General features: G+C 41.9%; 5 protein-coding genes and 2 long non-coding RNA genes across 19 annotated transcripts in view; 2 read left to right on the top strand and 5 right to left on the bottom strand.

Annotated features, from left to right (window-relative positions):
* The window catches only part of LOC115592369 (uncharacterized), a 6,163-nt gene extending 1,083 nt beyond the window's left edge, over window positions 1–5,080 (bottom strand). The window contains exon 1 of the long non-coding RNA XR_003986127.1: window positions 4,961–5,080. This is a non-coding gene — a long non-coding RNA (uncharacterized LOC115592369). The remainder of the gene's footprint in view (window positions 1–4,960) is intronic.
* A 36,655-nt stretch (window positions 5,081–41,735) lies between these two features.
* Window positions 41,736–47,236, bottom strand: LOC115592859 (uncharacterized). Its single transcript, XR_003986229.1, has 3 exons — window positions 47,098–47,236; window positions 44,843–45,068; window positions 41,736–42,683 (listed from the first exon to the last, which is right to left on the bottom strand). It is a non-coding gene; the product is annotated as an uncharacterized LOC115592859 (long non-coding RNA).
* Window positions 46,576–68,758, top strand: prag1 (PEAK1 related, kinase-activating pseudokinase 1). Its single transcript, XM_030436056.1, has 6 exons — window positions 46,576–46,903; window positions 50,813–51,157; window positions 51,246–52,963; window positions 60,804–60,949; window positions 63,026–63,792; window positions 66,115–68,758. The coding sequence occupies exons 2-6, from the start codon at window positions 50,888–50,890 to the stop codon at window positions 67,267–67,269; spliced, it is 4,056 nt and encodes a 1,351-aa protein (XP_030291916.1). The 5' UTR covers window positions 46,576–46,903; window positions 50,813–50,887; the 3' UTR covers window positions 67,270–68,758.
* A 5,475-nt stretch (window positions 68,759–74,233) lies between these two features.
* Window positions 74,234–78,049, bottom strand: edf1 (endothelial differentiation-related factor 1). Its single transcript, XM_030436636.1, has 5 exons — window positions 77,745–78,049; window positions 76,620–76,671; window positions 76,226–76,386; window positions 74,959–75,052; window positions 74,234–74,861 (listed from the first exon to the last, which is right to left on the bottom strand). The coding sequence occupies exons 1-5, from the start codon at window positions 77,820–77,822 to the stop codon at window positions 74,800–74,802; spliced, it is 447 nt and encodes a 148-aa protein (XP_030292496.1). The 5' UTR covers window positions 77,823–78,049; the 3' UTR covers window positions 74,234–74,799.
* A 4,309-nt stretch (window positions 78,050–82,358) lies between these two features.
* Window positions 82,359–104,929, bottom strand: prrc2b (proline-rich coiled-coil 2B). Of its 9 annotated transcripts, none has more exons than XM_030436629.1 (31): window positions 104,742–104,929; window positions 100,196–100,373; window positions 99,912–100,086; window positions 99,414–99,516; window positions 98,832–98,895; window positions 98,518–98,661; window positions 97,836–98,149; window positions 97,581–97,705; window positions 97,321–97,484; window positions 96,334–96,412; window positions 96,051–96,225; window positions 94,930–95,275; window positions 94,612–94,829; window positions 93,529–93,730; window positions 93,238–93,445; window positions 91,106–93,130; window positions 89,982–90,145; window positions 89,645–89,760; window positions 89,412–89,553; window positions 88,894–88,970; window positions 88,423–88,710; window positions 88,217–88,318; window positions 87,926–88,118; window positions 87,735–87,832; window positions 87,508–87,653; window positions 87,124–87,364; window positions 86,801–86,968; window positions 86,475–86,554; window positions 86,225–86,306; window positions 85,405–85,614; window positions 82,359–84,798 (listed from the first exon to the last, which is right to left on the bottom strand). In XM_030436629.1, exons 2-31 carry the CDS (start codon window positions 100,308–100,310, stop codon window positions 84,631–84,633), a joined length of 6,732 nt encoding a protein of 2,243 aa, XP_030292489.1. In that variant the 5' UTR covers window positions 100,311–100,373; window positions 104,742–104,929; the 3' UTR covers window positions 82,359–84,630. The 9 variants fall into 9 exon arrangements, with proteins under 9 accessions (XP_030292489.1, XP_030292493.1, XP_030292485.1 ...); XM_030436633.1 differs by having other exon boundaries at window positions 85,381–85,614; window positions 99,912–100,089; window positions 104,742–104,928; XM_030436625.1 differs by having other exon boundaries at window positions 99,912–100,089; window positions 104,742–104,928.
* Window positions 104,930–109,619: 4,690 nt separating this feature from the next.
* LOC115592791 (inactive phospholipid phosphatase 7-like) lies at window positions 109,620–117,234 on the bottom strand. Of its 2 annotated transcripts, XM_030435922.1 has the most exons (3): window positions 117,032–117,234; window positions 116,116–116,906; window positions 109,620–111,100 (listed from the first exon to the last, which is right to left on the bottom strand). In XM_030435922.1, exons 2-3 carry the CDS (start codon window positions 116,633–116,635, stop codon window positions 110,712–110,714), a joined length of 909 nt encoding a protein of 302 aa, XP_030291782.1. In that variant the 5' UTR covers window positions 116,636–116,906; window positions 117,032–117,234; the 3' UTR covers window positions 109,620–110,711. The 2 variants fall into 2 exon arrangements, with proteins under 2 accessions (XP_030291782.1, XP_030291781.1); XM_030435921.1 differs by having other exon boundaries at window positions 116,116–117,234.
* A 1,350-nt stretch (window positions 117,235–118,584) lies between these two features.
* fam78ab (family with sequence similarity 78 member Ab) lies at window positions 118,585–133,411 on the top strand. 4 transcript variants are annotated; one of them, XM_030435926.1, is made up of 3 exons: window positions 118,585–118,817; window positions 120,074–120,377; window positions 127,935–133,411. In XM_030435926.1, exons 2-3 carry the CDS (start codon window positions 120,115–120,117, stop codon window positions 128,458–128,460), a joined length of 789 nt encoding a protein of 262 aa, XP_030291786.1. In that variant the 5' UTR covers window positions 118,585–118,817; window positions 120,074–120,114; the 3' UTR covers window positions 128,461–133,411. The 4 variants fall into 4 exon arrangements, with proteins under 4 accessions (XP_030291786.1, XP_030291785.1, XP_030291784.1 ...); XM_030435925.1 differs by having other exon boundaries at window positions 118,586–118,782; XM_030435924.1 differs by having other exon boundaries at window positions 118,586–119,183.
* The last annotated feature ends 10,768 nt before the right edge of the window (window positions 133,412–144,179 follow it).

Here is a 144,179-nt window from a genome sequence, read left to right as displayed (position 1 = left end):
AAGTATCTCCCAACTGTGGACCCTTAACTTTTTGGTCAACAGCATTGCTCCTCTGTCTGCTGGCACCAAACAGTTGACAAAGTTAGAGAGAATCTAGTGAACATACTGGCACATTTTAGTAGTTAACTAAACAAGTATTTCCTAAGGAGTTGGTGGAGACCAAAACAGAGCAAGTATTACACATAATGGCTGTAAAGCAAGACTTCAGTATTTTGCTGAATTTATTAATATAAAGCTACATTTAATTTTAACCTAGATAACCTTTTTTTAATTTACTGTATATAAAAATATATGTTTATTTTTTTATATTATATTTTTTTACTGTTATAAGTGTATATAGCAAATTTCCCTTTAATGAAATGGGGCAATCAAGAAAAAAAAAACGTGTGTGTGTGAGTGTTTGCTTTGAATATATTACTGTAAATATAATTTACATTCAATAAGGATCTGGTGTCAAATAACAGGATTTTTAAAAGGTTAACCAACATAATTTGTAAATTAAAGGAACTGTCCCTTGAATAACTAAATCTGTAATCAATTGTTAGGTTGCAAGGTTGGACATTTAATTTATATCAACCTTTATAATATATCAAATTTTCTACCCAGAAAAGTTCTTATGTGACAAAAGCAAGAAGTTAACCATGCCCTGTTTCACTGCTGTGCAGAAACAGGTGGTACATATTTTTACCAGAAAGTGCTTGAAATAAAACATCAAATAACAATTCCGGACTGTGACACGCGGGGCAGTGTGATGTTGGGCATGTTAGATGTACGTAGAAGGTCAGTCAGTGAGTCAGCTTGTTGTTTTCCGCCCCAGGAAACTGGATGTATGTGGGACATTGGCTGCCTCTGGGTCTGGCTGGAAAAACCTCTCACCCTCGAGACATTTCCACAGTGCTCCTAACACACACACACACACAAACCCGAGACACATGAACGCACTGAATTCTATCTACAGCATCCTCGACCAAGTGTGTGTGTGTGTGTGTGTGTGTGTGTGTGTGTGTGTGTGTGTGTGTGTGTGTCAGCCTGACCACACGCCGATGCAGGCAGTCGTGTGGCTGGCGTCATTCTGTGGTAAATTAGTAGTCATGTTATAAACAGATTATTTTAGTCTCTGATTACGTGCGTACCAAATGATGGCTTAGCCTAAACACCAGTGACTCTGCCCGAGTGTCCCCTCTTTGATTACACGGGAGAGGTTTGATGATAATTATTATACTGAAGAAAGCTGCACAGAATGAATACCAATAAGGATAAAGGTATCAGTACTGGTGCAATGGAGACATTTCTTAGAAGGCTTAAAGGGGAATATCACAGCTGCTTTTGATGGACAGGATCTGAGAAAAATCTGAACTGGTGTTCTACTTACATTTACAAAATAATATACTTAAAGTTTGAGGTATTTGGGCCTGAAGCAGGAACAGACAACTTTAAAACTTTCCCTCCCTCCTGGTATTTCCCTCTGGTATTATTGTTGGTGCCACAGTTGAACAGACAGCGTTAGCAACATGCTAACAGCCTGGCTACCGTCCAATGCAAAAAACAGCTGTCACGCCCTAAACAGCATCCTGCTTGATCATCATTTTAACTCTGAATGGGACCATAATTTACAAACTGAACATCATGCCTCGCTGAAGAAGACTTGAAACAAGCGTTTGAGACCATAAACTCATTAGGAAACTGTTTACTGCGGTAATCTATCAAGTGAAGAGTAGGGTCATTTTCTCATAAGCTTACATACAATCGGACTTGCTTTTGAAACCAGTGGAGTTTGTTGGCTATCACACAGAAGTCCTCCTCAATCCAGTCCAAAAAGTTAATATGATGTAGTCTTCTGTTCTGTTTTGTTTTAGATTTATCTTGAGACTTGGGAGGAGGCTGTACCTAATTAAACAAACACAAATTAAAACATACTTTACATAAAGTGGTTGAAAGTGGCTCCACATCAGCTCACCACTTCAGTAAAATGCCTCTTATACATCGATCAGTGTGTTAAAAATCTAATAATACTTTTGTCATGGAGGTCATTTGTTTACATAATGCATGCTTTTACTTTTCAGACATCATTGTTGAGTCTGAGTGCCTCTTCCAGCACTGATGTAAGTCATATTTTAAGTAGTTATAATGGGTTATGTGATTGCCCAAGATTTCCTTTTTCATTTCCTTCTCCGGATGCAGCCACCGTTTCCGTATACAAAGCAGGAAACAAGGAGTGTCAAATGCTTCTGTGTGGCACACTAAGGATTTCACACGTACCAGCTCAGTTTTTTCTGTTGGACTGCCTCCAGTTAATTAAACAAATGAAAACACTTTTTAGTGCATCATGTACTCAGAAAACAGAGGGGAAAGGGTGGAGGGTGACATACGCCCTCTTTACAAAACCTCACTCACTAACCTCCTCTCTCTCATAAACACACATGCGCACGTTTTTCTCTGTGCCACCAGGCTGCACCGTATCATTTTGGGAGAGCCAAATGTGGGCGTCGTCTGCGTCTGGTGAAACCACGGCACAGCGCTGGTTTCAGAGATGGCTGAGGCAATACCTTAATAGAAACTACGGCTGTTTATGTTAGTCAGAGAAGAGATGAGTGGAAAGAGAAGAAGAAGAAGAAGAAGAAAAAACTGCTTCACCCAAATCTGGTATCACCAAAATAGGACATGATTTATACCCTCCAGTGTGTTTGTGTGTGTGTTCACCTCTACCCGTCGCAAATGAGGGCCTTGTGGATCACAGGGTAACACAAACACTGGAGGTTTGAGCGGAGGACACGTGTAAGAGTGAGAATGAAAGCAAACATAACACACACTCATCTGGGTGCTACAGAGGTCGAGGCAGCGTTGACCTATCACGCCGACCTTTAGCGTGTTAACCCTCAGTGAGAGAAGATGACTCACAGCATTGCACCCTGGGTATGTAGGCCACGTTGTTCCCATGATAGAGCCAAAATTATCCAAAATAACACTTCACTTTTCCTACTTGGCGATGTCAACGACCTATTCTGAAGTCTGAAGATCACAAAGTCAGAAAAAAAAAGCCTGGAACACAGTTTTGCAGAGGCCAAGTGTTTTTGGACTGCACATTCCTCTAGAAACTTCTTCTTCTAGAGATGAGTTTAATATTCAAAATTGTTTGCCGAAACTTTCGGTAAACATTAAGCCAATTAAATTTCAAAAACACATCTTTCCCCTTCCCACTTCCCCCTTTAGCCTCATTAAGCCGATGTTTCTCTCACCCAAAAATAGAGCTTTCCCCAAAAACAGAGCCAGTGTTAACAGGGAAATCTTGTTTATAGCATTTGCAAAATTCTGACGAAAACCAAGTTAAGATAAAGTGTCATTCACTGTTAACCCTCATTAATACACTGCAACTGCACAGCACAGCCGTTATCAATAACCTGTGTTAGACGATGATAAAATCATAAAACAACAGTTTTATCACTGTGGCGCAGCAGCTCTGGAATGACTGCTGGCTAACAGATACATATTTATGAGATGTGATTAAATCAAAATTGCATGCTTGTTCTGTTGTCTAACAAAAGAACAGAAGCAGAAAGATATGTAAATGACAACAGTTAAATCATGAAATCGGCTGTTTTTATCAGCGATCACAAAAGACTCAGACTGACTCTCAGCTCAAAGTCACGTTCGGAAAATTAAATGGCTCAGTGTGTGTGTAGTTGAGATGTAGATCTAGATCACCTGTTTGAGGCCTATATGCCATATTTCTGTGGTTAATGCTTCCTAAAGCTGCATCACAGTAAACGGCGAAACAAATCAGCACTTTCTGGTCAATTCACCATTATAAAAACTGCAATGACTGGTTGATGAATGAATCAACCAGTTCAATTAATAGATAAATAGTTCCAAGAAATGTCAGAGATTTGCTGTTCTCATCTTATTAAGTGGAACGATTTTTTGCTTTTCTTTGTGATTTGCGATGGTAAGTGAAGAGTTTTCAGGCTTTGGACTGTTGGTTTGACAAAAGAAGCCATTTGAAGATTGCATTGTATTAAACAATGAGGCACAACTGGCAACATTTCTACAGTGAAGCATCTGCAGAAACTAGTATGTGGTGATTATGACGGAGCAGCAGACTCGGCCTAGCACTGGCTGTTAGACCATCCTCAGGTGCTTTTTTCCTCTTTCTCTCAGCGTCGTGAAAATCTGTTCTACTCAACAGTCCTGTGATCAATCTCTCCTCTTTCTCTAACAATCACCATCAACAGGGTATGAGACGGCGGGTCAATTAAAACAGCTAAATCCACTGAGAGACTGCCAGCGGCTCTGCCTGCTCTGTGTTGGCTTTTAACTGGTGAGGAGAAAAGAAAAGTCCTTGTGTGTCGTAGCGTGTAAGCATCCACGGTGGGAACCCTGGCGGTGTTTGGCACTTGGTGAAAAGACACCGGCTGTCTTGTGTTATAATCGAGGCCATGTCCTGAGCACGGCGTTGCAAAGCTTACCGTCAAGGACACTCTGAATTAATTATGCATCCTTAATCCTGAGTGACAAGAACACGTTTATGATTGGACTTTAATTGCAATACTTCTCTAATAAACAACTCGTTCCATTATTTTCTTGGAGGGGATTGAATCATCGCTCTCATATCGGCATCATTCGAACGTATGTCTCTAATAAAAAACTAACCGAATTCACTCCTTTTTCTCACTAACGTCCCCGTGGTGCTCCAGACAGACATTTGGATTAATCAGGCCTGACTTGAGCTGTTGTCGTGCTGAGGAGGAATGCTCCTCTTGACTCCCTTCGTGCTTGAGGATAATTGGTACTGATTACCGCCTCTCACTGTGTGTACTCACTGCTCACTGATGAGGAATGGCTCAAAAACACACAGATGCTCGCAAACACATAGACACACTTTGTTGCCTCCAAAAGAAACAAAAGCCTTCTGCGTGCAGATACACCCCCCCCCCCCCTTCTCCATTATCTCCTCCTCACATACCTGTAGAGGAGGAAGCTTGTTTATGTGAGCTGCTGTGTCTCTTAAAGACATTCCAGTGTGGTTTTCCCACGCTGAGGGTAGTGCTGGTAGCTGGTGAGGGTGGGTTTGGTGGTGGTGGTGGTGGTGGTGGAGAGGCTTGGGGCAATCTCTCGGACTTTGTGTTGATAGGTGCATGAAGGGCCGAAAACCTCCCGTGTGTCCTCCGCAGTACATAACACACATTCCTCCTGAGACATGTCCAGACATGTTGGAAAAGACCACGCAAGGACACACACCATCTCACTGATGTGTAGAAAAGGGACATTTTTTTATGTGTGTGTGTGTGTGTAGGGGGGGTTTAATGATGGAGGATTACTGCTGTTTTTTTTTTGTTTTTTTGTTTTTTTACTGTTGTTTCTCAAATCAACATGCTGTATCTAAGCACAGATGCTGGATGCGACTTTTGCCAAGTTTGAAAAACAGGGCAGCAACAGTCACGCTGCCGGATAATCCGGCTATCATTAGAGTCACGGTTAAAACAGAAAAGAAAAACACAAGTGTGGAGCGGTGGCTCCAAAATAGATCTTATCAGCCAGGCTCCTGTTGCCAGACAAGGGGACTGACGAAAGAAAAACGCTCCACTGTCTATTTATGCACAGACATGAGTGAGCACACACACACACACACAGTTCGCTGCAGCATCCCCAAAAGCCCCCTTTGTCAAAGTATACGAGCTGCGTTTGGGTTGAAAACAGACTCCTCGGGCATCAGAGGGCTAAACAAGCAAAAGCAGAGAAGAAGAACCCTCCTCCTCCTCCTCCTCCTCCTCCTCCTCCTCCTCCTCCTCCTCTTTCTTTCTCACCCCCAGCTGCCAGGGAGGGGCAGCTCTGTGCCCTGTTAAGACCCGGGCGTCTGATTTATACCCTGCAGGTGTCTGGCATGTTCATGTGCATGCATGCATAAGTCCATGCACGTGTAATGTCAGAACAAATCGGCCCCCTCAGTGAGTTTTTTCTCTTTAGTCCAGGCAGTAGTGTGAAACACTGAGAGGTACACGCTTCACACTTTCATCCCGCTCCATTAATTTTGTTCTGTAAAAACTCTTAAGAACCTCTTTTTGGTGTAAAATGCTAATTAAATGTAGTGCAGGCTTTATAGCGACTTCACAAAGCCCATTATACATTTCTTTACATGGATGGACATCAACCCTTATTTATTAGAATTAAGTGCTTTATAAAAATATTCTTGTAAAAAGGGTATAAATAAACAGCAGAGCCACTGAGTTTTTGTTTGCGTCACAGACGACAATGAACTCCAAAACCTATAAAACTGGAGACATTTATTGTTGGATCACAATGTAGGACCATCTATCTCTGAAAGGGATATAGGGAACAACTGCTCTGCCATGCACCCAGTACATATCAATGTTCATGTACGATTGCAGAGTGTTTCATGTCCAAGAATATTCTCTATTAAGTGTGACTGCGTCAGGAATTTTTATGAAAAAACCAAAACAAACAGTGAAATTGATTCAGGCAACAAGTAAACACCTTTTGTTGTTGTTGCACACGGCAGCCATTCTCCATAGACGTCACGCTCAGGGTTGGATAATGTCGTGCTGCTGTTTTCCTGGTTGCATTTCAGCTAAATGTAAGTTACTTGACAATTTACCACTCAGAACGATCATCAACTAAACTGATGACAAAAAGTGAAAATCTGAAGGGGCATCACGCCACATTTCAAGGTAAAACACCAAATTGATATAGCTAACATAAACGTTCAAATACAATCAAGCTGACGTGACCGTTTGATTAGGCTACGTCACGTGCGTTTCCCTTTCTGGCTTGAATAAATGTGCCCAAGATGTGCGTTAATATTTTAGTATTAATTTACACTGTACCTTTCTTTATCATATCATATAACTGCCAAACGGTATAGTTAACTAGAAGTGGTTTGATGCTAACGATAGCTGTTCGCTAAAGAAAGGCAACGGGTTATCAGATATGTTGTTGTTTTACCCTGACCCTTCATCAAGTCTTTGTCAGATTCTTTACGTTTACATGATTTGCAACCTGGACAACTTTGGGGCTTCCCACTCTGGGTGTGATGTCAGAGGAAATTACCGCTGTGTAGCATTGTTAGCATTAGTAATGGATGTTAATTTTTTCCCATAAAGAAATGTTTGACTTGGAAAAATATGACATTTCAGTGGAAATGATGTCAATATGCAATTTAGATATGTACATAAATAGTACTTTAATCAAATAATAAGTAATACCCATGGTAATGGTGTTAGAAAAGCACATTGAGTACAATAAATGTTGTGTTTTCTTGTGTTGATTTTTGGCCAAACCACTACAGCGTTAAGAAAACAGGGTTTTCCGCCTGTGTGTAAACACTCAAAACAAAAACTGCTGCCTGAGTCCTGTCTGCCGCAGAAAAATACAGACAATGATGGTGTGAAGTACCTGTTCGTCTGCGTGTCTGTGCAGCTCACAGGAGGAAGCACAGATTGTGTGCTGTGGGTCTGTTGACACGTGCACACACATGTCAATGCACGCAGAAATGTAAACAAAAGTCTTTTCTTTGAGAGGTGTTGACAAGATCGTGAGGATCAGATTCAGAGAGGACGGAAAGAAAGGAAGGGAACTTTTTTCACTGGTATAAATCCAAGAGAGAATTCATTGATTGTGTCTGTACCTTTCTCTTTGTCTTGATGTCTCGTTTCAGCCTGAAGCAGCCCCCTCCCTCCCTCAGACTAACACCACCAGGAGAGTCCGTCTCTCCTTTCATGTTCCCAGGCGGATACTCTTAATAAAAGGGAACACTATTATAAACGATGGAGGGGAAAGTGATGGGGTGATAAGAAAGAAAGGCAGTGGGGCTGGCAATATGGTGTGTGTGTGTGTGTTTGGGTGGGGGGCTCAGGTCAGTGCAGAGTGCTGAATCAGCTCTTCCTAACACCCATCACACGATCTATTCCCGAGTTTCCCCAGGGAGCAGTTATGCTCTCAAGGCTCCACGCTCTATATAACGGGCACATTCATAGGACAGACAGCACTTAGTGACAGGGATCACATTACTGGGATGGAGCCATTCGTGGTGGAGAAGTGTCATGTAACTGCTCATGTGCGTAACAATGAGTCAAAGGATAAGAAAACTCAAAGTTCATGCCATTTAGAATATAAAGCTGTTATTTCCGTCCAGGGGGACATTGTGAACGCGAACGTATACGCTCAAAAATAATGTCTTTCCACATCTGTCCAAACACTTCTGCTTGTCCTCTTCCTCACGTCGCCCCACATTCGGCCCACTCATCCCGACGTCCAAACAATGGAGAGAAACCCGGAGTAGGTCAAGGCTGTCACAGATATCACTTAAAAGAAAGAGCTGAGCTGACCAAAGCACCAAGAATCTGATACGGCGAACCGTTTCTCATTGGCTGACAGGAAGGAAGCGGATGAATACCAGGAAGTGAGGTTCATTGAAAAAGACCTCAACGGCCACAGCGGCCTTGGTTGGTAGCTGCACGGATCATGGAAAAAAAAATTTTTCCTGGATCTGCCCAAGTGTGGCTGCTGTTGCTTAGCAACCCTGATTGAGTTTAATCACGGAGAGACCTTTATCTGCTCGTGACTGCAAAGTATGCCCTGCCCTTTGGGGAGGTCAGTGTGTGTGTGTGTGTGTGTGTGTGTGTGTGAAGTCATGATGTGCTGATGTGTATCTGAGACTCACTAGATCAGTTAATTACTCCATTCTGTTGGATCTCTATATCTATAATCTGATATACAGACAAGTGGTAGGGATAAATCCTTTGTGAGTGGTATTCGTAATCCAATATAGATGTATAGCATTAAAACCTACTGCAAGAAGTTTTTCACTCATAAGGGAACAGACTCAATTTGATACCGATGCCTCTATATGGTCGAATTCCAAAAGTTGAAACAGCTGATATGAAGTCTGGAGGTACGGCGGCAGATACTTCTGTATTGCCAGATGGCTGAATAACCAGTTTATAGCACAACTATTTATGTTGGCCTTGTGGCTGGCTTATTAATATAAAGACATAGCATTGCTAGAGAGTGTTGATAACTTTATCTTTATCCCCAAAATGACAATTTTAGCAAACTCTGGCCAGACAATGGCAAAACTGCTGTTTACAGAAGCCTTTCTTTATATTCAGCGTTCCGCTATATTTAAACACAAATTGTATTTCTTTCCGTTAAGTGAAGAGAGAGAGAGAGCTAAAATACGGATAAACAACATCAAATAAGCGCACAAAAACTATAAACATCTGTAGGCCGTACACCGTTAGCATACATGTGGGAAGGCTAGAAGCTAATGTGACTGAGAAATGCAGAATTCGTCGCGGCTTTTACAATAACAACATATAAAACAGTCTTTCCCTGTTAAATTCAATGAATCGTGTAGAAATGGCCATAAAACAAGTCAAACGACAAAATCCTTTCCTCCGATTCCAGCCATGTGCTCTACTTTTCAGTAACCGGAGCGTTACATTTCAGAGCAACATGGTTTGAATTTGTCCTGCTGACTTGCTGTGAGACAGGAATCCTGTTGAAGAGTTAAATATCCACGTGAAGTACACTGTAAAACATAAACATAATAAACAGTTTTGTATCTAATTTAATGAATATGATAACTCAGTGGGACATTTTCAATAAAACGAACTTTGAGAGTATTTTTATGTTGAATTCTTTCTTTTTTTTTCTTTTATTGTACAGTGTATTGAAGGGGTTAGGTAATGAACACAGTTGTCTTAATCGTCAGCTAGATTAGCTACATGTTGGATGGCGTAAAATCACAAAAATGTGAAAGAATGAATGCTACTAGCTTTTCTACAGTCAGCCCTGCTACATAAGTAATGCTTCTCTCTTGGGCTGTATTTTCTTAATCCATTTATCAGAAACACATTAATTCAGGCCGCCTCTAGTCTCCGCTACACATTTCTCACAATCAGCACTCCACCTCAGCTTTCTTTCTCTCACACTCTCCCTTTATCTCCTGTTCAAATCTCCTTTCTCTTTCTCTCATTGTACGCCTCACCTGTCCTCTTCACTCTCGCTCCGCGTCCTTATATGGAAACAACAGGTAAAAGGCTTTCCTTACAAGGCTGCCCCGACCCGACGAGGAGGGAAAGAGAGAGAGAGAGAAAGCTACCATCTTGTACATAAAGAGGCCATGAATGATTTATTGCGCGTTTTCATATTCATCTCGCATAGGGTATTACTTTCTTCTCGTACGTCTCAAGTGAAAGCGGAGGTACAAAGGGAGACGATGGGAAGGAGGACAATTAAATTCCAGGATTAGGAATTAACATTTTTTCAATTGGGTTTTCAAAATGCTCGTCCCTCATTATTTCACCCTCCTCATTGAAGTAAAACATTCATTTTCTGCACTTTATTCTGAAGGTGTCTCAGTTGTGTCAAAGCGCTGCAGCTCCGGGTTCCCCCATTAATCTACTTCACTCATCTGCATTTTGCCCAGTGCCGTCAAAAGCGATGTTCTCCCTTGATTTTCTCAGCAGCCGCAGCGTCCGACTGTACAGCAGCTATGTGAGTCGATTGAATTCCCTGTGTTACTGTGTTAACAGGCAGAACGACACTCACAGACATATACTGTATAAACACACCGCCACAGGAAAAACTGAGACAGCTAACAAAACCACCACAGTTATTAATCAAACCGCTGATACGAGGAGACAGATGGCAGGATGTGCGAGTGTGTGTGTGTGTCGAAGACAGCTGTGGCTGTCATACTTGTTTGACGTAGGCTTTCCCAGGTGTTGCCTCCTGGGCTTCGCCGAGGGAGGCACAGTGGGCATTTTTGCTGTCGGTGTGTGTTCGTCTAGATGTGCGTCTGTCTGAGGGCATGAGAGTGTGTGTGTGTGTGTTTTTTTTTCTTTCCTCCGCTCGGGTTTCGGTGCCAGTCCTACCGTGTACGTGTCATGTCATGCCTTCGTCAAAGCGAGTGTTTCGCAGTTAATCTCACGCTGTGCTTCAAAGCAGCTGGCATGGAGGGAGGCAAAGAGAATTTGCTTTAAGCTGAAGCGGCTCTCACGTGTGCATTCTTCTCATACCAAGAGCCAGACAACGCCATGATTAAACAAAAGAAAGGGATCATTTACTTATTGTGTGTGTTTGTTCAGGAGGTCCCACTGAGTCCAGAGTTTGTCAGACAAGCTCAAAATAACATATTAGCAAATCAATGTTGCAATTAGAGAGACGCTCTCTGATTAATGGACTTGATCTCAGTTTTGTTCTAGGATCCTGCTGTTGTCAGATTACCAGTAAATGAACATTTACACTTTGAAAAAACTGCATATGAATACAAACACATGCTCGACACATCGATATCTTAAGCATTTTTTGCTTTTTAGCATTTCATTTTGGGTGTAAATGTTGTGGGAGAGAAAGGTCAGAAGAAGAGCGAGAAGGCGTCCACCTATTAGATAGATAGATAGATAGATAGATAGATAGATAGATAGATAGATAGATAGATAGATACTTTAGTTATCCTGTGGGAAATTCAGTTTCTCAGCTGCATGATAAACATCATCATTCAACAACAAGACAACAGATTCGGGAGGATTCTCGCGCTCATCCAAAACTTATAACATAAACATGAAACGATGTTGAACGACACGTGAAAAGCTTAAACTGGCAATAGACAAGTGCTCTGCCTTAACGAGTCATTATGAAGTAAATGTTGATTGCATAGTGTAATTGGATATAGAAAAATTAAACCATCAGTGTTTACAGCGGTTCCCTGTAAACCTCACTTCTGTCTGCCATCTGGTACGCAGTCACTGTTAAGGTTAACTGGCCATTTCTATTACAGACTAAATGATTGAATAAACCCTGTCCTGCGCTCGTGATATTTGTGGCTTTGAGGGAAATCTGTTGCCACTCCACCAGCTCAGCATGCCACCTGTAACCCTCTCAGACTCCCTTCATGCACAGTTCAATATCAGAATAGATCTAATGTGATGCAGCGGGGAGTCAGAGATATTGTCTTTTTTCATTCCTTGCATTCTTCTTCTTGTCCAGACCAGGTGCTGACATTATACCAAAACTGCAACTCCATTCGATTCACTAGATTGAAAAGATTTGGATGTGTTACGTCAACGCAAGTAGCGGTTAATGCTGCTGGCTCCAAGCAGAGGCGAGGAGCCAGCGCCTTTCTTACTAATTCCACATCCTCTGATCATTTTCAAACTTGTCGTCTTCAACCCCGAGGCGTATTTCTCTAACAGACTACATCTCTGAAGCATTGATGATTATAAAACCAACGACAAACTTTATACAGACAAGTTAATATGTGAAGTTGGTAGAGTTCCCCTCTAATTCCTCATCATTTATGATCAAATGGTCCAAAACAATAACTCTTTTATTGTGACAAATAAGATAATCACATATGTCCACACGAGTCGTAAATCACGTTGACGTACAGCTGTTTCCCTTTGGCATTAATGTTTCAGCGACAATAACTCATTCTTGTCTGTAAAGTGCAAGCTTGCAGGCATCTAACTTTAATTCACCATGCATGTAACCCATGAGCAATACCAAAAACCCTGAGTCGGTGCTCATGTGACTCATTTCAGCCACAGCTCATAAAAAAAAAAAAAAAAACAGAGTCTGTGAGTTATATCCTACCCGCTGTTGAGTGTGCCATTTCATTTCTTCGCACTTTTTGTCGTCATCAACACATTCTGGTAAAGATGAGATTGTGAGCAAACGAACACAGAGGAGGGAAGTGTGTGTGTGTGTGTGTGTGTGTGTGTGTGAGAGAGTGTGTGAAAAATAGGTTTAGACTCCAGACAGACTATAGGTTCCTGTTGGCATGATAAGACTGGTCCCTGGAAGAGACGTAACTGTCACCTGCTGGCATCACACACACAGGAAGCAGATCGCTCGCTGATCTCGTTTCAGTTCCCCCTGGGAGCATCAAAAGCAGGAAGTCAGACTGATAAGCAAGAGTGGCCACAGACAATGAGCAAACTGTAGAATATATCAGTAAAGAGGACCCACTGACACACTCATGCATGTACACAGACTCATACACACCGCATGACTGGCTTGGGACAGTGTGCGTGATTATGAAACATGACTGGAGAAGTGCTTGTGCAGTTTTCTTTTGTGCGCTGTTCCCTAAATGAGCTTATTGTCTTCACTATCTGCAGCAAAAAGAGACACACTCTGCAGATTCCCCATTGTGACCGACATTCATCACATTTCCCACAAAATGTTTTCTCATCAAAAAAAAAACAAGAAAAAGAAAAAAAAAAACTTGATGGAAACAAAGGGCCATATTCTTCGCCTCCAGTTGGACGACACTCGGCTGAACTGCAACGTCGCTGTTTTCATGCTGGCACACATTTGAATAATTCCAGGATTAATCGAAGGGAGGCGGCAGGAAGTGCTGCTACAATAGAAAAACTCAGTGACCTAATTAGAGTTCTGCATGTCAATGGGTGACTTTGCAAAAAAGAAAGAAAGATGAAAGAATAATTGGCTGAACTAAGTAAGTAGCCTGCTGTAATCTAACGCAGCAGCCCGGTCGTTGGGGATTTTTTAAATAGAGGGAAGCTCTTGCTGTTTTTATGTTGCATTCCAGAGCTGTGGGTTCCTGTCCCAGAGGAGCTGCACGACACGGTCCAGGATGTCCTGCTGGTAGCGATCCTTCCTTGAGGAAGGGAGATGAAAGGTCAGTATGTGACGGTGTATATATATATTTTTTTTTGAGCACCGGAGATGGGAAGCCGGTGTGTTGTGTGTCTTTCAATGTGTTTGTGAGCAGTTTCGGGTGCGACTCTGAATGAAACTGACCATTCAATAAAACCCTTCCTGTCATGGTTTTGGGTTTCGGTTAGTCATTTCTTGTTTTTGGGTTTTTTTTGTAGTCATATCCTCTCGTGTCTCATTGTCACTTTCCACTTCCTGCTAACCTGTGTTCCTGTGCTCCTCCCCCCACACCTGTCTTCCACAGCCTTGTTAGCACTGCCCTGTCTCGTCCCCTCGTTAGTTCAGTTTGTGCCCTCCTTAAATGTACTACCATCTGGACACCTTCGTGGCAAAAATGTACACGCACAAAAAAACTGCTATTAAATCCTCATACATCAATATTCTTTTCTGCTTTTTTTCCCCATAAATCTCTTAAACAACTCCAAACGTACCTTAAAACTACCAAACATTCAGTGGTTTTCAGGATTTTAACTCATTAATTGCCAGTTTCATTTTATGAATTATTTCATTATTTATTACAAAAACCCCCACAGAAAAACCAAATTTTTTTCCATGTGATAAATAGTAGGGGTCTTGGGCTTTTAGCAATTAGCAACAAAATTAATTTGATTGCATTAGTGTTTTTTATGCAGTGTCAGATACTCTCTCTGGACACCTTTGTGGCCAGAAATGCCTCATTGACTTCCATTAAAAACACATTTTTTAATCTCACTTCCATGACAGTATAAAACTGTCTGCCACCAGATTCAACCATTTTCCTGTTGTGGAACTTCTTGTATTTTTGCCAGTTATAGTACGTGTGTGTGTGTGTGTGTGTGTGTGTGTGTGTGTGTGTGTGTGTGTGTGTGTGTGTGTGAATCCGTACGCATGCACTGATTATTTCCACGGTGAAAACATGTCATCTTTTGAGGGATGTGTTTCATGTGTCTTTGAAGAGGTGCTTGAGTAAAAACATGGCCTCCTGCCTTTGCTGTACTCAAAAACAAAAACAAAAAAACAATTGTTAGTGTGTTTATGCACCTGGCTGCTTCCACAGCCAAAGACAAACCTGCAGCTTGGCTGAGGGGTCGTTTCATTAGTGAGCAGAGAGGGTAGAAAGAAGTGATGAATGGATGAACAAATATGAGTTTCTGTCACCATTTTACTTTTTTTGCCAAACCAGCACCAGGTTACATCCTAAACCAACAAGCACATTATTAACTGACTAGATTAGTTTGTGGGGTTGTGGGTTCTGAAAGAAAGAGGAAAATGAAGGGATAGCGTGACATTTAACAAAGAAATTTTGTATTTATTCTTAAAGTCTTATTTTGGAACATGGTATATGAAAATATACTCTCTGAAAATGCTTATTGAGGTAGCAAAACAGTTAAAACAGTCTTATCTTATACTTTTCCTCATCATACTTAAAACACCTGGACGGTAAAGTTACAATGCAATACAAGATCAATGCTGCTTTATTCAACTGTAGTTAAAATCCTAAATTTGATTTCTTTCTTCATTACATTTTTTTTTTTTTTTGCTTTGGCATCTTTGCCATGACTGACCCAGAGCGTAACACAGAACAAGACATTACATCTCAAAGCTTTAGAGGTGCCAGTTGGTGTGTTTGTTTCCTTTTGAACAGAGCTCGGTGAGCCGATTCCTCCTCTTTCCAACAGTTGTGCTAAGCTAAGCTAAGCTAAACTAACCAGTTGTTGGCTGTGTCTTGATTTAGCATACAGACACATGAACTATTCCTGTAAGTTACATTAATCATTTGGTTTTTTTTTCCTGTAAAGTCAGCATAAACCATCTTGCGGCTCTTATATAGTTCGGTCTTTTGATTTTAAACCTCTTGAAGTCTTCATCACATATAGAGACATTTGCCCTTGAAGAGTGCGTGAAGGCCTCAGAGTTACTGAGTACACACTTTACCATATGTGTGTGTTTGTTTGTGTGTGTGTGTGTGTGTGTGTGTGTGTGTTCAAAAAGATGGAGGATAGCAACTCTCCTCGCTGCTGAATTATTCAATTTCATACAGCCCCGTGCAGGTTGGAGCATGATACCCGATCAAAACACGTCTTCATTTGTATGCATGTCGGCATCTGTTTGTGTTTGCATGCATGCTCGCGTATATGTATATGAGCGGATGGGAGGTATCGAGGATAAAAGACAATAAAGAACAAAAGAGGGTGGATAGTAAATAGAATACAACCAAATCTTAACCTGAAGGTATGAGGGGCTTATGATTTATAGTGATAGGCAACACAACTGTTATTTTCTTTAAATTATTTACTTCGCTGTGACAATGGCTTCACTTTACACAATGCTATCACCGCTTCACAGTTTTTTTCTTTACCAACAAACACACAATATGTTGAATTATTAGCAGGTTAGACACTGTATCATTCAACTATTGTCTGCCTGGATGAGTCAAGACATGCCCACTCCTCTGTCCTGTCTCTCTTTTCTTTCTGTTTTCCTCTCCTTTGTCTCATTTAATAATGATTCTTTTCTGCTCGAACAATGATTTTCTTTTTCTTTTTCTTTTCTTTTTTGTTGCTGTGTGAGGGTCAGTCTTTGTCCGGCCCTCTCTTCCCTCTATTTCCACCCGCGCTACTTAATCTCTCCTGTCTGTTCTCTCCTCTCTGTGTATTGTGCAATAAAGTGGGGAAAAAAAATCTATTTCAAATATGTGGTTTTAGCTTCATTATTTCTCCTCTTTCTAATAAAGGAAAGAAACGTTCAGAAGTTTGTCAAACTTAGCGATGTGAGCGCACACACCAAAAAAAAAACCTCCGTCCTCGAGGGGGTTCGAGGCTTCAGTTCTCAAAATAATTGGTCCGGGAGACTTTACAGTAACACAGTGCGAAAATATAGAAAAGGAGGCACAATCTGTGTGAATCACTCTGGCTCATAATGGTTTGCTGGTCACATAGTAATGTATGCATGGTTAATCTTTTCCCATACATTCAACCAGTATGTGTCAGTTTGGGGCAGCTCGACAAAAGCCTTTTGTGTGCTTCCAGTAACCCCAAGCTTTGCTGCTCATCTTACTTAATTGGCTATGCTCTGTTTGTGGTATTGAGGGGAGTGTGTGTGTGTGTGTGTGTGTGTGTGTGTGTGTGTGTGTGTGTGTGTGTGTGAGAGAGAAAGAGAGAGAGAAAGAGAGAGTTTCAGGAGCGGGATGACCGCTGGATTAGTCATTAAACTTGTCACCGATGCAGAATGCTGGCTGGGGCCGCAGAAATATCTGGCCCACTTTGAAAATCCTCCGACTCGAGGTGCACTTCATTTAGGTGTCGACGCGAGGGGGGGAATTACTTTTTGTGCAAACGCGCATATTCACGCGCACACATTCCCCTCAGCCTGGTGTTGTGGGAAAACCAGTGGAGCTTTCTGTTTATTTGCACAGCGCATGCAGTTTTCCAGAGATAATGGTGGGAGACTTAGCCCTTGAAACTCTCATTTATCTTTTAAACGGTGTGGCCTTGATTTCAGACAAGCTGGCCTCTCTTTTTCTGACAACTGTTGCTGGCAGATTCTTTTCTAGCATGCTCATTCTGCACACATTAGGGCCGCAAATTGGCTGAAAACACAGACTCTGACTGACATTACATGCTCCTAGATAACTTGTTTTAAAGCAAGGACCCTGAAATATGCACTTATATTGCGCTAAAAAAACTGTCTAAAGCTGCTGGTCTGAGGTGAAAAGTCAGCATCCTTTCGCTTCATGGCACTTTTCCAAAGCATCGTGGACATCAAGCTATCACTGCTGGCACTGCCGAGGCTAGCTCTTGTTTCTAGTCTCTGTGCTGGGCTAACCGAGACTGGCTGTAGCTTCATATTTAATATAGTGTGGTATTTATTTTCTTATGTACCACACTGAAATAAAGCAGATAGGCCAGAGTATTTCCCCAAAATGTTGAACTTCTGTATGAGTTGGTGATGTAGGGTAAAAACTGCCTTAATAACATTTTAAAACACGTTTCAGAATAAATATCGTCGTTGTTGACATCTTTGGGATTTTGTGTTTTTTTCAACTCACACACTGTATAAAACACACATCTGACACACGCTCGCAATCGATAGTTTATAGATTCTTCAGTCTCCCACGCACGAAAAGCATCTTGTGCATTTTTAATGTTAAGTAGTGGAAGCAGATTGAATCCCTTGGTCTTTAACTTAGAAATTATTGATCATAGACCAGAACATTACACGCCAGATATACCAGGCTGGATGTGTGTTTTACATACGACACATGACAACACACGCATGCCACAGAAACATGCTTTACTGCACATGTTCCTGATATGAGTCCATGTGAAACACGAATCAGTGTTCAAGTTCAAGAAAACATAGCTTGATGTGAGTGCTCATATCCCCCGCTGTGACATTTATGTGACATTTACAGGGGAAATGTTCCATCTGCGCCCTCGAGAGAATTTTGAGTGCCGCCTGCATTTTTCGAGTTCCTTCCCTGTTCAGACGAGAATAAAGGGAAACTGGGGATGTAACCTCGAGGATCGGTGGTTTTGTTCCCTCTCTCTTCTTTGATGGTGACAGCGTCAGTGAGGAATGCAGCTCTAATCATCACCGCTGGAAGAAACTGTTCAGGACAAAGCTGTCATTAGACTTTCCACTTTCCTTCGCTGGAGATAGTTTCCACACAGTGAGAGAGAGAGAGAGAGACTGTGTGTGTGTGTGTGTGTGTGTGTGTGTGTGTGTGTGTGTGTGTGTGTGTGTGTGTGTGTGAAGCAGGTGTTTTGTTCTCTCATGAACAGAGAGAAAGAGACATTGGTCCACAGCGGAGTCCATGGATCAAGCAACAGATGACCAAGATATCAATGTTCTTTGAGTTTCCTGCTGATTCTGCTTTGGACTGAAAACAGAATATTCAAATAAGGATTCATTGTGTTTCTACAGCCAGTCCTTTGATAATTCACTCATTAGTAAGATGCTGCTCTGTCATATTAGTTCAAAGGTCTTTCAGTTTATGGTCTCTCAAGTGTGGCCTGCAGATTCACAGATTCGAATCTGTATTATGTGACATTTCCGAAGTCAAATGTCTGAAACAACTGGACCTATTTTGTTGAGATGTGTTCTGACATTATGCCTAATGTTTCCAACAGTCCTCAAACCCAGTGACATCCACAAGTTTACAAAGCTTACTCAAGGTGGAGGTTGGCTTCCTTGAACATTACCTTGTCCGTTAACTTCTGTGCCCGAGTCCTCAGATGAGCACCACTTGTGTCTTTCTGTGTGTTTGAATTCAGGTCAAACCCTGATTCCACTCAGCACTCACCAGTCACTAGACTCTTTCTTTTTTTCCCTGGTCTCCTCTCTGTGACTTTATGTTCACAAAATAAATCATATTTCCCCTCCAGCTACAGTCGACTGTCAACATTACATACACCCAGCAAGGGAGGCCATCGACGGCTGCAGTCAGGTTGATAAATGGGAGGGAGTATAAATCCCAAAGTTAAAAAGTAGTCTCTGAGCTCTCCTCCCGTCAGTAAATGGCTCCGGATTAGGGCAGAACCTGATGTTTCCTTCCCATTTTTTGAAATAAAACCGATTCTATTACAGAATCCAATTCTCATGAACAGTCTCAAAGAGCAAAACCTTTCATTGGCTGTTGAGAATGATTTGTTTTCCCATGTTTGTCCATGTCTTTTTTACTTTATTCTGCTTAATTGAGTGCTTCTGCATAACACACCTGTATTTGTTTGTGTTTTGGTTGGATTCCTGTTGAGAGAGCGCGTTGCTGTGGCCTTGCTCCCCTCTTATAATTGTAGTTTTTACCTGCCGCTGTAAATACGGCCACTGAGCAAACCTTGTATAGTGTAAATACTGGTGTGAATTACACCCTTCATAAAGCATGAAAGGTTTCATCTATTTTTAAATACTGATTGTTAACAGCTTCGGATTTGCAAGTTAAAAAATTATCCATGCCACAGAAAACTGGTGAATTATTTGTGGATATAAACCCTTTATGAGTTCTCATTTAACGTCGGGTTCAGGGCTTTTCTTTCGTGGGGGTTACATAGAAGTTCTTTATAAGGTGAGGACATTCTTTGCCTGGGACATACATCAGCCTTAGTCCTTCAGCTGTATATCTCATACGATATGGAGCCATTTAGTCAAGACGCTTCAGCATTTATATTTGTTAGCAACGAGCATGAATTCATTTGTAAGCTGGTTTCTTCTTTTCCTCTGTCCAAAACCACAAGAGGAAGCATGTAGAGGATGCATTAACCCTCATGTCCTCATTAAATGTACTACCCTCCGGACAGCTTTGTGGCAAAAATGTACACGCACAAAGAAACCTGCTATTAAATCCTCATGCATCAGTATTTTCTGCTTTTTATTTCTTCGTATATTCCATAAACAACTTCAAACTTACCTCAAAAACATTCAGTCATTTTCAGGATTTTAACCCTTTAATTGCCAGTTTCATTATTTGAATTACTTCATTATTTATTATCACAATAATTATTATTTTCCATATAATAAGTAGTAGCGGGATGAAGCTTTGGTGAGTCTTGGATATGTCAAAGATTAGCAACAAAACTGATTTGATTGCATTAGTATTTTTTTGATATTGTTACATATTCCCTCTGGACATCTTCGTGGCCAGAAATGCCTCATTGACTTCCGTTAAAACCACATTATTTAATTTTACTGCCATGACAGTATAAAACCATGCATTCTGTAATGTCAGTGAAGAAAAGTAGTGATATTGGACATTTTTAAAAAAAAATTTCACCAGATTCAACCATTTTCCCATTGTAGGCCGATGCATGAAATTCTTGTATTGTTGCCAGTTATAGTACAAAGCCGTGTGACTACCAGGGGGCCCCAAGAGTTGTGTGTGTGTGTGTGTGTGTGTGTGTGAATCTGTAAGCACTGATCATTTCAGGGGTGAAGAAATGTCATCTTTGGAGGGATCTTTGACAAGGTGCTTGGGTGAAAACATGGCCTCCTGCCTTTGCTTTACTCAGAAACAAAAACAACTGTTGGTGTGTTTTTGCACCTGGCAACATGCAGCTTGGCTGCGGGGTCATTTCATTAGTGAGCAGAGAAGGTAGAAAGACCTGGAGCAGAGTGAAGGAGCAATGGTCATGCAGCTTTTATCTGCCAGCCATCTGCAGGACTCGTCTGAAAAAGACACGAGCTTCGAGGGGGGAGTCTGAGACGGATCGCACGCTGGAGTCCTCCACTTCTGTGAGCGCCTCCGAGCCGCCCCGTGAAAGTGGAGAGGACACTGACCATCCTGCTCATCCTAACGGTGAGTGGACAGTGCAGAACAGGCAAGTCCGGATTCCATCTCATGCGGAGGTGCTGCGCTACGTTAAAGCACACACCGGCATGATGCCAGGGCCCACGAGATATGTCATCTCATGAATCCACGATGTGGTGTCCTCTGTTGACCTTTTCTTCACTCCTGACATGATCCAGCTGATGACAAACCTACACTGGAGGCGTTCAGTGTCAGGATGGAGTGATTCAAGAGTACATGGGAATCATCCTGGCAGGTGTGTACTGGTCCAAAGGGGAATCTACCCCGCATGTGGGATGACACACACACACACACACACACACACACACACACACACACACACACACACACACGACAGGAATGGGAGTTCTGCTTTTTTGTTCTACCTCTGTCTGAAATGAAGGACCCTTGTTCCACATGACTTTATGACTTTTTAAGAACTGGTGTGAGGACATAAAGTTTGGGAGGTTGGAAGTAGCAACAAGGGAGGAAGGTGCTCAACAAACGTACAAGTCTGCATCTGTTGTGTAGTTCGCAGCCAAGATTCCTGAGCTGTGCATTAATCAGCTTTATCGCTTTGTAATACAGCAAAATGTTTACGACGGCTTATAAAGCAGCTCTAAGAACCGAATGTCTGAGCAATAAAAACACACTCAGCTGCATTTGCATCAGACGCTGTGTTTGGCTGTACTGTACTGTGAGGTCTGCAAACTGTTACTCTCCGAACTTCATCAATTGCTGCTCCCAAGTATGAGGATGAGACTCGGAGGATAAAACTTATAGAAGGTACGAAATAATAAATACTGCCTCGGATACATGCCAGTGCTCCTGCCAGCACTGTTCACAGCGGCTAATTATGTAAGATTAAAGGGGTTATTGGGCAGCGGTTGCTTTCCGAAAGCGAAACAGGCAGCGAAATCCTTGAGCGTTCGTTTAGAATGAAATGCAGAAATTTATAGACATCAGTTAACACTTTTCTGTTGCTGTTTTACAAGCCTGGCCGAGCTTATTGGAGATTGTAAATTTCGGGACCCTAAGCCAAGATCTGTCCTGCCATTTACAGGGTCACAGACAAATGAATTTATCTCCAAGCCTGGCCGAGAAATAATGGAAATGTCAATATGTTTCCTCATCCATGAGTTGTTAAGACAATTAGGAAAGAGAGTTTTTCTCCCCTCGTCCAAACAGCGGAGTCAGTCTCTTTGTCTTTGGATCATCTGTTATTGCTGGACGACGGTGTAATTGCACAAGAGCCCATTTTCTGATTCAGCACTTCCACCCGCGTTAGAAAAGCAATCAGGATTGTCCCACGGCGAACTGCTTTATTGCTCCGCTCGCTCCGTCTTATTTCGGATGATGTGGAGTGAAACCCAGAACAATGTTCAGCTATGCTCTCGGGCCAAATTGGGGGGGCGGGGGAGTTTTTTCTCCATCTTGTTGAGTCATTGCGTGTGTGTTTGTGTGTGTTTGTGTGTGTTTGTGTGATTAAATGCTCCATTTGGAGGGGACATCCTCGTTGCTAAGGGTCTGCACAACAGGAAGATCCAGTCTATTGTCTCTTCATTCAGGATTTTCTCGTCTTCTTCCCTCGCTCTCTCCCTTCTCCTCTATGCTCTGCCGTCTACAAACTTTCTAAATTAAGTTAGAGAAGACACAAAACAGCTCCAGCCTCAGCTCGTAGGAGCTGTGTCTAAATAGAACTAATTTGTTATAGTGTGAAAATATCAATATTGCATTCATTAAACAGCCATTAGAAATGTCTTCCATCACATCTGTGAGATTTATTGGGCATGTCTGGCACAGTTGGCTCTTTTTTTATTGATTATGTCTGGAGCGCCCGAGCAAATTCCAGGTCCGTAAATACAAATCTGACCTATTTGTCTATATTAACTCAAAACCAAAACAGATTGATTTAAAGTGTTTCTATTAATATCTGACCCAGCTAGACACGAGGCCTTCGGGCAGATCAGCACACACACGGGCCAGAAAGTGAAATACAAAAAGCACCAAATAAGCAGAGAGGAAATCATTTTGTATGTTTGGAAGTCAGAAGTTGCTAGTTCCTCTCAGTCCTAGTTATAGAGCTAATCGCAACATGCTAGCTAGATTAACAGCACAAGTCATTCACAATATTTCTCAGAGCGTCTTTTTAAACTTGTTCTCTACTTCGGCATTTACTCCCATTTTTGTACTCGATTTCACACCATGTCATTCAATAAACAGTTTTAAGAAGGTTTTAAAAATCTTTCCAAGCTAACTGTGGGTTAGCAAGCTAATTGCTAACAGGGACAGAAGTTCATTCCAAATACTTTTTAATCCTGTTGTCTCAACTTTTTTTGTGGCCCACTTTTATAAAACTTAGCAGCTATGATACAGCAGTTTCCATGGTTTTGGACTCTCTTGCTCTGCGTTCCCTAAAGATCATTACTGTGGAGACTTGACCAAAGTTGAACTCAATACAAGTAATTTGAACCTGGAAGCAAATCTATAGCTATAATTAAACAGAGACATTTGTGTGGTGTGACCAGGTCATTCCTTATCATACACTATGTACTCAGGACAGTTCTATGTAAATGGGTGTAGCTGCTGTAGGTACATATTGTCCTGAAACACATATTTTAACCCAAACCAATGATAGTTTTGTAGCCGAAACCTAAAGAAACTGCGAGCATATGTCAAAGGTGTTGTTTTAGGAATATTTGGCAGTGGATGTAGTTAGTCACTGAAGTATGAGGTTATCTTTTTTGATTCTTTTTCTCATCTTCAGACTGAAACTGTCCTTTTCTGGTCGGGCTATTTATCTTTCTTGTCTCACTTAAGACTTAATCATGTTTTTGGCATCATCTCTGCTCAGCAAACCAAAAGATTCTTTCCTTCCTGTAGTCAGGCCAAAATACACCGCCTTCAGCTTAAACTGTCATTTGTTCCCGTGTCTAATTTTTGAATAACTCCCCAACTGAGTCTGAGGAGAGGAAGCAGAAACACTGAAGACGTTGAGAGGGAACACAAAGACTCAACTGTAGCCAGACATTTGCCTCTGAATGGACCGAGGCTGAAACTCCAAACTAAGAGCGAAAAAAGGAGTAACAGAGCAGGAAAAACTTGCACCTGTGGCTGTCCTGTCAACAATTGACAAGAGATCAGTGATCTTCATTGTGATGGGGCTTACGCGACACACAAACACACACACACTCACACACACAACATACACACAGAAACCAGACAGGAATTTCTGGTCTCCCCCCAGACAGGTGCTTATTAAGACAGCAAAGCCCTTCTTTTCTTCCTCTTCTTGTGCTCTGCTCGGCTGAGGTCAAGAGACTCAATATGAGAGAAAAAGCAAGATGTGGAGAGAGAGAGAGAGAGAGAGGAAGAGAGAAAGATGAAGATTTTATTCCAGACCACCCACCACACTTCTCAGGATCTCCTCTTCCTCCTTTTCTCTCTTACAAAAAGTGGGACAAGTCTTCAAAATTCTCCCTCCGATCTCGCCAGTTGGCCGCCTGTTTGTACTGCAAACTCTGTTCGACTCTGTTTGCGATAAATAAGCGACGAAGGTAGTTTTTCTATTTAGCAGCTGAAAGGAGACACAACAGAAAGCTTTGTTGAGTTTTGAAGCTTCCTGGGAAGCCGGTTTGGAATTCCCAAACAGAGGGAAGGAAATCCTTATAAATCATAGAGGCTTTGAAAACAGCTTAGAGGAGCTAAAAATGTTTTGTTTCTTTCAGATGAGGTAGCTGCATTATGCGCGATAAATCCCTTTTTAAGTTTCTCACTATTAGGTTTCACGACCAAAGCCATCCGTCTTCCCACTCTCAGTGATAATAACGCCTCCGTTCCGCTGGGCGCAGCAGTCTGAAGTAACCTCTGCTTTTAATATTCCTGCTATTGTTGTGGCTTCCCTCGCCCCTGTTGTTAGTCTGGAAGCTGTTTGATATGTGAAGCCAAAGCGCTCTGGGGTTTCTTGTGGTGGTTATTGACGGAGAATGGTATGTTCTTTATGAATCGAGGATCAGTACGATCGTGTGGGAGCGCTTCCAGCACTTCCTCTGTGGGTAGATGGGATGTTTCTGGTCGTTTTTTTATTCTCTGTACGCGAGCAGCCTGATGGATCAGACGTGACAGCAGCGAAATCACAATTTTACATATGTGTTTCATCACATTACACAGTGTGTACGTGTTCGATCATCAGTTTGATGATTTGCATGCTTCAGAGGAAACGGCTGCATGTCTTTGTTACTGTACGCTGCAGCACTTTACAACACTCATTAGGCTTGGTTGGATGGTTACTGTAACTCATTAAAATGCTAGTTTGGCACGGCCCACTGCATGTGTATGGACCCAGAAAACCTGTGTAGCCATAGAGGGATATGATTTACATGTCGCCAACTGCAACAGAAGGCATATCATATTTTGTTTCAGTTATAGTGTTGATTCTAAAGGAAAAAATGAATATAGAGAATTAAAATTATTCGCTTTCTTGTCACAAGTTAGAGAAGTTTGTCACTTGGGTGAGCTCATCTTAAAAGCTGGAAGCAGTGAAAGACGCGACTGACTGTAGCTTCATATTTAAGGTGCCAGTATAGCTCATCGAAAGAGCTTGTTGGATGGTTGAATCGTTTCAGAGACTACGTCCAAAACAATTTATCTTTATAGTTTAAGGCTATAATGCTGTGCTTTTATTCTGACTTGCTGTTCTGCGTAAACGGCACAAAGGTGGACTTCTTGTTTCTGAGGTAGCAACAGAGCTGAATAGATGTCTGTGGTAAAAGAGTGAACTACAGTGGTGGAAGGTGGGTATCATCTTGATAGCATCAATGTGTGTGACTCAGAACAGTGAGATTTAAAGGTGCAGTGTGTTGGATTTAGGGGGATTTAGGAAGATATTTGGGATGAAACAGAATATAATATTAATTATTATTCATTTCCATTAGTGTGTAATCACTTGAAACCAAGGATCGTTGGGTTTTTAACCTTTTATGTCCACAACAGATCATAGGGAAGGGTGAGCTGAGGTGTATTCAGTTGGTTGCAGTCTGCAACCTCTCTGCAATGCCGCTAAATCCTAGTTCCCAGTTAGCAGCTGACTCAATGACGAGGAGAAAAATGTCTTCAAACTGGAGAGACAGCGAGGTCAGGTCTCCTCACACTTCAAGCAGAGGACGAGATCAGCCCCCATTGAACAGGGAAGGTAAATTATCGTTATATGGCATTGTTTGAGAAGTAAAAATATCCCACTAGAAACTGATGCTGTTGTGTTACAGGCCATCCATCTCCTGCTCGTGGAACAGCGGCACGCAAACCAAAATCCACACACTGATAGAAACAAAGCTTGCGTAAAGACGGGTCTCCTTTGACTGGACAGTCCGACATTACAACGCTGTGATTAATCAGCTGCTTGGTGTCTTTCTCAACCTCTCTTGTGTGATTCATTAGACAACTTTTTCCAGCAAATTTCCTGTTTTACTGCCAACTTTAAAACCAACAATGTCTAGCAGGAGAGACTGTGCAGTGGTGCGCCCCATATTTTGAAAATGATAGCCTCATGTTCCTCCCTATAATTGCCACCTTTTCACCCCTGCTTCGACCTGGCCCTGTGTGATATTGATCTTCTTGCTTAACTCCCTGCAAGAAACTCAAGAAATCAACAAGATGTCCCAAAATGAAGAACTACTCCTTTAAATAGAAAAAAATCTTTCAGGTAATATCTTCCAGGTGAGAAAACACGTAAAACATCACAAAATACTGTGCACCGTTGTCTTTATACCGTGGATTTGCGACTGATATTAATCATAGCTATTATTATTATTATTAGAAGCTATAATGGCACTGGTGGTAGTTGTGCTTGTTGTCATTATCCACAGTATATAAAACGCATTTTTTTTTTATTCCCCATTCCAATCTTAGTTTCCTCCCATTAGGGCTTAATCTCTCTCCTCATCGCTCTCCCTCGACACACAGAATTATTAATCACCACATTTTAATTTGGCACCATAAACTCTGGCCTGCTTTTCTGTGTCTGATAATAACTATGAGAGAGAGAGAGCAGGTGCTCTCATCATCCTAATGCACCGGCTGGTAATGCGATCTCCTGGGTGGACGGGTTGCAAGCGAGCGGTGTCCCCTGTCATCCCTTCAAATCCCACGGGCCAAAAATTATTCTCGTCTGAATTATTGAAATGGACGCAAGTCTGAAGGATTTATCATCACGTTTTTTTTTGTTTTTTTTTCATTTCAACCTCTGATCACCTGTTTTGTCGTATTTCTCCATCTTGTCCCGTGGTTGTTAGGCGAGACGTTCCTCCACATATCGTTCTTCCACGTGTCCAAAATGACTAACTGCGTGACACAACATGGCAGAGGTGAAAAAGAATGCCTCTCATGTGCTGAAGGAAATAACAAACAACTTGAGTCCAAGTGTGCAAGATCATCCGTGCATGTGTGTGGTCAACCGTCAGCGGTATAATGGCGCTGAGTGCCAGATGTGCCCCTGTTACATTATAGATGATAGTGGCAAACATAAGGTCCGCACGGGGTTTCCACATCAATATCCCTCCTTTGTCTGTATCTAAGATCTGCTTCTTCTTAGTGGCTGTTTTAACACGTTTCATATGTTCATTTATTGATGCTTTGTAGTTCCTGTTTGGATTATGTCTTACAACTTTCAGGAAGAATTGTTGTTTCAATCAGACCCTTTAGTTGTGCAGCACAGCATTCATTTGAGTCATCATTTTAAATGATTCTTTTCCAGTCGTATGTTCCCCTCACTGACTGAACTGACCTTGATCTTTGTTCTCTCCCCTTTCTTCTCTGCAGGGGATTTATTCGAGAATTTGCTCCGCAAACAATTTGCATTTTAAGACGGAGGCAGTGTAATTTGGCTTGTTGAGACGCAGCCTTTTGCTGTCTGGGAGCTAGTTTTGAAGATAAGGTCATATCTGGTTTGAGTATGTGTGGATGTGCTACAAAATTGCACCAGACAAGGTTGCATCGCATTCCAGCAGCGATGTGGTTTTTGTTCGCATGTCATAACCCAGCGGGAGGGTTTCTGAAGCAGAACATCTTCCCTTCACAATTTTGTTGCCTCAGATTATGTTGACTTGGTCCTTAAATTTTGTGCTTTAAATGGTTTGTTTGCATGTACTTGGTGCATCTTATCTCCCCTCTGCTATTTTGTGTTTATGTCATAGATCAACTATCAAAGAGATACAAGGATATTAATCAAATGGAATTATGAACGAGCTTTGGGGGTTTGCTACTTGGTGTTTGAGACATGACACTCCCAAATGAGGCTGTTAAAAATGGCCTCAAAATATCTGTCCACTGGAGAAAAATGACATTTTCATAGATAATGTATTTGTTGGAGGGGCGTGTTGGTGTTTAATTGACAGCAGCTGGCAGGCTGAGCCCCAGCAGGGGACAACGAACAAAACCTTCAAGTCACAGGAAGAAAAATGTTGTTCATAGTGAAAAAGAAGACCAAAGACCACGCTGATACCCTCTATCTATCTATCTATCTATCTATCTATATATATATATATATATATATATGAGAATGATGTTTGCAGGTCATTTTATATCGCCTTCAGCTAATTAGCCAACTAGCCTGCAAACTGATGTTAGCCGTTGACTTGTCAGTTGTGTTTGTTTGTTGGGCTGCTCATTCAACAAGGTGCTGGACAAGACACGTGTTCACGTTCGTAAGTTACGTAAGATGGAGATTTAAAGGAAAGCTTATTTGAGTTGTGGCTCTTGTGGTGTGTAGTAAGATGCTGTCTGGCTGTCAGTGTGACTAACGATGGTTATATTACTGCATTATGTAAAAAGGTTTAAAGTTACACAATTTGATTGGCTGTGTGGAGGCAAGTTCTGAACACAATGTGTGCTAATCAATTCATGCACAAATAGGGGCCGCTATTATGAAATAAAAAGATATAGAATATAAATTCCTTCCTTTCTGAATCTGTGTTTTGTTTTTTGGTTAAATTCTCAGGATAGGTCATAACGGAGCAGATATGTGTGCGGTGCCACCAGACAGAATTAAAAAGATCCGGTCCCCCATCCTCTCTCTGTCTGAATTGGTGGGGCAGGTGTTTGGGTGCAGCCGAGGTTAATGCATCAATCGTCCAACTCCTCTGAGACCTGTGTCCACAGCCCTGTTTCATGCCATTAAAAAGTAATTGTGATTAATGCACACGCACTGGCTCTCTCTCACACACAAACAGTATTACCTCATTGTGTCCATTTAATTAAAATACAGAGGAATATCCCCTCGCAGGACTGAATATGATCTCTTTCACTGACAACACTTACTGTAAGTTAAATCTCTTTTGTTAAACCGATTGTATTTTACATTACATTTTCAATGATCCTCCCCGTCTTATTCCTCATTTTGCTAATTGTTCTCAACAAACACAACATTGACATCCACATTCAAGTTGCACAGAGCTAATGATTCACTTCTCATGATTATATTTGATATCTCTGACTCATTGTTTCATTATAGAGAAGAGGAAGTAGAGGACTTGAGATGGAAATGTACAGTTTTTGTGAGCTTGTTTAATTTAAAAAATATATTTTCAGAACAGTGCACGCACATTGTTGATGATGGTGATTAAAATATCCGTGATAATTGCCATTATAACGATGATCATTACAGCAAATCTTCGTACGACTACCGCAGCTGCTCATAAGCGAGATGCGAGAAGATGCGGCGGCTGATCTGAATGCAGATGAGACAACCTGCTGAGAGAGGGAGAACGCTCGTCAACGCTTCTCTCTGTGTGAAACTTGGAAATGTAAAACAGGTTTACCAATCATGATTTGTGACGGGGTTGCCAGAAGGAAACATAACAACTAGTCTGCAGATTCTTTTCCCTCAGATGCTTCATTAACAGTCTGCTCCGGTTTCCTCTGCACACTTGTTTGGATTTGACTCCAAAAATATTTAATAGCGACACGCTCCTGCACTGTAATAACCCTCGCATAATGACATACTTTGAACTCAGTTAATATTAATGCTACTGAGTCTGTTTTTCTCTCTCAAGGAAGTATTTTAAGAAAGCAGTGTGGTTTTGCAATGAGGCATATTATAGTGCTTGGATGCCACAGACCATTTCCTTTCAGCAAATGTTGCAAAGGTCCTGCTTTACTTTTATGTATTTCTCTGAGTTGATTTATTATTGTTTAGTAAATCTGATTTTTTAAAAATGTTTAACTAAAAGATACTGCCATAAAATGATGGCATTATTATTGAATTATTGTTTGTATGACAAGTTTAGGAATATTTTATGTTTAAAGGTACAAAATTATTGTTTCATTTAGTTGTCTTTCCTTTTTTCCAGGCAACAAGGCTGCCAAATGAGTGACCGCAGATTGAGTCTGCATTAGTAATTAGTCTGTAACTGTTAGATATTGTCAAGGAAAGCTCAGGACAATTTCCAGCCATGTTTATTGCGACCAAAAGCAGATGTTTTAGGCCAAACCATGACATTTTCCAAACATTAAATTGGTGGTTTTGGTGCCTAAACCTTACTGGAGCATAAGCACAGCATTATCACAAGAAATTAATAGAAAACCAAACCTGAAGCAACATAAAATTACAACGTAAAGTTTTAACTCAACTTTTCTCTACCTCTTCTCTACCTGGTTTCCTTGTTTCAACACCAGCATCTTTGTTCTCAAGGAGGAGTTTCGTCAACAAAGTCTCTGTTGAGGAGCCTCATGCATGCTGCCTCTGTTTCTGGTTCATCGCACAAATGTAAATGACTGAGGAATCACCTGACAGACAGGTTCCCTGCAACTCGACCTGACTTTAGCTAACCTGTGCGGTATTTTTAGTGATCGAGTTGCATTCGAGAGTCTGACTACGAAACGGTGGACGTTCCTCAAACTGATCTCAGAGGGAGAGTGTAGAGGAGCCACAGTTACGCCCGATGTTTGATAGAACAGCTGAAGCGTTAACGGTAGAGGACTGTTTCGCATTTTGATAATCATTTTAGGATCAAATGAACCCTGGAGATGATATGTACTGGTGACCAAGAATCCATGCAGCAGACTCTTGCGTATAAGTTATTTTAGCAAAACAGGTCAGTGTAGGGCGAAAAAGAAAACTCTGCCAAACTTAGAACAACCGCCACCCAACTCGCTGCTCTCTGATACAGGCATAAAGTTGCTGTTATAAACACAGCAGCCTCGAAATAAAACGAGAAGTAAAGCCGTCCAAATCTGCCTTTTTCATCTCTGCTCCCCAGACGGACGAAAGAGTTATTTCTGAAAACATGACTGGCTATTTTTACATGCTGAAAATATCACTGTCTTGTTTACTGATTCTCCGTCCCACTTCACAGCACACCCTCCTCTCTTGTTCTACTTCTCTATCCCACTCAGTTTGTGCACCGCAGATTTAACAAGCAAAGATTAAGACTGAAGCGAATCACACCCAGTCTCAGACTTTACAAGACGTGTCTTTTTTTCCACATCTGCTGTTATAATTACACAGCATTCTGCCTCTACTCCCACTTACTGTTCTCTTATTTTCTCACTGCCCTCTGTTTTAATCTTTCTTTGTGTCAAACGCCCAGTTCCTTTTTTTTTTTTGTTCTTCCTTCGCCTCGCCTGCATACAGATCTCTGTTCTTAAAGTTAGTAGAGTTTGCTTCACCAATGTGCTGCATTTAAGAATCATTCAGTTTAATATTTAATCGTTTATGTCAGAGGAGATGCTGCATGTGCACGTATCTGCTCGAATTGGGCTCCTGCTAAATTTGGCAAACATCTTATCCACCGGGGAAGATCCAAGGAATGAGCACAACAAGTTATATTAGTTCTCTTTGAATCATTTGCATGCAGAATTTATTTTGCAGGCTTAAAAACTGAATTCCCTTCTGCGCTTTAATCCCCTCACCGTTTTCCTAATTTGATTGGAGTCTGCCCAGTGTGCTGTTAACATCCCTCCATCTCACAAACAAGTGGACAAAAGGGAAAATGAAACCACACGGATGGAAGTGGATTTTATCTTCGTGAGAATCATCAGGACCCCTCCCCCACTGCCCTGATGGCACAGGTGTACAAATTGCTTCTGCACCTGTAAGGTTTTAACAACTACATGAAAACTGCAGAATGCGTGAACTCCTGAATATTTCTTCCGAACACACATTTCCACATCGGTGCTCAGACGTTTAGGACAGCACTGTTCTCTTAGATATGACCTTTGTTAGCTAATAACTTTGCAGGAGCAAATAAACCTAATGTCAACACAATTACGTTTTTTTTGCAAACATTCATTCTGGCAATGCAAGAAGGATTTTGCCAGGCACCAGCTTCCACGGAGGCGAATAATAAGAAGTAAATAATACACTGAGTGGGTTAGTTTTTAATAAATTGCTAAAAATGCATCAGTGTGCAGGAACAAACACAAGCACCGAAGGAATCCAATGCATGTACCGCACACATGAAGATCAAGATGGCTGGTAACTAGAACTCTTTTCATGAACAGCGCTCGAGTCTTCAGTGTCTGACATGATATAAAGACGTGCTGACCTCCAGGAGGTCATCAGAGGGTAGGGAGTCGACGCAAACAGGAGGGGGAGGTGAAGTCTGGAGCGAACGTGCGTCTGGGAACCGAGTGTGATTCACACGCTACTCATCACCATGCAGCTCTGTTCCATACAGAGCCTCGGGCACTTCACTGAGAGGGGGCTTTGTGTTGTAGTCCTCAGAGTGTTTGCGAGCGAGAGTTAGAAAGACCTCCCATGAATCAACAACTGTACATTTCGTTTGTCTCCTGAGTAATCAGGGGTTCACTCATTTAGTCTTTTGTTCTCCAGACTGAAAACAACCTGCAGAAAGAAACAAGTCAGTCAGCGCGAGACAATGCTGCATGATTTTTCAGCTTCCCCTCCAGAACAGGAGTTCAGTTTCACAGCCAGAGCACAATTAGAAAGTTGTTCACTCTGTGATGTTTCGCTGTACACGTGGCAGTAAGTGGATAAGTAACATGCTGAAGAGGGTTGTTATTATCTACAAACGGGCTAATTAGAGCGCTGCGCCACAGTGTCTTTGTCAAGGACCTAAAAGTGAAAACAGAGTGGTCGCAAAGCTCGCAACTGCATGCCAACTGCATTATTCACACTCAGGCCTTTTTAACAACAGCTATCTCGTGTGTAATTCTTTTAAGATCCCAAGGCATTTTACAGTATGAAGAAAGGAAACAGAAAAGTTGTGCTTGTTTTAATCATAATCTGCGTGGCAATTGTATCCTTTGCAATGCAGTAAAGACCAGCTCCAGTTCTGAGTCCAGTGCCTCAGTCAAAGGGTCACTGGCTCTGTCCCAGATTGAGAATCATAGTTTTAGATGAGTCACACAGAGATTTAAGTCTTGGTATCACTATCAAGGCTTTAAATAATGGACCACCTGATGGATTAGTGTGTGTGTGAGGGAAAGATAGAAGAGTGCACATCCAGTCAGTCAAAGTCAGTCACGTTGAGTGGGAGGAAACGTCAGCTAACTGTTATCACAGCAGCGAGGGTGATCAATCTTCTGGGAAGCCTGTGAGGCAGACGGGAGGAGACTGCAGGGTCACACCTTGCTGCCATATTTGTGATATTTCAAAATTACAGATAGAACTCGCAACTTGAGGTCCAATGGCACATACTTTACACATACCTGCTGCTAACAGTGAATACTTTGGAGTATTGCAGTAGTGTATAATTACATGGAACTCCCCATGAGGAAAATTGTTTTATTTGATAATCATGGGTTGTGGGACAAATAACTAGCACTTTTGTTTGCTTATTATTTTTCTATTAATGGATGGGTCTGAGTTTTTTCTCATTTTAAAGGTTGGATTTGTAAGATATGACTCCCAAAACACAGAGGGCACCATAACCACTAACTGCTGACACGCTTTGCATGTAGCTATCTTTGGCTGTAGCTAGCTGTTGTTTGCAAAAAAATCCTTAGTTAGTGGAGCTAGTTCTTTATTAGCCAACTGGAGTCTGCTGAAACTAGGCTCAGCTGCCTCCCAGGAAAACAACGAGATGCCAAAGTGTAACTGAGCACAGCTTCTAAGACTGACAGAGGCCAGTTTGGCAACAGGGGATAGAGTATGGAGGTGATTTACAGCGGCTCTGACAGGGACCATGACTCTGGTAATGAGAAGACAAGGTAGGGAGCAAGAGAGAATTGGTCATCAGCAGCAAGCAAAAAATTTTGTCTGGAGCCAGATTATTTTCACATTTTATTAAGGGGATTCTGAAAAAAAAGAAAACTGTTTTGATGAGTTTTATTTAGGTTGTTCACTGTGTTTTATAATGAGTTAATGGGGCATTTAGGCCGGTCTTAGTTCGATAAAAGAAAGGAACTTGAATTCAGAGAGTGGACAGTTGTAACTGGACAGTTAAGTAAGGAAAGTAGTTAGAAAAATGGTTTCTTTCTTGACATTTTGTGAGTTTATTTTGTTTTATTAATAGACTAGCAAATTGACCACTTGCCGAGCTTGGGCTTGGACTCCTTGAATTATCACCTTTTGAGGTAGAAAGTGAGCAACTCCCAAACAGAACCCTGGATTGACTCGCAACAACAATCACGCTAATTGTTTTCAGGGTTGCTGAACACGCCAGACTTATCTTTGACTGACTTAATTTTCTGCCTCGAACCCTAAAGTGCCTGACCATATCCCTAGATACAAATATGAGATCCAAAAAAATGTCAATACAAATAGGCACCAGTAGACTCCAAGTGGCATGATACATGCTCCTAACTTGGTCAAATTCACCTGATCCATCCCATTCACTTTGCAAGCCTGGCTCTAACCAACCCTGACCCAAGATCGAATTATGAGATCCAAAAAAGTGCCGAAACAAATAGGCACCAATAGATAACAAATAGGCACAAATAGACTCCAAATGGTCTGAAACATGCTCCTAAACACTTTCTGGAGGAACAGTTTTGGCCCTGACACTCAAATTTCACCTCTGATCCATCCCATTCACTCTGCAAGCCTGGCTCTAACCAACCCCGGCTTAATGTCCAACTATGAGATCCAAAAAAGTGTCGAAACAGATAGTCACAATTATTGCATTTCACTTCTGATCCATCCCATTACTTCTCAACCCTGGCTCTAACCAACTCCGACACAAAGTCCAACTATGAGATCCAAAAAAGTGTCAAAACAGACTCCAAAGGGTCTGAAACATGCTCCTAAACAATATCTGGAGTAACAGTTTTAACCCTGACACTTGGTCAAATTTCACCTCTGATACATCCCATTCTCTTTGCAAGCCTGGCTCTAACCAACCCTGACCCAAGATCCAAATATGAGATCTAAAAAAGTGTCAAAACAAATAGGTACCAATAGACTCCAAATGGCCCGAAACATGCTCCTAAAGTTTTTTAACTGACATTTAGTCAAATTTCACATCTGCAAGCCTGCCTCTAACCGACCCCGACCCAAGATCCAAATATGAGATCCTAAAAAATTGTCAAAACATTGAGATTTTTTTAGAATTTAGATTTAACATTTAGATTTAGATTGAAATGTAACATTTATATTTAACATTTCATATTTTGATTTAGATTTAACATTTATATTTAAATTTAGATTAAGATTTATATTTAACATTTATATTTAACATTTAACATTTATATTTAAATGAAACATTTTGTATTTAGATTTAAGATTTAGATTTAACATTTAACTTTTAGATTTAATATTTAACATTTAGATTTAGATTTAAGATTTAGATTTAACATTGAAATTATATTTTTACAATTGAGGTAAATATCACAAAGTTCGCAAATATTGCTGTAAATCTGGTCAAAAGTAACATAAAAAAAACACATGTGTTTTTAAACAACGTTTGTTGCTAAATGTGGGGAAAAGTTGCTGTTTATTTAAGCATGCACAACTTTACAATCGGCGCCCCATACTGGAAGAACGGTTTTGGCAATGACACTTGGCCAAATTTCACCTTTTCAAGCCTGCCTGTAACCAAGCCCAACCCAAGATCCAAAAAAGTGGTCCATCCCATTCACTTTGCAAGCCTGCCTCTAAACTAACCCTAAACCTAGATCCAACTATGTGATTCACGAAAGTGTCAATACAAATAGGTTTGTGTTAAGGTCAGTAGACACTGAAACAAAGTACATTCCCATCATAGATATACCATCAACCCTGTCGTTTCTCCACACTGTTAATAATGTTAGTTTATAAGACTCAGCAGCTCATGGGACAGTAAATGGCTCGGCAACCTTGTGACTTCTGGTTCCTCTTTGTTTCCTTCTGTTTTCTTCTGTATTCTGTTTGCAGTGTATTGCACCACAATATTTTCACTGATATTTTGATTAACGTCAGCCTGCTGTTTCTGTCAAATCATTTGACGTGATTTTGAAAGAAAGATGATGAAAAAAAGATGACTCAATTAATGAGAATTTCAGAGGCTGCAGGTGGTCTGATCCCCACTACTAATGAAGGATTTGATGACTTGGCCTTCGCTGAGGGAATACTGAAAAGAGGCAGCAACAAGTCTAACCATGATACAGAATTTGAGTCACTTGTACGCATAGAGAAAAATATCCAGAAACACAGCCAAAAAGTCTATTTTCATTCCTGTCAAGAGGGAAGTATCTGATGCTTTGTACCTTCTGATTATTTGAGACAAAACACAAAAATTTAACAAATCAGTGTGTTTTCTATTAATTTGAACAGTAGTGTTCGAAATTCTGCATAGTTATTAAGTATAATTTGCCTTTTGACATGCACAGACACTACCCGCTGTATTTTTGACTTCATGGATATTTAAAGCACAAATCAGTCAACATGGTTTCATTTTCATTCAAAGACAGAATGTTTGTTATTCTTGTGTTTATGTCTTTGGCCTCGTTTCACCACTGTTTGGTTTGGCCTTGTCTTCTGCTGATGCATTCTGGGAAAGCCTCCAGCACTTTTGACAAGGAAAAGCAGGTGAAACAATTAAATTAGATATGCTGTTAGCAGCTACACAAAGATTAGAGAGAAATGTTGGTGCTCTGTCTACATTTAATCCTAGTAACGTATTACCTTGGAATATATCTGTGTTTATGTACACTATAGTTTAAACACCACTGAATTTTAAAAGTTGACTTTGAAAAAAAACATAGGGAACCAGTTACCTCAAACTTACCAAGTAAAGTACACTAATAATTATAGCTTGCTCGTACAACTTGAAATTAATAGTCTACTTCGAGTGAATTAGTTTCCTGTCTTTTTTGAAGTCAACTTTTAAAATCTACAGTGTATCATGTATGTGTGATAGTATAAAGTCCTTGAATTTTAACATCATCAGTTATTTAAAAATGCCGCTCCATAACAACAGAAGTAAAATATGACCATATTAGGAATACCATAGTTGTAAATTTGTGTTCATAGGTAGGAGGAGGTAGTTGACATTTAGGAAACTGATTTCCTCCAAATTACAAATTACATTGAAGTTGTATAAGCTAAAAGTTAATTAATCGTCGACTTAACTTGGTAATTTTGAGGTAATCGGTTTCCTCGATTTTTCAAAGTCAAGTCATTTTGTCAGATTTTACATTGTTTACTGTATACTTTTATTTTTTCCTTTCTTCTGATTATAACTCTACTGCACCAGTGAGGCATCAAATCAAATCTTGTCAACCTTTTCCATGGCACTGAGAGGTACAAACTGGCTACTTGTCCACGCCATACCTCGCCACTTGCCCAGTGTCAGCTGGGATCGGTTCCAGCCACCTGTGACCATGCACGGGATTAACGGTTACAGATAATAAATTAATGGAAGGATGGACGAGAAGGCATATTTCTGAAGATTAGCTCTGGTACGAGGTCAAACATGCTTCACATAACAGTTCTCTTCTGCAGGTTTTTGAAATCTAACCACATACTGAATTTTACACAGAGCACATACAGAAGTGGAAAGAGAGGGAGACTCATCTGAGAGAGAAGGTCTTTGGCTAACTTGTTAAAATTGTCTGAGCCCCCTCATGAACTCATGAACTCACACACTCCCTGTGCACTGCTATGATAGCTGAGGCTCGGTCTGACCTGGGCATCTGCACACAGCTAATGCATCTGGCAGATGGCTCTGTATGTGTGTGTGTGTGAGTGTGCATGAAAACCAACAAGCCAACATTCGTGTTTGTGTTTAAGTGTTCGAGCAGAGCAGCGGCCCGATCCCAGGACAAACAGGTCAGTGGTGTGCAATAGGTATTAGTATTAGCAGTTTGTGTGTGTGCCAGATGAAGAGCCAATCATGAACAGACCAGCTGGTAGGTCTCTGTATCACTGCCTGACAGACATGTGTGCCTGACAGCAAAAATCTATCAGCTTTTGCCTGTAGACTGTGATGAGATTTTACCTTCTGACTGGACACTTTTAGTTATTATCCACAAAAAAAAAAAAAAAAAAAAAACATTGGGTGCTTTAGTGTGGCTGCAGGAAACACTGTTCTGTTCGGTCAGCAGGTTGGACTCACAGGAATGCACTGTTTTGAATCCATATGAGAGGCAGCCTATATAGAATTACAAAGCCAGTGTTTAGGATGTACATCATTAATTTAAAGTTTGAATGAAACTTTATTATACTGGCAAATGTTCTCTTTGAGATTTAAATACTCTTTCACAAGGGAATCCTGGCCAAGACAGCAGCATAAAACATTCTTCATATAGGAATAAACAATGGACTTCAAACAAAAAAAACATAACAATTTTTATATAAAAGATTCAAGCTTCAGACTTCACACAAATTACATCAAGAGTCTCCGCTCACAACAAGACGAAGGTGTAAACACTATGGGACGGTGTGGATTCGAGGAAAATCAACTGAATACTTCAAAAGAAATACAAGAGATTTATGTTATGGCAGTCAATCTTATAATTTATTTAAACTTTGTTGTAAAGCAGTCGTGTTTTTTTCTGTAAACACTTCTATACCCATAAGCCCTGTTCCTCCATTACAACGCCGGTGATTCAAACAAGGAAGTTTGACTTTGGAGAATTTACACATATTTACCTTTTGTTTAGAGTCAGATGAGTGGATTAATAGGCTAAAACTCAGATTTTCTGTCTGTTTTAAACATGGAGCTGGAGCCAGGGGTGATTATCTTACACTGTAGATTAGCATAAAGACTGGTAGCAGAGGAGAGCTACTAGAATAGCCGAGTTGTGCCCACCAAAACCAGCTAATAAACACATCTCATCTCATTTCTGCACGACCACATTATATGATTATTAGCCATCTGCTGAAGCTGGATGTAGAGGGAGCAGTGGTGGCATTATTACCTCCAAAAAGACTGCCAGATGGGTGACCACAACTCCAGTCGGACCATTGGATATCTTTAAGGTCACCTGGGGACATGTCCAGCCTTTTTAATGGAAACTAAACTGAGTGTTTTTTAATGAGGGCTGTGGACATTTCCAGGTGTGTTTGTGACGACCCAAACCAGCTAATTTCCACGGGAAGTTGGACCATCTCCATCTGTGATCGTGCTGAAAAAAAAACTGGTAATTTAAGACAAACTGTGATGTTTTCCTAAACCTAACCAAGTGTTTCTTTGTGCCTAAACCTAACCAGGACATCAGCACAGGGTTGTGACAAGAGAGAATAGAATATTCAACCTTAACGTACGGAGGAAAAGGAAAAGGAACGTTCAGTTTTCACCTGTGGTTTTGCAGAAACTTACTGGGCATGCATTTCTTCTGGCAATTGGGTTGGAATGTCAAACATCCGCTTCAGTGTTCGTCTTGGTTTGTTTGTATTCTACCAAAATGCTGCTTTGGAGTCACACTTGACTTCCTTCCTTGTGTGTTCATGTCAGCTACACAGGCCACACAACCTTTGACCTCACATCAACAGAACAGTTATTTTGTACTGCGTTTGTTCATCTTTCACACTTTCATGTCCTTCGAAGACTTGAAAGTGCTTCAGCCATCACTTTACATTCTCTGTGGTGACCTCTGCAGAAAATAAATAGGACAACCTCTATTGAAATATTCTCTATTGAGTGGCATGTAACCATAGCAACAATACTAATGCCAGTTAACTCTGAGGCTAACTGTGTTAGCTAAGATGGATGATTCAAAGACTTTTTTATTGGAGATGAGGTAATGATGCACTGTTCTACCTCATTATCAGTTTGGCATTATAAGTATAGTTGTGTAACACAGAACAAACAATATTGACAGACAATATCTGATAGTATGTAGTTATTTGGGTAAATTAAGGCAAGCTTACATCAAAAAAATGTCCCTCAATCTCTGTAAACAAATGATGTGTCCCACCGATGTCGAAATCAAAATTCTCTGTGTAATGTGTGTGTGTGTGTGTCATAATCATAGGGTGAACCTGTGAGGGCAGGTACTGGTATGCAGCGACGGCGGCAGCGGAGAAATATCGTCATTGGAGGCTGAGTAGGTGATAGAAAGTATACAAGGGTGGGTTTATGTATTGTTTGACTTGGTGTGTGTGTGTGTGTGTGTGTGTGTGTGTGTGTGTGTGTGTGTGTGTGGTGCAGCTCTGTCTTGCGTTATCTTTGCATTCCTGACTACAACAACTCCTCTACATGACTGCCATGGCAACCCAGGAGGGAAAAGGCACTGAATCTGACACCCACCTCTCCCTTTGAGACACACACACACACACACACACACACACGCACACACACACACACACACACAATTAATTCCTATTGCCTGGCTCTCAGAGGCATATAGTTACACGAGGGGGTTACCTTTGAATGTTGAGGTTTTAAGAGGGACGACCTGCGGAGAAGAAAGTGAGTCCCGAGGGAGAAGGTGTACATTCAGCACCTCTCGCTCTTTGTAGAGTTTCCGACAAGCAGTAAACAGACCGACTGCAAACGCAAGTTCACTCCTTCTTTCATCTTTCACGTCCAGCACCTGTTGGAAATGTTCAAATTTCAAGTGAACTTTAAGTCGAGCGTCTCTTTTTTTTCTTTCTTATTTCTGAGTCAGAGGGAGGCATTGAGTTTCAAATGGGAAGTGTAATGTTCTCCAGTGGCCGACTAAAGAGTATTCTTCACATGCAGGCCAAATGCAAACAAAGACCTTTTGGTGTCGTGACAGGATATCTTTTATGGGGCCTCCTGTGGTAATGGGGAAGTGACACAGAGAAACAGACAGAAACCTGAGCAGCACAATACCTGGTTTGTCAATTAGCCCAAACAAACACAGCGAGAGGGCAAAACTCTGAACTTCTCCTTTTGGTTAAGAGCTCTTGAAATGCGAAGAGGCTTCACATTTACCAACAACACTCCCCACATAGACAGTTTACATGAGACGAGATCTCCAGAATACAGCTCATGAAAAATGTAGGTCCATATAGGCAGGTAAATAAAACTGTGAAACTGCCAATAACATGTGCAATAAGATTTAATAAATGTGAACAATGTGTTATTCAAGGTTGTCATGTATATATGGGGAAGCTGGATTCTGCTAGTAAAGAGGATTCTTCTCCCTGCATGTAGAAAATGAGGATACAACAGAGCCAAACACAGCAGGGACATTTATTAGGGATGAACGAAGGGGCATCATGTTAGCTTGAATGGCTGAGACGTTCACCATGCAACAACGTCTCTGAATGGCTTCCAGCTAGAGGCTTTTATTGCACTTCATCCCCCTCTTCTCTCCCCTCATTTCCTGTCTGTAGCTGTACTTTCAGTTGTATCATAAAGGCAAAAATGGCAACATAAGAAGATGAAACCAGGTAAAAGAAAGATAAAGGATCCATCCATCCTTCTTCCGCGGACAAAAGATCAAAATGATTTATTTAGTCTACTTTGTCTTTGTTAGGAACATGACAATCTTGCAGATTTGCTCTTTAAGTCTGACTTTTCACCCACATTCTGGAAAATCCTTTCACATGTGATTAAAGGTCCACCATGCAACTTTTAGAGGCCTATATACAGGCAGATGGAGAGCTGTGATACAAGGAATAGCAGTTTGCAGGAGCTTACATTTTAGAACTTTAGATGTACTTTGAAGCCGCATCTTTATATTTGTATCGTAAACATTCGAGCAAATTTCTGAGTGCAGACAACAAAAACAGCCCATTTCATGGAGAAACTAAAATTGCTACTGAAAAAAGTTGTGTAGGATTCCTTTGACTGAGCATTTACCTTTACCTGTTGACAGGAAATGAGAAATCCTACAGCTGCTTCCTATTAGCTGTTTCCCGCAAAGAACATGAAACTTTTAGTCTCAGGAACTCATTTTAAAGGAAGTGAAAGGTTCCCTCAGCCTGTTAGTGTTGTCAGAGTTCCCACCACAGTCTAAAGATAGCGAGGATTAGCAGAATTAGTCCGCTGACACACAGGAAGTGACTGACGCTTTTTCTCATTTTTGCTTAATGACACGATACTTAGTCGCTGGTCCATCTGTGCTATGTTTTCTTGTTGATGTGCTGAAGAACAAATGGTGATAATAGACATGTACAAATGTGAACGTATCTGTGGTGTGCAGAAATGTTAACTGCCAAGATTTTTATCCTGGCGACTGGGCTGCCAAAGTTCTTGTTCTTCTGGAAAGTATTACCACCTGAGCAGGGATGTGGTGTAGGTCTAAAATATTGTCCCCATAACTTCATTCAGACTGTGGTTTCCACCGAAGGTTCCTCCAAAGGTTCTTCGTCCCTGGAAGAAGCTCCTACAGCGGGAATGAGCCGATTGAGGAATGTAAATAAGGGTGCCTAGAGAAAAAGAAGAAAGCTATGTTAGGAAAATGAAACTATAAGACAGTATGTAGATTTTGAATGTTTTCAGATAAAATGCACAGCAACAAAAAGATTTTAAAGCTGAGTTTGTGGCAAAAGGCGCGTCTGCTACAAGCTCAAAGAGGAGCTCTCCTTGCTGAATTTACTGCAGAAGACATTCACTCTACTGGGCTTTTATTCACCATAACAAAGACCTATTCTCAGCACTCTAATATTAATCAACTCATCAGTGCTGACGGAGGATTCTGGGGGAGCGATAGTGTTGGTCCTGCTATCTAACCTGAGTAATGCCTTCAATCACCAGGAGTCTATTTTTTGCTACTTTGCAATAAAACCCCGCTTCTCTGCTCGTTGAATTTAATTTGAGAGGATTGTGCCTTTAAAAATTCATTTGTGCTGAGTAGAAATGGAGCAGGTAGAGCAGTCTGAATGCTGTGGACGCGTGGATGCGATCAAACATTAAATATTGTATTTTCTTCACCGAGTTATTCTGCACTTGTGTGATAGCAGCCACGATGCAGAAGTGCAGGGGCATTAGGAGCGACGCCAACAACATACATCATGCACAGTTGTCAAAGCGCTGCTCATATTTCAGCATCCTGGCGCTGCATCTGCGGCCGGCCAGTTTATGATTGGCCCGTGCCCAACAGCATCCTTGTGTTGCAGTGTGCAGAGAAGGTTGCCGTCTCCCCTCGCTCTCTTTCCCTTCTCCCATACAAACTCGCGGCGCTCTGCAGCACGTCAACAAACTGCTAATTCATCAGTGTGCACAGCGTGGCAGCCGCATTAAGCGGCTCTGATTCCCTTCATAATTTAGGGGAGCGCCATAAAAGATGAGCAACTCCGAATGTTTTATGGGACACAGTGTACACAGCCCGACAACTTCAGCCTCATGCCAACACAGGCGAGGGCGAGCAATACACACAGCCTGATGCCATCTTTAATTTATCTTTCATAATTTTTAGATGTTTAGGTGGGAATCAAGAAAGAATGGAGCCAAATAAAATTAGATTAGAAGTTTTTTTGTTTCGTTCTGAATAACTTTTGTGATTTTTTTTTCCTCACTATGTAATTTCCGCTGACGAAAATATGTGGGAAACAGTCTGCCGGTGCTGCAGTGTGCATGAGCGATTCCACCACCCCCTGCTGTGCTCCTCTAATTTGGATGCTCCCACAACACCTCAGCACTAAAAATCTCGACCCATAATGGAAGATTTATCTCAGTGTGCCCTGGGAAACAGTTTTACATGACTGCGCTCTCAGAGTGAAGCCACAAATGGTTAACGGGACGTTTCTCAACGCTGGAGCATGTATGCCACTTCCTGCATGAATTTGAAGGATGTGTTCACCCAGAAAATGAAAAATGTGGTCATTATTTACTATCACCTCGGCTGATGGAAAGTCAGGTGAGGTTTCATAGTCCACAAAACATTTATGGAGCTTTACAGCAAAAAAACTGCAGCATTCTCCTAAACAACTGAGGTAGATGGGGACTTGTTTTGAAATGTATAAAAGCACCTGAATAAAACATCAGATGGTGCCATCCAGCTCGTCCAGTGAAATCCATGTCTATGGAAGCCCCAAAATCTCAAATTGTTTTGAAAAGATGTTATTTACAACCTTTGTAAAACAAGACTCTTGACTTTAGCTGCCAAACCTGGAGCCTTCAGAGACTTAAACGAGTTGTTTGGTTCGCATGTTAGCATGCTAACACTGTTAGCTCGTCTCTGTTTACTTCAGTTGTTTAAGAGAATGCTGAAGGGCTGTTTCACTGGGAAGCTCCAAGAACTTTTTGTGGATTGTGAAAATGTACTTTCCATCAACATGCTGACGGGGCCAAAAAGACTAAATTCTCAATTTTTGGTGAACTTTTGGGTGAACTCCTTTATTATAAAATTAAATAACACTTTTGTTGCCTTGAAGGCTAAACAGCAGAATGTGTCTAGAAGCTTCCTGAACGTCCTCCAATTTTTTTTATGCAAAGCACAAGCTATTAGAATTACCCCATTAGCAGAATTATTACATGCTCTGTGCTGCCAAAAATAGATGCATCTCAACAAACTCTTAATCCTCTTGAGTGGATTGTGACTCTTTCCAAATTCAACAGGTGGTCTTGTAAAAGATATCACTTCTACCCTGATCCGGTCTCTGCTGTGGCACTTATGCTGATTGTCTCAGCTCAGCTATAAATCCTCATGCGGGGTTCAGGAAACTGGTGGGTTTCTGTGTCCAATCGATTCATATGCAGTGTACTTTCACAGGAAGTAGACCAAAGCAATGGGATCCTTGATGTGGAGTTTCACTGATGTGAAATGTGATTTTGCACTTATCCATCACTCCAGGACCTGCATTTGTGGCCTCCTTTAAGAAAACAAAAACAACAAGGATATGAAAAGAGCAGAACTGACACAAAACAGAGCAGATTCAGATGGTGATTCAGCTGCTTCTGTTGAAATAAGTCAAAAAGCCGACAGATAAGACCTTGTTCCACTTGTTATTTCTCAGTAAGACATAAGAGGAGGTGCTCGGTTAAAAGGTTAATCTCTATGGATGACTGCCTTCATCCAGCACAGCGGCTGTGTTTGTCACTCTGTGAGCTTTGCCTCTCCTTTTGCTGCCTGTAATGGAAACCAGCAGGGGTCCAGCCTGGCTCAGTGGCAGCACTGGTGTTTTTCTAACGCTCTGTCACCCCAGCCATGATGAACAGAAGCAGGAGCAGCCCAGGGGGTAGCAGGAGGGAAAGGGGCAGCAAAAAACAGGAGAGCTAGCATACATCCACCTTCACCACATCAAAATTTGTTATACGATTAAAGGATACGTTTACCCGGAAGTGAATATCAAGTCATTATATACTCACCACCAAGCCGATGGAAAGTCAGGTGAGGTAAAACAGCATTCTCCTAAACAACTGAAGTAACAAGGGGCTTGTTTTAAGCGAAACATAAAATGGTTCCATACAGTTTGTGCGCCGTAATCCAAGTCTTTGGAAGCCCCACGACCAAATAGTTTTGAAAGACGTTATTTGCAAAGCCATGATCTTTCTAACAGTCTTAGCATGCTAACAGGGCTAGGGTGGAGCTATTCAATGTGTCTCAACTGTGATGTTAGCATGTTAGCCATGTTAGCATGCTAATGCTCTTAGCTTAGCAACTACAGTCAAGATTTTGGCTTCAAAAATGTTTCTTAAAAACTATCTTTTCAAAAACAAATGTGATATCTTGGATCTTGTTAGGACTTAGAGTTGCTGGAGTTCTTTTGAAATTATGTTATTCACACCCTTGACAAACAGTTGAGTGACATAAAATAGCTCCACTGTAGTCACGGTAGCGTGTTAGAACGGTTAGCTTAGCAGCGACAGTGAAGAGTGGCTTTAAAATAGGATGCAAATAAAGCATATTTTAAAACAATTAGGGATCTAAAGACTTGGTTGGAGCCATTTTCTAAAACATTTTTATTTATTTTTTCATTTTTGGTTGATTTTTACATTTTAAAACAAGTCCCCATCTATGTCAGTCGTTTAAGAGAGGGTTTTTTTGCTATGAAGCTCCAGAAATGTTTTGTGGACGACGAAACTTCACCTGACTTTCCATCAGCATGACTAGATAATATCTAAATTATCATTTTTGGGAGTGAGCTTATCCTTTAACATTGAGTGCTTGCTTTGTTTCTTTTTGTCAGCCCCTTGTAATTCTCGTATGTGGTGGTGATGGTGGAGGGATTTACAGCACTGGGAAAACAATGATGTGTAATTTTCTGCAACAACAAAAAAAAATGACAAGCTAAGAGCTGTGCTGTGTAGTTAGACGTGACAGCTCGCAGGACAAAAGCCTTAATGAGGATCTGTGAGTGTGGCTACTGGCCAGCCTGCATGCTCGGTTCGGAGCTCCTCCCACCTCCTTGTCTCTCCCCACGCTGCTGCTGCTGCCGCCGCTGCTGCAGAGGACTCCTCCTGCTCACTGCTCCACCTCTGCACAGTGCAACAGCAGCAGCAGGAGCAGCAGCCGAAACCAGCCTCTTGGGTCATTAACCTGTCGCATGTTGGATACGTGAACACGGACGGATATCTGCTTCTGTCGGAACCAGAGCCGCAGTAAAACAACAACAGCTGTGTTTGTTGAATATTTCGTGTCATTTAAAAAAAATAATAATTCTGGGGGGAGCTTTTGTGGCGCCAGGGGAAGAGAAAGTCCGAGCAGGTAAGCAGTCAGTCAGTAATTGATAACCTTGGCTACTTTAACGTGTCACACTGTGAATATGTAGCCTTTAAGTCAAGTTGTCACATTTCCTGTGTGTGTGTGTGTGTGTGTTGTATGAACGCAGGTAGGGTTGCCAGTTCTGTCAGTGTACGGAGGGATAAACGCGTTTTTTCGTTCTTGCCACAATAACCTACCGTGAAGCAGCACAAGTGTTCAGCCAGATATTTCCATTTATCACGTCTTAAAAATATATATATATTTAAAAAACCGAGGCACGTGGGGTGTGTACAGGCTGCAGTCGACTGTGTTCCACGAGCTGCCTGTGAGGGATCAAACGGAGCCGCTCCAGGTGGAAGTTCTCAGATGATTTGTCGCGAAGTTCACAAGTTTTTGGCGGAAATCGCTTCCGAGTCTATCAAAAGAAAAAAAAAAAACAGGTTGTACCCCCCCTCCCCTCCGCACTCACACACACACACACACACACACACACACACACACACACACCCCTGAATGAATGGGCAGTGTGTGTGTGTGTGTGTGTGTGTGTGTGTGTGTGTGAGAGAGGCAGCCGTGACAAATGTTTCTCGTAAAAGAATTTGTATTCAAAGTGGGTTGACTACAGACTGACCCGGTTATCAGACCGTTATGTCTCATTATTTTGATTATGAATGGACCGGACCGGACTGTTATTCTGTGGTCAGCTCATTCATTTTACTGGTGGTGTAGCGGTTCAGTACAGCAGGCTGATGCAGTGAGCTCTGTTAGAATAATGTTAACCATCACCATCAGATGACCCGTGGTGTGTTCAGGGGTCCCTCTGCTTGCTGCTGCTGCTGCTGCAGGAGGAGGAGGATTCAGACAAAGTGTAGTATTACCAGCTGTTGAGTTTTGTTAATAAGCCTGTTTAAACTGTTCTGCAGCCTGGCTTCATTCTCAGGTGTATTACAGGCTGTCAAAGCAAATGCCAGTGTTTGCGTTTTCAATGGGGGGAATCCAACGATTAGGTTTTCGGGATTTAATGTCCCCGAGTCCCTTGTGTTGGAATTTATAACAGATCCGAAATGTGTTGTGTGTTTTGGGACATCTAGTGGTCAGCCGGCTGTGTGATGTGCAGTGTATGTGGATACTACTCAAAATGAGTCAGGGATATGCGATAAAAGTCAAATTAAATGTGTTGCATTATTTTGTCGACCGGTGAAACACTAGATATTCCTGACTAATTTTGAGTTGTGTGTATCGGACAGATAAATTATCAGCCTGGTAATGTGATTTTCTGATATTGGTTTTTCAGCTGATAATGAAATGATAACTGACAAATAGAGCAATGATATGAAACCAAGTTGTTTTCATTGACTTCACTAGAGCTTGACTGAAATATATTATTTGGCTGATAGTAATGGCTGATATTGGCCCATCACGACTATATCAGTGTCAGCCCATGTGTTGCCTGATGTGTATATGTAAGCTGTCTGGGATAAGTAATAATTCTCATTAGAGCTATGGTGAATTAAATCATCCATCTTCACTCACTACATCCGAGCCTTTCTCGCCCTAAGGTGTGTGTAAACAACAGGTTGGCAGCTAATTCCACATCAGATCAACATCCATCTTCAAGTCGTTTTTTCCTATCGCTCGATTTCTAACATGTGCGAGAGATATTTCCCCTAGTCTGTGTTTTATATTGACAGCAGGGCGGTTATGCCCTGTGTTTGTGTGTTTTGACAAGTGAGAAATATTGGACCTTGAGCTTGAGAAGGTGTGGGGAATGTAGACAGCGGGGTCTATCTCTGTTCAAACAAGCCGGACTCTCTCTGGACTCTCTCTCGAAAATACAGAATATGATTTCAGATGAACTTCGCACACGTCAGCTTCTGTTGTTAGGAATGTAGAACAACAGAGACAAAAGTGTCCCTGTCAGTTTGGCTTTAGCTCACAACACATACCGTGACAGTCCTCTGTCTGTTTTTGCGTTGTTATTGCCCACTTGTCCCGTAAAGGCCCCCCCCCCCCCCCCCCCGCGCCAGACATGTTCTTGACTGGCAGTCAGTAGTGTGTCCTCTGAAGCAGCAGGCCGGGTCACCTAATGATGTGTGCGCCTCCAATCAGTCATCGCTTCATATGACTCATGCACAATGCTATAAGATGTTAGGCAAGGCTCTGTTTCCTCTGTTGTCGCAAGTACGCTTAAACAAACAGTGAACTAGTGGGTGCTTTCCTGCCCAAACTGAGTCAGACAGAACAAAGAAAAAATGTAAACATGCATTATCTCTATTAACAGGAAGACTCCTCATTCTTATAGGATTAGTAGATTGCAAGGTTGTTTAAGCTGGAGGCATGAATTCAACAAGCCTCAGGCATTCCTTTTACTTTATTCTGATATTTTTCATCAGTAGAGATGTCTTGGAGAAGAATCAATAATATAACCGTAATATTTAGGCAGTTGTTCCCCCTGCTTCTTCTGTTTCTTTCCTGTATAATGAGTCTAGATAGTGGGCTAATGCTGCTCTGTGACATCCCATCACCTTGTTGAGAGGCAATTAAAGTTGTGTAAAGAACATAAAGAGGGACACCCAGATGCAAGGCAACAAATGATCTCTGTGAAATGGTGTTGATCCTCTCACTGTCAGGCCAGTTAAACAGGACACACACGGGGAGAGGAAGGAGGTGTATGTGTGTGTTTGGGTTTGTTTTTGAGAAAAGGAGGACACACACATGTGGAGTGGGAGGTTTGTGAGTGTGTGTGTGTGTGTGTGTGTGTGTGTGTGTGTGTGTGTGTGTGTGTGTATGGAAGGGGGAAGGGAGGTTGTCGCGGGTGTGAGATTCACCCTGGTGAGACTTGCGCCTTTAGACATTCCTGGCATTCCGACCTCCAGGATGCTTGAGGCTCCTCCGTCTTCTTCTAGCATGTCGGGGGCTGCAGAATGACTCCGGAGGGCTTTTATGTTGTGAGGCTCACACCGGCAGGCCCTTTGGTTGAACAGAAACCACATACCCTCTAATTTAGGAGGCCATGGGAACAAGTAGCACAGCAGACAGCAGGTCGTCTTAAGTTACATCCGTGGATGACAGTTAAATCCTAAAGGAGGTCCTCAATGAGCTTAGGCACACTTGTCAGCCTGGACTCACTCATCACTTTCTTAACACGTTCAAGTTGTGGGTGTTTCAACTTCAAAATAATAGAGATGCACCAATGGAACTTTTTCTCCCCAATACCTCAACTCACTGTGTCCAATATTTCCATGATTAACCGATTGATTGATTGATTGATTGATTGATTGGTCTATAAAAAGTTTGTTAAAATTGTGAAAAATCTCGAGTTGCAATGATTAAACGATTATTTGTCAACTATTACACACACCGCCAACTATTATGATGAGGGATGAATCAGTTTGAGGTTTTTTTGTTTTAAGATAAACGGGGGACAAAATTCTCTGATTCCGGTTTCCTAAATATGAATTTTCTTGTTTCTTTACTTCTCTATGACATTAAACTGAATATCTTTTGGTTTGTTGTCAAAACAGGACCTTTGAGGAGATTATCTTGGTCCTAGGAAACATTGATTTATTCAATATTTATTCATCATTTTCTGACATTTGATAGGTCTAACAATTTATCGATTACTCAAGACAAAATAATCTGCAGTGAAAACAATTGTTAGTTGTTGATGGGCTGTCCTTTTAAAAGAGTTGGATGTTCTGAAAACTGTAAAAACGCTGCTATTTGTTCAGGGTGGATGAAGAAATTAGACTTAAATGTGATCTTATGTAATGCAAACCCCTTGGAAGACTCGTGGGATTATGATACAACCTATGGGCAAAAACATCCTGACCCTTCTAATAATGATTCTCCTTCTTCTTTATCTCTCCTCTACATATAACACCTTGTGATCAACATCTTGTGACGGGCCAGCCATGAGTGTTCATCCTGTATCTGCCAGATCACTCAACAGCCACTTCTGACCAACCCCAATTTAGCAAACCAAAGATGTCAGCGTGCAGCGACTTTGCAGAACACGTGTGGAAACCCGGCTCTTGTAAGAACTGCTTCCACCCGCTTAGTGCGCACCACAAGACTGTCGGCGGCTCGGGTGGCAGCGTGCCAGCCGCTTGTTTGAAGAATAGCCTGGGAGGTGATGAAGAGTCTGGAGTAACAGTCCCTTCGCCCTACAGCAAACCGACCATCGCCGTCAAACCCACTATGATGAGCCTTGACACCAACGAGTCGATGACTGATGTCAACATGAACATAGAGCAGGTGAGTCTCTTTGCTGCAGCTAACCTTAGAGTGTATTACTGTCCCAAATGATCGGCTCATTAAATGTTTTCTCATTTTCACGTGACAGGAGAACACAAAGAGCCCAGTTGAGCGTTTGGGCCTGAAGAAACTCTTGGACCTGTCGTCACTGTACATTGACAGCAACGGCTGTAACAAGGCTCATAGAGAGGCGGTTCTCCAGAGTCCTGAAACCAAGATGGACTACAACAACTGTTTCTCTCTAGCTTCCTTATCCCCAAACATCCTGCCTAAAGACTCCATGATCATCAGTAATATCTTCGTCACCCAGGAGGAGGGTAGAGGTTCTCAGAGCTTGAAGAAGAATGCCAATGGAGACACTTGCAGGCAGCAGAATACGACCCCCACAAAAACCAAGAGCACTTATAACGGAATTGGTGTAACAACAAGGGAAAACTGTCAGGATTCCCATCAGGCATCTGTGGATATACCCTTTTCTGTGGATATTGTCCCCTCCAGTACTCCCACCGTTCATAGCAATGGAACCAGCAGTGGGACTACTGTTACAAAAACATCCAGCACTTCCCCCACCACAACCCTAAGCGTGGACACGACTAGCCACAATCCCCCACCATCCGTCCACTCTCCTCCCGTCCTGTCCAAGCAGACCAGCCTGTCAGACTCCTCTTGTTCTTATCGTAGTAGCACAGATTCTCTCCCTGGGGCAGAGGGGTCGGGAGGAAAACAAGTAAGGTCAGGAAGCCCCCGAAGCCCACCAGCTCCAAACTCTCCCAATGGACAACAAGACTCAGAACCAATTTATGCAGAGAGCACCAAGAAGAAGCGCAGGCCGCAAGGAAATGGGGTACAATCCAATCCCGAGTCCCCAAACCAGACTAAGAACTCGCCAACTGAGCCTGAGCTTTCGGGAGAGACTCAACGGGCCACAATCACGATAATGGCCGCTCACACGGAGGAGAACAACAGGACTTTCTACCTGAGCAGTCCGGACTCAGCCATCAGCACTCATTGCCACTTCAGCCCCACAGCACGTAAAGACCCCAGCAGCCCGGCCTTCCGCTGGCCCAGTCCCAGCCATAGTGCACCTTCGTTGGTCACTGAAGTCAACCACGCCCCAACCCTCCACCCCAAGCCTCAGTCCAGCCCACCCATTCCCCCGAAAAGGACCAGCCGTTCCCCCAAACTGGGCACCTCTAGCCTCTCACCATCCATGTCATCTCCAGTTCCTCTTACTGATCTGCCCAGACTTGGCACCTCCAGCCTCTCACCATCCATCTCATCTCCCGTCCCTCTGCCTGAACTGCCCATGCTTTTCCTCATTTCTGCTAGAGAGGGCCACTTCAAGGTCCCTACAGAGAACCACACCTCGGCAGCATCCGACCGCTGGCACAAGCCCCACCACCACAGTTCAGGCTGGAACTGCCGCATCGAGGAAGAAGAGGAAGAGGATGAGAGAGAGCGGAAAGAGGGGGAGAAGAAGAAACTGGCCACAAACCAGGGGACAACCTCATGGGCGACAGGCCTGGTCAATGGTGCCGCTGTCTGGAAGGAGGCCAGGGACGGCAAGGCCCACAGCAGCCCCCCTCCGATGACAGAGCCAGGCACGGCCCCCCCTACAGCCCCTAACAATGGTGCCTGTCAGGGGGAGAGTGAGGGTACCGCTGCAGAGGAGGAGGGCAAGCAGAACGGGAGCATGCCGGCCAGGCAACCGTTGCATGGCAGCTCATCAGAGCTGCTGGCAGCTGGGAAGGGAGCTGCCAACAATGAACCCAATCCACCACCTCCCCCACCTAAGAAACTGCACAGGTAAGACGAACAAAGAACTTTTTGTTTGGCATCTACACAATTTTTAACCCTATGATAGGACAGAATCAGCATAGGACCATATATGATGGATGTCATAGATTACTGAGGAATCTTTTTTAAGTTTATCATGTTGTCCTTTTTTTATTTTAATTTTTAATTAAAGGGCGAGTTTGTTAACTTAAAAGTAATTGGACCAGACTTGGCAAGCAGCAAATCATTATCATCTATTGTCCCTGGGCAGGTAAACAGTGAAATGTCAGGGTAAGGGTTAGCGGAAGTTTAAGGTCATAACATTGCTTACTCAGTCTTATTAATGATAAATCCTCAAGATGTTATTCAGGTTTACAGCATGAAGCAATAAAAAATGAGCAGTTCTTAAAGCTGTGACCATCACATAACAAGAATTTTCTCCAGATAACGAACCATATTTTTTAGCTTCATCTGTGAGGATGGAAGTAAAGTTTTCTATATTTTATGCCTTCTTGTTTTAATTTGTTTAGTGCAGCTGAGATGATCTGGTGATGCAGAATCTTTAACAAATTACCTTAAAAACCTATAAATGTATGATTATACTCTTTATGCCAAAGCACATAAGATACAGCAGCTATCTCGAGGAAGCCTTGGTCTTAAATATTGTTTTCCATAAGGCAGCTGTATGAAATAAAAAGTCTAATAGAGGTTTAATTACACACTAGCACACTATACACTCACTGTAAGATGAATGCTATGCATTTATCAAACTTGAGCTGCCCATTATAGCAAACATTTGCGTGCCTGTCCTTGAGTCACTACCTGAGTCTTGCATTAGAATTAATGGGACTATAATTCAGCCACAAGACTGCAGTTTCATTATATTCCATAATTTAACACTTACAACATGCACTTAGTCTAAATGCATAAATGCCTTCTGCACTCTAATGGGAGGGTAAATCTATTTATAGAATTGCTTATGGGATACATTGCCTGTGACTGTACATGTATCTTACTGCAGTCATCTGTGTGAATCTTACTGTGCCTTCTCCTTTCATAGCATCATTATTCAGCCTTGAATCAGCCTCCATTCTAGCGCCTTGTGATCATTCAAACTGTCCGGCCATATTCCTCAATGCACGCCTTGTTCTATTCACACCAGTAATGTGACTTTTTCAATTCTAATTAACACACTAAATGGGTCTGTTAAATAGTCCCCCTGCTGTGTCACGTTGCTGTAACTTTGTTTTGGCTGCAGCACAATGCAGAACTGTAAAAAAAAAAAAAAAAAAAAAAGGACTTGTTCCATTGATATTGTCATACAGGGACAAAGATGTCATTAGCTTTGGGCAAAAAATGTCATATTTGTGCTGTTGGAATGATTTTGCTCACGTGTTGCTTATTTTAAGGCTTTGTAATTGTACAGTTTTCCATCACTCTCAGCATATGCAGAATCATTCTCAAGGCTTGGATTGTTGTGACCTAGCAGCTCGTAGCCATTTATTATCTGTAACATTTGCACCCGTGCTTAAACCTGAGTCTGCATGAGGCTAAGAATACACTCCGCTGTCTGAGTCAGCTCCCCAAAGCAGAGAAGAGACCTTGTGTGTCGCAGTTATTAGAGCATCAAATGATCTCCTCAAAATAAACTTAGCATTGTCTCCGGCGGCACAGTGAGGTGCAACTTCCTCAAAAGAAACAGATGTTCTCCCATCTTGAGCTGCTAGAGTCAGCAAAAAGCTGAGTGGGAATGTTTTTACAGTCTGAAACACAGATTGCTGATCACATTTCAAGGGCCCGTTATGTTTGCGGTAATTCTAGTAAGGACACATCTCTCCTGTTATGACATTGCCGACATTCTGGGCTGATAAAAATACACCTTGTTGAGACACATGTGGGAACACGCCTCGAGTCAGCCAGAGACAGTTGCGGTTATCTGGTGCTCCAAGTTTATGAGCGGGTTTAGTGTGTTTTTAATCAACAAGTGTCCCTGGTCACCAGACATGCACTGGATGGAAACTCAATGGCAAAGTGCCAAAGTGAATCTAAGTCTTGTCTGCAGAGCAACTGAAACTTAACATTATTATTTTCATTATCGATTAATTTGCCAGTTGTTTTCTGGATCGATCAGTTGGTCTATATTGTCTGTAAAGAGTGAAAATAAGTATCATGATGTCTTTAAATATCTTGTTTTGTCAGTTTAAATCCCAAAGATAGATAGTTTAGTGGGATACAAAACTGTAAAAATCTCAACGTTTGAGAGACTGAAATCTACCAGTTGATTAGTTTGAGATTATTATTCTGTCAATACACTAATCGTTGCAGTTCTCCAAAACTCCTTGAAGAGATCGATTTCTAACATAAAACGCAATGTGGCATTAATGGACAGATATGTGAACATGCACCCTGTGAAGCAGCTTTTTGATGTGCTGAATCATTTAAAAGCAACAGATGGTTAAAAAATCTGCCTCCCGGAGCCTTTGATCACTGCTGAAAACACCAAATTTTCCTCTTTTATTCCTCGTAACACATCAACCTACATCATGTGGTAGGTCAGCACAAGGTGTGTGTGTGTGTGTGTGTGTGTGTGTCAGTGTGTGTGTTTGGGACTGTGCACTCTTTAACTGGGTAGGCGTGTCAGTTGAGTGAAGGCTGCCAAAGGCGGGGGCTTTGGTGAACATATTGTTGCCCCCGGCAACTCCCAAACTGTCCCCAGTCTGGCAGTCGGTAGCCACCAATAGAAGCAGAATTTATAGATCAGCCACGTGGATTTAAGTCCACAGAGTTAGACGTGGGTCTGAATTGCCTTTTGCTCTGTAAACTATCGTTCCAAGACGCGCCGCCCCTCCCTCCACAGATCCATCCTGGTCCTCTCTGTGCAGCAGAGCAGATAGCATCTTGTTGCTGCCTGACGCTGCTCTAAAGTGAACCACCAGGTCAATGAGTGATGCTATATATGAGATATGGGTGCTTATATTTTGTGCATCTGCAGAGAGAGACTTTAAATACACGTATGACTCGTGTGGAGCCAGGCTTGTGTTACTACACATGGCGGGGCTTTAGAGAGCCACAGGTCTGATCCAGGGGGCATTTTGCGCCCGCCAGCCCGACAAGGACCTCTGCCTCTCCAGCATGAGGTAGGAACCAGATGGCATCTTTTTTCACGTGTGTCCTCAGTATCATTAAGGCTCGTGAATGGGATATGGTGATGTTCTTGTTGACGCAGGAAAGTTTGAGTGTGTGTCAAGAAGATCATAATAAAGCACAGAGCCTTCGGAGGATAGAACAGGCCTCTGCTTGTTTTCACACCTCTGTCAGGAGCTCGGTCATCAAAATGCAGAAGTCGCTCTGAGTTGCACGGATGACGGGCGGCATGTGGTCAAAACCTCATTCTCAAAGCTCATTCTTTGTTTCCTCCCTCTTTCACACTGTGCCCCTTTATCTTCTTCTAATCTCTTCTAAAGCCTTTTCATCGAGATTTGGTGAGATTTTTCTTTTATTTGAGTCCATTCTGTTTGTGAGATTAAAAATGGTATTAAGGTGACGAAACGAGAAGTGAAATGACTTTATGTGATGTGGCGCAAACAAACGAAAGTGGGTTGTAATGAATAAGGGAGGGCTGACGGAGAATACGAGAAGAACAGAAGGCTGGAGCAGTTTGCCAAAGATAAGAGGGATTGGTGTCAAACATTAATGGATCTTTGTCTGTAAGACGTGGTTTATGCGGCTGTAAAGCCATGGTTACTATCCTGCAGTCGCTGGAAAGAAACAATGCATGCCATTCTTCTCTGAACTATGTTGTGACACACAAAGGTTGCACACCTACGATTTGAATATTCTCTCTCTTATCTTAAACTTCACATCGTGAGCTTTTTAAAGGCTGTGTTTGTTGCATGTCTGTTGTAGCAGATTGCGTTACATCGTACAGGTGTTCATGAGTCAGCCTGCCTTTCTGCCAGACTCCACCTCATTTTAACAAAACCCTGAATTATGTGTCAGCTTTAATGCGTTGGGTGTGATCCGATTTCAGTATTAGATTTCATCCTTCCTGATGTTTTACAAACGGCGCGACTTTTGAAAGCGAGTGTGTGCTTGTATGTGAGCAAGCCGACCAACATACAGTACTTTTAGAAGTCATGATTTGTGTATTTATAACAGAGAAGGCCCTAAATAAGTCTGGAAGTGAAACGGTTGTGTGAATCTGATCCACAACAACAACAACACTGCAGCTAAGCCAGGCTCTCATCTTACTCTGTCACACTGCTATCTGTAGCTAGTTAGCTGTAACCCCAGTCTGATCCCTTTTTACAAGCTCCACCAGCTCCTCTCACACAGCTTTATTAATACCACACACATGTCAGGGCGGCTTGTGTGTCAGAGGATCCGGTGCGTTGGTGGCGTGATTGTTTACATTCTAAGTCGTTGTCGGACTGATTGCGGGAGACAAATAACGGTTCATCAGGTTATCTAATGTAGACTTTTTTTGTTTTAGCAAAGGAAGAGATGATATCTTCGAGATAAGGAGACAAGTATTAATAGATGTTTAGGCTAAAACAGGGAATTCCAAGTGGAGAGATAAAATCCTGATGAATGGTGGTGTTTTGACAGAATGACGACATGAGATATAAAATATTGTGTTGTTTTTGGAAATTTGTGTTCAGCACAAGTCCTAATTTATTTTAAAACGGACAACATCCAGCCATAGATAACCACTGCTTGTGGTGCCAAAATGGATTGACTGCGATTTAACTATTTGAAATGGATTCAATCCTCTTTAAAGCAAAACATTTCAAAACATTTAATGGCATCAGCTTCTCAAACGTGGGGATTTGCTGCCAATAAACTGGATATTTTGGGGGTTTTAACTGTCGACAGACATTAGGAGATATCACCTTGAGCTCTTGGAAATTGTGGGATGCCTTTTTCACCTTTTTCAGAAATGTAATAGACCAACAATCAGCTTTATCATGAAATAGAGCCGAGGTGATTCATTAATCATGAAAATAATTGGCATATTAATGAGTAATTAATCAAAATAAATCGCCAGTTGCAGCCCTAATTTGATAGATTAAATAATTTAAGTAAAAATGTAAAACACTTTACGTTGCCAGCCACTCAAACGTTAGAATACGATGCCAATAAACTGAAAAGATTTTGTTTTGAGCTGCTATCTCGACAAAAATAGTAATTTGGAGACGTCACCTTCGGACATTTTTATAGACAATCAATTGATAATGAAAGAACTTGCTAATGAGGATGTCACAAGTATCGATACTTCAAAACCTAATCAATACTATATGTTTAAACCCATATGATAACTCCATTTTTATAGTATTGAAAGTACCAAAGCTGCACGCATATTGACAATATTACATAATTAATTAATTGTGGTATGTGACAGGTCTCGAGTATGATTTCCTTTTTTGTACCAGTTTAGTATTGATTCGAAGTTTAAAATTCTGCTTTCATCACAGCCGTGCTTGTTAGCTGAAACCCCCAAACGATAATATATCCTCACCACGGTCCTAATCAGAGTCAAGGTCTTTCTTGCGTGCCCTTGCTCAGAAGGCTCATTCATCCATGCACATCCTCCCACAGGACATCAGCACTGACGTTCTTTCACCGACGGAAAATCTCATGTTGTGGATACAAATCGGAGAGAGAGATCTGGAGTGAGACATGTACAGGCACACACACATAGCACATGGACTCATAATCCCTGCACCAATTACCATTTCTCCCTCTGCCTCAGCATTCCCACTGCCTTTCATCACTGCTCTTTTGTCTGTAAAACGATAGCGGATCCTTTAGCTAACTGCCCAGAGAGAATACCTCACCCTTTGTCTCCCTCCTGCGCTCCTCTCCTTTTCTCCTCCTCATCTGTTTGTTCCGCTGATTTATGGTGGAATTGAAGTCGGGGGGCTGCCAGATGAATGGATGGAGAGGAGTCATTTTGTGATAGAGGAGAGGAAAGAGAGATGAGGAGATGGGGCTGGACGCTGCTTCCCTGAGCCATTAGCAGGTATAATGAGACATGTGAGCGGCTGTCACTCAATCTAATTGGTCACCTTGATTAGTACGTCTCCTCGTGCACAGCTTTCATTGGAATTATAAGTGGCCATCACGATAGTCTGGCAACCCGAACGTGAGGAATGCAGAGCTTCTTTCTAGTAAATAAAAAAAATGAAATAATCTCGCAGCCTTTCTCTTACAAGACGAAAAGTGAATTCATAAGCAGCAAGACGCACCTTCGCTCAAATCAGCACACGACAGGGTTTTTTGCTGCTACAGCTTTTCGAGATATCTTTGTGGTCTTTCATGCCTTTTCATTTATAGCCCGTGGTGGAGAGATGACAGGAAACGAGGCGAGAGAGAGAGAGAAAGGAAATGACATGCAACAAAGGTCCCCAGCTGGATGCAAACAGAGAACTACTACCTTCACTACTTCTGCTCTGTTATGTTATGCTATGTAGTCTAAGCATGAAAACATAGGATTACAGTAAAACAAGAAGTAAACGCTTTATATCTCAACGGGAGATGTGTTTGTTGCTTCCTGCTTGTGGTCCCATTCAGCTCACTTTGAGGCAGATTAATGTGTAGTTAAATGAGAACTTCACAGATTAAGCATTTCTATATCACTCTGCGTCTCGTGATGGATGGTCTAAAAAAACAAAAAACAAAATGGTAGCAGCAGAATAAGAGATATCATCGCTTATTATTCAACATGTCCTTTTCCTTGTCAAAATCTGGCTCCTACATTACCCCCAATGCAACTTGACTTGAGGTTTAGAATCAGGGTTACTCCAACTTTTTAAAACCTGTAACAGCTTTGATGTGTAGCCCTGCGTTCACGTGCTCCTCAGATGGTCCCATTTCCCGTGTTGGAAAGTCGTCTTCCAACTTTGGTGTGTTTAGGAGCTTTTAAGTCTTAATGTGGACACTGCAAAGAAGATGCATTCAAACAACATGTTGATTGCTCTTTATATTATAAAGTGATTTTTGTCTCAGACTTGTTGCTACGCTAGTCAATTCCTTAAAACCAATTAAAAATTGCTTTACTTGTTATCAGGGTTGTTGATGATAAAATGAAATAAAGCTAATATGTTAAATTACATGTGAGCAAAAAAAGGGGGGGTAGGGTAGTCGGGGTTTATATCGTGATTATATATGTATCGGGGGGGGGTTTTTTTGGCCACGATAACATGTAATGAGAATGTAATTTCGTGACAGCACCTTCATTTTTGATAACTTGCCTGAGTTGTTGCTTCGACTTGAGGGAAATTTGTTATATTCCAACACGCACAAATGCACTACGAAATTGGAGTTTCAATTTTAAAGCCACTAATTCAAAGGAATATTGGGAAATGTCAGAAGATCCGATGTGCCTGTATCCTGTAAATGCTGCTTGTGGCCACAGTCTCACTATAAGTGTCGGATATGACAACTGATTAACTGTCTTAAAGAATATATTGACTCAGCAAAAAGCTGCTGTGTCTGTTAAACTCCTAACAAGCCATAAGAGGATTCTTTTATTGTTGTTTTTAGTCAGGCTGGTGTGTTGCAGTCATAAATCTACACCGAATCAAGAAGTGTTCCTCTCTAACGAGGAAGTAAAACCACTCATGACGGTACATGTTCGTCATTCGAATGAAAGGCGCTCTTTCAACCCGACTTGTTAGTAATACATATTGCAGATAAGAAGTCATGAAGGGGAAGTTGAGTGTTGAAAGAAAAAAATCTATTTCTGCTGAAAACCTGCAGACTACCTACCAGAGCGCACACACAAACTATGGCCTGAATGCGTGTTTGTTCATTCTTCTTCATACCGTCATATTCACTCACCTTATCTGTGTTGTTGTCTCCATTACAGAGTGTGCGGTAAGATGAGTGGCAGCAACATGGAGCTGGACCGCTGCAGCCAACAAGGGTCATTAGAGAGCTCCACTTCATCTCTGCGGGGCCTGGGCAGTGTCAGCCTACCCACCGCCTCCACTGACAACCTGACTGCTGACACTGGTAGGAACCATTCACACTCAGATTTCTGGCTGGTTTAAGGGGATTTATTTGCACATCTGAATGGGGCAGATCCATTCGGTCCATTAGAAAAACGCACAGAGAGCTGAAGGATCAGATCTGTCCGATACGGCTTGTAATAAAGGCAGGAGTTGGGATATTTCAGCAAGTGAGATACTTTTTCCACAGAAGTGGGACTGGGGATGATTTTGATGACATGTTTTTGCCTGCATGTTTGAGCCCGTTTACACCATCAGACAGCGTCACACAGGACGTCAGTTCACACCTACACATTAGAATTAGTTAGAGCTGCAAAGATGAATGGATTAGTTGACTATTTAATTAATCACCAACTTTTTTCATTGTCAAGTAAGTTTTTAAGAAAATGAAGCGAACATTTTCTGATTTGTGAATCAAGTTAGTACATCATCTTGGATTGTGGGCAACACTGATAGTTTTTTCTTTCATTCTTTTTAACCATTTTCAGACATTTTATAGACCAAATAACAAATTGATCAATTGAAAAAATACTCAAAAGATTGATCGACATTGAAAATACTCAAAAGATTGATCAACATTGAAAATAATAATTTTTACCAAGTTTACAAAGTTTCATCTAACTTAACAACTTGCAAAATTAAACACTTGTTTAAGGGAGTCTGGAGACAAATAAGTTGTTTTATTGGTTATCCTTTTACTGTGCTGTAAACATTTGCCAGGTTTACTGTCTGTAACATGTCGTCCTCTTTCATAAATGAAGTGTATACGGTGAAACAACGGCTGTTGAATGCTGTCAGTGGAGACACACTTTAGATGAGGAGAAGCTGACAAGCCAGGACAGCAAGGCAGTGGCAAACTTTTTACATAGAAAGGTGCAGCTGAATGTATTTCATTTGTCGTGCTGTTCAGAGGTGTTGCATCATGTTAACTACGAAGATGCACTTTGTCCAGAATGAAGAGGAAAGGGAGCTCTGCACAGTTTTATTGCAGCAGTCTGTCTGCTTATCTCCCCTCTTCCTCTTTCGCCGAGTTCTCATTTTCGTGACTGAATTCAAGATTTCTACACTCATCAAACCTGAGTGAGTGGCATGTGTCCTTGGTTGAAAAATTGCCATTCTTCACATTTCAGCTTATACCTCTGTGGCGCTTACACGCTTGTAATTGCTGTAACTTCCTGGGCAACGTTGTTTGAAGAGATAATTATGGACTCTGATAACGAGGGAAAAAGGGCTTGGCTACATCCTACAGAGTTTTCTTTACAGTCTTTTCCCCCCTCTGTGAAAGCAGTTATTGAAGACTGCACCGCACAATTATCCCAGTATCTGTCTGCTCTGGTGTAATGTCAAGTTCCAGCTCTAAGTCTTTAATTGACAAATGGATCATAATTGGGTGGAAGATGTTTTGAGTGTCAGCTCGAACTCTGGATTGTGGAAATTTCCAGCTCTTTTGAGGAAACAAGGTATGTGTTTGAACGAAGGCAGAGCGGTAGGCAGTGACAGACGGGGTGTAGTAAATAAATCACATTCACGGCTCTGAGGAGGAATATGTAAGGCGGTGAGTACAGTGTGGCTACAGGAAATTAACCTACAAGGACACTGAGGAACAGGAGATATATTGTGTGAATGCAGTGGCTGCTAGTGTCAGTCTTTATCTGTTTAGTGTCTGTTTTCCAAGTCGACGCCTGACAGTTAATTCTACTGAGGGAATAGTCTGGAAGATTTTCTGTTTTTGTTCAAGATCAATCCACTGTCTCATTTGTCTATTCAATAAAAAGCTACCACTGGTAAGCTTAGCATGATGTTAACTTTGCATAAAGACTGGAAAAGAGGGGAAACAGTTTGCCTGGCTCTGTCAAAAGGTAGCAAAATGCCTACTGACATCTCTGAAGCTCACTAATTAACACATTAAAACCTTTGGAATCAGCCATGCTAGCTTCTTTCTGTTTTCCATGCCTTTATGCTATGCTAAGCTAAGCGAATGTACCTGGCTGCCTGTTGTAGCGTCACATTGGGCATTTGCTCTCATTTTCTGTAATCAGTCGGCCCATCTCCTGATGCAATTGTTTTCTTTTCTTCTTAGGTTCTCGGGATGCTTCACGGATGTCTTGTTCCTCTCCGTTTCCCAGAAGTCCAGTGGCTTCGGCTCCAAGCTCTCCTCACCCGCCGTCCTTTAACAGCTTGATGAACCAGCCACCTCCTCTCCCGGTGAAAAAAATGGTCAACCGTACCGTGTCGGCTCCAGATGGCACCAATGGGAAACCCTTCGTCCGAGCCTACCCACGCCTCCCGTTCACTGGCTCAGAGAGCAACGTATGTCGACCTGGTGATGCCAGCTCCCGTTCTAGTTTACCGTCCAGCCCTGTTGACCCGCGACCCATTTTCTCTTCCAACGAGTCTCTGGAGCGTTGCCACGCTGTGCTAGGCCGATCCTCAAGGTCCCGGACACTGGACGAACCACTGAAGACTCACGGGCGTCTGGGCGTCCACTGCCGGAGCAGCGTCACCTGCTCCTCTTCCCCTCAACTCAGCGTGCCCTTCTCTGCCTCAGAACCAGGTCTCGCACCAAATCTGGGCTCCAGCATGCAGCTCCAGACCCTTCTGAGTAACATAGACAGTAGGGAGGGAGTTTACTCTAAACTGGGAGGCCTGTACGCCGAGTCTCTGCGGCGCCTGGCTCTTAAATGTGAGGATCACTTTACTCGCTCCCAGAAGAACCCACTTAGGTTTGAGGAGAGCAACTGGTCTCTGTTCAGGCTGACCTCCAACAAGCCGAGCTGCAACTCAGGAGATGCTGTGTACTACTCAGCTGCCTGTGCCTCAGACCCCAGCAACTCCTACGCTGTAAAGGTAATAAATACTAATACCCCTAAATACTGGGCCAAAACTGACAAGTATTTCACATAATAAATATGTTAAATATGTGTTTGTTATAACCACGTTCACCTCCCAGAACACCTTAAAGTTATAGTCCTTAATATTTCACTCAGTCCTGATTCATTGCCGATATGAGGATAACAAATGTTTCGTGAGCAGCCACTTTGTCAGAAATGCAACAAAAGAGCAGCTGTTCTATTTAGAGTTCAGCCAGACAAGCTCATTTGTTTGTATTAAGATCGCAGTCAATAGAAAAAGTCAATAGTTTTCGACTCAACTGCAGGTCACAAAGTTTAGTCATCTTGTAGAGAGTTGGAGGTGTGATGTGGCTTCTTCGTCTTGTACCATGACTCCCTGCAGTATTTAAAACTGATTGACTGTCAGAAAATCCCCAAAAATGATCATGTCTTCAAAAACCAGAGACAATCCAGGCACCCAAACAAGAAAAGTATCAAAAACGAGGAAGGAAATATTGAAAAGTTTCAGTGGCTAAATCCTTAAAAGGGCAACATGTTTCAACCATTAGGTCTTCATCAGGGCTCCAAATGTGACCTTGTCTCGTTCGATAAACATATTTTTGGATGAACAAATACAGTCAGCATGAACCCCGCTGACAGATGTATTGTTTCCTATGACTGCTTCACATTAAAAGTCAACATGCCATTTTGGCAGCTTCATTTTGAATGAGCAGCAATAATAATAATTCAGCTGGGAAGGCGTCCGAAAATTGAAGAGTAAACAGAGAGGTTGATATCAATGGGATCAAATTAAAACCGGTTATGTTACACACACATGCATCATCATCACGTTGGCGGACTCTAAAAAGGGAAAACTAATGTGTAAAGATTTAATTATGTAGATTTAAATTCACTGGGTGGCTACTGATGAAAAAATGCAGACCATAAAAAATATCACGTTTTTAAACTTTTAAATTTAACAGCGAGTGTTATTTGAATCTTATCATTATTTCATGGACCTTTGAACACACTGAGTGCAGAAGACAATAAGTGAGGGATTGTAAACTGCGTTCTATGTTCAGCTGCTGTGAAGAAGACGTGTTATTTTTTTTGGGTTTTTAAACGGAGGTTGTTGTCAAGAGAGCAACTCGCGGCTCACTCGTGATCATCTTTACTGCCGTTTAAGAAGCAATTTGCACAGTGGGTGCTGTAAATTGATCTCTTAAGCAGGGATTTGACAGTTTGAGGATAGAATGAGGAGATTAAAGTCGGGCGGTGGTCTTGTTTGTTCTTAGACTACAGATGGGACAGCCTCACGACAGAATAAACCTTCAGGGCATGTAGTGTAAACAACCAGGAAAGAAGGGCGGCGATTCAGTCTCGCTGACCTTTTGTCTTAAAGTCATTAGAGTCGTACAAAGCAGCGGCTGTTTGTACAGTAGGTGTTGTGTCACGATGTGGGTGCCCACAGTCTTGCTTAATATCTCTAGGCCCGATTAATCTTTACATTCCGGGAAGGATTTACAGTCAGACAAACCCCTGTTGTCAAGGCCACGCACACACACACACAACCCAACACACACAACGTAGTATGACACAAACTTTACAGGGTTGATATTCAGATGTAATACCAGTGTGCTGAAGTCCATGAATGTGGATTTTAGTCCTGGTAATCACACAGAAGAGATTATTTTTTATAAATCCAAGAACATGCTAGCAAATCTCTGATGTAAGATTTTATTCTGAGATTGTAGTAGTTTACTTAAACGTACTTAAAGGGGCACCATGTAGTGTTTGGAGAAGAAATTCAAATATTTACAATAATAGTGAGGTAATAATACCAACTCAGTAATATTTACTCTTTCCATAACTGAATAAACAAGCTGTTCCCAGAACACTGTTCGAAGCTAGAGAAGGTCATCGCCGAATATAAACAAAGTAAAACAGAATGGACTTGTGTTGTTCTTTTGAAGAGAGTTTCTTCATTTAATTTGTTTAGGCATAAAAGCAATCAGTGAATGAATTACAATTTCTTCCCCAAAACTACATAGTGCACCTCTAAACAGTTTGGCATCAGCAAGTCGACTAAAAGTTTAAAGACACTTTCTTTTAAAAAAGCTGTCCGTTGAGGATTTGGTTTAAATCTGCATCAAATACATTAATTTCACTTGAATGAGAGCAGGAACTGAATTGGCGCTGACCTTGAAACCTCACTAACAAGAATTCCTTTCTTATGTTTCTTGGCTCCGCTCCCTTCCCCGTCTGTGTGGAATTCCTCTTTCCCCCCCCCCCTCCCCCTTTTCATCCTCTCCTCCCACTGTCCTTTGTGTTTCTCCAGATCTGTAAGAGTCCATCCATAGAGGCGAAGCAGGGCCATCTCTACAGTCTGTCGGTGCAGCAGAGCATGCCTCCACACTTCAACCTCCAGCAGGACTGCGGCCACTTTCTCGCTTGTGTCCCTCAGAGCATGTTGCCGTCTGATGAGGTTTCTCTGCCCACCACACCTGCCTCGTCGCAGCCTCAGCCCTCCAAGTCTACGCCTGGCCAGCAGACAGAACGAGAGCGAGTGGTGGTCATCACCTCGGAGATCCCTCAGCAGACAGCGTCCGACTTCGTGCGGGAGTGGGGCGCGTTTCATAAAAGTCAGCCAGAGGTCTACGAGCGGCGTGTCTGTTTCCTACTTCTGCAGCTCTGCAATGGCCTGGAGCATTTGAAGGAGCACGGGGTCACGCACCGCGACCTCTGCCTCGAAAACCTGTTGTTGGTGCCCCACCTCCGCAGACCCTCCCAGTTCCCCCAACAGACCACCACTGACACCAGTAACGGTTCAAGTGGTATAGACATTCAGCGGCACCTTCCCCGCCTCCTTATCAGCAACTTTGCCAAGGCCAAGCGTCGCTCCTCCGAGGACGCGGCCTCAACCACTGTGGATCCTCGCATCAAACGTGACCACGCCAGGCTGGCGCCTGAGATTCTCTCAGCGGCCCAGTACCGCAAATTTGATGAATTCCAGACTGGCATCTTAATCTATGAGCTCCTCCATCAGCCCAACCCATTTGAGGTGAGTCCAGCTCTGAAGGAGCAGGACTACCGCTGTGAGGACTTGCCTCCAATCCCCTCCGTCTCCCTGTACTCAGCCGGCCTCCACAGGCTGGCCCAGCTGCTGCTCCAGCCCGACCCCATCAAACGCATCCACATCCAGGAGGCCAAACGCATTCTGCAGAGCCTCCTCTGGGGCCCGCGGAAGGACCTGATGGAGCAGCAGTGGGAGAGACACGGACAGGGGGGAGGCTTTGTCGGCGGATCCCGACACGAGGGCCTCCTCAACTGGCTGGATGTGAAACGAGCCCTGCTGATGATGAAGTTCGCCGAACGTTCGCTGGAGCCCGAGAGGAACGCGGAGCTGGAGGACTGGCTGTGCTGTCAGTACTTTTCCTCGGCTCACCCTCTGTCTCTCTGCCACACTGCTGAACTACTTTACTCGTTAAAGTGACGGCTCACTTTAGAGTTAAAAAATATGTGTGAGTGGAGCCAAAGTAACGCGCGAAAGTGTGTATGTGAAAGACCGATAGAGTCGAGACACTATGGATGGGTCCGGACAGTGAGATCCTTTCGGAGATACTGTGAACTTTACCCACCTGTTTGCGCTACTGCTACATGCATGAGAGCCACGCATCAAGCTAGCCGTCCACTGTCAGTATCCTGCTACCAACTGTCATCCTCGCAAAAGAAATAACCTGTGAGAATTCAGCTGTTTTAGATGTCCTTGTAACTCTCACAGACTAGAATCACTCCGTTGAAAAAAAAAAGGAAGAATATGGACAGTATTCATAATCCTATAATACACTTACCAAAGTTTCATGTTGACACTGTATTGTGTGTATTTATTAAATATTAATTAAGACATTTTACCCACTGAGAACAGGCTAATAATTCATAATCTTACTCTGTGTCAGCCAGCTTTGCAGAGAAAATGCTGTGTCCTATCTACGTCGATGTGCAGCTAACGTCCATTTGTCTGAAGAAAAGTAAGAGGTCACAAGCAGACTTACACTGTTGCACCATTTTTCTGTCATGTTTGTTTCATTGGCACATAGTGCTGTACTGTAAACTGTGTAAACAACATAAATTTAACATTTTAACCAAACAGAAAGTGTCAGAAAAATGACTATTTCTCAGTGAATACCAGTTGGAAAGAGCAGGGCAGGCCTCCCAAAGTCTGTCGTGTCACAATCTTTTTTAGACGGCATTGCATAATAAAGATTAATCATAAGCCATACTGTCTAACACAACTTGTGAGTAATTGGACCGGCAAAACAATTGGCAACGTTAGCGATTGCTTTTTTTCGCTGATGCCCACTTTTTCCTCATGCTTCCTTTCTACTACATATTTAAACGTTTTGACATTCGTCGCAGTGCCTTTTGTTCTTTGTATATGTTACAGTGACTCGGAAGCCAAATGTAAATATTGCCGATCATTCGTCCTTTTCGTGAAACTGGCCTTTCACAGAATGTTCTGGAAACGATTTTGTAAAGTAATTTGTAAGATGAGCCCGAGCAGGTCTTTAAAAGCCATGAATATGAGCAGCAGTTTTAAAATATTTATGATATCATTTGTTGTCCTGTAGTAGTCACTGGAAGTTCTCTGTTTATTTTCATATGTGGATTATCAAGTTGTTTGTTTTTTGGCACAGCAGCAGCTGGGCCTGTTTTTTTTGTTTGTTTGTTTTTTTCCTCCTGTGTCCCATGTAGGCTGCAGAGAAGATGTCAAGTTATGGGTATTTTATCTCCCACAAAGACTTTCCTAATAAGTCCAGAGTAGCAAGAATTTAACAGCCTGTGTTAAAGAAGAGAATTGAATTGAAGAGAAAAACAAAACGTGGTCAGAACTCACAACTAATACATGATTGATTTGAATTATTTTGTGTGTGCCTCACCTATTTGCATCTATCAATAAACTGTGCATATATTTTCTCACAGTATAATCTGGTGTTTTGATCTCTTATTTTTGGATGTGTCCCCTTTTTAAAAATCCCATATTATGGCCATTATTAGATTCTTACTTTAATTCTACTAGAAAATGTTAGAAATCTTTTTAAAAAAACCCCCACATTTTTCTGTCCGTTGCTGCAGCACCTCTATTCATCCTCTGTCTTCATAGTTGTGACATCACAATGTTACAGATGTCTGACAGCTTGTTTAAAGGCACAGTTTCTAAATACGATGCTTTATTCTGGATTGAGCGTTTTGATACTTTCACATTATTTTAATCATCGGTAATCTAACTTTCTACAATGTGATGCCTTTTTAAAAATGGGATATTACCAGCTCTGGCCCTAGCTTTTACTATATGCAAGGAATCAATCAATCTTTGCACATATATGCACAAATGTAATGTCTTTACTAGAGATTTGATAGTGCAGAGATGACAGGAAGTGACTGCCTGATAGGCGTCTGGCTCCCCGGTCTTGTTACAGAGCATTTCTAGGTTGTTATTTCTATGTTCAACATGAGCACGGCTGCATGAAAAGTGGCCTAGTCTTTGTAATGTCTCTGAGTTTTTGTCCATTTGTTCCAGCTTAGAATTCCTATTTCTCAAAGTACAGAATGAAGTTAACCTGGTAACAACCAGCACATTTTTTTGAAGATACAGACACAATATTTTACTGAACACATTATTTTCCCTTTTCTAAGTGCTGTTACTTTTCCAACACAATAGAAGCAGTTTCTCAAGTTGAAAGAAGTATAAACAGGCCCAAAACTAACAGAGGCAGCTGAAGGAGCGTCTGCTGAGACAGAGGATGCACTGCACGGATCAACAACAGGTTGTACGTGTTGTGGAATCTCAATTTGAGTTTGGAGCCTCAGGCCAAAACCGACCCCAGACTTTTCCTCCACCTCAATCCCTCCCTGAGCGCTGCCCCCCTCCTCCCCCCTCCTCCCCCTGTCTCCCCCCATGTAGCTTTCTGCTTCACATCGTTCCGTCAAAACCGCTGGCTGCTCCCTTGTCATAGGTGGAACTATGTTGCTATGGTGTTTTGACCAATGGAATGGCATTTCCAGGAACGCAGTCAGTCTCTGTCTCCCTTTCTCGCACACGCACGCAGCGCACACACACACACACACACACACACACACACACACACACACACACACACTCCGGATGAAGCAGCCTGTTGAGCAAGAATCCAAATAACCCCCTGGTAACAACATGGCTCCTTTCTTTGTTTGTCCAGTGAACACCGGTCAGCAGGTTGCATACTTTGTCAGAGCAAATATACATCCCAGCAAACCGTCTTCAGAGCTCAGAAGACAAAAACAGAGACCGCAAACTCAAGCCTCCCACGAATAAACTATGAATATGGCATATATATAACATATCATTATGCGTACATGTTGATTTAACAATGCAGTGGCTTTAGAATAACACCATCTGCATTTAGATTGTTTCACAAGAAACCTTGCTTTCAGATGGCAATTCTGTAAGATACCGGGCAAGAAATCTCCTGGGAAAATCAAGGCTAACTGGTGACCTAGCCGGGCTGGCAGCCTGGCACCATTTCCATCTGCTTTCATGTCTCCATTGGAGCTAAATGAATGATTTAACTCACGTTTTGTTTGTTGGTAGTTGCAACTCTGAGGAAAAATTGGAAGAGATCTAGCTGTCTTTTGACAGCGGCGCCAACAGTCAACAATACCCCTCGGAAATGCTAGGTGGGGGAAAAGTGTCTACTTTAACGGTGAGGAGAACTGATCACTCCTCAGATTCTTACTCAAAACATACAGGGGGCAGCATATCGCTAAAGTTATTACTAACTGCTACTAATTGTAGCTGCCATGAGCTAGTTAGCTCAGTTAGCCATTCAGCAAACCTTGCAAACTGGGAGTCCGGAGAAAAGGTGGAGCATTGGTGTTTACACCGCGAGCAAAGGAGCTTTATACTGGCATGGGTCAGGGCTAGCTGGTTAGCATGCTAACTTCAGTAGATATCTTTGCAACACAATACAAAGACATCATAATGTCAGAGCTGTTACTCACACTCTGCCAATAACTGTATTACATTTTTATATGTTTTCAACTAAATTTCTTACATATTGCGCCTTTATGTAAATAAATCCGGAGCACTAAATACAAAATCACAACATATATTTATTTGTACACGTCAACGTTACCTTAAAAAGCCACAATCATGACAACACTGCAAGTTATGCACAGAAAGTGGCTGTGGATGGTGCACAAACTGGCACACGACATATTTCACCCACACTCGTGTATTCATCCCATTAAAGGTGTGAATATTTTATGCTCAGTGTTGGCTGGCTCGGCTGGCCCCGAGGAAAGCTTTCGAGAGAAGTTCCCAGGCCAAATTTCCATTCACAGCGTCGTGGCAGAACCAGCAGCTGATCTCACAGTAGCCCAGAGTGCTCCTGCTCCGTCGGTTCAACATAGCTGCCTATTAGCGAGTGCTCGCTCAGCACTCTGGGGAGGATTTCCCACTGAGGGTGAGCGGAGATGTGGGGCAACTAGGATGTCCCCTGTCTGTGACCTTGCTGTCGCATTGTTGCATTGTTGCATGTTTCGACTTCATGGCCTGTTGGTTCCTTGCTCACCTCTGTTTGCAACTACTCGTCCACTTAACATTGCTGAACTAAAAATGGCACGCTTTACTCTTTGGCAGATTCTGTGTTTAGGATATGGGTCAATCCCCAAAACACAGATCAAACCCTGAAGCCATGGACTGTCTCATCAAGACATCTTGCTGTGTCACAGCAGGAAAAGCACAGCTGTAAACAAGCAACATAATAAAACATAATAATAAGAATCCATTTAGCAGCTTCCCGTTTCAGGGGCATGGTATTATGCATAATCGCTCACTATCACACTGTCACGGGACATTAGAATAGAACAGAGCCATAGTTAATGTTATTAGTAACACCTGTGTCAAAATGTCTGCTATGAAAACGGTGTATTACACAACACATGGCAGCACTGCTCTGGTTAATTAGAACAATTAAAGTGACTCGTCATGTGACCCAGCATCACCCGGGACCACGTACCCCCCGAACAAGCAGACGATGCACAGTCACAGCTGCAGCTCACTGCACGTGCTCTGCTAATGCCGTGCTCTCGGTCGCTCCTTCTAATGTTGACCACATTGATTCATGGATAAACCACAAGGTCTTATCTCAGCAAACAAGAGACGGAGCTGTAGGGCCCGATGGAGGTTATACAGGACAGAGGACTTCACTGTGTGCTCATCCGCTCACCTGAAGGTGGAGGACTTTCAAGTCCCTCGTGCAAAACCCCAGCACCAATATGTTGCTGATGATGTTGTTACCAAAGTGTACTGTATAGCACAGCATCCTGCATATCTACTGGACCCCGACACAAAAGTGGAGGCTGTAGGAATGATTAGTCCTCAGTCCTTAGTCTCGGCAAAACCGCCTCACAGGTAATCCAGACATCTACAGCTCCTCTCCTATTCCTTCACCATCCTTGAGGCTTCAAGCGCTCGTCAATACAGCTCTCCTGTAGGTTTTTTTTGCCCTTGAATGTGTTCTGTCCCACTTGCACTTCCCCTCACCATGCTGCTTTTATTGCTCTGCAACAATGAGGTCCATGAATCTTTAATAAAACAGAAGGCAGCCTTACCACTGGCAAAAAATAATACTCGGATCAATAACCCATAGTATGAAGGGGATCACTGCAGAGGAATAAATCACAGCTACTTAAAAGTGCATAAAGGCCAAACATTGTTCAAGCCAAGAGCAGGGACACCCTATTATATACATTGCAAAATAAATTATGTTAAATATTAAATTGAACCAACAGTAACATGTAGGGCAGGCGAGCCTACAGTGCAACGTATAAACTCATTTCCCTTATTACAACCGTGGTTTAGACAAGACGTCAGTCTCTTGCTCAATAAATTACAAAACGATCCTCGCGGCTAAGAAGAATGTCCGAACACTTGTAACACAGATAACTGTCCAGTGTGTCTCAATAGAACATAGTAAGCGGACGAGTTCTCCTTTGCGTATGTGTACACTGAGGTTAGCTTTCTTACATGATTGCACAAGAAATCAACGTTGTGTAAATCAAATGTACTTTTCCATCAATTTATCTTTGCTCAAAATGCAAATAGATTAAAAAAACACATTCATTTGTATTTTAATACACATTTAAACTGAATAAATAAATAAAATGCACTATAATCACACTATAACTCAGTGGCCTCTCACAGTGACTCTGAGGACCCCCTCGGGGCCAAAAACCTCCTTTTGAAAACCCAGGTGCAGGTCAATTTTGAGACTCCTAAAGGGTAACGCCACCAATTTTACACATTAAAGCAGACCATTAGTGTGACATCACCGGAGGCAGTTTATCAGATTACATGCAGCTCTCGTCCAGAGCCACTAAAAGCTTTATACTACTTTCTCCACATATGTAGCAAGACCTGTAAAACACATCTTAATGTGACAGATTTGTGGAGTACCCCTTTAAAAGAATCTTGCCAAAACATTTCAGCATGTCTCCTAAAAAATGCTTCAACTCTTAATTATTATTGACACTTTGTCCACGTTCAAATTATTCACCTATGATTTACCTGAAGCGGAAAACAAATATGATGTACAGGTCACAACATACTTCTTGGAAGCGCTTATAAAGATGCCATAATTGTAAAATAATTTAAAGCTTTTTGGCATAAAGGAGTTGCAATCTGCATTAAAAAATATAATGGCAACAAACTTTTTATGCAATATAATGGATCAGTTCAACAATCCCAATATGTTCCTTGTACAATTCTGACACCTAGTGGCTCAACATTACGACTACGTTCAGATTTTTGGTTGATGCAGCATTTTGTTTCCCAACAACTACAGCAGCTCAAATGAAGTTTTGATTGTAAATGTACAATTCTTGGCTCAGTAAATACATAAAACTAGCAAAACTTGAGTTCAATTTTAAAACATAGCTACCAGAATTACTCCTCAGTAGTGTTATAAGTAGCCAACGGGTCACATGAAAAAGTCATAAAAGTCTTTAAGTATCTGATATTACATGCGTTAGGAGATAAACGTACTTAGTTAATAAGTTACATATATATTAACGTGTATCTACTGTATTTTGTTGGTCGATCAATAAACTACCTGGCCAATCAGATCCAATATTCAGCAATTTTCCAATTATCAAAAACAGGATTAGTTTTAAAAATCCAGCTGGTGATAAAAATATTAAACTAAAAAAGCACCACGTCAGCTTTCATGCAGCATCCAGTCTGAAAATTTAACTAGTGACTTAAGTTATTCAATGTCGTGGTGTAAAAAGTTCAATATTTGCTTTTAAAATGTAGAGTAGAAGTATAAAGTACCAGAAAATAAAAACACTTGCGTTTAAGCACCTCAAAATTCTGCTTGAGTAAATGTCTTTTGTTAATATTAATACACAACCAGAAATGTCATGAACTGCCAAACTTTATTTCAAGATCAAAACAAAGCACAGCATTAAAACATTTTAACACTGTAATGACATTCACCCACTGTCTTGAGTGTGTGAAAAAAAAGATGCCATCAAGCACTTTCGGATCAACATCATGCTGAGAATTAACGTTAGTCAAACTAGTGTGTTTGGTCATGAAAACTAATTCACCTTTTATGATTTTACATCACTATCAAAAAGTTGAATCCAATCATGCCAAAGCCTAAGCAGACGTGAGTTGAAAGAAAATACACAGAACCTCGAGTTTGTGACGTTGGAAAAAAAACGCATTCGATCATTCATTTGATTATGTGGTCAAAAGAGTGTTTTCTGATGACTTGTCAGTATGCAGCTTGTGATGAAAGTGGAGCACTGTGTCCTCAGGCAGGACACAGGTGAGATCAGCCCAGGTAGAGGGAGGGGAGGGGAGGGGAATGAGAGGAGGAGAAATCTGAGGGTTCTGGGAGGCGGGGCAGGGGAGTGGTTTAGGTTCACTTAACAGGAAAAGACGGGACCTGGGGGGGCTGATTTCGAGGCTTTGTGTTCATTTCTTCTTGGGTTTTGCCTCCAGGGGTAGCCCAATATCCCTCCCACGCAGTTTCGTCCCTGTTCACAACAGAGGAGGAACACAGGAGTTACACAACCGGCAACTGAGACATGACAAACATGATTGTTGAATTTAAGAAAACGGTATTCTTCTTACCAATCACTCTCTCGATCTTGCCCAAGACCTGGTTGTTGGGAATTGCTTTCCCGCACTCGTAGTCCGCAATGACTTGAGGCTTCTCATTTATTTTCTGAGGAAAGGATTTGACATGAATAATTTACAAATGTATCTAACCACAAGGACCAAGGCCAGTAATACTACTCGAACATACACAAACACTTCCTGTAGCTGAGGCTTTTTTTTTTTTTTTTTAAATGCCAAGGAGCAATTGTTTTCAACCGCTTACATGCACGACATGAATAGAAAGAAAGTCTAAATTGTTTGTTTTATCAAAAGAAAGGTCATTTATTTTGTTCTTGAAACACCTTTGATACCAACCAGCACTGCTAATGTAGACCTCACCCTGTACTCTGCACTGTGCAATAAGTCTGGACAAACTCATTTCATCACCCATATTTATTATCTATATTTAAAATCTGTATATAAAAATGTGTTGCTAATTTTTGCACTATCCATGTAAATATGTCATTTTTCAATTCTATTTTTCTTTCCTTTTTAATTTTTTTGTCTATTTTTCTATTTCTGTGTCTTGTAATATTCTGCTGTTGCAACAAACAAATTTCCCCGGCTGCGGGACATTAAAGGAATTCTGATTCTGATCTTGTTTTGGTACATGAATCGAAATAATTTTATTATATTTTTGTTTAGTGTACTGCTCCGTATGACCATTATTCACAATTCCTCACCCCAACCCAGACTGTCAGTCAACAACAATCAAGTGCAACGGAGTATGTGTGGCTATAGAGGAAGCATGTTGAAACAAATCCGTCATAGGGCGTCCCTGGGGCTTAAATAGACACATGTTTCAACAGACTGCATGCACATGAGCCCGATTTTTTTTTCAGATAATTAAGAGGAAATGATTGTGTAAAAAAATGTCTTTAACTCAATGACAAAAGCAGTTGGGTTTGCACAGGAAATGGCTTTGCTACCACTGTAAAAAAAATACAAGTGTCTCTATAGTGTAAAGGAGCTTACTGTTCAAGAACACAATATTGTTTATTTACAATATTGTCATCGTCTCACTTGTATTTAATACCTTTTCGTGATTATGTGTACACAGAATTGTAACTGGTAAATGATTGATACTGGTCTGTACAGTTCTTTCAGAGTGAAATTCAAGTTCTTTTCAAGTCCCAGACACATGTGACATAAAAAAGGTAAACAATGTGCTACATATCCGGAAAACAATATGGATCATTCCCATCATCTATTACATGCTATGCAGTTTCTTCATACTCACAGTGGCCAGGTCTTTCTGAGTCAGGCCTTTCTCCTGCCTGCCTTGCTGAATGACCTTGCCCACCTCAAGGGGAACCCTGTCATGGTGCAGCTCTTCGGTCTCCCGGTCCAGTTTGGCTGTGTTCTTTGTCACAAGATGCTGTTTGTTTTGCCCTGCTGACCCTGTCAAACAAGCATTGGATCAGCGTTATGCCGCATCGTGCAGAGTGATAGACATGCAGAAACAGCATAATCACTATACAAGCCATTCAATCTAATCTAAGTGCTTGCCATGCTTCGCCTGCAAAATCAAAACACTGGATGGGGAGAATAATGTCGGAAATGCATTTAAAATAAGGTCCCTCTGCAATTTAACTTTTGTATATACCAAATGTGTAAAGAACACATGAATTTACATTTCTTGGTTGTCTCAATGTCCTCCCCACGTCTCTGGGCAGAGGTGATAGCCTAGAAAACAGACGGACACGTTCACATCTTAAATTACAAAACATAATCCAAATTTATTGACAGTAGATAACATTATGACCAGGCTCGTAAAAAATCTTATTGCTTTTAGCTCAAAACAGCAGGTGCTGTTAATAAGTAACTAAGTATGACGAAGAAGTCACACAACAGATAAGATGATGACCAACCCTGTCTGAGCTCAACATTGCTTTCCCAAAACAGATATTGAAAACCAAATTTTAAAGTAATTTTAAAAACATATGTGCGCTATATTTGTCTGTAGAATTAATTTACTATTAAGAACAACATATTACCAGACATCTGGATGGTCCCTGTACCCGCCCAACTCCACATAAAAACATAAAACTGTAGCCTACTTATACAGTAGGATTAACGTTAGTTATGAGTATCTAGCCATCGCCAAGTTTTCCTTATTAGGGTAGCATAGCTTGCTAATGCTAGCTAGCCAGTTACTTTCTATTTTGGTTACGGCCAGATGTTACATTAGCTACCCCGGACTTGAGTGTTAATTTCTGGGTGAGGGTTGGTTTACCAAAGACACAACGAGTTAATAAGAGAATGCCGTTTGGATAACATGGTTTTAATTTTAACATCTGAACGTAACATGGCTAACGGCTATCCAGCTAAAACAACTCGCGATAAGCTAACGCTAACTATAACGGTGCTTCCCGGAGTTTGTTGTTGTGACAGGGAGATAACAATCCTACGAGGGATAATAATCTGAACTACGTCCTCTAGAGTCGAATAAACTTACTAGTTAACTAACCAAGTAGTCAGTAAGTTAAATCCCGACACTTAAAAACGGTTTGCTGGAGACAAAAACCTTCCTGTCCACTGTTGTTATTAAACCGATCCACGACACATGGTCGCCGTTTGCTCCACCTCGTACAGAAATTATCTCTTTAACCCAAACATTATGTACAAGTCGTACTGACCATAACCTGAAACCCGATTTCGCCTGGTTGTAAGTTACGTAGTTAAGAGTATATTCTAAAACAAATTTAAAAAAACACACACAGAATAGGAGGAATATGAGGTAAAGTGTTCATGCTAACCTGCTTGGATTTGGCCTGGGCAGCCGTCGGCCCCTTCTTCCTCAACACAGTCACGGTGTCCCAGTCACTTTCTGCCATGTTTCCAGGGGTTCACTCGATACCCGTAATGTTTAATAATAGATAGAAAAATAGACTTCAACTCCGTGTGTCCAAAATGATCCCTTTAAAGAGGGTAAGTTAGTGCTACTTTGTCGTTTCAGACGCTCCTTCCAGAAGTATCATCCACGCGTTCTGCCAAAGCTTTATTGAAAACACAGTGGTGATCAGTGACAGAGGGGAGGAGCCTCAGCAGCGACCCCTGCTGCTGCTGGAGAGGAAAGACTTGACCTACATCCACATGGACAGCTTTCACAACCCATGTGGTTGCTCTGTAAAAACAAACATTACATCAGACAGAAGAAAAACACACTGTAACTTATCCAGTTATTGCAGAAATATTGGCTGCTTTTGAGAACAAAGTACACACTCGCAAAGCCTGGGCTTACAATAAATCTTTAACTGGTTTTGAAACAGCCTCAGTTTAATACTGATGCCTCTATATGACCTATGTGAGCCAACATAACCATCAGTGTGAAGACTGACTGATTGCAATTGATCTTGATGCCTGTCATTGGGTTAAATAAGAAACAAAACTGAAACTATATTTATATGGAAGAGTGCTGAGGATGAATTTAAGGGGTCACACAGCCTGAGGTAAGAACTGCTCTATAGACTAGTACATGAAAACCTTTTACATGTTTAGTTTTTCACCATTGTCATCTTTCTTTCACAGGATCAACCTTTTTTTTTTTTTGTAGTAGCTGTAAATAGATAGTAATTAAAACAAACGTAGTAATTTATAAGAAATGAGTCAAGACATTACTCTGAATTATGTATCACTGAATGCACCAATAGTGTAAACGTGTGCAATGATTTTTATTTCAGCATAACTAAAAGGTAAGCATGGACATAAAATGGTGACACTGAAAGGAATGGATAACCATGACTTTTTTTCCTTACCAAAAATCTAACGTAACAAAACAGGACATAGAAAAATGTAAAATACCAGACTACATGGAAAGTTTGGTATCTTAATGAGTTTAAGTGTACCAATAAAAACATAAATGTGCAAAGAGTTTGGTTTTCAATCATCAATCTGCATTAACTTGCAATCTCAGCTGATCTATTGGCCAATGGTCCAGCAGGTCACCAGTTACAGGACATTTCGGAGGCGGCGTCACTGTTTCGCCGTGTGCGGATGGGGGACCAGCCAAACTCCGACTGGGCATCGTCAGTCTGGTGGAGGCGTCCCAAGCGGTAGCCGTGTTTGGAACCCTGTCTCCCCGCCCATGCGCGAGGCTTGGGGTTCATCTGGAAACAGATGAAGCGGAAGTGAGTGAAGAGACAGAAGCGCTGTGCACTGCCAGATGTGCTCCCATTAACTGTCACAAGTAGAAATAAAGCCACGATCCCATCGGAAACTGCATCCCTTTCTTACCTGGACGAAAACAGTTGTGTTCATGTGAAGAGTCTCCACTCGCTCTGACAAGTGATTCAACCACTCCAGATGGTCAGCAATAGACTGGCTTAGATCACCGTTGCTCTGTATTAGATGAGAACAGTGTCAAAACAGAAGAAAGCTCCGTGAAAAAAAGAGATTTGATCAAACAGTTGTTCTTATAGATAGGGATTTATTGCCTGTGTAATTTACCCCGGACAAGTTGTCCTTCAGTTCAACGGCAGCAAGGCGAACATGCTCCAGTTTATCATTTTGCTCTTTAAGCCGGTCATCAAGCTCCTGCATCATCATCAGGCCTTCATCGGGTCTGATACCGGCCCTGGTAGCCATGCTGGGACACAGAAACACAACTGTTCTTTAAATACAATGGTGACAAATGAGGCCCATGTGACTGCATCTGCTTCCACCCCAAAAAACGAAAGGTGATTCCTTTCAGCACAACATATAGTGAAAATATGTAAAGAATTTCAAGCATTTCTTCATTGAGACTTGTTTGAGTACAACCAGCAGAGGGAGACGCAGCTTTTTACGCCACATACTGGAACAAATGTCTGTGCTGCAGTGGAAATAATCTGCTGCAATCCTTCATGACTTGTGAATGTGGTGCTTTGTGACTACAAGTAATGACCGGTGAGACAGTGATGACACTTAACAGGGAAAAGATTCAGACACATTTTACACCTGCCACCATGAAGAAAAAGGTTTGAACGTATGTAACACTTCAGCGGTCATGAGAAAAAAACAGCAAATGATGGTTTTGCCAGCAAATCAATATGGATGGGAACAGAAACACTGCACACATTTAATTTCTTTGAGTATAAATCTGACTATAAAATAAGCAATACATTGGGCAAACAACAAGTAATGCCAGCTTTCCTGCATCACTTGGTCTTGATCAGCCTCAGATGGCTACATATAAAACCAGTTTTTACCCACACTAGATGCATACAACTGGGAATCTGCCCTATTAGCTTTTGGTCCTCAAGGTGTTTAGAGATGCAACAAGATGATTTTCTTTCTTCGCGATACCTTAACTTTGTGTATGGGTAGATACTGAGAACTGATCAGATACCAGGGAGTAAAAAGAAAAAAAAATGTTGTTGTTGTTTTGAATGGATTCATTGTGTAATGTAGAAAGTAAAATGTCAGTACATAAGGGGAAAAATCCATCGGTTTCCAATAATCAGTGGTGATGTCTCCATGTTTTGCTCGACCAACAGCACGCAACAGAAACAGAAACAGTGCATTCACACCACAAAGAAGCTGGAGCAGAAACAATGCTAGCTACGTGTGTTTACTTTTTACTTTACGACCTGCATGACTAAACGATGTCCAACACGGTCTACCACTTTTTTTTCTTGTTTACTTCAGACTAAAACACTGTAATAGATAGATAGAATTACTTTAATGATCCCAGACTGGGAAATTATTTAATGACCTGTGGCAGTCTTACATTGTTTGCCAGCAGATTTTCTTTAGAAGAGTTAGCCCTGTCCAGGTAAGATGGCTGACTTTTTTCCTCTCTGAAAGATAATGTACGGATTTCTACTTTTCCCCCTTTCATCAAACTAAAGCATTATATTCGCTTTTCAGGCTAACGCTAGCTAAACTTCGGGAATAATTGTTTTGCTATTTGAATCATGTCTATGCAGGGATTATAGCTACTAAAACAGGCCCCAGATGTTGTTTTTTTTAGCTAGCAGCACATCACTAAATTATCATCTCATTACAAACTCATCAGTTACTTTGAGAACGAGGCTAAAGGCTAACGGTAGATTTTACTCGCGCATGCTCCACCGACTTTACTCAGACTGCAACTGCCCGGGCGACAAAAAGTACACAACAGAAGCGAAAGTTACCTTGTTTATCTGACGCAGAAACACTCCAAGTGCTCGGGAGGTAAAACGCCAGTAAATCCCGCAGTGACTTCCTCCGTCCGCGGCCACAAAGGAAGACGTTTCTTCGTCCAGACAAGCCTCTTTTGTCCCGCAAACATCCCTGGAATCTGACACTTGTGACGTCGTGGAGCCTGCTTTTTTTTTTTTTTACAGGTGCGTTACTATTAAGATGTGGTATTACGGTAATTTTTGGTTATTAAGAAGAAAAATAATCCTAATTTAAATGTTTGAAGGTAGCAATAAATCAGGTTTAATGTCATGTCACTTAATATTTCAGTGGGTTAAAAAGCAATCTATACTGCCCTGATATTTTCTTTATCACGACCACTTAAAATAACGTTTAATCTGGCTTGGATGTGTTAAAGTTCCAGCATTATAAGACGAAAACATGACAAAAATCCATCCAATTTTCCTTTCCAAGATTTGTCCTCCTTGGGTGGTCCTGGCTCCGGGGCTGGGATCCACCGCAGCTTGCTGGGCAAACATGGGACGTACATGCCGATTGAAAAGGCCCGTTTAAACTGCACAGACCTGACCCGTCTTGGTTTATTTGATGCCTTGAATAAACTGCTTTTCATTTAAAGGAGAAGTTCATGGAAAAATAAAAATTCAGTCAGTATCCCAAACACGATTTAAAGCCGGGGTTTAGTTTCAAAGTCGACAAAACACTGCAAAACAGCATTTTCTAAAAAACTTAAGTAGATAGGGATTTTCTTCTGAAAAGCAAAAAAACCCCCTAAAAATAAACAAGTGGCTCTATAAAGCTTGTCGGGCGTAATCAAAGTCTTTAGAAGCCTTGAGATCCCAAATTAATTTAAGAAATCCAGTCTGAAGTGGTTGCAAATCTCACAAGAGTATAAATAATGTCCTTTCATATTAATTTGTTATTTCAGGGCATCCAGACTCTCTTGCTAAGAAACTCCAGAAATGTCTTTGGACTAACAAACTTCATCTGACTTTCCACCAGCATGGGGTGAATTTTTAGCTTTGGGGTGAATTTGTCCTTTAAAACACATTTTAAGTGTACAAGATATTAAATGAACCAAGTTATGTTATATGGTTTTGACTGATCATGCAGAGATTTGTAAAAACTGAACGCACTCGGGCGTCTGGAGGAAATGCTGATTTTTGGCCTCAGCTTGAATGCCTGTGTGAAATTCTACAAATATGATCGTTAAGCCTAAAATCATTTCCCCATAATTTCTCCTTTCACAAGAATTTGACGCATGATTTTAATATGACAAAGTGTGAATACAGAATCAACAGTACATTTAAGAAATCACAACTGCTTTATTTCTTTTCTTTCAATAAGCTCTTTTTTTTCTTTTTTTTTTAAACAAGGGAGAGTAATGACCAAATATCTGAAAGGATAAAGATCAGGTAGGATAAATAGAATGCTGGATCAGCTGTAGAAAGCACTGGTCCTCTGACAAAATGAAATATGCATCTTAAAAGTACAAAAAAAGTCAGGGCAACATTTTGGTGCAAGGTACAATGATGAGAAGCATCAAGATCTTTTGCAGTATGGGATGAGAGGCAAAACACTCCAAGCCCGATAATAAACCTATCAACAAGTGAAAGCAGTCCATTCTGAGAACACAGTGACCTTTTCAACGTTAAATCCTTTATAGTGCCACAATATCTAAAATGAAATGTGGGTTTAAGCCTCCCCTGGCTGACAAGGCTTGACTGTACAGTTAAGTATGCATATACATATATACCAGTGAAACACTGTCATAAAGATAAATCGTAACATTTTGTAGTGTCATGGAGCGTTATGGTAAGCAGTAACATTTAACCAGTTATGACATCGGCATTGTGAAGTTTCAAAATGAGTGTCCATTACAAAAAAAAAAAAAAACAGAAAAAAACAAACAAAATAAATGAGGATTCCAACAGCTTCACATTTTCAAATAGAACAAACACTTTAAAAGTCCTTCGTAGTCCACTGGAACTGCAGTGCTCACAAAAAAGCTTAAGCAAAGAGCATATTTTAATTCAACAAGCAATGCTAAACGCCCCTCGTTTGTGATCATTAGATTCTAACAGGAAAAAAAAAAAAAAAAGTTATTTGGACCCTGATTGTGATTATAGTTAGGTTGCAGTTATTGCTAGTGCCACCTCAGAGACCAGATGCTGAATAATCAAATGGAGATAATGAGTCCGTTTCTTCAGAATCGCCCCACAGTACTGTCGTGTGGGATTTTAACGGAATTAGAGAGAAGAGTCTTTCAAAAGCCTTAAAAGAAAAAGCAAAGCGCCCCAAGCCGAGGGACGTAAAAATCATCACTTACATCACATGTTCATAAACAGACAATTTGATTAATTACAACCCAAACAAAGCAGTAAGAAAGCAAACATTTCAATCAGCTATTTTGAAGGAGGGGGAGGGGACCCTTTACAGCAAATGTGAATGCGGCTCCTCCCCATCCCCCCCACATGACTTCACAAAGAGCCAAAAGAATTGTTGCCAGCTTGGTTGATCAAAATCCACACAGTCGATGGCAGCACTATGAATGCTGAGTTCAGGTACAGTCTTTGTGAAAGGTTCTAGGCAGGAGTCCTGCGAGTTTACACACACGGTCCGCAGGTCACATGCACACGCTGTTATCAATGCCAGTGAAGTTCCCATGGAAGCAACATGATTTTGGTAAAATGTCCACCTTTCAATTTACATACAGAAGAGAGCGAGCGACAGAATGTAAAAGCATAGAACAGGGTTTTAAGAAAAGAAATCGTTTCTACCAATCTAAGCAGTTGCGCCACAGTTCATGAGCTGGGTGGAGGACCCCAGATGATGCATTTCAAGGGGTGATGCACTCGACTTTTGCTGTGTTGACATGCAGTGATGTCCAAAAATTGGAGGTTTTTTTTTTTCTGGGGTTAATAAAAGAAGTCCTTTGCGGAGAGGAGGAATGGGTGGTGATGACTTGAACATTATATTTACCAGCAAAAAATTCCAATGAAAATATGACAAAGTGCCCCGCTGCGGTTCAAATTTGTTTAAAAATATTTAACAGACTCTGCTTCTCATAGTGAGTTGTATCAAGTGTCTGCCTGGTCTTAAGGGCTACAGTCCATAAACAGGGAGTAAATACAGTTTGGCAAAATGGTATGAAAAATGAACCATCTGTGTGAGTTGGCCACTTTCCTTTTCTCCACCTTGAAGAGTAACAAAAAAAACAAACATATCTTTTCTCTTTACCAATCTCCCCTTAAAAGTGACTAATAATAAATTAAAGACGACCTTGAAGAGATCTGCTTAAAAGACTGTTTGTGTCTATGTATATATTTATATATATTTATATATCTCTATACGTGGTGTGAAATAATAATGTCCAGTTCTGACAGTTCAAGAGGAGTATTTCAGTATGATGTCTGCGTGTATGCCCCTAGCCTTTGTGCCTTGAGATAAGGTGGGTTTTCGAAAGCTCAGACAAGGGGCTTGTGTTGGCAGGCTGGGTGGTGATGAGGATTTTAAGGTCCATTGTTACGCCTTGCCCTCCTCTACTTTGACAGCCTGGGGTTTGATGGCTCCAGTGCGTGCTGGTTTGGCTTGCCCTGTGGAGGGCAGGGGCTCCTGGAGTTTGCTGGTCATGCCCCCGGATGATGTCTTGCCCTCGCCCACTGCCTTGCGAACTTCTCGCATGGTTTTATTCTGCATGAGGAAGAGGCAGAGTTACTACGACCGAACAGCACCTGGCAAACCATATACTTAATGCATTAACATTTTGTTTGGATAGTCCAAAGAGGATGCTCGGCGATCAGGTAAAGAAAAAGTAGATGCTAAATAATTGACATTTTTCCATCTGCACAGTTTCTGAAAGATAAAACAACAACAACAACAACATTTACGAGCCAAATCAAGCCAATAGATGTTTTTTTCCTGAGAAGCAACATGTACTACAGATTATCCCAAAACATGTGAAGCCTTATTCATATTTGATTATACTAAGTCATTAGTGTTAGCTTGCAGCAAAGTAAGCTCAAATAGGCATTTCAGATAAATCCATATTTGTGAAAACATTGTCATAGTAAAGCGTAGTTTAATCTCTACATACACACACATTCTTATCAATACTGATATTTACAGTTAAGAATTATGTTGTCATTAAGTCATACAGCATCTGTCAGATAAACATGTAACTAACTGTATACTCAAAGTCAATGGCACACACTATTAAATACACAACACAAGTAATGCAATTAGAGAGAAAGAAAATGGATTAAATTAAATTACCTATATTTACAGTGGGTGGCTCACCTTCATGCCATCCTCTGGCCCTTTAACAGGGGGCTCAGGGGCAGAGGGAGGGGTGGAGTGGGAGGGGTCGCGGCCGGGATTGGGGTAAGGGGGGGAGCGGATGATGACAGGCTTGTTGACCTGCATGACTGGTCTCTGGATGGGGTTAGGGAAAGGGCCAGTGGTGGGGGGCCGCATGTGCATCACCATGCTACCCTGAGCAGGTGGGACCTGTTGGTCACGGGGGGAGGAGGAGTGAAGGAGGGAGGGAGGAGATGACGGGGCGGGAAATATATGAAAAGACAATTAATTAGCATGCCAATATTGAAATTCTTCAGGCATTTTCAGACTTGAGCCAAAGACTTGTTCAATAGAATCTGATCATTGTGTTAAAAAAAATATAGTTTTGTAAACTGAGTGGATACGTATAAACATTAATTATTAGAATTAAATCTTGATTCCTAAAAAACAGTGTCTACAGGTATCAGACATGTGCATTTAATGTTTTAAAGATGAATTCTAACCAATTGTAAGACTGATTTTTTGACCAATAATCTTTTTCGTATACATGCACACAAGTATTGCAGGTAATTATAAAGTAATTAAAAATAAATTACACCTCACAGAATCAGATGTAATGGCTTTTAGGGCCTAATATTTATACATTCAAATTAGAAAATGTTAAAAAATGCACACCCTGTTAAAAGTGAACCTCAAGATGGACATAGAGCACTTTTTGACAACAGCTTCACTTGTTGCTGCAAAAGTGACTCAACTCTTCAACTTCAGGTGCTCCTGTGTAACCTTTAAAGTTAATAAAGTATATTTGAAGAGAAAGTACCTGTTGGGCAAAATGTGGAGGCAAAGGCCCGACGGGCCCCCCAGGACCAGAGGGCTTCCCACTGGGGCTGGCAGACCCAGGCCTGATGAGAGCAGAGAAAGAAAAAATATAGTTTTATAATCCATTTTCTAAAATCTGCATTTGTGATACATCATAGCACATTTCTTCACAAAGTAAAAGGTGAATATGAGTGTTTGTTTCAGGGAGTTACTAATTTAATCGATTATTTTCCAAAGTCATTTCAGCTCACCTGTATGACCCTGCAGATATGCCTGGGGAATGATTGGGCTTGTCAGAGAACTGGAAGCCTTTCATCTCCATCTGTGAGCCCTGACAAAAAAGCAACACACACACACACACACACACACGCAGACGCACACGCACACACACACACACACACACACAGACAGAGACAGAGACACACAGACAGTCAATGCATGTCAACAACTGTGGACAGCTAATTTATAGATAAGAGATGTGCCGTATTTTATCGCACATGATAAAATGGATTTTAAATTCTATTATTGCACTAAGGTCTGAACAGAACAGTTTTGGGAAAACATCAGTAAGTCACACCTCTCGGCTGCCAGTCATGACAGCAGGCTGGGAGCCAGGTGGCATCATTCGACGTGGGCCACCGACAGACAGGTTCTGTCCCTGCTGCAGCTGGATTGACTGTGGGAGGATGAGGTGTTGCTGAGCTGAGCCATAGCGCAGCTGAGAGCCGGGTAGGGGCATCGTCACCTTGTGAAGACAAACAATGTCATTATTTATGTAGTTATCATTTGAGTCAATACTCTAATGAGGGTCTACACTATGAGGGTTACCTTGTTGGCTAACATTGATGTTATGTTTAATTTAACTGAATCCCTCTGAAATCTGTTGTCAATTGGACTCACCTGGATGAGTTGAGAGTCCATTAGCTGGGAGGAACCCATCCCAGGCCCCTGGTTCATCTGGCTGTCATAGACTAGCTGCTGGCTGCCATTCATAGGCTGATAGTGTGAGCCTGACTGTGGTTTGACCATATCTGAGGGCTGCATGCCAGGGAAAGCAGAGTAGGGCCCTTTTAGGGGGGCTCCGCCTGACAGCACCATAGGGTTGGGCTGTGACAGATTGGGGTGCATGTAAACCTGGGACCTGAAGGGAGGGAGACAAAGCAGGGCTCCAGAATGAGTGGAAGGAAAACAGAATACACAGTGGTGCCACATACATGAAACAGATAACATGATCAAATTGAACAGCCAATCACTAGTGGGAACTCAATGAAAAAGTTACAGTACCTGAAGGGGGGAATGGAGTTGAACATCTCTTGGGACTGGGAGACAGGTAGACCTCCTCGAAGCCCCAACTGAGCCTGAGCCTGAAGAGACGTGTGCAAAGAGATGGGTATCTGCTGGGCTGCAGCCGCCTGAAAAGATGAACAAATCTAACATGATTACAGCTCTGCTGATACACAAACTAGCATGACTGTGTGTGTGTGTGTCTGTGTGTGTGTTTTTCTCAATACCTGTTGGTAGGTCTGCTGCTGGGTCATGGTAGGAGGTACGAGGCGTGGCTGGCTGGGAAAGACGTGACCATCCAGGTACAACGGGGGAATATGATTACCTAAAGAAGGAACCGGAAACAACAGGATTTACGTTAAGTTCTACTCAAAGAATAAAGCGCTCATCAAACAGAGAAAAAGAAATGCAGTTTTACCTTGCATGGACATGGAAGGTGCTACTGATGCCACAGGCATCGGAGGCATGGAAACCCCTCCAAAAGAACTGTAGCTGACACCACTGGATGAGCCAACACTGCAAGGAGGCTGAGCACCTGAAGAATTTCCGCCCGGAGAGCCCTGCTCAGGGAGGGACTGAGAGTTCTCCCACGCTTTACGAGCTGATTCCATCTGAAGAAAAAGAAACAATTAAAGCTCACGTGCATGTTGAAATTACAGTTTCGCAAATAGGAGGTTGCTCTGTGTACATGGGATTGTAATTCAAATACCTTGAGAGTGAGGTCAGCACTTGGGAAGGAGATTGGATTGAGGTTAATGCCAGGCTGCAGGTGGTTGGAGCGCAGCATCGGGATACTCTGATTGAGGGCCGTCTGATTGATAAGAAATAAGATATCAGGGTCAATACGTGGCAAGTAAAAATCTGATTTATAAAAGATAGAAAAACTACCAAAAAAATACAGATATAATCACTCACATTGGTGGCAAGTGCATCCTGAAGCTTGTTGACAGGATTGGACACGGGCACCGGGGTTGAGCCTGGTGGCAGGCTGAAATCAGAGTCTTTGGCACTGACACCAAACTCAATAGGAGGCACAGGCAGCACAGTGTCCACATGGAGGTCCACACCATTAACTGGTGTGATAGGGCCACCTTCCAGCCTATCGACACCTTCAGAGCCTTTGCGGTGCTTTAGGGAGCGTTCGTTTCCGATGGGCCCTGGTTTGTGCTGTTCTTTACTCTGCTCGGGGCCAGCATCAGAATCCTGGCCAAGAAAAGAAAACTGCACTCATTTGTTTGTTTCTTAAAGCTTTCTCATAACATTTCAGCAGATTTGTTAGTTGTCAATAATGAGGCAGAGAAGAAAAATGTTAACTGCAGAAAAACAATGCAGGCAGAGTATTTACAGTGTGGGTGGAGGTTTCAGAGAGCAACTGTACTTTACTACCTCAGAGTTGGGCTCGCTCCCAGTGTAAGACACCTGTTTGGTCCACGAGTCTCCCCCTGAAGACTGCACTGAAAGAGCTAAAACACATAAATGGATGATGTCAGTGAAGAGTACAAAAAATGTGTCTTTTTTTAAATAAAATGAAACTGATTAATTGAAAAACATGCTTTTGCCTTTAAGAACATGAGATTTGTTGACACCTATACAAACACTAAAATATTTAGAAGGATATTAAATATCTCCTCCTCTGGCTGTTTAAAGAGTAAAATATTCAAAACTACCACAAGCTTTTGGAAAATAAAGGGTTAAGAAATGTCATCTTTAATAATGTTGTTTAATATTTGGGCAGTCCTGTTAAGTAATATTACAAAGCTATATTTTTCTGTGTGCAGGGATTAGGCAAATATGCTCCTCCAAACAATTCCAAGTTACACAGATAAAGTCTCCTTGGTTTCTGTTTCAGCAAAAAAAAAACATCAAGAACAAAGCACTGACACACAGTGGGGTCTGTCTAATACCTGAGCTATTGCTCTCCCAGATTTCCGTTCCCAGGTTGTTAGAAGAAAGCGCGTCGTCAGGTTGTTCAATGCTCATGCTTCCCTGCTTTTTCGCAAAGCGTGGTGGTATCTTGGATGCAATGGTTCTGTTCTTCACTGGCACCTTATACAGGAAAGAGAGAAAGAACTTAATGAACCGCACACTTTTTTTGTCTTGATTACCGAGCATCTGGATTGAGAATATGTCAACTTACAGCAGCTCCTTGTTCCTTCCTCCTTCTATCATCTTCCTGTGGGCGTCTTTGCTTTTTGGACAAGGCATCCTGGTATCCATCCGGATTCGAAACTGGTCCCCCTGTGTCCCCCTCAACTACAAAAAATAGGCAGGTGGTCAACGCATAATTATCTGAAGATATGAAGGTACTGAAGTTCAAAACATTATCTGTAACTCTGTTTAAAACTCATGATGTAGACATGTATCCGCACTGATTGTCCAGGGACTTTTTCCAATGTTAATAGTAAAATATCACTATAAGAATTGCTCATTTCCATCAACATAGATAAAATAAAAAAATAAAAAAATAGACTCACTTGGGTAGCTACTGAGCTCATACTGGGAGAGAGGTTCAGCTAAGTCTGTCTTGACAGGTCCTTGCTTCAGCTCCTTGTCTAATTTCTTCCCAGAGGTCTCATTGGACTCCCTCTCCTCCGGCTGCTCGATGCTGTAGACTGGGCCGGATTCATCGGGGCCCCTGCTGCAAACAGGGAGAGAGACAAGGAGGCTTTAATTGGGTATTCTGAGCACTGCTAAAATACAAACATGAAAGAAAATGTAATAGTGACAAAATAAGATTATCAGAAGTTTTGGTTATATTAATCCAATCTAAAACGTGTTTTCTAGTTAGCCAATTAGGTTCAGCAAGGTGATGTCAGGTGGAGAGAAGAAAAAGTATCAGAGTGACTTAAAATTCAGGCTTAGAGGGGTTAATGGAAAATGCAGGGCTGTACATTGAGAAAATCTTCCAGATAGACACCATTTACCACATTCATCTATCCAGTGAAACTGAGCTACATCCTCTCCCGGGACAGACTGCATGGTGAGAAGTGCTCAGTACCAGACTTTGTTTAATAGCAGTTGAAACAGAGGCAGACGATGGTTCTTTCTCAAACCACCTCCTACACCCTTTCCCTACCCAGTTCCATCTCAAACCAATTAGCCTTGAGCACCAGTAGGTTACAAAACCCTCTAATAGCGACTCGCCACAGTTGACTTACTGACCACATGCAACGCTGTGTTCGTCTCTGTAAAAAACAAGATTTTGTGCAACTACCCATAAACAACAAACACGTTCACAAGAATTCCCCTTAATCAGAACGACCTGCAATATGCCGGTAAAAAATAGGGATCTAACATCACATTTACTCCATGTAGAGTAAGCCCTCGTTTTCATACATTTGCGACATCGAACTGTTGGTGAGCAAAAAATTGGCATTCTTTCCCGTCACTGTGAGAGTGTCAGTATATTAAAGTCAAAACAATATAGGCGACAAACTGGGCTGTTGGTTTCTATGCAACTATATTAGAGACACTCGAGCATCAATTTATGACTGAAGCACATATCGAGAATGCTTCATTCCCAGCAGAAATACATATGGGTACAGGACATAACTCATTAATTACCTCAAGACAAATTTGGTTTCATTATTCAACTCACCTCTTACAAGATGTCCCTCCATTCTGCCAGCTGTCACTCCTGTTAGAGGAGGAGGTAGGGGGATTATCAGGTGTACGTGTCATCTTGCCCGCTTCCAGCAGTGATGGCTCTCCCTTCCTGTTCTGCCGTTCCACCAGTGGTCTTTGGCTGGAGAAGCTTCTCTTGCAAAGTTCCCTCTTCTCACCGGAGCCTGGTTCACTGTGGCCAGAGTCTGAGGGAATATCACCGTGTCCCTGTGTAGCCGCACCCCCACTGCCACTTCGCTTCTCTCTCCAGTCACCAAAGTCGCTGTTTTCTGATCCTGTCTCCCATTCCTCTGCCTGACCGTGTTGGCTCGGGCGCCCACCAGCGTAGTGGCCACTTGGCCAGTTGTCTTCCCCGCTGCCTTTGGCGCGACCAGGCCAGGGGTTTGCAAAGTCTCCATTTATGTACTCTTCGCTTGTCCACTGGTTGGAGCCAGGTTCACGTTCTTGTCGTAGACGGCGGAAACGTGGGGGCTTGTCTTGACGGGGTGGACGACGTCTCCTTAACATCTGCATGTCAGGGTTGTCATTGTTGAAGTAATATTCTCCGTCACGGTCCTCCGTGCCATTTTCCATGAAGGAGCCAGTGAATTTAGGAGGGTATTTGAGAGCCTCACGTTCAACAGGGGGTCTGCGGGTGTATGTAGTCTCAGCTCCAGGACCATAACCATTTTCTTGCATGGAGCTACCACTGCTAGTAAACTGGGGCCCACGGCCCCTCCATGTAGAAATGTCCCTGGATCCTCCAAAGCTTCGATTGTAACTACCAGTGGTGTTCAATCTGGGAGGCAGCATACGACCTCCAAAACCTCTGTTGGCCTTGGCCTTTTCTCTTGAATCTTGTGCTGTCTGGTCTTCTGTGTACACCTTGTTGGATCTCCAAGAGTCTCTATCAGCTTTACGGACTTCTCCAGACTCTGTGTAACCTTCTCCATTTTCAGACCCCTTCTGGCGGCGCCTCTTGGGTAGTTCTTCATACTCAGACGCTTCACTCAAAGTCTCACTGACATTTCGCCTCCGGGGCTTGCCCCTCTGGAACTCCTCCACCTTGACAAGGTCCCTTGGTGAAGCTCTGCCTCTGCCTGTGCGCTGAGCACCACTGCTGTTGTTATTGTTGTTATAAGCCCCTCTGAGATTGTCTCCACCTCGGCCACCACGGGTTCCACCTCTAGAGCTAAATTCCCTAAAGCCTCGACTGCGGCCTCTACCGGTTCCCCTAACTGCACCAAAGGCCTGCTCTTCATCAATGAAGATCCAGTTATTGCGCCGTGGTGCATGGGGCTCCCGGTTCTCCTGGCTATCTCTAGGTGGTTGGCTCTTTCCACTGTCCCAAGCACTCTCTTTGGGAGAGTCATCACTGTGGGTGCTCAGAGGTCTCTCTGTTTTAGTTGGAGCTGGTGACTGACGCTGCCTCTCTTCAGGCTGCTTCTCAACAGCAGGTGAGGCTGAACGTCTGGTGCTGGCAGGCTGGTTATCTTTCTTCAAGTCGTAAACATTAGTAAGGACTTCTTTCTCCAGGCGGTAAGGGACAGTCTTCTCCTCAGGCTCAGGTTTGGGTTTCTCATTCTCCTTGTCTTCTACTTTGAGAGCCTTGAGAACTGGTTTCTTGATAGGCCCAGTTCTGCGTGTCAAAGGGCGCCCACTGGTCTCAGATGGCTGGCTGACACTACTACTTGAACTGGAACTGGGTTCAGACCATTGGCTTTGAGCACTGTTGAGTCCAACATCTTGTTTCTGGCCTCCATCTCTTTTCCAGCTGTCCTTGGAGCCATCTAAGTTTTCATCATGAGATTCAGGTCCATCCTTCAGATGCTTGTCTCTACAGTCCTGCTTCGGGTAATCACTATCTGCATGACTCTGAGCAGTGGTCAGCAAGCCGTGGTGTTCTCTGTCTGAGGCGCGGTTCTGGTAAGCGTGATGGGGGAGATCATCTTGTGGGTGGCTCAGGCACTCATTGGCCCTCTCTTCATAAGAGTCTTGTTGGGAGCAGGCCATATCACTTCTGTGGAAAAAAATAAATACAAGAAGATGAGAATGATGTAAACAGGTCCACTGCAAGGATTTTTTGCAAAATTCATAGGCTCTAAACATTTTTGAACAATAACTGACCTGTCATCTGGCTGACCACTGTCCAAGCTTTCATGCTGTCTCTGGTAAGGTGGAGTGAAGCTGCGCAAGGGGTAGCCATCTTGGTTCCACATAGGGTAAGGCTCAGTGGAAGGGGCTCTTCTCTCCTGGTGCAGGTTGGGATGGCATCCCTCATCAGATCCAGGGCTGTTCAAGTGGTCTTGATGCATCATGGGTTTCATCATTCCTGCTGAAAACATTGTTTTAAAATTTTACTATGATAGAAAGCCTGGGGGAAACCGTCTGCACTAATTTTCAAGAATTACTGCTCACCTGAAGAGTGGACAGCACCGGGGTAGTAGTCCACAGGAGATCGTCCTTGGGCCATGCGGGGATCCATGAAAGGTGGCATCATCATCCAGCGGGGATCAAACCCGAGGACATGTGGGGGATAGTAGCCCCTCTGGGCGTGGCTTGAGCCAGATGGGGGAGGGTGACCTGGCTGTTGCCAGTGCTGCATCTTGTATACTTGTTCCTGTAGAATGTATACAAGAAATACACACGTAAGAGATGGTGGGCAAAATCTACACTCTGCGTTCTGTGTAAAAATTACTTCTAGATAACTCAAGACTTCAGAGTGAGCCAAGTCAAGAGGATTCCTTCCGATGTTAGTTTTCTCAAATTCTCAGTTTCAACTGTTTTACCAATGGGATTAGAGAGTTTCTGTTAGTCTAGTTTCAATAGACTAAAACATGAACCTATTCTTTAATTTCACATTCTTGATTGAAAACAGACGATGCCATCACACATGTTTTTTGAAATGTAGGATGATGCCTTATTAATGCATCCATCCACTATAGATAGCATTTTGTGTTCTTGTTCCTCTTTCTTTTTTTAACCCTTATTTATTCAGGGAGGGTTCACTGAGAGCAGTGTTTTCTTTTCCAGAAAAGCACTGAGCGCATTCATACAGTTACATATTCACCCCTGAAAGCTGCTCAGTACAACCACAGTCTGATCTGTCAGCTTCTGAGCAGTTCCACTGGAGTGGTTGGGGTTAAGGGCCTTGCTCCAGGGTACCTCAGTGGAGGCAGTTTTGAACCTGCGACGTTACGGTGAAAAGCTTGACCTTTTAGGCCACTACCCCCTACAACCCTTTGTATGAGAAGACCAAACAACATTAGCTTAAAAAATCCCTTACAAGAATTAATGGAATGAATGGATGGATAATCCAATAAAGGTTAAATAGGTTAACACCCTTCGCCAGGCTCTCTGCTTTTCATGTTGATGAGACTGCAACCTTAAAACAACCCGTCTTTGTGAAGTCCTCCTCTCACAAAGAAGCTGCTAATACACTGAGGCATTAGTGTGGGATTAGGATTGTATGGGTTAGAAGGGGCATCAGCTGGCACTCACCTGCTGCTGCTGCTGCTGCTGCTGTGGCTGCTGCTGCTGGTGCTGTGGCTGCTTTTGAAAGCGGGGTGGGACGGGTTTGGAGGGATGACGTCCACTATAGTCTCCTGAGGGAGAGGAAGGCTCCTGACCATCATCCTCGCTGCCACGGTAGTTAGAGAAGCCAGGCTCCTCACGGTAACTATGGCCAGGAGAGCTGTCTGGGACACACTCACTTCCATCTGAAAAAATATGCATGAACATTAGTTATATTCTGCAATAATCTTTACATTTTATTTATAATACCAAGCCTAAATGTACAAGTCTACTCGCAGTCTTTACCTTTTGTGCTGTACTGCCAGCTCTCATGGTGGCCTTTACTCTGTTCCCTGTTTGGGGACAGTGGAACTTCTTTACCCTCTCCCTCTTTCTGGCCCTCATCCGTCCTTGATGTCTGCCTCTCAGTCTTCCCAAACTTCTCATCCAGCTTTTTGAGTTTTTCAGCACAGGCAGCAAGTCGTTCTTCGCGGGCACGCCTCTCTTCCTCCTCCCTGCGTCTGCGGGCCCTCTCAACAGCTTCTGACAGCTCAGGTGACACATACTTTGCCCTAGCAGGTCCTTGAGCCTGAGATGGGCGCTGGTGATCTTCTTGGTCAGCCAGTGGCTCACCTTGGTTTTTCTGCTGGACCTTGAGATGGAACAGAGGCAGAGTTAGATTTATTTACTTTGCTTTTACATGTGAAAGCGTCTGTTAATCACAAGCAAAACAACTGATTTCTTCAAAAATATATCCCGATGGTTCAATTCATGTTTAACTTTCAGAAAAATTGCCCTCACAGTTATTGAAACATAGGCAGGAAAGGAAGAAGTATGTGAAGCAAACAGGGTCTCAGGCCAGATTCACACTCAAACAACCATTACATATTTAAAACCTTAGACCACTAGCATTTAAGGATATTATTTTGTCTGCTAAGCGCACCTTCTCACATTCACAACTTAAAGCATTAGAGATTAATTTAGTGAAAGAAATTATTCAATATGTAGAACTAAAAGTAGAACTCTACTTGGTTATTTTCAGGAATTTGTCATACCAATTTTTCATGCTGAACGGGGCTAAAAAACAAAGGCATAATCTTTATTTAAAATGTCTTTCACATCCTTTTCATCTGCCAAGCAAAAGGCTTGGCAAGTAGAAGTAGTCAGACACCTATCTCTATGGTTACTGCAAGGTCATCTCTCCCAAATCACAATGACAGTCTCACTCCAGGGTGTGCAAAGGCGCACTGTTATTCATATGCTCTGCAGTCTTGCCTTATCCTCTACAGTCACAGAGGGATTAAAGAAGGCGATGCGTTTGAACTATGGACAACATCATGATGAGTTCGATAAAGATTAAGATTAAAGATAGGTAATCTCAAAAAGAAAGGATGAAAGTGGAAAAACACGGTACAGGGTGTAGTTACCGAGGAGTCTGTAGAGAGATATCTGCCGCTGGTCTTCCTGGGAGGTTCGTGATGGTGGTGTTGGTAAGAATAACTCTCCTCAGGGCCCTCCTGGGGGTAAGACACCTCACCTGAACTTAGGGAGGATTGGCAGTCACGCTGGATCTCTCTCTCCCTCTCCCTCTCCCAGTCATTCCTAAACATTAACAGAACAATATGAAAACCTCTGAATGTTTGCAAAACAGCAAAACAAGGGTTCCATCTTATTTAGAGCAATAATGAGCTATGAGGAAAGAGATCTCACCACATCTTTTTTTCACCGTGTTCGTCTTCGTCATCACTGAACTTGAGCTTCTCGCTGTAATCTACTTCTTCATGGAGTCCTGCGAAAAAACAAAACAAGACATTAATTGTCAGGAATAGTGCTTTGGGATGGGATGCAGAGATCTGAAAACATGAACCAGTATCCCATCAGCATGTCCTCAGATGGTTAACAACCACACTTTTGTATTCTTAAAGTGGAGGGGGAAAAAACCTGTTATTTACAGACATGACAGACAGGTGCTCCACTAAAGACACTGCAAAGACCAATACCTGTAGTGGCCAGTCTGATTGTGATCAATAAATGCTTTTGTTACAGACAAATTTGTGATTGCAAATAGACACCAGGTCTACAAAACTGTAGTATTGTAGTCCTAAAATTTATCAGGCTAAGTAACAACTAGCTGTGTCCTGAGCAGATATGTGAGCACATCCTACTTGTCTGAGAAGTCACACACACAATTGCTTAAGACATTTGGTTTCTAATACTGTGAAGAGATTAGCCAGTTTAACCCAATAATAAGAGATAGAGAATCCTGCAGAAGCTAAAACGAAAGACAGAGCTGCGTCTGATCATCGACCCTCTGAGCTACATTGACTGAACTGTTGACTTACTGTTTTATGAAAATGTGTCTCTCCCCATGTAATTGTACTTGAGTGGTTTTTATGCATATGTGAGAATAGGAGCAACTGCATTATTTTCATTTTGAAGGTTGCCTATTATAATGTGGATGCAGGCTATAGAGCAACTGTGGAAGTCTACATTAGAATCAGACTCAGTCATCAGAGCGAATGTACCCATGGTAATAAATGCTGGCATATGATGAGTTATTTATCAGTACTTTACATGTAAACTCTAATGAATATTAAGAAGCTGAAGAAGAAATTTTAGGTAGCAACTTATATCTTTTATCTGGCCTCAATGTAAGAGGGCCATGAAGGCATTTAAAAAAGTTTAAGAAATACTGACCAGCCCATCCATCCTCGCAGTCATTGTCAAGCTCATCCAGATCCTTCAGGTCCTCTGGATTAATGATGGCAGGGCGTTGTGGTCTGTCACCCGGCCTGCGGATGGGCTGAGAGGAGAGTCGAGGTGGAGCACGGACAAAGCGGTTCTCTCTTTTCACATCACCGCTGCAATCAGAGATGATTAAAATACAAATGAGCAATTAGCAGATGTCACAATTTGTAATTAATGTATACATTCTCTCATTGTGTGAATGTACTTACTTGACAAGTTCAGGTTTGGCGTAGCTCTGCCTAAAAGCTGGCTTGCTGTCAAATCGGGCTGGGGCTGCAACGGTGGTAGGAACATGTTCTGTACCTGGGGCTTCACGCGTCTCTTTAGAGCACATCTGAACACAGCAGGACAAAACAATGTGATCATAATGGGCAACCACAAGAAGTTACCTTGTTACTGTTCATTTTAAAACCAGTACATCGCCTTTAAAGCATTTCTGCCGGAAAAAGTCATACAGTACTTACAAATGCGGGCAACATGTCATGGTAGACAGCAGTCGAGGTGTGGTGAAGCTGGTACTGCAGGGCAGTAGGGACGGTTGTTCTGCGGACAGGCTGGGCGGGTCGCAGGGAAGGCTCCTTGGGCTCAAGGACTGGTGACTGAACTGTCACTACGCTAGAGGAGGTTGTGCCGGTGGTAGTGGAGGGGTGAGATGTGGCTGGAGGGGTGCCGGTCTCACCCAGGGCAGTGATCTTACCCTCAGGATCTGCTGGCAGGCCGAGGGTCAAGGATGAGGGTTGAAGGTTCCTGCCACCACCTTCCCTCCAGCTCGTCACATCTTGAAGAGGGGAGAGATCTTTACAATAGATTCCATATTGCACTGACAAAATATACAATTAACCTGAAAACACACTTATTTCCATGTCTTTAATGACGGGAGTTAATTTCATGGTGGTAAGTCAATCACTTTCTCTTTGTGTACTGGCGGTTTAATCATCCCAAAATCTATAACATTTTTTAAATGACAGCCATTGTTCCCCTGACACATTTCAAATCCCATGACCCCATTGTTGAAATTTGTTACTGTTTATCAATGAGCCATTAATGTTTTTCATAAGCTTCCAGGCATCTAATAATTTGCATCATTGTTTAACAAATCTTTTAACCGATGAGACTGCCAATCAATTCCTGAGAGATGAGACTTACTCTGGGGGCGGAGGCTTGGTCCGGGCCCATACGACGGATCGAAGCCGCTTCTTTCCTTGCCAGCCCTGTCCTGTTCTCCAGCTGCCTTCAGCGTGGGAAATTCCTCGTGAGAGAAGGGCTGAAGTCGGTTTGAGGCCCTTGAACCTGATTTTGAAAACGAAACATGTTTGACCATACCATTTTAAGCAGAACAGTGTTCTACGAATTAGCAAAGACGTGTGCCAGTGAGTCTGGACAGCCTACCATTCCCCATTTGCATGTCATTTAATTTTAATCACATCCACTCTCAATTATAGATAAATGAGATGACTCACCATCTTGCTCTACTGCCTTTCCATTTAGCTGGGCCCATTGCTTTGGTCCACCTGTGTTTGTGTTCTGTGGAAATTTAAAAAAAAAGTTCAGATTCTTAGAGCTGCATTAGGTTTATGACCTTAGACATTTTCCCTAATTTCTGATTTATATATTAAGTTTAAACAGTGTACATTAAATTAAGACACTGCAGCTTTCGAACTGATAAAGCATGGATAAAGAACAAAATCTGTGTGTACCCAGCAGAAAGATTTTCCTGTTCATGGGAGCTACTCTCAAACTGAACTCGTTAAGACAAACAGGGACACACTGACAATGTGAGATAATTGCCAAAAAGTACCAAATGGATTATTAACAGTGGGATGTACGCCTGTTGTTTAGTCATAATTAGTTAAAGACTGCAGTGAGCGTTTTCTTGCACAGAAACTCCACAGTCCTAGTATAGATCTGCAGTTGTGTTTTACGGGGGCTTTTACTCAAAGCTCAACTAGGGGACAGCTGTTTAAACATAACCTTCCTAATGGTTAAAAAAAATCAGGATGAAAAGTCCCAGGCTGAACATAGCGACAGCTACACATACACACCTCCTGGTTGGCTACCGGTGAGGGCTTCTGAAGATTGGAGACAGACTTCTGTGAAGCCAGCTGTGGCTGCAACTCCGGCAGCTGTGGTATTGATGCAATAGAACTACAAAGAAAAAAGAAGAAAAAGAAATCTGTTAGTTTGGTGAACTCAAAGCAGGCACTGGCACTACAAAATCATAAGAGAGCACAGACTGAACTCTGAGCTTGTGTAAAGACGACAACTACCTCTAATCATAAGGTAAGTGCTTTACAGCTTTAAAAAGCTTGAAGCGGCATCTTACTTTTTTCCAACTAAAAAAGGATAAAACCAGCTGTTTCAAGTTGTGCACATCTCTCAGAATGCAAATCTCCATTGTTGCGGGAAAAACAAAGTTTTCTTTCATGTCTTGACAGCCTTACACCTTACGATTGATATAAAGATAAAATTACTAAGGGCACAGTCCATTTACCTGAACTCCAACATAATGATTAGATGATTGAAACATTTTCTCCCCTCACCTCTTTTGTTCGGGTTGTTCCTGCTTGTTCGCCCATCCCGTACCGTCTTTAGGCACAATAATCACGTTGGGATCGTTTCCTTTGTTTTCGGACTTCAAGCTCGGCAGGTGAGCAGGTGGGGGCATGCGCCGGGCTGTGGCCACTTTGCCAAGACTCTGTAAGCCATGTCGCGGAACTACTGGGAGAGAAAACACAGGTAGATAAAGCAAGGGGGGTGTGAACAGGGTAACAGTGATGTAAATAGTGATTAAATAATAAGAAACACACAAGATAATCAAACTTACCTGCGTTTTTCTGAGTTTCTATTGATTTTCCCTTGTACTTGTCAAATAGGCTGAGTGAGGAATACTTGCTTTTCCCATCCTTGGACTTGGTTATTTGCCCCAAACGATCGGACATTGCGATGTAATGTCATCGAGTATGGAAATTTTTCTTTGCGCCTCTTCCCAGTGCCTTCTGATTCTGCAAAGACAAGAAGTCATTTTAACCTTGTGTACAGACCTCACTGAAGAAAAATAATTAACCTTTGGAGTGGGGGTGTTCTGCTACCTCATGAGGTTGGATATTATCTAGGATTCATTGTTCTAGATTTTTTTTGCTAAATATATTCTGTGTTCTCATCATATTGCTCATGTTGGAAAAGAAACCAAAGACACCATATTTTCCTTTAAAAACTAAACCTATTTTCAGAGGAAGTAAAAAGGCAAACTGTAAAGTATTGTCTGTGGCTTCCGGCAACGAAAAAAAGAGAAATACGAATGTAATGTAAAAAAATATATATTAATAAAATGTCAAATCAATTAACTGACAGATACAGAGTGAGTCAAGACACAACACACACCCGTTGTTCCATCAGAGTTTGACTGTGTGAGCAACAAAATAATGCATAAGAACATTTAGCCTAGCTGTTTTGATATCATTGACCTAAAACCCTCACATTAAGCACAAATATATAATTTACATCGATCAACACAAAAATCCACATGTAAACAGATTCTTTATCTGTGAATTTGTCTTTGCAAGTGGAGGGAATGATCATTTTTGCATCACAACTTTTGTTTGTACTGAAAACGTAATGATGTGACCATTCAATCCATTGGGGTCTGTACCAAGCTATTGCAGCTTCTGTGATTTTATATATTGCATGTGGCCATATCATAATGAGGAAAATATTTTGATTAATTATGCGGCCCTTGTGTATGTGTATAAGATGTATAGCGTACTTACTCGTGTCTTTCAAATAAATATCACAAAGGATAACGTTGACAACTAGCTCTGAATAACTCCAAGAAGGAGTCGGGACATCGTTTCTGATTTTTGTAAAACATCAACTCGGGGGGACAGCACAGAGAAATACCCCTCTTGCCTCCGCTGTGATGACATGGCGACATTACTTTAAAGAGACAACACTTCATAATCAGGGATCATGAAACTGAAAATATTGTGTGGCTGATCACAACTGTGAGATTTTTTTAAATTCATGTTTATATGGTTGGATAATTTGTTCAGAAACCGAGGGACTGGTTATTTCCTCACGCAGGTGCAGACTGTACATGCATGCTGGAGGTCAGATAGCTGCTTTGTATAGTTTTTGCAATGTGTTCATGTGCAACATTTAACAAAAGATGTGAGCCAATGTGAGTTGACGCATCAGTTGCCCTTTGTCAGTGCTAGTTCTTCCGTATGTCAGGGCCCTGGCCACACAGGGATCATAAGCATTCCCAGTGCGACCTCAGCAACACCACAGTTGTACAGAAAACCACTTGGGCTCCCACCATGGTTCTGAAGAAGTGCCATAAACATACGGAAAAAGCCCTTTTGTGTTCAAGTTAATAGTCAATTAGTAATTCATGCGATACAATTTAGATACTGTCATTGCACCCTAACTGCACATTTGATATTATATGAAAAAATGTGAGTCGCTCTGTGTTACCACCAGTTATGAAACTTCCCTTTGACCTCAGGTTATGTTTATTCCCAATCTGGACCTGAGAGCAGCAAGACCAATCCACCCAATTTGTCTAAGACCTTTCAGAGTCACAGTTCTTCATGTAGGGTTTCTGTTATTTTTTTCTTTTTTCAACTACATACCTTACATACAACATTACGTTGCTGTGAGCAGCTGTGATTAAAACCAATGTCGCACAGTTGCATCTGTATCATCATTTTTTCACTTATTTGTGTGTGTGATAGAAAATAGTTCACAGTGAAAACTGTTCCAGTGCATGAGATATCCCTGAATAAACTAAAATCGGGTTTCTGGTATTCGTGCTTCTGAGTTTGTTTTTTGTTTTTTTTATGTTTGCCGTTCTTGGGTTTGAACGCCACAAAATAAATGCTGCATCTCATCACTCATCAGAGTGTCTCAAAACCTTGACTACGCCAGTATGGCTTAATACCACTAAGGGTAAGGGTTGAAATGGCTTTACGCGATTTTGGCAGTCCATTTTAAATGTCTGATCACTTGACATGTTTGATGTTTTATTCGAATCAAAATGAAGTACGGCAGGACCACGTTCTTGTTGGCAGGAAATAAGCACCATGATGTTACAATGCCAAGAATCCCTTCTCTTTCCTGGTTGAAAACTCAATTTCCCTCTATTCTTCCTTTACTGCTGAGCCACTTTGTACAACTGATGCTACATTTGTGGCTTTCACTTCTGGTGTGTTCTCAGAGCACCAGAATAACCTCGTATATGCTGCTTATCTATAGTTCACATATGACAAAATCAAAGCCTGAATAACATGAAATTGTTAGCATCAACACTCCTGGTTGAATGGTTGATTTGCATTAAATAGCGCTTTTCTAGGCTTCTGACAACTCAAAGCGCTTTAAGACACATGTCACAGTCACCCATTCAATCACACAATGATAAAAAGAGGCTGACTTGCTGTCCTGCTCATCGGGAGCGATACAGCGCTTTGTTTAGGATGCTCAGCCAATCACACACTGATGGAACAGGAATGGGGAGCAATTTGGGGTTCATTATCAAGCACAAGGACCCTTCAGGGTGCAACCAGGTGAGCCAGGGATCGAACCACCAAGCGATTAATGAACGACGTGCTCTACTTTCTAAGTCACAGCTGCTTCAAACAGGAACAGGGCAATATACACAAAGTATTCGATAAAATTCGCTGCAACTACACTAACAACAGGAATACACAAAAACATGGATAACAACAGTATGCAAGTATTTCAAATCGTGAGAAATTGTCCAATACATTTCTTAAGTGTTTACAAGCAGCTACAATAACACGAGATCTGCCAACACGTTGTCCAAAGGCGATCTGATTTTTTGCTGTAAGTCAAGAAATTAATTCACCGAGAACACTGCAATTAGATGGAGTACACACCCCAGCATGTGTTTCTAGTTTGACGTTCTTCGGACACATAGCAGAACATGTTCTTTAAATTGAACGTTTTTGTGGTGGCTACACATGTACCAAAACAAGAGATGTTGAGTGATGTGGTGTGACTATTGAAGAGACGGAGAATCAATAATACAGGCTACATATGTTCGTTATCGCTGAAGTAGCGTTTGATAGGAACCCCCGCATCTGATGTTTTAAATATTTTATACACAAACCTACGCATATGAATATCGTCATTTGAGCTGAATACCAGACAACCCCATAACGCATCGGAGGCCGCTCGATTAAAGCTCCGCATAGGCGTTTTTACCGGGACTTCTTCAGTAAAAAAAAAAAAACCCACATCTGTCCATCACGGTCGATTTAGACACGTTTTAAAATTACGATCATATAAGGGCACTTCCTGCTACTTTAATTTCAGAAAAGACACTGCATTTCTACAAAGAACACCGTGTAACAAATATAACGTTAGTTAGCGCAAAGTCAGACACGAAGGCTAGCGCCATGACAGCTAGCGTTTTCCATTTCTTGACTCTTGTTTACATTTTAAACGTTATGTCCACCAGACAAGCAAAAGAAAAACCCACACGCAGTGAAAATGTATACATTGGACGTAACTACGACATTTCGTATGACCGCAAATTAACGTTTGCCCTCTCTAATGTTACTTGTGAGTGTCGTTATGCTACCTCTTTGAAAGCTAATGCTAATTCCAGGACATGAAACTGACACCAGGCAGCTCGCTACACGGAAACAAAAACACGATTTGACCACACTAGTAACACAAAACTAAAAAAGCGGAATTGGTCGACTTACCGTGTTAGAGAGACTACTTAACATTATCTTAAATTGTAAAGCAACAACACTCACATCAAGAAGAGAGCCCTAGTTGTACTGCTAACCATCACTAGCAAAATATGGTAGCTTTTGGCTAAAGAAAAAAATACCTAGGCTATGTAAACATCAAGTGCTAGCGACCAAGGTCCTGTGATGTTAGAGATGTATATCATTATTGTTACTGCACCTCAGGACTGTGGAGATATGTGCTGAATACATATGTTGTGTTTATTCAAGCTACCACACAGGAATAACAAAATACAACCAGCAGCACTGACTTAGCATCAGCTAGCTTCGACAAAAAACTAGCATAACGGCAATCCCGTTTAACTTCCAGTCTTGTGTTTCAAAACAACCTTGACAGGCCAGGGCTCCTCACTGCTGTGGTTCTTTACACAATTTGACACCCCGTTTGCTGGAAATGTATGTAAAACACTCAGACCCTTGCTAACATTTTTCAACCTTTCTCGGCTTTCGGAACGGTCAGACGACAGGGATGGGAATGTAGGACAAGGCGATTAAAAATGGCTGCTGCACAGAACAAAGCAACAATAAAACTAGGCAGCGGAGAAGACAAGCAAATCTGGAGGTTTAACACAACCATCCGCGTCCATAACTCACCGATTCAACGACTTAGTGTACCTTCTGGTCAGTGACAGTGATATATTTCCACAAAATGTTGTCTAATCAAAGGATGGATGGCGATTGTAAAGCCCAATCTTCATAGGTTGAACCGATCGCAGTGTTTTTGCTGGGGTCCTACCCGGCCTGGAAATGAACGGGGCTGTGAGGAGGCTGGATCGGCTCGCCTCAGCGTCATACGTCATTGAGCGACGTTGGCAGGGAAACGTATGGCGCGCCCCCTGCCGGTTTGTTTGAGCTCTTACACAAACACTTTAATTATTTAAAACTATATTCATTTGTTTTTTTTATGAATAGGACATTGCAGAATCTGTAATAAAACACAGAAGGACACGGGCATTGAATTAATACAACAATATCAGATCAAATAAGGAGCACCCAGTGATAAACTGATGAGTTAGACCAAATGAAAGTATTGGCATAAATACAATTTAGAAAGAAAACTCCAAAACCTGACATTCTCAGAGAGTTGGGCTGCATGCATTGCTTATTCTTTGATTTACCCAATATTAACACTTTCACAGCTCCATTGTGTGAAACATGATTAAATCAAGGACTCATATTCAGTGATGAATCTGCAGTTTTGTGTCCATCCACCTATTTATTTCTTAAATTAGATTAGATTAGATTAGATTAGATTAGATTAGATCAGATAGACTTTATTTATCTCACAATGGGAACATTCACTTGTTACAACAGTTCGGGATGCAACAAGTACAGAAAAAAGAGTTAAAGTCTTCCGTATGTACAACTTAATCTCAGTGGCCACATTTTCAATCCTTAATTTCTGTACATGAAAGATCAAGTTTAGAACTGGAAGTGTCCATGTATATGAATCCTAAAGACTACATTTCACAAGTAGTTCGCAAACTGTTGTTTTTGTTTTTATTATCAAGATATAAGAGAGAGTACAATCTTTTCCTAACCCTAACAAAAGTCAATCCTATAGATTAAATTTCATGACTGTTTCAGAAAGTGAAAATATAATTTCCTAACCTAGACCAAAGTGTTTTTTGTTGCCTTTACCTAACCACAAGCCAGATAAGGTATGGTTGCAATCCACTGTAACCACCTCCCTGCAACTCAAGTGCAGTTCATAAATGTAGTGTTTCATTCAGCAAAAGAAATGTCCAATTGGCAAGAGAGATAATCCTGCTGAGAATCATGAAAACAGTTCAAACTTGGTGTCCATGTACACGAATTCTGCATAGATAATGTTTCGTACCATATTGAGTGTTTCATATATGACAAAAAATTATTCAGTTATAATGGTTTATTTGTTTTTTGCAGTATGTCTGATTCAACAGCAGTCTCTGGTGCCAGAATAACAAAACCACATAAGAAAAAGTATTGAAAGTTTTGAATGTAAACTCGTACATAACCTGCAAACTACAGCATATAATACGTGATGACTACTTTCCATCTCTTGGTACCACAGAGCTCAACAGTGAACTTCAGTGAGTATGTTGACACTCCCGTTCGTAACCCGGTTTTGAGTCATATCCTGGCTTTAATCCCATTCTGGGTATGACTGATTCTGCTACTGGCATGATTGATGTCTTACTGAAAATGTGTCTCCTATTCAATTGAAAAATATCCACAAACGAGTATTTGATTAATCTGCTCTGTACTTATCATGAAGACATCTGTGGAATTACTTAGAAAATATACAACAGGTTATTCATTCCTATCACATTAAATCAATAATGGAATCCCCCTCCTTTGTTCTCAGAAAATGATTTTATTGAACTGGAAAAAGAAAAAGGAAAAAGAATTAGTTCTTTTTTCTAGTTTTACAATCATCTACGCGTTAACTGATTCACTCTTGTTTTTATATTTCTTAAATGATTATATTTGAACTTCTCATGTATGCTTCAGGACACAATTATATACAAAATAAATTAAAGGGATGAAATTAGGTAATCAGTCTGAAACAGAGATGCAGAACATTCAAAAGTAGGACAAGAAATACAATATCCAACTATTTAATGTTACCCCCAATGATGTAACGATATTGTCTTACTGCAATCTGCATTTTTTTAAATGAATCGGCTGCACTTCACAAGGTTGCGTAGTAAGATTTTTGCTCTGTTTTGTTTTTTCCAGATGTAACTAAACTAATGGAAGGCAACGTTTACCAAAATCAATACTTTCCAGTCAGATAAGACCAGTTCCTGGATGATTCCTCTAGAGGGAGCCCTTGTCTTACCCTTCTTCAACCATTCATATCAAAAGACTGCAATATATTCTCCCATTGATTCACCAGCTGGTATATGCTTCTTTAAAATGACAAAAAAAGTCTGTAAACTTGGTGCTGCCTGCAAATATTTAAAAAATATATATGTTTTGTTGTTTTTTCAAAGTCACATTTATGTTGCACTGATATAAAGTACAAACAAAAAAGAATGGTAGTATTTTATGTTTTTATCCCAGTGAATAATCAGTTCTAAATATACTAAAATGCAAATGTCGCCGACATTGTAAATCGCTCAGAGCAAATACCTGCAGCCCGCACAGAGGTCAGTGGTAGCGCCTGGAAAGGTTGTGGTGTCTATCTATTGTATATGTAACTCAGAGCACGGAGCATAAAGACACAACAGCAGGCCGTGTGGTGTCTGTTGAGTCAGTGCATGTGGACCCTGCAGAATCAGGCCTGCGAGCACTATCAGCACTTACTCACAGAGGTATTTTGGGTACACGCTGCACAGGGCTGGGGTGGGCCTGGAATTTGGCGCAAATTCAAACGGACCACTGGGACAAACTGTAATTTGGTGATGCTGCTCATGTTTTAATGCCACATTCATCCAACCTTTATTCAACCTTGAGAAACTTTGCATAACACGGTGTCAAGTCAGACTGCAGATTCATTAATATCACGTCCTGTTATAGTAAATTATCCTCTGTCTCGTCTTGTGCATACAGATTGATGTTGACTGCGTTCATGTGGAAAAGTCTATCCTGGTGGTGGCGTAAATAAACGTGAACAATCATACTCCAAGAACAATCACAGAAAATCTCATTTCATTTTTCAAGCTGAATTAGTCAAATGTTATATTTATATCTTGCTGTGTACTAAACGGAAATTTAGAATGACTAACCAGCCAGTCAACTGATGAGATACAGTGTTTGTGCCAGTGGTTGCAGTAGTGGTACTTAATCTATGAAATTAACTCCTTCTTCTCCACATTTTCCTATGCCTATGAACAGTTATATTTGTGTCTGTCTTGTCTGCACTCTTCAGTTTCCGTCTTTGCTGCTGCTTCATCAAACGATTCTGTGTTTTTTGAAATTCAGAGATATTTGGTCCAAATGCTCTCCAGGCGTTTTTTGCAAACTTTTTACGAAAACAATCAATCAATCAATCAATGCACACATTACCAGGTAACACATAAGAATGTAAACTCTCAGACTCTTTGTGACAGAGATCTTTTTCTTTTTAAAAAGCAGTTTCGGTTCCTGCTGTTTAAACTGTGTCACAGCACACACCGCTGCATATCCTGTCAGATACTGCGACAGGAAGCTAGAGCCTGTGAAGACACGCCACTTTAATGAGAGTCACAATCATTGCTGCATCAATACATTAATGTTTGCTCTCTCATACAAGTAAATAATGTGGTCTGAAATGATACTAATGCAGCTACATGTGACCCCAAAAATACCGAAATCTGTTGATGACAAACCACCGGAGAGTTGTGTTGAGTACAACCGTGCTCTGCATACTGCACAGCAGAAAAAGAAGTAAAGTGTAGTTGCACTGCAGCTGGAACAACTAAACACATTTAATCAAGTACTGTACTTTTGAGGTATTTGTACTTTACTTGAGTGTTTCCATTTTCTGCTTCCTTACGCTTCCACTCCACCACTATTATACTTTTTACTCCGCTACTTTTGTTTGATCACTTTAGTCACTAGTTAGATTACACTACTTTTGAGTGTAATCTGCAAAGTTTTTTGATTACATGAAAAAGTATACAGTATATATATGTAAATATATGTATCACTTACATTTACTTGCACTTTTGATAGTCAAGTAGATTTTGTGCCAGAAATGTACTTCTAATATCCAAGTATGTGTATTGCCATTAGTATGTTTATCATTACTTTGATATTAAGTACATTTATTGCCAGAAAATTATCCTTGATACTTACAGTAACTATTTTTAATATCAGATACTATGAGACTTTTACTCAAGTACTATTTGTATTGGTGAATATCTTTTCTTTCACTCAAGTATGACTTATGGTATTGTATTTCTTTTTACAACACTGGCTGCAATAGACATTTCGTTCTCATTTTGATGTCAGGATAAGAAATATATTCTTATAAGAAGGATACCTTCATATAATCTAATTTAAACATATAGAATGAGTTTGAGTCATTTAGAAGTGAGAGAAAACCAATGGATTCTGGTTCGAGCCTTTAATGCCTCATCATAAATGACTCTTTTGATAAAATGTTACGCTGCCGGAAATAGTATAATGACCACGTCACAGCTGTCTCATCGTCTACACTTTAAGTTTCAACAAACCACACTTATTTATTCTTTAGCTGACCAAGTTGCATGTGATGATTGGAGCAATCGGAGCAATTTGTTTCGCTTTATAAACAGGGAGTTAAGCTTCCTCCCAGGATCAGCTGCTACATGATTCATCGAATCATGTCCGACTGTATTTTTGGACAACACATTCTGGTCGGCAACACACCCACATTTCATTCTAAAATATTTACAAATCTTTTTGACACAGGTGATCCGATTCACATTTGCCCCTTCGTTGACCAGCAACTATTATTCATCCTAAAAATCGATATAAACACTTTTTGACTATAATTGGCAAGAAAAAGACAAAGGCGTCCAATATTTACTGACAGCCCACCTCGTTTTATTCATGAGATGGAGAAACAAAGTAAAAACATGGTATACAGATCCCTGTACAGAACAAAGCAAACCAATGTACACAAAACTGTATTTACACACCAAACCAAAAAAAAAAAAAACCCAGCAGGTTTCATTTAAAGGTCCATAAAAAACACATTCAGAAAAGAAAGGTGTAATTGGTTAAAAATTTATATTTCAAACGGATATTTTTTATTTTGTATGCCAACATTCACACCACACACCACACACACACACACACACGGCACACACACGCTTCAGTTGTTTTGTAGGGCATTGAATCAAAATCACTGGCAAACCGTAAACATCTGTTAATGTGAAGAGTGCAGCAGCCTGAAAATAAAAGAGCCGATGAGAAATATCTGCTATAAAAACAAAAGATTCAAACTCATTACAGCATAAATGGCACGCTGAAGGAAATTATATTTGACCCCCTTAAGAGAAATATTCAATTCAGAGACGTCAAAGTAAGTTCGTATTTGTTAAATAAATACAGATACAATCACTTTTATATATTTTAGTGTAACATCCAACATTACAGCCTGACACCAAACCCCATTCAGTGTTCAACCCCAAACTAAAAAACACAGATATTTTTAAAGGAAATGAGAAAAGAGGAAGAGGTGACAGAGAAGAAGGAAGTGAAAGGAGGGAGAGGGAAAGAGGCACACAAATTCGAGAGAGAATCTGTCATGTACAAAGTAATCTAAGTAGAGTGTAATGTTTTAAAAATGAAAAACCTTAATCCTACATGTACATTTTTCACCAAGTCATCGTCAGTGTGCAGTTGTCTTGAAATGATTCAAGTCAACAAGCAGTGGAGGTGTGTGTGTTAGTAGATCTGACTTACTAGCACTATCATGGTCTTGTAATGTCTTGTGACCTGCCTGTCTTGGGCGTTACATGCAAGCCAACACCTGATTCCAAATGTGAATGCTTTCGCGCTCGAACCCTGCGATAAGAACTTCGTACTCTCGCAGAAATACCTTCACAAGGCCCTGAAGCTGCGAGGTTAGTGTATCAAATAAGCCTGACGGAGTCTTCTATCAAAAGCTCAGAAAAAGGGGCTCCAGCTGAGCGTGCTAATGGAAATAAGAGTCTGACAGGTGCTTGACGAGAGCCACACCGATTCCATCAAGCTGAAGTGGAGCAGGCCCAGCGCGAAGCCACACACCATGTCAGTCAGGTGGTGTCTTCCCAGCAGCACCCGGGACATGCCCACCAGGAAAGCCCACAGCACCAGCAGGATGCGGAGCGGCACAGCCAGGACCAGGTGGGACAGCAGGAACTTGGAGACCATAGCGGCGCGGCTGGCGTGAGCGGCGGGGAAGGAGTAGATGTCCATGGCGACGCAGTCCAGGAAGCCTGGCGTCATCTCCCAGGGTCCCCTGCGCTTCACCAGTCTCTGGACTCCAGCCACAGTCATGACGTCAAGAAGGAGGGCTGTGATTGAGAAAGACAAGGTCCTTTACTTAAAACTGGTACCAATACAATTGAAGTTAACAGAAGTTTTATTAGCAAAGTGGACTTAAATTATTAAAGTCAACATTTTTATTGGGATTGCCCAGAGTGTAAATTTGACATTACTAGACAGCAGTCTCTGGTGCCAGAATAACAACAGATATCAGATAAATGTAGTGGAGTTAAGGAATAAAAGATATAGCTAGAAGAACCTCAAAATTGTGCCTACATTTTTTTGTGAATGTGCTTTCCACCATTGAACAATGCATTGTTACACACTGGAATTATTTTTAGGGGCTTGTTGGTATAGTCATGCCCGTAACTACATTTTATATTAAAGTGTTTTGGCAAGTAAGTCATTAAGGTAATGTCTGTTTGTGACCCCTGATGGAAGTTCAACCTAAGATTGATGGTTCGTCCTTAGATCTCATTTGAAGGATTTTTAGAGGCTCAAAGAGGGGGAAGTGTTCACTATTTAATTAGGAAAAAAGCAAAAGATAGGGAAAAAAAGAAAGCTCATGGGAACAGGAAATGGACAAATGGATGCCAGCATCTTTACAGAGACCTGTTTCCAACGCAACATCCCAGTTCAAGCTGTTTTGAGCCGACAGCGGGACGAGGAGACGTGGACTCTGTGTTTACGTCATCGATGCTTGGTGCTCACACGCAGTCAAGAGTGGATGGATGTTTAAAGTATGCACTAAAAAAATGCACTATGTTTATATTTAAACAGCTGAAGATGTGTTCTATGATTGTGTAGCATGAAGGAGCTTACAGACTTTCATTGTGTTACGCAACCCTGTGTTTCACTGTTGATATAATGTGACCAGTAAATCTCCTTGAACTCTGTAGAAACTTGATTTTTGTGCAACAATTAGAATCTTTATAACCTGTTCAATCATATTGTGCCTCCTATTTATATTTATATCCACCCTTCGGTCCTGACCCCTAATTTGTGAACGTTCCTTAATGACAGCGTTCCCATTAAAAACAAACTGTCTCAGTGGAAGTGCGGTTTCATCTGTTAGTCTTCAAATAAAGCAGACAACGACTTTAGCGCATAAGTAAACAGACACCCAAGTGACCAAGAATAACCAATAAGGCATACAATACCGGTAACATTTGCTTTGAGTCCAAATACCAGACATTTACAGATGCCTATTATAGCTCCATAGCCCTCCCAAAAATATCCCCTACATTGCCATCTTTAACTTCTGTTCAAGTCTGCCACCTTCACATGCACTCAGCCGGGCTAAGTAACTGTCAGTTTTTCTGACATATTGGTTACACTGCCCTACTTCTAATTCCAGCGGCCCACTCCCTGTCCCTAATGGGGGCCATTATTTTAATACCGGCTGCTTAAAGGCAGGGTTGTGAGGTGGGGTTACATTCACGTTTACCAAAAAAAAAAATGTCTAAGTGCTGAAGGAAGCTATGAAGACAGAAAAGAGAAGAAGACAGGAGGTGAATGAAACTAGAGAAATGTGAGTGAGGACATGAGGTGGTTTCCCCTTCTGGCAGTCTCAAAAGTACTGACGGGAGGAAGAAGGTGGGCCAGGAGATGATGTATCAGATTATCAGCTGTGAGGACGAGCATGTTTGTTGTGTCCGTCTGCTGAGTAATGTTACAGTGACAAGACACCACATGACCCAACTCTTCAGCAACGTGTTGATAATTGCGCAAAAAATTGCTTTTATTTGTTGTAACTCATCAACTTCCTCCTACAGAATGCTGTGCTGGCCGAATGTGTGACTCCGTCTTTCTCCCCAGTCAGGATCTTTGTTCTGCGGTGCTCTTCCTGCGGACCGTTTCACAGCATGCTTGGCTGTGAAACGCTGTCAGGACTGACAGCGCAACTGCAGTGGGCACAGTGTCATACCATGTTGGAAGTCAGCCCCCCCAGTCAGCCGGCAGACAGTTATTGATCACGCGAAAACTGTTTTTGAGAGGCCGAACACTCTCCATCCAGCGAGTCAGATTCTGGGTGCTGCTGCGCACAGATTTGCCGTTCAAGGAGAAACTGCTATAACGAGAGTGGAAACTCCAACTCTGAGATTTGGAACAGGTGTGTGATAATTGGTCCTGCTGGTTGCAGATCAACTTGCATTGTGAGGAAATCCCACAATGCCCATTGTACAAATACCTGAACAATATTGTGTACCTTGCTTCTCCTGAGTTTCCTCTTTCCAGCGTCAACAAGAGAGAATACTGTCGACTGTGTATTTACACGTCAAGCAGACACTGAGCAACATTAGCTTTCATGCAGAGTTTGTGTATGTGTGTGTGTGTGTGTAATCACTCTACTTTTTAGCTTTGTTTGTTCTCTACCAACTCCTGAGAAAAAATATGTGTCTTTAGCGGCAAAACAGGAGCATAATCAGGAATCTATCTTTTTGTATTTTCCTAAACTAACGACTGGCTATCTGCCTGGTCATTTTTCTTGATTCGAGAGAGGGCTGTAGAATGGACGCCCTGTTGTGCTCTGATTGGTAGGTATATTTCTCTTTTAAAATATCTTTTTAAGATAAGAGAAATAATGGACATATTGTAGTAACAGGGGCAACGTGAGCCATGTAGCTGAAATAAAAGTTGATTAATTGATAGCTGCTTCAGTGATTGCTGTACTGCGGCATTCTTTGGCAAACAAAAGCCCCTTGAAATATAATGCCAAATACTGAGCTATCAGCTCCAACGACTGATATATTACAGTGGAACTAGTGCACTTCTGTAATTAAAAACGTTATTTTGGACTCATTTTAGGAGGTGACTTCATAACTACAGACATGTGGCCAGTGGTGTTAAATACATTAAAAGCATTATATCAAAAATCAACTCATTAATCAAAATTAAATACATATATAAAGCTGACACTCAAATGTGATCTTTTGGATGTTTTTTTCAAGTTGTAATTCTGTTCTGGTATTTCACTCTCAACCAAGAGCACAAGGGAACTGAGTCCTCAATAAAAACCATGGTCTTATAGTGTAGGTAAAGTTCTCTGTTAGGGCCTCGCTCGTGCATAAATCAGTGAATTAGTGCAAACAGCGCCTTGTCATTTCAGCTTGCACCTTTCTATTTGAACAAATGTTTGAATAATTCTGCATGGCATGAGGTAAACATGGATTCTTTGAGAAATGGAGTCACTGGGTCAATGGAGCAACTACAGTACACAGAAGAAGAAAAACAGAAAACGCCGAAGCAGAACTCCACTGAAGTCGATAAGGATGGGAACATCCTCCGCACCGTCAAGGTCTGCTCAGTATTTCAGACAGCCCCCAGTCAGTGCGTGATAGAAATGTTTTCAAAACACTTTACAGGAAATATTCCTGCACCGTTCATACGCTCACGACACTGTTCTAGATTAAACCACTCCTGACAGCCCGGTCCTGGCTGATTACTTTCCTGTCAACTGAAACAAAACAAAACAGAATTTCAGCGAGTATTAAATATTAATACCTCGCCCACTGTTCAGGGTGTTTTGTAGATTTCCTCCTGACAGACCTTAAACTGACTAGAAATTATCCTGGACCGGCAAATAATGAACAAGCTGAACAATGTCCCCAGCACAATACAACAGTGTCCCAAATCCAGAGATTTACTGGCCTCCAATCAGAGCTCAGCGTAGCTCCAGCCAGGAGATTTGTACTTTCTACTGGTCGATAATCTGTGTTTGGGTCCAGACTGCACATGTGCATTTTGCCTGCGCGCGCACACACACACACTATGAAAAATTGATCTCTTGTAGTCTGCTCTTTGTTGCATAAACATGTTGAAATAAAATATATATAACACTACTGCTTAACACATTTTTTTTTTTTTTACATTAGTAGAAACAAATGAACAGTTCAGGGCTGACAACACAAAAACATAAATAAAACTATATATTTAGGGGATCTTCATGGTAGAAATGTTTGAGAATGCACGAGCAGGCTGTATTAGATTGTACTGTATTGTTATAATAAACACTGGTAAGGTGTAACTCATAATAATAAGTTAAACCAACACCTCTCTGACTTCATATCGACAGCAGCTGAACATAAGCTCAAGAGAAGATGATGATTAAGATTCATAAAGCTTTCTTTGATGAGGCTGTTATTATTATATTAGACTATTTTAAATGGATCTTCTCTTTTTTTTTGTACATCCATTATTTGAAAAGTTCCTGCCATTAATGCAGCATCTGTAGGATACGTAGCGAATCTAAACTTCATAAAAAGTTAAACAAACTTTGCAATTAATTTAGTAAATAGTCACCCAAATGAGGCCATTTAAAGAAAACTGTCTTCTGATGCAGCCCAGTCAAAAAGAATTAAAGATACGTCCACATTTGCACAGGTCATAGGCTACGTACCGTACTGACATTTACACAATACGTGTCATATCACGCTTGCGTTACCTGTTTATGACCTCATCACTTTCGTATCAGGAAGTGGAGAGGATGGTGGTGGGGGTGAGTGAGAAAGCTGCCAAGCCAGTGACCACCGTTCAAAACTGTGTTTCAACATTTGTAAGTGTGAAACTTGTGGATATTTTTAAAGAGATGTCAGGAAAATTTCTACCAGTGAAGTCTGAATTCACCGCCTTTTTCTCTGTTGTTCAGTCAGTCAACACAATGTATAATGTGTCACTCAAAACAATGTAAAACAAGGGCCGAGCTGTGTATTAAAGTGTCTGGTACCATCTTATAGGTCATTTTATTAAGTATTTATAAGTTTAAGCTACTGGCAACGTTGAAGGAAGTATTCCGATCCTTAATACAAATAGTTATACAAGACTATAAATACTCTGTTACAAGTTAAAGAAGTGTTACTTAAGCACAAGTTCATTAGTCTATTTAGGAAAATGTACTTAAAGTATTAAAAGTAAAATAACTTAAAGATACTACTTAAGTGAATTGACTGACTCCATCCCTGGTCATTAATGGCCTGCTGCTCCTGCCTGGTGCATTCTGGGTATGACTGAACAGCTGGTTGGTTGAGTGTGGTGTGGCATTTACCCAGCAGCAGGTTGACCAGGACCTCTTGCCCGGCCAGCGTGTTACTCCTCGTGAGGCACACAATGGTGCCAATGATCCACGTGATGCCGTGGCCCGTGAGCGCCAGCAGGGTCACCATGGAGCGACAGCCTCCCCAGGGGGACGACGTGTAGGCGCACACCCCCATGCGCTTGGACAGACAGATGTCAATGGCGAGGAGGGAGTTTATGGCTATCCCCTTGAATGAAGGGTTCAGCAGCATGCAGTCCTCCTCTGGCATCTTGCCGGGCTCCCTCTTGTCCTTGCTGCCGTTGTCGGCGGGTTCCTCGCTCGGCTGGCTCGTTTGGTGCTTGACTTGACCCGGTCTCCTTGCGCTGCCCCGGCTCTCCGAGGGGCTGCCGCCGGCGCTGCCTCCTCCCGCTCCGCCGCCGCCGCCGGCGTTGCTTCGGACGGGCTGATGGTTCAGTGACATGAACTCAGGTCTGCTCAGGACGCTGTTCCTCTCCCGCGCCCTGGATCTCACATTGTAACTGGAGGGCATGTTTTGGATAGGGCCGAGTCCTTTGTGGGTGCGACAACCGATTGTCAATCTCCGGAAGATAATTCAAGTGGTGCGAGTCCACCACGACGGTGAAATGTCCCAGGATAAACCCCCTCCAGCAGCCGTCCTCCCCCTCCTGTGGCCTTAATAGATATATTTAGACCCACTGGAATGTGCGCTGGCCATGCTGTTTATACCTCGACCCATGCACGCTGGGAGAGTGTATTGAATGGCATGTGCTTCGGCCAATCCAGTGAAACAAGATCTGCAGCTAGGAGATACAATAACAACACGAGCGTCTCGTTACGCCACAAACACACAGCGAACAGGTGATGCGCTGAGGAAAAAACACAGGCTCAGTGTGGAGAAACGCAAGACGCGGTGTTGTCTTCTTACCAAGCGAAGGATGGACGGATCGCATCGCTCTAAATCTGCCCTGCAGCCTCCATCACACCTCTGATCTGGAGCTGTAAACAGCGAAACAGTCAGTCAGTCTCATAAACAAAGGGTGAGGACAAGAAGGCAGCAGCAGCAGCAGCCAGTGCAGCATTTGGTGCTTCTTCCGGATGCGACGTAATTTACGCACAGTGTCGATTCAACATCTGCGCTGCGCTGCGCTGCGGAGCGGAGTTCTCCAAGGTGCTTAAACAGACAGCGCGCATGGTGTCAAGTTGTCAGCTGCACAGAGACACAGACAGGGTGTGTTTAAAGTGCTGCTGAATAAAAATGAATGATGATAAAAGGAAGCGAGAAAGCAGATACATAAGATACATATCATTTGGTTGTTTTGTGGCGTATAGTATACAACAGACTGATCACCACAAAGACCTTTGACATAAACTCCCTTTCACATGACACCACAGAACAACATCTGATAGAACATATTGACAGATAGTTTACCCCAAAAGCCCTTTATAAAATAAATAACAATAAACTTTATTGTCAGGAATGTTGATGTTATGTAATATTTTTGAAGCTAGATTGCTTGAATATTAAGATACGTTTTAGTTTAGGAGTCTAAACAAAACTAAATATTGGTAAATGATCCCAACATAATATTTGTTTTCTCTGTTAAGAAAATCAACATGACAATTATAGCCAATGAAAAACAGTTACAAGACAATAGTCACTAAACAACAACAATAATAATTCATTAAAATCACTACAACAATAACACCCAGAGTAAAGTCTCTAGATAATAACTTATAACTCAATATTATCTTTGTCAAAGTGTCATTAATTTATGTCCTAGTTGCCTGTAGGCTGTAAGGAATATGATCCAGCAGGCAGGCTTTAACAATAAGCAATAGTAATTGTAAATTATTCTTAGTATATTAGTCCTTGAACACGCAGATACCACAAAATATCCTCCTCAACACACTCAGACTATGAATGACGTCATACAAAAGGAAGTGAGTCCATAAATAAATAAACAGATAAATGAATAAGTGTGTTTTGGTTGTTTTGTGGAGAATAACCTTCAAAATATGACCGATCGATAAAAAAAGAAAAAGAAAAACCCTTTGAAACCCTCCTTTCCCACCACATGAAAGCTATAGGAACAACACATGATCGATATTGATAAGTGATTCCTGATGAGGCTGCTTATCACTAAAATGTATGAATTGAATGTTGATGTTATGTTGTATTTTAAAAGCTACATTACAGTTGAATATTACATATTAGTGAGTCTAAACAAAAAAGAATTGTTAAACAAGAACATGTTAATATGATTATTGAGTTATAACCTGTAAGGAGTGTGATATTCAGTAAAAACAACTCCAAACTGAATCTTATTATTATGATTGTTGACTGCGCATGCGTGTAAAAGGTCAACGTACCAAACACCACTAAACATCCTCTTTGACATCACCACGGAGGTCTCACATCAGCCCGTTCACGTCCAGCGGACATCGCCCTGCACTACATTTCCCGGCATGCCTGCCCCGCCTCGGAGCGGAAGTGTCGTCTCAGAGACGCTTATAAAGCTGCTTCCCAGGCGGCTCAGATAGACCAATGCGCAGCGGGGTGAACCTGCCGTGGCAGCGATGGGACGAGCACGGAGAAATGACAGCCCGTGCTGGAATCTAGGCTGAAGAAGAAGTGCATCCCATCACAGACAGACGGGACTGTCGGCCCCGGTCGAAGTATGTGACGGCTGGCAGCTCTCCCCTCCACTGTGGTGATATTTATTTTTGATTTTTTTTTTTTATTTATTTTTAAACAAAAATCCGAGAATGGATCCGGTGAAATGGGTGCTAAAGTTGACCCGGCGGTGTCCTCTGGATGTTGCGGCGCTCCGTCTCCAACTCGACTGAGACAGTCCCCGCTGCCTCGCTCTCTCTCTCTCTCTGCGGGACGGGGGGAAATGATTTGCGGCTCCGAAGAGGGGAGAAATAACGGGAGCCGGTGCATGCAGGAGATAACGGAATTACCTCTCTGACCGAAGAACTGTGCGAGCCGCCGTCCACTCTGAATTTTTTTCCCTTCCAGGATTTCGCCCCTCCGCTGAGGACACTGGAGACTCCCCAGTGAAATTGTTTTATAGGTAGACTCCTTGTCTCTTTTCTTTTTTTTTTTTTTTTGGTGTGCATGTTGTTTTTGTCGGCTAAAAATAGACCCAAATTCGCGCAATTGCACCGCATGAGCCGTTAATCCGCACATGTGTGTGTGTGAGTGTGTGTGTGTGTAAACGTCCAGCATTAAGCTCATAAATCGCTAAATGACACTTTTTATGTCAGAGCATTGAGGCGGCTGCGGATTAAATGGACACCGGGCTGCTTCACACGGTGTGAGCGTCACCTCTGAGCTGCCGTTTGTCATTTACGTGTCCGCCCGCACTCTCCAGCACAACATTTGTGTTTGTTTGTCTTTTTTTTTTCATTTTGATCATGAGTCTTGACAGCAGCTGGACGTGGAGCTTTAGCCCGGGGGGGGGGGGGGGGGGAATTATCTGTTAATGACATAAAGAATCACACGGAAGAAGAATAGGGGATGTAACGTTAGTAGTTTTTGTTGAATTATTTAGCGAGTTAACTTGAACCTTTTTTTTACGCGCGGCTTTTCCAAAGGGATGCACTGTTGCAGGGTCAGGTCCCGTTGTGATAAAGCGCATTTAGGAGGCACTGACTTGTGACCCGACAGCATGAAAACGTCAGTGCACGGCTGAAAGAAAAAGCACCTGCGCTTGTTTGGGGAGGTTTTACGCACCGGAAAGCATGCGCTCTCCAAAGCTGGTTCTTCTTCTCTGAATCAGTTTTGGATCAAAGATGCATGGCTTTTTATGAGACTGCTATAAATGAACAACTTTTTTTGTTGTTTTTAAACTGGTGAGGTTTTTCTTTTTCTTTTTCTTTCTTTTTTGAGAACATGATCCAACTGTGGTGATTTTCTTTTTCTTGCTTCTTTTTCCCATGCGTCTCTCTCCTCCTCCCCCAGAACTCTGGACGCTGTTGTGGATTGTGTTGCAATTTAATGCAATGGGCTGCATCCAGAGTATCAGGTGTAAGCCCAAGAGTTTCCGAGACAGTATCGTCGTCCTGGAGGTGAACAGCTCCATTGACCCCAACCCCACCAGCATCGACGAGTCATCCAGCGTGGTCCTGCGCTACCGGACACCGCACTTCCGAGCTTGTGCCCGGGTCCTGGTGCCGCCAGTCGCCAGTAAGGAGACGTGGACCATCGGCTGGATTCAAGCGTGTAACCACATGGAGTTCTACAACACGTATGGAAACAAAGGGATGTGAGTATCAAAGGTTTTCTTTTTTCTTAATGTGTTTCCTGCCTTTGTGTATCAACTGTAACCTGAAACTGTTAGGTGTTGAGCATGTGTGAAGCACATGGTTGAGACGTACACCAAGGATAAATGAGAAATACATATATATAAGTGCTTTATGTTATGAACTTTGAACACCAACATTGTTTAGTCCCAAAAGTGTTCAGCTGACTGTCATATGTGACGAAGAGGAGCTGGAATCTGTGACCAAAGAGCATTTGTTCATCATTTTTCTTGCAAAATGACTGAAATTATGAGCAGATTATCTAAAATAGTTGCTGATTGATTGACTAAAGGATTCATGATTAATGGTTCAAGCTCTAGTTAACATAAGTTAATAGTTTAGTTGTATTTTGGAACATGACAAGACCTCTACATACAACTTAATCATGAGCTTATTAAAGACATCTTTTGGGGAAGTGGAGAAGTGCTGCCATCCAAAATAGAGAACTTGAAGTTTCGAAAATGTAAGACAAGCAAATTCTACAATTAACCGTTCCTGATATTAGAAGAGGAACCATTCAAAACAGATTGGACTTAAAGGGGCAATATGTCGGGATTTTAGTTTAAAACATTCAAATGTATACAGTGCATTGTATTGTGTTGCAGAGACGTCTACTGTATAGAATGCTAAATAGTTAGCTCTGGGCCTGGAGGCATTTCTCCCAGCAGCCAAAGGCTCCAGTGCTAGCGGTTTAAACATCAACACCGCCCCAGTAATCTGGCTAGCTGCACATCTAACTGAGCTAACAAGCTAACAGTAGCCACAGTCACGGATGTATAAACAGAACAAAGTTAGCAGCACTGAGTAGTTCCTCTGGCGATAGGCTGCCCCTGTTTTTTGGGGGTATGAATTTAACAGTTGGCCAATTCTTACATATTGCACCTTTAAAGGGTAACTCTAAATTATTATACACTTAAAACTGTGTTTACAGGTCTCGGGGAGTTCTACTGCATATGTGAAAAAAGCTGCGTAAAGCCTTTTGTGGCTCCAGAGGAAGCTGCATGTAAACTGAAAACTTGCCACGAGTGATGTCACTTAGCAGCTACGCTACATTGTGGCTAACGTGGGCGCCAGGTTTTGAAAAGGAAGAAGAATGCATGAGATGAAAAACACGTTATCTTTGGTTTTGGTTTGGTGCAACCGTGTTACAGGAGTGCAACGCTAGAGCAGGGCACTGCTTTATAAAACCTGGAGCCTACCACTCATTCACTAGATGACATCACTGGAGGAAATTTAAGTGTTAAATTGACCTTTTAAGGAAAAGAAACACGTCTCAAGCACATGATGCACTTGATACTGAACCTTTACAACGAGGAGAGAAACAGAAGTCAGAGAGAGAAGCTTAATTTCAGATGAATTATGCTTCTGTTAATCTTCCTGTTTTTCCATTCCAAGTAATGCCAAAATTATTCTAAAGTGGAAATATTTTTGGGTAGTGAAACTGGTCTGTATCTGCATTGCCCAGCATCCGTCTGTGCCCTGCAAACAAAATATTTAGTTAATGGAAACCTGTTGTGCTTTTTCATTTTTTTATTCTCCATCACTGTATTAAATAGTTTCTTGTGCATGTAAAATATCTCAAAAGGTAAAAAGCACAAAGTCTGCGCCAACAGAAACTCCTCTCTACCACAGAAAACACTGTGAGCCCTTAATTCTGTGACTTTGTGACATCACACGTGTCACCATGTCACGCATTTGCATGATTTGTGCCTGGCAGCTAGTTTGGCACGTCAGAACTGATTTAGCAAAGCTGCATTTTTGTTGTTAGCGGCGCTGGCTCAGGCGTGTGTGAGCTGACCAATCATTATCATTTTGCATAATATGTCTCCTTTAACATTCGTATCCAGGAAATTAAGGTGGTGTTATTTATAAACAAGTCAAATAAATGGACGTGCCTGTAAGTGCACTTCAGTATTCAATCAGCAGCTCAGCCATCTACAGTATGTGGGCTTGTGTCTGCATGCCTGCAGGCTACAAAGCACTTCAGAACCTGACAGATATGAGAGCGGGAGATTGTGATGGAAAATAATTGCAGTAACCTTTCAGATCCCTCCGCTTGTCAATACACAGTTATTTTGCGCCACCAGTTATAAACGAGACAAATGTGGGCAAATCCAGCTTTAAGAAAACTATGCTCCTGACACGCACAGCGGTTGTTAAAGCGTCTCCTTCTTATTCTCTGTCACTCTTCTTTCTTGTTTCTTTTGCAGTGTGTTCAGTGACTGTGTGCGGGTGATATTGGTGCACTTGTTAGACAAGCAGCATTCTTCTTATATCCTGTAGTGGGAAACCACAAGCTGACTAGACCCAGAATATGCTTTATCTGTGAGATATTGCAGCTTAGGATGTTTGAGCGCTGCGTGTCCAAGATTAGAGTCACAGTCCCCTCCCCAACACACACACCCAGCCCAGTATGGCCCTGAATAGGCTACGTGTGTGTGTGTGTGTGTGTATGAGTGAGAGATCCTCCAGTCACTCTCTAAAAGTCCAGTATGATGAATGCCTTTTATAAACTGTTTTTCAGTTTACAGTAATTGCCTCTTTCTTCCCGAGCTACACTGTTGTTTTGCAGATATTTACTCTCTCATCTGACTCTTTTGTCAAGCGCATTCGAAAACATCCAATTTTTAAACATAATATGAGCAAAAAAAAAAAAATAGCAGAATAGCCTCACATTTTGAAGCACAAAGCATAACATTGGAGGCTAATTGCCATTGTGGTGGGGCTTCGCCTGAGCTCACAGTAGAGGAATGAACAGATAATCAATTGTATGCCTTTCTTCTCTTATTTTTCAAGTTGTGAAAGAAATCATTTAAAACCTGCCCAAACAGCCGTCCAACAGGATGCAAGGTAGTGTGAATTGAAAAGGACTTTTATTCTTAAAACATAAAAAGCTGCCATAACGGACAGGTTTTGTGGGTTAATTGCCGTCGGCTATTAAAGAGCAAAGCTAATCTCCTCTTTCACTCATGATATAGTTCTAAAGAAATCATCTGTGGCCAAATTCAAGCCGACAAATTCAATATTAAGTGATAACTTTTTCAGAAATTAAGTCAGAATACGATAATGTGAAACAGAAAAACCACCTTGTCAAACAATAATGTTGTATTTATCACAGAGACTTAATGTGTTTAAAGATAAAAAGCAAATACGCAAAGATCTGAGGCCTCCCTCCTGAGTACCCAGTCTTCTCTGATTGGTCAGCTCACACACGCCCGAGCCAGCATCGCTACGAACAACAGAGCAGCTGTACTGAATGTATTCTTATTTTCCAAACGAGCTGTTTGACATTAAATCATGCAAATGTGTGACATGGTGACGTAGCGTGATGTCACAAAGTCACGGAATCAGCGGCGGGACTGCTGATGAGGCGTTTCGGGAGCAGTGTTTTTTGTGGGAGAGAGGAGCTTCCATTGACCTTTTCTCCCGTTGACTTTTAAAGACCTTTTACATGCACAAAAACCTAAATAAAACACTGAAGTAAGGGAAAAATGAAAAAGCATATTAGGTCCAAAGCATGTGACTTCATGCACGGTCTGCAGCGCTTCTCTCCGGCCAGCTAACAGAGAGCAACAGTAGCCAATGTTAGTTTAGAAATTGAGTCCACTAACAGGCTTCCAGCATGACACAGAACTTATGCAAAAGGAGGTTTTTAGTCTGCTTTTGAATGGAGACATTGTTATAGCAGACCATAGTTTTTGTTGAAGACACTTTCATAGAGTAGGACTGAACAGTGATCACAAGCGCGATCTAACCAACATGGATGTAACTGATACACACACATATAGAGCACTATATATAGGGGTGTTGGTATGCACCCAGCAGTGTTGTTTGACCCCGGTCACTCGTGGATTTTAAAAGAAAAGGACTTTATAAAACGTCTTATTCTGATATTAAAGTCTCAAAATGACGACCTACTCTTGACGCTCATTTTTTAAGTCAGTCTTAGGATGCAGGAGATGAGTCTGCTCTCACTGCTCATATTCTCATACTAAGTAGTTTCTTTGATGGCAATAAAGCTCCGGCGTGCTGTAATTGGACAGAACAGCCGAGGACGGTAATGGGGATGATCTCTCTGTTGGCTGTGGATGATGTGCTTGGGATTCTGGACACATTCATCGTCCCTCTCCACCTGTTTGTTGTCACCGTCTTTTAGAATGGCTTCAGTGAGGTTTTGTAGGTTTGTTCAGGATGTGTGTTCTGTATTTATAAACGGGCAAGCACACACACGAGCGCACTGGTACACTTACCAACGTGTGTTGTAAAGGTGCTAAAATAAGAAGTGTCGTGGAAGTGAAACTAAAGAAGAAATGAATGTTTGTATGTTGTAAAAGTTTTCTTACGGCACCGTTTTTAAAGGAATGACACAAAGGTTTCTGCCAAGATTCTTTAAGGAGCAGTGTGGTAGTCATACACATGCAGGCTGTGAGGCTTAATCATGCTATAATTGGTTAATTGATAGCATTGGCTTCACCTCGATTCTTACAGTTCATCCAATTTCCACCATCTGTGACGGAGAGAATGGCTTCTCGAGTTTTTCTAACTCAAAACCATTTTTCCCGCCAAATGCAAATGAATGAGTGAAATGAGTGAGTCAAAGTGGCAGGAACAGGAAGTGGGCTTTTTCAGCTGCGCCTAGTAGGGACACAAAATCTCAGTGAAGCTGTTTGCAGACTAATATAACTAAGATAACCCTAGAAACGTTTTATGTATCACTAATGTAGTCTGGTCAGATTCAGCTGGGGATATTTCTATTTCAGAGATCAAATGATAATAATTATAATGGTAATTTAAAAAGCAGATATCTTTTGGATTAATTTAATGTGGCCCCTTTTTATTGTTCAGTCAAGCGTTTGCTAAAGAGCTTTTGAGAGTGAGGCGTCGTAAAAAGGGCTGATTGTCGCTGGTTTTGCGCACAGGAAACTACTACAGCAGCTTCTCTTCAGTCGCTTCATCAACACCACTGGTGGTGTTCAAATGAAACTATAAACTATATTAACAGTGGATGGTTTTGGCAAGTTTGCATTCGTCGCTATCACCAGAATGTTCCAACTGTTTATCCACGACTTTCAACTGTTTGTCACTTTTTCACAGTTGTTAATCAGATACTTATCAATGCAGTTACTGTCAGCCATCTCACCATTAATCATCTAGCTTTGAGATATGTATTCATTACTCTCAGCTGATCTTTTCAACTGTTATCCATTGCTTTTAGCTAACTAATTCAACTGTTTACCTTTCAGCTAGGCCCCTGTGTTTTTCAGCTACTTTGAGCTATTTTAATACTACTTATATGTTTCCACTGTTTCTTTATTGCATCGAAATGTAGCCATTACTTTTACCATTTTTTTTTTTAGTTAACTGTAAATGTTTAAATTTCTTCTAATGTTAGCTAGATAGCTTAGGCTAGCTTTTTATGTATGCAGTAATTTTGGACAAACAGTACAAACTGCTTGAAATCGTTTTAATCGTACTTGTATAGGCTACCACATTAACATGTATCCAAACATTTAAGCTCAACTGGTAAAATGTCTCTTGATATTAATGTTAGCTATCTCAGCTAGTCGAGGCTATAGGCAATTTACCATTCATCCATTTAGCTTAACAGTTTGAACAGTAATCGAGTCGTCGGGACTTCCTGTCAACAGGAAGCTGCTGCAGAAGAGTGGTAAATTTTGTCAGCTTTTCAGTAGAAATCCAGCTAAGCTAGCGGAGGTTAGATGCCCCGGACTATGTGCTGAGACCCTATTTATACTGTTGCTGAAGTTTGGTGCTGTTCTGAGCGTTATTTGTGGCTTTTTGGTGGCGGTTTATATTTGGATCCATTTACTGCAGTGTATTGTTGTCGTGTGGTCGTTTCTGAGGTTGATAAAACTCCGTAAATTAGAGGTCTGCTAACTTGATCTCTCGAGAGGAAGTGTAACACAGTTTCACGGTGTGTTAGACCATGGATTAAACTTACACAGGAATATCCCTTTAAGTCAAAGCATAATTAAATGTTTTTTGACCTGATCCACAGTCTTTAAACACACACTGTGCCCTTGAAACTGGAGAAGCAGACTTCCCCCTGGGTTGTGAATCACCATCCAACATTTACAATAACTGACATGCTCAGGAGTCACAGTCGAGTAGTCTCTTTATTGAGTCAATTGTTTCTACCATCCCTGCAGTTCTGTTACAAACTCTCACCAGTTATTGCAGATCATTTGGTTGTGACAAAGCAGGCAGTGAAGACACAAACAGGAAGTGAGGCGTATCTCTGCAGCGCTTTCCCCACTCACGTTCGAAGTTCCTCAGGCGCAGCCGCTTGTGTGCTTGTGAGGCCATATTGAGTTTATGGCTGAAAAGCTGGTAGATTTATGTGCCCATGAATAATAAATTAGAGAAGTTGTACACTGAGAAACCTGGTGCCGATATTCACTGTTGGAATATATTGAGTATTGGAGTATTAGCCTAAGTTCATGGCAACATTGAAAAATTGCTGCAAATTGTTTTGGAGGCACCAGTTGAGAGGTTTATGTGATTTTTTTTTTTTCAGAACAGAAATGTAGAAATATATGCACACACACACACACACACACACACACACATACACACACACACACAGAATGGCCAGGCTATTATCATGCCCGACATGCTAATCTCACCCCCTGGGTGAATACATAAATCACAATGTGAGGCCAGGCCGAGTAGTGCAGTGCAGTAAGTCGGGTGGCTGGTGATCACACTGTTAGCGTCTCTGTCCTGCTGATCCTCTACTTCAGGGAGCGAAAGGTAATCTTTTTCCTGCTGTGGGCAGAAAATCGATGGTCGGACAGACCAGAGGTAGCAGGTCACTTAAGTCGTGCTGTGTCGCCTGCTGTGTGTGTCACAATATTTTATTGTTGTATTGTATTTTCCCTCGGCGGCTTGAAAATTGGTGGAAAAATCCAACTGTGAGGTTTTGAGTCGGCTCCGTCTAACTGTCCTGTGTTGTTAGATATACAGGCAGTCACACCATTGAGATGCTAATTCTCAGCTATTTATACAGGAAGGATTAGACCTTAGAGCTTTTTATATGAGGGATCTTTTGGTTTGGAACTTAAAAGATCATTCTGTTTTTTCAGTAATTGAAATCGGACAGGCCAAGACCAAAACCTTTAAAGGAGAAAACAAAGGCAAACGGTATCAAACATTCACCTCAGTTTACAGACAACTTCCTGGTTCAGCTTTGGCTCACTGTACTTGTGCATGCAGGAGTTTTCCTGCCTGTGCAGCCACACACACACACACACACACACACACACACACACACACTTACTTCAAATATGCTCACTTCCAGTTTTGCCTCCAAAGGGAGTGGTGTGATAAAAAACTGGCTTCATTGTTGTCGTGTCACCATAACAAATAGAAATGATGAGCGCAACTATGACTGAAAGACTTAACTTTAATAATCTGCCGCTGTCATTTAATGCCAACAGCCTTTGAATGTCTACGATCTCCATTTCTGAGTAAATCCTAATCTGTGACTCCTTTTCCAGGTCGAGTTGGGAGCTCCCCGACCTGCGTGATGGCAAGATTCAGGCCATCAGCGACTCAGACGGGGTGAACTACCCGTGGTACGGCAACACCACGGAGACCTGCACCGTCGTCGGCCCCACCAAGAAGGACAGCAAGTTCACCGTTAGTATGAATGACAATTTCTACCCCAGCGTGACCTGGGGTGTGCCGGTCAGCGACAGCAACGTGCCTCAGCTTAGCAGCATCCACCGCGACCAGAGCTTTACGACGTGGCTGGTGGCGATCAACCAGGCCACCTCAGAGACACTCGTCCTGCAGACGATCCGCTGGAGGATGCGGCTTCACATCCGAGTGGACCCAGAGAAGCCTTTGGGACAAAGGGCCGTTCTGAACGAGCCCCTTGCCCAGGAACAGCCCCAGATCCTGGGCAAGAATGAGCCCATCCCCTCTAACGCCATGGTCAAGCCCAACGCCAACGATGCCCAGGTGCTGATGTGGCGGCCAAAGAGTGGCGACCCCGTGGTGGTCATACCACCTAAATACTGACCTGTTTCACTGACCAGACTGGCCTTGGATACCTAAACAGTATCATCTCTTATTTCTTCTCTTTTCTTTCGTTCCTGCTCGTCACCAGCTCTCACTGCTTTAACCCTTCCCCTCCTTTTTTTTTTTTTTCGTTTGCCTCTATATTCTTCTCTCTTATGTTTTAAAAAAAGACTGACAGAGGGTTAAAAAAAACAAAAAAACAAGCAGAGACAATGAAACCAGCTCTGAGAGAGAAAAAAAAAAAAGACCAGCTGTTGCTTTGAAGTTGGGGGCTCGAACACATTTTTAAAAACTGGAGCGAACAAACTGCAACCATTCTACCTTCAAAACTGGGTCGGATCGCACTGTGCTAAACGAAGTCATTGCAAAAACTAGATGAATTTCTGTGTTTTTTTTTTTATTTTTTATTTTCTATTTTTGGCTGTCCGGGCCGAGTGTTACTGGGTTTGTGAGTGTGGGTTGATTTTGAAGTATTTACATGACCATGTCTGCGCACGTGCTACATACATGGACATGCACACACCTCTGTGTATGAATACCAGTTGTGTTTTTATTTATGGGCTGGGAGAGAGTGCATTCAATTTTGTTTGTTGTTGTCGTCGTCGAACTGCATCGGGTGACACACATAGATTTTAGTACTTTTTAAAAAAAAAACATGCGAGACATTCAATCCATGCTGCCTTAAGTTTACATCGCTTTCCACTGCAAACTTTTTAGCCTTAAACTAAGTGCAATGCAGTATTTTGCTCATTTTGTTCCCCCGACTCTTCCAGACTGTTGGTGCTGGCGTGTGTGGGTTTAGGACAGGAAAACGACACCACAGAAGAAGAAGAAGAAGAAGAAGAAGAAGAAGAAGAAGAAGAAGAAGAAGAAGAAGAAGAAGAAGAAGAAGAAGAAGGAGAAGAGAAGACTTTTATGTTTTCTGTTGCATTTACCTGACGAGTGCATTGTCTCACGAGCACAAACCAGCATTATGTGTAGACATAGTTACACAACCGAGCTCACTGGTTGTGTTTCAAGTGCATTATGCAACAGGGGAGATGAACAGAGAACAACAGCGAAGTCGACCCCCGTCAATAACACTCAACGCAGCAACGTGCAATAACGACTTCAGCAAAAAGCCGTCAGAAGCGCTCCTCAGCTCACCTCCTTTCATTCACTTTATTCCGTTTGTAGCTCTCGCCTTCGGAAAACGTGTTTTTTTTTCCCTTGTATCACTCCATCTCAGGGCCCCGTTTTTCACTTCCTTCCCGTTCTCTTTTTTTCAGCCATCCTGTGTGGCCTACTCATTTTCTCGCTCGGTGTTAGCTCGCACTGAACGATCGATACTGTGATTAATAAGCAGTCACACACAGGGGCGTAAAAAGCTTGTAATAAATTGAGAATTTAAAACAGCGGGGATCCTCTCTTAAACATTGTGTTTGCAATAGTTCCTCTGAGGCAACAACACCCCTTTTCTCTTTCTGTGTTCATCTCCTTCATCTAAACCAGTGTTCTCCTCCCCCCCGCTTCTTTCTCTCTCGTTTTTTTTTTTTAATCTCTTGTCGAGGCTGAAAAGCAGAGCAGGAGGCATGCAAGTTTGATCCTGACTGCTCGGTTGGCATATAGATGACCCACTTCTCTGCCTTGCCAGTTGTAGCTCTTTCGCTGCAGAAATGTGGGGGCTTGCCTGCCTTTTGCTTCACCGCCAAGCCAGTGAACGACACAGACACGCATAAACAAGCAGCGCCGGACAGTTCGATACAAATGTTGGATGAGTTGATGCCCTCTGGAAACTCTTTGTAAAAGCAGAATGAAAGGCTGAAATCAGGAGGCCAACATGTGAGTCAAAGAAGTTGCTCCTGCTAGTGAGCTCCGTCAGAGTTCGTCCCGTCAATGGCCAGTTATTCGCTTTCAGATGTTACAAACACCTTGCAAGTCCACCGTGCCCACCGAGTCCCTGTGTTTTTTTGCTCCAACCAAAGAAATAATTTGCATGCAAGTCTGATCGGCTCATGTATTCCACAAAGATCAGTAAGCTGCTGCTCACTATCTCACTATCCTCTATATCGACTGAACAAAACACTTTCATCCATCACACTTGGTTCAGGACACATTTGTTTGTGTTTTATCAGATATTTTGTTTATTCTACCATTATAAAGTGGAGAAGTGAAGACAAGAAGATTGACACCAATTTTAATGTCCGTGCTAAATATGAAGCCACAGACAGAGAGCAGTTAGCTTAGCAAGACTGGAAGAGAGGAGAAAGAAAATATGCCTACTAGTACCTCTAAAGCTAAAAAGCTAATAACTAATGTCTAGAAAGGACAAATTGTGGCTTTACAGGAGGCATTTCCAGTGATTAGCCATGGCAAAGTTTAGCTTTAACTGGCTAGCTTCGTATTTAGCATGTACGTATACGAAAGTGATGTCAATCTTCTAAGCTAACTCTCAGAGAACAAGCGAGTAAAGAGTAGAAGTATTTTGTACATTTAGCCTTGACTTTTTGTAATGAGAATCAGATGAGAAAGAAGGTTGATGCCACTGTCATGTCTGTGTGCCAAATATGAAGCTAAAGCCAGCAGTTAGCTTAGCAAGACTGGAAGAGAGTGGAAAGAGCTAGCTTTGGTCTGAAAAAATGCCTACGAGCACTTCAAGCTAAAAAGTTAATAACTAATGTCTAGAAAGGACCAATTGTGGCTTTATAGGAGGCATGTCCAGTGATTAGCTCACTCTTTAGCTTAAATTAGCTCACTGTCTCATGGCTAGCTTCATATTTAGTCCATAGATATGAGTGTGAAATCAATCTTCTCATCATACTCAAGCAATCCCAAATTATCTAAATATTTCTTTTACCAGGAGCTAAAGTTGGAGATCTCAAACATCATGCCACTGGCTTTTAACTGCTTTGTTCACATCGTAACTCCATTAGACTCTCCTGCTCGGCTTGGTTCAAGTGTAGCCTAAACAAGCGATAGCCTCTGCTCCAGGCTAGGTCGTGGGGGGGCGTTGGCAGCGAAGGGAGCTGGAGAGGGAGAAGTTAGAAAGGCTATTGGGGGACTGCTGTCATAATTAGATCTGCGGTGACACACTTACATGCCCTAGATGGACTTGAACTGTGCCGAGTTGCGCTGTGCAACGCGAAGGCTAGCTTCAATCAGGGGTGAGCTTTACGTGATGTCACATGGCGAAGGTCAGGGTCAAAGTGTGTGTGTGTGTGTGGAGTCCTAAAATGTATTTGTAGACAGTCAAGTGGCGGTGGGGGATCTATTTATCTATTATAAATTAGATCTGTTTAGACGTTGAAGCCAGCTCGAAATAACGTTTGACATTTGCAAAGCACAACTTGGATGTCAACGGCAAGGCATCTGAGAGAAATATTATGAAGTCAGTGACCTTTAACCTGTTTGCATTGCGGACCGTCTTGCAATGACACTGTGGATAGTACTCAAGCTGGACTACGCATAATGTAATTAAACCTCGACATGCAAAGTGGCTCTCACTGTGTGTGTGTTCGTGCGAGCCTGTGTTAAATCCCATTTGAGGGATTTGGACGGGATGAGGACCTTCAGTCATGTGCTTCTTGCTGTCGTTTAGTCATGATTTTTACTCTCCCTCCACTGTCTCTCTCGTACACACACACACAAACACACACACACACAGACACACACACACAGTGCAGGGAATGTAACGTCCTTGTCATAAAAACAGGGACAGCGCTTGCCCTCGCAAACACACACACACAAACACCCTGAGGGGAAAGGAGCAGGCCTGGTGTGGTATCTGATTGTCAAAGCGGTGTCACATTGGGAGTGTGAACTCATTTATCAGCCCTGCACGTGGACCGTCCGACAACACATGCACATGCTAACAAAGCCATATGCACAAAACACACCTGTTTGCGAGCGAACAGTGTGTGATGTATGTGTCTTTTTCTGTTTGTTGAACTAGAGAAATTGAAGTATTGTGGCCCACTGAGAGGGCGCCTGTCAACAACCATCAGCAGCATTTTCATGTTTTATTGTAGGAAAAGGGCACTAATTGTTTTCTGTGTGTGTGTCTGAATTTGTTCCAAGATGTGTTGGTGATGTGTATTTCGTGTTCGCACAACAGAAGAACTCGACTGATGCTTTACGTGCTTCCTTAACTCAAAGCCACGAAAAAAAACAAAATCGCACATTGTTTATTTGCTGTACGGAAGGCAAACGGTGCCAAAATTGGACAAAAGCCAAAACTATGCAGTAGGACATTGTGAGTGACAAAGGCCTGTTTTCGATTGTTTTTTTTTTTTTTATCATTAAATTGATGTAGCGTATTTGTATTTCCGGGGAAACATTACAATGCATAAATGTAGCAATGTGGAAGACTCTTCACTGTCGTGTTTTCTGCTCGTAGGGCTGTGCCAAGTGAATGAGAGCCTCCTTTCCTAAACCCACACCATTACAGTTCTTCTGAGGGCTGCTACCTTTGCTTCAGATCTTTATGTTGTTATTCAACCCCCTCCGTCAGTGAATCATCATCCCCCTTATTTAAAACCAATAAATCAAGTGCACACTGAGGACCACCTGCCTTCATTTCCTGGCTTTTACATTTGGTTTTATTCCATGAGAAAGAAAAAAAAAAATCATCTCGCTATCCTCCTTACTTCAAAAACTATAAATACAAGATACGTAACATCGCCCCATGGTTAAAAAACAACCCCTAAATGTAGCACATGAGGTATAAAACGAGCAACTATGTGTTTCTCATTTTTCGTTTTGGTTCGTTTGGAAATACAGCACTGAGAACAGTTAAAGCAGTGTGTGTTTTCTTTTGTTCGGCTTTGACTTTTACACCAATACTTGAAAATGGGTCAGTTCTGGCAAAATATTTAAAACTGTGAAAATGCACAACACCGGGGGGAAGCAACCCCTGGAAAAAATATATATATAAAAAGGTCTTTTTCATGAATGAATAAAATGTGCAAATATTGTTTGTTGTCTTTCATTCTCTTCTGAGCTTACAGTGACATCCAAATACAGTTTTTGCATTATTAGATATCTGTTTTTATGTGCAAAATTAAGTAGCACTTTGCATTAAAAGTTCATATTGTCATTTGAAATTCTTAATTTTAAATATGTCTTGGCAGTTGATCTTTTCATCTTATTTTGAAAGGCTTGGTACACCATTATATAAACTCATACTGCCAATATATTTCTCTATAGAAATTAAGTGTTCTTATCGATTTCCCACTTTGCTGGTCTGAGTTTAAACTTCAAACTGACAACAACAATGAGTTTGCTTCGCTGTCTGGTAGACCCAGTAGAGTGCATACCTCCGCCAAGGCCCAACAGTCGCCTTTTGTACTCACTCATAGATACCAGCCACCCAATTATGACATCATATGATCAAGATGCGTGCTTCACTCCCTGACAAATAACGAAAATGTTGAAAAACGCCCTGTGATGTTAAAGTAAGTGAGAAACAATACCAGTTATTGGGGTGTGTTCTGGGCTGAGACTCATCTGTCATCCAAATTTCAGGAAAATCCGTTCAGTAATTCTCGTGTAATCCTGCTGACAAACCAACCAACAAACAAACATCCTCTGCAGAGATATTTACACTCCGTGAATCTCGTTTTCATCCGTACACGTGTCACTTCAGGGCGGCTTCCCTCCCAAATACGTTGGCCTTTGTGTTCACTCATTCACTCTGCACAAACTAAAGATCCCCTCTGAGCCAGGACAAAGATATGCAGGACTTAAGTGCCGAATTAAAACAAATCTTTCAAAGGCTGCACGCAACACGAACAAACCCAGAGGCTACACACATACATGGCTGAGCACATGATGTGCTGCACGCCTCAGTCTGCCAGCAGATTTTCTATAGCGTCATAACGGATGTTTCTGCTCTGTGCGGGCGATTCAAAGCAGCAGAAGAACATGCAAAGACATATGTGGAGCGAATGAATGGGATGAAATCAGGACAGGATGTAAAGGAAAAAGACAAACAACACAGTGGAGATTCTTTTCAGGGTCGGGGATCGTGATGTGATGCATAATGTTAGGAATAAGACCTTTAAATTTAAGATACATGACATAAGATGAGGCACAATGGTACAATGACTCAGTGTGGCTTTGGAAGCTCTTTGTATCCCACCGACACAGAATCAAATTAATCAAAATGTATGAATCTGAATGAAGTCATTGAAATGCAAGAGGATGCACAGGTGTGCTGAACAGCGATAATAGCGGAGGGCTTTTTCCCCTCCCCCCCTACCTCTCCTGCACTACACCTCCATTTTCACTCTTTAAGGAGTTCTCAGAGGATTTCAAACTGCTCCACCGGGTTCTCTAGTTTTTGACTTCATCACTCGGTATATCATATTACCACATTAAGCACGCAAGGACTTCAAAATTAATCTCTGTTCTACGGCAGAAGCGGCGAGCTGATAGTTTCCCTTTTTTTCAGCACCGGCTCAGAGTATCGCTGCAGATATGAGCGACACTGACTCACACATATTCAAGACAAGTTTGGGATTTAACCACTGGTGGCTTTAATGAGAACTGCGGGAAAAAAACTCTGGATAACGGCGAAGTAGAGCAGACGGAGTAAAAAATGTAATATAGCAACTAGAGTCCAGCAGCAGCTCTCCTGCATGTCCAGTTGGACCTGCAGCCTCTGTCTTTGCTATCCTGGTCACATTCCTGAGCTGCACATTCACAGCTATATTTACTTGGCTGGGAGTCTGGGTAGTGTGCCGCAGTGTCTCCCTGCATACATCCACCTGTCCCTATTTGTAATACCAAATAATCACTGTAGCGCTGTATCTTTGGCACCAGACGTTACTATTAATAGTCCCCTCAGTGCCAGTGTTGGAGCGGCGATAGCTCTTCATCATTCTTTGAGATCTGGGCGATAAGGCCGGGGGCTTATTAGCTACTGATCCACAGAAATCTCCTGGCTATTTTGGTTTGAAAAAGACCTCCATCTCTACCGGGATTGACCTCTGTATAACTTGAGCTGGACGACTTTCTATCACCGAATAGAAAAATGGATTGGATTGTTAGTGGAGTGCTGGAACCTCAAAAAAATCCACAGACTAAATTCTAGAAAACAAGAGAGGGCAGCAGATTTCAGTGAAGTCAGGGGGGACAAAATACTCACATTTCACCTGTTTATTTGGCTCCATCATCACAACGGATGAACGCTAAGGCATTTTCAGACAGAGCCTTTTTTTCAGAGCGCTCTGTCTTTGTCCTCCCTGACTTGGATAAATGAGATGTGCTGCCCTTTCATTTTTTTTTTTTTTTGTAGGGGGAAGGGGACTTTTTTTCTTTTATCTCTATTTCACCTTGTTGATCTTCAAAGTTGCAGAACTTGCAATCGCAGAGGATGCGTTCTCACATTCACTGCAATATATCGGTAACAGACACTTAATTGGTGGTATTCCTGTCTTCTTTGTTTCTGAAATATCGGGGGTTTTAGCATTGTGTGAAGAGTTTGCATTGTGAAATTCGAAAATGTACATATACGGTAGTCATATGCAAATTATTTTTAGACTGTGTGCATTTAGCCACAAGATTCCTCGGTAGGTTAACGGGGAAATGATTAGTAGTAAAACTGCAGTAGCATTAAAGCTAATGCACCAGCGTCACTTACACTGGAGTAAGCAATAATGATGGTGTTAGTAGTTTGCCAATGTACCATGCTAGATCGTCATTAATAAATGATACACTGTGCCAAGCTCCGGTTCCGTGACACAATGCGGCAAAAATCTTGCCCATAATTTGCACAAGGTATCATGGGAGCTGGGAATAAGGTGGATTTTAGCCCCTCATCACCCTGAACAAACTAAATTTACATCTTAGTATTTTTATAAGATCCCAGCTTCAGTAAACCACCGGGGTGAGATTGAAGGTAAAGCTCACGTTTGAGGTTGTATATGAAACCACTCATTGATATGTTTGTGGCAAATGTCGTAATCTATCACTGACAAACAGGAAGAATATGTCTTATGCAAAGTACAACTTCTTCTTCTTCTTCTTCTTCTTAAACAGATTCCTCATCAGCCACAACATCAGATACAATCACAGGGTTTCAAGTTAATTTAATTTGTGACCCTTTAACACCACATTGCATATAATTAAACACCCGTTTTACGACCATAACGGCCGCAGCATTAAAGTATGATGGAAAGCCAGTGGGGAGAATATGACCTGGAATAATTCTTTATCATAATCACATTTTTCATTTTTAGTACTTTCCAATAATACCTAATGATACAATTAATTAGATTAATTCAACTGTCCTGGATTTTATCAAGGGGCAGAAACAGGGCGGATTAGACACTTAACTCACTTAATTTCTAACTGTGGCGTACAAGAAAGAGTGTTAAAGGTGTTTGTAAATTAAAGTCAAGTCTCTTTAAAACCTTCCTAGGTATTTTAAAGGCTGTACCCTGCAGGCAGCGTTACGTAACCGTGATTTAAATGCAACGCAGCAAAGTAGATCAATCATTGTTATGCTAAAGCCAAGTTATGTAACAGCTTGGCATTTAAACAACATGTACATCAGGACCACATCTGGACCCTGAACAAGGACAATAGCTGCTTACCGTTCAGTGTAATGTGATTTCCCACTTAGATTAATGATAGCCATTAAGAGCCGAACATCCCACAAGCTGGGACAGGGGTACTTACCGGACAACTTTAATTGTCATCAGGGTAATTACAGCATTGCGATGGAGTCAGATCCCACACCTCCCACACTCTGCCAGGGCCGTTGTAATAAACCCCAGACATGACAGGCAGCTCCGCGGGGGAGGGCATCTCGATCTGTTACACAGGTTGAACTGAGCCCTTCATTCGACCTGCCTCGTTCATTTTTCTGTGAATATTAATACCTTCCCTTACATGAATAAAACATAAGTCTCAGTCCTCCCATCATTTCATACTTTACTGTCTCTCTGTCTCTCCTCAGCTGTACAACTTAAAGGAGCTGACAAAAGGTCGGGGAAATCTGGCGGGTGGACGACAGGTCTAGAATAGGTTGGTTGGAAAAAAAGCAGACGGAGCCACATTTTTTAATTTTCTTTTGTAATAATTTCAAGTGATCCCATTAGAGAGCCATTTCAGTGAAGCCACCGTAATACTTCCTTTACGCCGCCAGTGTCGACTGCTCGGATGAACCTCCTCCCTTTTCCATCTCTCGAGCTGTTTTTCTGAGCGTCAAGAATGGTCAAAAACATCCAAACATGTCGTGATGATTGATGGCAGGGAGGACAAAGTGTGAAGCATTCCTCAACGCCATTTCGCTTAAACAAAATTCATGGGCGTGGACTGTCGTGTCTGGTCATTCCACGCTGCTGTGCCAAGTCTAGCACCTCCATACATCAACGAGCAACTATCCTCCAACAAAAATGCCCCGAATTCTTGTCAAGTTTCCCCAACCGAAGAATTTTTGTGACCGATCTCGAGCACCTTTCGGAAAAAGGGTTTAAAAGCTGCAACAAATGGCATTTTTAATCATTATCAAATCATTTAGTTTTGCTTTATACATCAGATTCAACCCAATAATGAGAGCCCATTTTGAGATCTTAAAAACCAGAGCTACTGCTATTCATCTGTCCTATTTAGTGATAATGAAACTGTAATACATGTAGGTTATCCAGCAATAAATTCTTCAGCGTTTCCTCACGTTCTACATGGCAAAAACTAAAATCTATATTTGTCAAATTTCTTGTCAAAATATCTCATTACACTAAAAAAGTACACTGTAACCTAACAAGTATAATTTCAGTGGGATGCAAGGACTTGTTGTTAGACAGGCATTTTCTTCAGTGTAATACTCATGGCCATAAATGTTAATAAGTCCTTCATAATGGGTTTTAAACACCAAGTCTTCAGTTTTGTTGAGTGAGTCGTCAAAGGACTAGTTCACTCAAAAAGACAATTCAGTCATTATCTACTCACCCTGAAACTGATAACCGATTGTCCGACAGTTGAGGGAAGTTTCATTGTCCACAAAACATTTCTGGAGCTTCACAGCAAAACTGTGACAGTTGTTGAGGAGAACGCGCAGACGCTGCTTTGCTGTGAAGGTCCAGAAATGTTTTGTGGAGTGTGAAACCGCATCCGACTTTCCATCCGTGAGTAGACAATGGCTGAATTTTCAATTTTGGGTGAACTGTTCCTTTTTCACACTTACTAAAGCTGTTAGTTACGACATTTCAACATCTTTATGATGATGTCTGATTAAAAAAACACACAATTTTAATGTTCAGCCGTCAAAATATTCAGCTTCATTTATTCAAATAAAATGAAAACATGAGTATGAACAAGATCTAAACCACAGCCACTCTAAAAGAACGCATGAATCAGTCCTAATTTAGATCACTCAAATATAAAAAGAAACAATAGCTGTTGGGGTTTGGACATCTGCTTTCTGCTGTCATACGTTACTTTATGCCAAAATCTAAAAAAAGGAAACAGTGAATTATTTTCTACCATTTGCTCGCTGCGCTAAATCCAAGAAACAATAACAGATCAGGTCTGTAGCTACATTAACCGGCGGATTCTGGCGTTATCCGCAATCAAATGTTTGGATGTAATTAATGTAAAAGCTTAGCGGTCACGTGGCCCGTGAGTCCCGATGCTTATCTTCTTTGGCCAATCAGAAAACAGCCACTGGAGACTGTTAAATAAATTCATTATAAAGATAAGAGCGTGCAGATGTCGACGTGTTACACCAACACACATTGCAGAGCAGAGGGCTGTGAGACTAAAGCATCTCGCTGTCTGGAGCTCAAACTGTTGGTGCTGAATCACTCGCCTCATTAGCGCACCTTAAGATTTAATTTATGATCAAAAACAGGAACAACAACAACAACAACAAAAAAAAGGGATCATTTTAGGGGTAGTGGTTCATTTATGAGCCCCAAATTTGTCAGTGTAACACATCTGCTGACACCAGCAGTGTTTAATATGCACACAGATGCAAGATGCTTGCTTAGTGGAAAAGGGGAAAGTCCTTGATTCAGCAAATAAGACCAATGAACTCCTGTAAGTGTTGCCGGTGACTCAGGAGGTCAAACTGAAACCCTCTCAAAGGGACGGTGAAGACGAAGCGAGTCTGCAGTGCAAACAAACGTGATCATATTGAAAACCACTGCAATCAAATTAGAGTCTGAGTAGGTTGGTCAGCGACGCGGAGACTTTTTAGGTTCAGGTCTGACAAACAGGGGAATGCTCGTAGGGTTACGGTTACGGTTAGAGTTAGGGTTAAGATTAGGGATGCACTCAGAAGCCGGCTGTGGCTACACTCTCAAAGGAAAACAGCCTTTGCTTCAAAAGCAAGCGGCTGACCACAAGTACACTTCAGTGTAAGTGAAGGAGGGTACGAGCTATCTGCTATAGAGGACCCTTATGATGATGACAGTGAAGAGCAGCCGGCTGAACACTGTCAGAATACAGAAAAAAAAACAGAGTGTAGTAGCGTAGGTGTGTGGATGCATGCTAAAAAAACTCTCAGCTTGTCCTGTCGTGCAGATGTTTCACACCACCTCCGGCTAAGAGGAGAACTTCCACACACTTTCATTCCCACTGCAATACCCGAGTTGTACGAAAATCAACTGTTACCTGCTGCTCTCATTTATTCATGGAATGCTTGTGTTTTAATGCAATCTTTGAAAAATCTATTATTTATTAGGATAAGGCCCCCTGTGTCTACCTCTACTGGTAAATGGTATACACAAATCCTCAGTTCTTGTGGAGGGGTCGATGGTGACATGGAGCAGATACTTATAAGATAACAGCTGTTTATATGCACCCTCATATTCCACGAGTGATCGGCATAAGAGCCCAAGCGGAAGTGAAATGCCTCATTTAAACCACTTCTTTCAGAAGACACCGACATTCTACCACATCTGAATATTTCTTCAAACTGACGTTTGATCCCCTCCTATCTCTCTGGTTGGGATAAACACTTATGACGTTTCGGGTGTGTTCATCACACATACAAGTAGGTGATGTGGCGGGAGCAAAACAGTACTGGTCGAGACCCGATGCAACTTTTATGTTAAGGATTGCTGACCCCCCCCCCCCGATGGTCAAAAGCCTCGAAGCAACAGGTTGTACCAGAGCCAGAATTGCAAATGTTGTTTTACATTTGCATAACTTATGCTTCACGGCTAGTTTGGCACGTAAGAATTGATGTAGCACAGCTGCTCTGTTGCTGTTAGAGATGCTGGCTCAGGTGTGTGTGAGCTGACCAATCATAGGAGACTGGGTATTCAGGGGGAGCGGCCTTAAGAGACAAGATAAAACAGAGCGTTTCGGACACAGAGGGGGAATACAGTGCTGCAGAACTGGACACTACGAGATTTTTTTGGCTCTAAAACATGTAAACCTATTCTTACAATAAACCAAAATAAAATGATAAACCTGAAAACGAAGATAGAAAAAAGCCATGCACCTCCACATGGCCCCAGTTTTCCTTCATCCGGTTGCTTTCAAATTTCAGATGTTCGCTAATGTTCTCATTTGAATAACGGGAATGGATACAAGGGATTGGGTTTGACACCAGCTGCTGCCTCGGTAGGTACGTCGAGTTTTCAGAAACAGAGAACTTTCTTCAAAAAACCCCCGCCCTCATCATCAACTCGTTGACTCCGGTAATGCTCCAAGCCTTCCTCCTGACATCTGTGATAATGCCCCGACATCCACGATCAAGTCAATTAGATAAGACTTTAAGCCCCATCCGCGGTAATCCATTCTCGGGCAAACTGAGCGTTGAATTTGCATGCACCTGTTTACGCCGTGCCGCGCGTTAATGGAGACGGAGTGTCGACTCCTTCCGCGGAGGCAGGGTTCCTCTTTCCTGGACACTCTGCGAGACTAAATGGAGTTTGAAATTAAAACTCCCAGCGAAAAGCTCCTTTGAAGTATCAGGATAAGTAATGACACTGAACTGCATAATCCCTGCGAGTCACTTAAAGACAGGGGGGGGGGGGGGGGGGGGGGGGGGGGGAGAGAGAAATGGGGAAAGGGGAGTAAGAAGTGAGGCAGGTAGGTAATCAAAGTTTGGGAGGTTGGGTAGACTTCTCGACGTGGCGGCGCCAGCGTTATTAATCAGGCATTATGTTCACGTCAGTGCACTGCTACAATGCTCAAAGCTGTGGTTAGCATTTAAGCATGAATACCAGCATGCAAAGTGATCATGTCCTTTTATTCTGCAACCAGTAACCGGCAGGACTGCGTGACGGCAGCCGAAGACGGGACAAACACACAGCTGGAGGTTACGAGTGGCACGCAGTGAAGAGTCTGAACTTTAATAGAATTTCAGAATGATGAAGCGAATGCTGTCGCTTGCTGGGGTTGTTTTTGAAAAACAAGAGCTACGTCGGGTAAAAAAACATTTTTCACTCGACCAAGGCCAAACTTGGTTATGGACACAATTTGATAAAGTTGATTATGTTTTGGAGAAGTGGAGCGTCAAGAGATGGCAGATTTATGGAATGATTTGACAGGAATCAAAGATGCTGAACAAGATCACGATTCTTCAGTCAGGCTAACGGCTGAGTGTGGTCGGGCAAGCAATTGCAAATGTCGTGCCAAACATAAGCAGATGCAAAGCTGTCGTCAACTACTTAGCAATAAAACAGAAAACAAAAAGGAAGTTTTTAGCATAAGTAACATTGTTTGCTCCATAAACTTCCGTACCGCTGACTTGGCAGTGTATTTCTCCTCCAGTGCTTGGGCCGTCTCCAGGCAGCACGACGTCGTTTGAGGCATCGAGCAACAAAGTATATACTTTATAAAAAAAGTATTAAAACTGGTGTTTTGGCCCGAGTGAAGCCTCGGGGGAACATGAATGATCGTGTGCACGTTTTATGTGAATCCTAGTAACAGCTGTTGACACATTTCATCCAGAAATGCAAATGTGACCGCCAAAGTCATGATGACTCATCCTCTGTGCATCATTCATCTCTCTACCAGACTTCACGGCCAATCCGTCCAATAGCAGTTTAGAAATTTTAGTCCGAAGCAAACTGGTGGACCGACCAGCAAACCGACATTACCATCCCTACAGCTGCTAGCGAGCCGGAATTTAATCTCCATGTTTATTTTCCTTCGATGTAATATCATGAATACAGATGGTCTGACTCTTGTTTTGTTGCTCTGCTTTCTGTTGACCTCCCTTATAAATCCTTATTTGTCTTCCTGTAAAAAAAATGTAAAGACGCCTTGTTAAATCTTTCAAACTCTGAGTGTCCACAGGTGCCGTTCTTCAGATGGGGCCTTTGTTACAATGGATCTGCTGTGCACCACCCAGTCAGCCCGGTGAGGAGAGGAAACAGTGGGGGCGAGGTCTCCCCTGTTTGTTAGTGGATTAGTGGATTAGGATTATCTGTGCGGTCAAAATTACCCATTAGTGCAAACTGCAGCACGCTCTTTCAGAGGAGCTCACAAACACACACTGTACTGTTTTCCAGCACAGTGTGTGGACTGAGCTGCACACAGTTCATAGAAATGCCCCCAGACCCAAAAGATGCAGTGACACATGTCGAGATGATGAATTTGTCAGCGGAGCGAGGCGGGATGTGCTCAAGAGCTGCTAATCATCACTCACTTAAGGAGGGTGGGAGGGGGGAAAAAAGGGAAGAAAAAAAAAAGCAGAGAGTGAGGGTGGGGGTTGGGGAGGGGTGGTGGAGCTATTTTTATCAGGATTCCATGAAGACAGCTGTCATCTTCCCGAGTGTTTGTGAGACTTTCCTGCACTTTCCATCACCCGGGAACGGCGGCTCAGGGGACCCAAGTGATACGTCCCGTCACTGTGGAGTATTTCTATTATATCCGCGGTATAATAAAAATATAAAAACTCCCCCCAACATTTAATGCTCTCATCCAGCCCAGTTGTGGAGTGGGTGCTGAAAATCTCATAAGCTCATCCGCTTTAGCTGAAAGCCTTACAGCGCTGTGGGCTCGGTGACTGCCCGCTGTAACCTGCCAGCGCGTCCATCTTTACCTGAAACATCGGATGGATCCGGTGCTGATCACACACCACTGAGATAACGGTGTCTGCTCAGACAAAAGTACTGAACTAATTAGAAAATGTTTTTGTTTGCCTGCTTGGTTGACCAAACACTATTTCCTCATTAAAAACAAAACACGGATTTATAATTGATTTATAGTAAATGGCTTCAGTCAGACATCATGTGGACACGAGTCAACTTGAGCCTCCGTTTTAACGACTTGACAGAAGACAAATGACTTGAGGCACAATTTTGACTTATAGTTAAAGACTCGAATCGACCGTACCTTTATTGCAAACCTAATTCAGTGTGGTACGTTTCCAACAGGTCAGATCAGTGATTTTCAAGCTTTTTGTGCCCACGACGCACTTGTTTTCCTATCTGTGCAAAATAGCCTCTATAATGTGCAATGCAGTCACTCAGTGCATGCTTAATATTGGGATTATACCCTAAAGATTTTCTTGGGGTTTACAATTTGTCGCTTTATTGGGATGTATAAAGTTCCGATTGACTATATTTAGTTAAAAACTCATTAATTTACTGTTGGATATATGTATATCGCAATAATAATCTATGACTGTGTCAGAATCGCGTGGCACACCATTTTGGACTCACTTGATAGAAGATAAATTAGCCAATAACATCATTATTATACACACGACAATTCTCTTTATTAAAAACTGAGTGATGCGGGTTGGGAAAAAAAGTGACTTGCAGAAAGGACAA

The sequence above is a fragment of the Sparus aurata genome, chromosome 12, assembly GCF_900880675.1.
Source record: "Sparus aurata chromosome 12, fSpaAur1.1, whole genome shotgun sequence".
NCBI classification, from domain to species: Eukaryota; Metazoa; Chordata; class Actinopteri; order Spariformes; family Sparidae; genus Sparus; species Sparus aurata.
This window is presented reverse-complemented; position numbering and strand designations above follow the sequence as displayed.

Excerpts from the sequence above, each read along its gene's own strand:
- prag1 (XM_030436056.1), top strand. The coding sequence starts at position 50,888 with ATGTCAGCGTGCAGCGACTTTGCAGAACACGTGTGGAAACCCGGCTCT. Across the intron at positions 52,964-60,803 it reads CCACCTAAGAAACTGCACAG|AGTGTGCGGTAAGATGAGTG; the intron begins GTAAGACGAACA and ends TCTCCATTACAG. Across the intron at positions 63,793-66,114 it reads GCAACTCCTACGCTGTAAAG|ATCTGTAAGAGTCCATCCAT; the intron begins GTAATAAATACT and ends GTGTTTCTCCAG.
- edf1 (XM_030436636.1), bottom strand. The coding sequence starts at position 77,822 with ATGGCAGAAAGTGACTGGGACACCGTGACTGTGTTGAGGAAGAAGGGG. Across the intron at positions 75,053-76,225 it reads CTCAGAAAGACCTGGCCACT|AAAATAAATGAGAAGCCTCA; the intron begins GTGAGTATGAAG and ends TCCTTTCCTCAG. Across the intron at positions 74,862-74,958 it reads CAAGATCGAGAGAGTGATTG|GGACGAAACTGCGTGGGAGG; the intron begins GTAAGAAGAATA and ends TGTTGTGAACAG.
- prrc2b (XM_030436625.1), bottom strand. The coding sequence starts at position 100,310 with ATGTCCGATCGTTTGGGGCAAATAACCAAGTCCAAGGATGGGAAAAGC. Across the intron at positions 95,276-96,050 it reads ATCTCTCTACAGACTCCTCG|GTCCAGCAGAAAAACCAAGG; the intron begins GTAACTACACCC and ends TTCCATCTCAAG. Across the intron at positions 88,319-88,422 it reads AGGATGCACTTGCCACCAAT|ACGGCCCTCAATCAGAGTAT; the intron begins GTGAGTGATTAT and ends CTTATCAATCAG.
- LOC115592791 (XM_030435921.1), bottom strand. The coding sequence starts at position 116,635 with ATGCCCTCCAGTTACAATGTGAGATCCAGGGCGCGGGAGAGGAACAGC. Across the intron at positions 111,101-116,115 it reads CCTGGTCAACCTGCTGCTGG|CCCTCCTTCTTGACGTCATG; the intron begins GTAAATGCCACA and ends TCTCAATCACAG.
- fam78ab (XM_030435923.1), top strand. The coding sequence starts at position 120,049 with ATGCGTCTCTCTCCTCCTCCCCCAGAACTCTGGACGCTGTTGTGGATT. Across the intron at positions 120,378-127,934 it reads ACGTATGGAAACAAAGGGAT|GTCGAGTTGGGAGCTCCCCG; the intron begins GTGAGTATCAAA and ends CTCCTTTTCCAG.